The sequence below is a fragment of the Pan troglodytes genome, chromosome 2, assembly GCF_028858775.2.
Source record: "Pan troglodytes isolate AG18354 chromosome 2, NHGRI_mPanTro3-v2.0_pri, whole genome shotgun sequence".
Taxonomy (NCBI): domain Eukaryota; kingdom Metazoa; phylum Chordata; class Mammalia; order Primates; family Hominidae; genus Pan; species Pan troglodytes.
Genome location: NC_086015.1, coordinates 90,926,037 through 91,070,215, shown reverse-complemented (window position 1 = coordinate 91,070,215; position 144,179 = coordinate 90,926,037). Strand labels below are relative to the sequence as shown.

At 36.1% G+C, this 144,179-nt stretch overlaps 1 long non-coding RNA gene across 3 annotated transcripts; it reads right to left on the bottom strand.

Moving 5' to 3' along the window:
- Window positions 1–49,876: 49,876 nt before the first annotated feature.
- On the bottom strand, window positions 49,877–110,120 carry LOC107970694 (uncharacterized). Of its 3 annotated transcripts, none has more exons than XR_001713460.4 (5): window positions 109,952–110,120; window positions 57,533–57,678; window positions 55,254–55,319; window positions 51,776–51,877; window positions 49,877–50,073 (listed from the first exon to the last, which is right to left on the bottom strand). It is a non-coding gene; the product is annotated as an uncharacterized LOC107970694 (long non-coding RNA). The 3 variants fall into 3 exon arrangements; XR_008547027.2 differs by lacking the exon at window positions 55,254–55,319 and adding an exon at window positions 54,368–54,736; XR_001713459.4 differs by lacking the exon at window positions 55,254–55,319.
- Between the last annotated feature and the right edge of the window lie 34,059 nt (window positions 110,121–144,179).

Genomic DNA, 144,179 nt, shown 5'->3' with positions numbered 1-144,179 from the left:
ATTTGAACTACTATCCTATGCTTGGGAAATTCCAAACTGAACGATGTCAGTGACATGCATATCCTTTCCCAGCATCACTTATGGGCAGAACATAGATGCCTGACCTGGGCTCTGTCAAACACAGCAAGCATGTGCCTAGATTTGGAATTAAGAGATAGTGAGGGAAAGAAAGGGAGCTACCACTGAGTCCCAGTAGAGACAGAAGCAGGCGTGGCTAATTCAGATTCCCAGGACAGTTGTGGCAAGAGTGTTGGTGGTAGATCCAGTATCTGGGGTTAGCTTTTAGAGCTTCAGCATTCAGTGATGATTAGCAGCAATAGCTGTGATGCTGTCTTGTTGCAGGATGGGCCTGGGGTTCAGTTTCAAGCTAGAGAACCCTCAGACCAGTTCTCCAGCCCTTTCTGTGATTTTGGAACTATTCAGTATCCTTTTCATAAATTGCCTTTCTGCTTATAGAACTCACAATGATTTCTCTTGCCTGTGACTAGTAACTCTAATAAGTTGTCTAAATCAAAAAGACTGTGATTAAAGATGAAGGAATGCATAGAAATGGCAACAGTGATTGGCCTTCAAGTAAGCTTGATTATTCAGTCTTATGGTTGTTCCCCATTTGTTAGGTGTGAGCACTAGATGGTATAAAGAACCTCTGGCTTCAGTCAAAACATGATTAAATTGAGTCATACATAAGATTAAATTGGGGCAGCTTTTGCAATAAACTTGTGTTTGGGGAGAAAATGCTTATACATAAATTGGCGAATACATAAACTATTGTGAAGACTTCATTTCATTGCTTAAACACTAATCTATTCACATAGTTCTCCTTTTACATTCAAGCCAGAAACTGTGTTTTTATATTTTCCTTTATCTTCGGTTGTAGCTCTTCAGATAGCAAGTTTACTCTTATACTCCTTGACAAGTTATATACAAAAATGAGTAAGTATATTAAAAACATTTAAAGGTGTTATCATTAAAATTATAATGAGATGATTTGACTAGATATAAATAAACTATAATCATGGGGATAATAGAAAGTTGTACATCAGAAACTAATTTTTTTTGACCATTGATTTTACAGAACACTATTTCAAATAAGAGATAGCATAGTTTATGCAGAGCATGGGCCAGAAATGGAAATACCTAAACGAGCTGCTAAAAATGATAATTGTATGAATTGTGCTGTGCGTAAGACAATAGGAAATGGTGATGGCAGTGACATATTGGTTAATGCATAATTTTCTTAAAGAATTTTAATTTAATTTTAAAATTTAGATATAATGAATACATACATACACACACACACACACACACACACACACACACCACTGTGAGTACTAGAAAACTTATCTGTAGGTTTAATTTTATCTATAAAACAGACCTTCATATAATTTCTCATTTAGAGTTGATTTCAGGAAATATAATCCCTCCTCCTCTATTCCCTTCTTTCTGAAGGTCTTTGTTGGCTTTTCAGTTCTATAACTCGAAGGACAATACATATACCTCTGTAACTCAGTGAGTTAAAAGTCTGTTTATCTACTACCCATTGCAGACAAGTCTGTTTTTCTGAGTAGACACTATTATTAAACACACAATTCTAAATTTGATCGATAAATTTAGAAGACTAGTGAGTGAATATTCCTTGATTCCTGTTACATTTAAGGCAAAGATGATCTGATAGTATAAAGACCTTTTCATTAATGCTTTAAGAAAATATATGATTTTTCTTTATTGTAGTACACAATTAAGGGTATCCATCACCCAAATAAAGTAAAAGATCGTATATTGTCATTAGGGAATATGGTGAATTATTAATGTATTTTTCTCAGTTATCTATGTGTTAAGCAAAGCTTATAATATGTTACAAGGTTACATCCATTTTGGATGTGTGCATAATTTCTTATTCACATAAAATAAGTCAGGAGAATGCAGAAAATATGCTGATGGCTGTGTTTTTAATGTTCATGTTACTGAATGTTAATAAAATTATTTGATCTGGAGGTCAAAAACATTTTTTTTCAATTTCCAAAACTTTCTAGAGCTGTCTGCACTTTTCATTTGGAAAAAGAAACTGTGTATGGAAAATATTTAGCTGTTTGGGAAAAACAATTGCTACATAACTCATCAGTTACCACACAACTGTCATACAATACAATGAAGTGGTTACCAAAACAACATGGTTTAATTTATTTGTTTGTTTTATGCACATAAATATTTTCCACATGAATAATGACAAAATATCTTCTGATTCAAACTGAAATTCACAAACACCGTTTCTTTCTTCTCCAAACAAATTTTAACATGTAAGATTTACTTAGAAGTTCTTGCTGAGACATGAAAGTTAAGGTGAAGCCTATTAAATCATTTGCTCAGGTAAGATACCTTATCACAATTCACTGCACTGCATCTACAATATTCTCTCCTAGGAATAATTTTTTTCAAAGATTTTTGAACTTAAATATATTAGTGTAGCATAAAAAGGAGTTAAAGAGTTCTAGTGTTTGGGAAGGCAACTGAGAAAATTGTGAGTTCTCAACATAAAAACTTTAAGAAACCACCTACAGGTGCTTTGCAAAGTTTTTTGTCCTTTTTTTTTCAGAAGTAACTGCTGCCAACATACATGTTGAGATTTTTTTGAAATGGTTAGCTCTTAGTAGAGTTACAAAGAGTTGATCACAATCCCATCAACTGCCACCTATACTTGTATTTCAAAAGTGTCTGGTGATCATTTGTGAATCATATAATTTTCAAGACCAAGATCATAGGTTTGGTATCATGAGAACCATACTGTAGCAAATGCAAGTGCAACAAATGTAAGTATCAATAACATATCTCAATGATTTTAAGATCAACTTGTTGATTTTGTTAATTTCTGGCCCAATTTTGAAGTTAAACGATTCCTCATCCCTTGAAAAAACAGAAATGTACTCAAAAACACTTTTTATTGTATCTTTGTCTTCTGTCAATTGTTTCTGTATATTGTGAAATGAAACTAACCCATCGGCCAAGGTGAATGAGAGAAGGGTGGTCACACCCACTTTGTTCCCAGAGAGGGCAGCTTCAGAGGAACATCTTGTTTGCACCTCTGAGTTAAGATGGTTCCTGTAACTGGAGCGCAACCTCTGGTGGGAAAACTCCTTCCACCAGCTGCCTGAAAGGGGCAGCTAAAAAAGACTTCTGGTTTGAGCTTGGAAACTACCCAGTCAGAACTTAACTGTATTCAACCAATTAGGACTGAACAAGTTGGAATTCTTCATATGCATATGTGGACCTCATTGAGGGCTGAGGCAGAGGCTTTCCCTATTCATTAAGCAAGGCCTGCTCTTTGTTATCTGGAGCTTACTTCACATTTGTTTCACAGGTGTCTCCCCTATCTGAATATTGCTTTTTGTTTTTGTTTTAAAAACAAAACTCTCCTTTGTTTTTCCTCTGAAGACCTCATTGGCTTTTGTTAACAATATCAGGTATTTCTTTGATTGCAACATCATTGGGATCTAAAGAGTTTATGTAGAATATATTTCCATTCATTTGAGAATATTGGACATGAATACTTCTAAAGGTAAAAAAAGAGCTAGAGCTTTTTTTTGTTGTTGGTTTTGTGTTGTTTTTATAGATTCAGGGAGCACGTATGCAGGTTTGTTACGTAGATATATTGTGTAATGGTGAAGTTTGGGCTTTTAGTGTGCTGGTCACCTCAATAGTGAACATTGTACCCAATAGGTAGCTTTTCACCTTCTCTCAGTCTCCCTCTCTTGGAATACCAAACATCTGTTATTTTTCTGCCTAGGGCTGTTTTTAAAATTTGTGGAAGAAAATGCTCACAGTTATCTTTAAAATGAACCTTTGGATTGTTTCACATTCAATTGCTATGGAAAATATCCTCGGCATCAAGAAGCATAATAAAGGTGATATTTGCAAATAAAAAACAAAAGTAGAATTTTTTAAGGCTACAGTAGTGTTACAACATCAAAACTTTCATATATGTAGTCTCTGTTGTTCCTGTGCAAGGTAACTTTTTGGATTTGATGTAAGAATTTTAAACTCCCGTGTTTTTCCATATGTAACTAAACATTAAAACATGATCATAATATCATCTCTTATTAAAAATTTGCCTGCTGGTCTTTTAAGTACACAACTTATTCACACATATAAATTGATAATATATTAAATGAGAAATGTAATTAGTATTTGCTCATTTTTCTTCTTTGAGAATTTTGTGAATAAATGTTCATTAATCTAGTGGCATATGTACCCTAAAGTTGTATAATTCACAGCCTTTCTGCATGAGTTTACTAAGATGTAATCTATTTTTCATTTTATCTCCTCTCTTTGCTCCAATTGCACTTCTATAGGTACTAAATGTTTATTTATGTACGTATTTGATTATTCATATGTAAACATCTGTCAACTCAAAACTCATGGCAGGGTACTCATTACTTTAAAGAGAAAACTGGGCTCATTGCAGTGAAACTGAATGTAAAAACCATCAATACAAATTTTTAAAAATAACAAATCAGAAGTTTGGTCCTTACTTAATTGATTGGACCCAAATACCATCTGAGAAAAGCGTATTCTTTTACTCTTTCAAAGGTCTTTAAAATGTGTTGTGCAATATATTTTGAAATGTCTGTGTTTGGGTATATATACTTTTAAAATGTTCTAAACATAAAAACTTAAGCAAAATATTATACTTGAAACAGCTACAGTATTAAGATTGATTTTTCTTATCTGAGTACAAAGTTCAGTTTTTCCCTAAATAGGTGCATCCTCCTACAAAATCAATACCAATAACAATTTAGTCTGTAATACTGAGGATAAAAGTTCTGAAAAATATGGGAACATCAATCATAAAGTAATACATCATAAAATTGATAGCACAGTGTATTCTACAGAATTGTGCAGTGTATTTTCATATATATACATGAGATACAGGATATTTTGGAAATAGGTGACATAGAATGGTGAAATTATTTTTTCTGAATTTTATCATATGTATAATGTTTTTCTCATTTACTCTCCAGAAATCCCCATCCCTTTTAAGGTTGGCACCCTCCTCCTAGCATAAAAACTTTTTCTTCTTTAATTTGTTCCTAGAGTACCTTCCCCATAATGGCCAATAACTTCAGAAGAGAGGTGGCCTACTCTGAAATCACAGTCTCAGGCAAAACTGAAGATAAGGGAAAGCCACTCCTTCCTGCAGAGGGATACAGCACAAGGCTCAAGTCTGGCTTTATCCAAAGATGTCACTTGAATTTTAACTAGAAAGCTTTTATGGCCTTTCCAGCGGATATGGTTTGGTTATGGCCCCACCCAAAACTCACCTTGAATTGTAATAATACCCACGTGTCAATGATGGGACCAGGTTGAGATAATTGAATCATAAGGGCAGTCTCCCCTATGCTGTTCCCGTGATAGTGAGTGAGTTCTCATGAGATTTGATGGTTTTATAAGGGGCTTCCAGGCTTCCTCCTTCACTTGGCTCCCATTGTGTCTCTTGCTGACATGTAAGGGAGTACTGTTTGCTTCCCCTTCCACCATGATTGTAAGTTTCTTGAGGCCTCCCCAACCATGCAAAACTTTGAGTCAATTAAACCTCTTTTCTTTATAAATTATCCAGTCTCGGGTATGTCTTTATTAGCAGCATGAGAACAGACTAATAAACCAACCCAGTAATTGCCCTCTCCATGGCCAAAGGTATAATGTGAAGATGAGTCCAAAGGGTCACTTGTTAAAGACCTGTGAGTTTAAGTCTTCCATAAGACCTGATATATGGCCAGTAGTAATTCTATTAAGGTTTGGGTTTGTTTGTTTTTTTTTTGGTGGGGTTGGGGGGGAATTTTGTTGTTGTTTTTGTTGTTTTTGATAGAAGGCAGGTTTGTTTGTTTTTGTTTTTGTTTTTGTTTTTCCATCAGAAGCCCATAGGCAATTAATGGCCATCTTGAGTAGGTACAAAGTTCCAAAAAGCATGGTGCCTTCCTTGTCTTGTTCCAGTTCTCAAGGAGAATGCTTCCAGTTTGTTCCCATTCACTATGAAGTTGACCGTGGGTTTGTAATAGATGGCTCTTATTACTGTGAGGTATGTTCCCTTGCTGGCTAGTCTGTTGAGAGTTTTTATTATGAAGGGATGTTTGGTTTTAATTCTGTTTATGTGGTGAATCACATTTATTGATTTACAAATGGTGAAACAATCTTGTATCCCAGGAAAGAAGTCTGATTAATCATGGTGAGTTAAGTTTTGATGTGATATTGGATTTGGTTTGCTATTATTTTGTTGAGGGCTTTTGTGTCTCTATTCATCAGAGATATTGGCTCGTAGCTTTCTTCTTCGGATTGCTTTGCTGGATTTGGTATAGTATTGGAAGTGCTAGCCATCCCATCAGGAAAGAGGAATAAAAGATATTCAAATAGGAAAAGAAGTCAAACTATCTCTCTTTGTGGATGACATAATTGATATAATTGTATACCTAGAAAACCTTAAGGCCTTTACAAAAAGGCTCCTGGAACTGATACGTGACTTTAGTAAAGTTTGTGCATATAAAATCAATGTACAAAAATTAGTAGCATTTTTCTATGCCAATAACATTCAAGCTGAAAACAAAATCAGAAAAATCCCATTTATAACAGCCACAAAAAATTAAAACACAAGAATATATATAACCAAGGAGGTGAATGATATCTACAAGGAGAAGTGCAAAACACTACTAAAAGAAATTATAGATGACACAAACAAGTGGATAAACAGTCCTTTCCCCTGGAGTGGAAAATTCAATATTGCTAAAATGGTCATACTGCCAAAAGAAACTTCCAGATTCAATGCTATTTCTATCAAACTACCAATGACATTTTTTATACAACTAGAGAAAACTATTTTAAAATTCATATGAAACTAAAAAAGAGCCCATATAGCCAAAGCAACCCTAAGCAAAAACAGCAAAACCAGAAGCATCACATTACCTGACTTCAAACTACACTATAAGGCAACAGTAACCAAACAGCATTGTACTGGTATAAAGAGAGACACATATACCAATGAAACAGAACAGAGAACCCAGAAATAAAGCTACACACCTACAGCCATCTGATCTTTGACAAAGTTGACAAAAATAAGGAATGGGAAAAGAATCCCCTATTCTATTAATACTGCTGGGATAACTGGCTAGCTATGTGCAGAAGAATGAAAGTGGACCCATATCTTACACCATATACAAATATTAACTCGAGATGGATTAAAGATTTAAACATAAGACCTCAAACTGTAAGAGTCCTGAAGAAAACCTAGGAAATACTCTTCCTGACATTAGCTTTGGGAAATAATTTATGATTAAGTTTTCAAAAGGAATTGCAACAAAACAAAAATTGACAAGTGGAACCTAATTAAACTAATGAGCTTCTGCATTGCAAAAGAAACCATCAACAGAGTAAACAGACAACCTACCAAAGGAGAGAAAATATCTCAAACTATTCATCCAACAAAGGTCTAATATCCAGAAACCATAAGAAACTTAAACAATTAAACAAGAAAAAAACAAATAACCCCATTAAAAATGGGCATAGGACATGAAAAGATACTTTTCCAAAGCAGACACACATGCTACCAAAACAATGTGTGAAAAATGATCCATATCACTCACATCACTAATCACCAGAGAAATGCAATTCAAAAACCACAATGAGATACCATCTCATACTGGTCAGAATAGCTACGATTAAAAAATCAATAAACAACAAATGCTGGCAGAGAAAGGGAAATGCTTATACACTTTAGGTGGGAAAGTAAATTAGTTCAACCACTGTGGAAAGTAGTTTGGAAATCCTCAATGAACTTAGAACTACTATTTTACCTGGCAATACCATTGCAGGATATATATACAAAAGAAAACAAATCATTTTTTCTTCTCCCCAAGATCGTGGATTGGAAGCAGTGTTAGCATGCCTCTCCCACTTGGAAGGAAAGAATAATGTGTAGAGATTCACACTGTGAACTTTTTTCTAAGAAACAATGCAGGAACTTAATAGGAAAACCAAAAGAATCCACAGACCCTTTGAAAGAAGGAGCATGCTGAAGCCTACTCCACGAGACCAGTGAAAAACTCGTAAGTCCCTAGAGTGTGAGAGGCATAGAGACTTCTTCCAGAATACACATTCCCACAGGGAACCTGAAAATACATGCCATGAGAGAAGGCTTTAACCTCACCCAGAGCTGGAATTGATGTAGAGAGTGGTGAGAAATATAAAAGTAGAAGTAGCAATGGGAAATGGCTTGCAGGCATTCCCAGGCTCCAGCATGGGCCACGGGAAGCCATTCCTGATTATATCTCACTGGCTACCTGGCCTTATAGGCAGATGGGGAGGGACATGGCCTGTAAGCCATGCTATCTCTGCAGGGAAAGCTTATGGCCTGGGGCAGGTCTGAGTTTTGTATGCAGACTGCCTGGATCTTAACCTGGTGCTATTAGCAAAGCACTGAGGGAATGAGAGCTGCCTTGCCAACTGTATAGGATTTGGGTGAGGCTTACTGCTGCCTGCTATCCCCTACTCTCTTTGCAAACTCTTCTGTGCAGCAGAGGCAGTTATTTCCTCTCTGGAATCTTAACCTAGTGGCCTGAGAAGCATCCCCTGACTCTCACAGGGGCTGTGGCTTGCCCCTTTCAAGGAGATTTCAAAATGAAGACCCACCTAAACTTGCCCCCATCTAGCTGTGCCCCTCCACCCTCCCTGGTAGCTTAACACAAAGAACATAAACTTTTAAGAATTTTATAGTCCCACCAATCCCGTAAGAAACCAGAATACTTCCCCGGGGAAATTTAGGGCATGCTCAAATCCCACCGCTACTACCACAGCTGGTGCTTTTTTGCAAGAACCACCTCCCGGCTGGAGGCTAACTGATACAGTCTATTGCAGCATCTCTAGGTAGAATAACACTGCACTCAGGAAAGAGAAAATGGCTGCATGACCTCAGCTCTCCTCACTGACTGCAACACCATGGCTAACCAGAGGTCCTGAGTTTGTCTGCAAAACAAGTTCACTACGATTATAACTTGCATAAAAGAAAGCCAGCACACTACGCCAAGGCAGGCGGATCACGAGGTCAAGAGATAGAGACCATCCTGGCTAACACAGTGAAACCCCCTCTCTACTAAAAAAAAAAAAAAAAAATTAGCTGGGCATGGTGGCGGGCGCCTGTAGTCCCAGCTACTCAGGAGGCTGAGGCAGGAGAATGGAGTGAACCTGGGAGGCGGAGCTTGCAGTGAGCCCAGATCGTGCCAGTGCACTCCAGCCTGGCGACAGAGCGAGATTCTGTCCAAAAAAAAAAAAAAGAAAGAAAAGAAAAGAAAAAAAGAAAGCAAGCACACTAAGCCTATCTACATTGAAGGAATCTCACAGTCTACATCACTCCCCTGCCACCTCCATCAGGGTTGGTGTTGGTATCCATTGATGGGAATGTTGAACACAGGTCGCATCACTGGACCCCTTGCAGACATTCCCTAGCACCAACCTAGAGTGTGGCAGTGTTATTAGATGGCTAGACCCAGAAGAGCTATAGCAATCGCGGTAGTCTGGCTCTCAGGAATTCCTACTCCTAGGAAAAAGGAGAGAACACTACAACAAGGGAACACCCCATGGTGTGTCCGGAATTGGTGGGTTCTTGGTCTCACTGACTTCAAGAATGAAGCCACGGATCCTTGCGGTGAGTGTTACAGCTCTTAAGGTGGCATGTCTGGAGTTTGTTCCTTCTGATGTTTGGATGTGTTCAGAGTTTCGTCCTTCTGGTGGGTTCGTGGTCTGGCTGGCTCAGGAGTGAAGCTGCAGACCTTCGCTGTGAGTGTTACAGCTCTTAAGGCAGCGCGTCTGGAGTTGTTCGTTCCTCCCTGTGGGCTCCTGGTCTCACTGGCTTCAGGAGTGAAGCTGCAGACTTTCCCAATGAGTGTTAAGCTCATAAAATCAGCGTGGACTCAAAGAGTGAGCAGTAGCAAGATTTATTGCAAAGGGCAAAAGAACAAAGCCTCCACAGTGTGGAAGGGGACCCAAGCGGGTTGCCACTGCTGGCTGGGGCAGCCTGCTTTTATTCTCTTATCTGGCCCCACCCACATCCTGCTGATTGGTAGAGCTGAGTGGTCTGTTTTGACAGGGTGCTGATTGGTGCATTTACAATCCCCGAGCTAGACACAAAGGTTCTCCACGTCCTCACTAGATTAACTAGATACAGAGTGTGGACTCAAAGGTTCTCCAAGGCCCCACCAGAGCAGCTAGATACAGAGTGTGGATTGGTGCACTCACAAACTCTGAGCTAGACACAGGGTGCTGATTGGTGTGTTTACAAACCTTGAGCTACATACAGAGTGTCCATTGGTGTATTTACAATCCCTGAGCTAGACGTAAAGTTTCTCCACGTCTCCACCAGGCTCAGGAGCCCAGCTGGCTTCAGCCAGTGGATCCCGCACGGGGGCTGCAGGTGGAGCTGCCTGCCAGTCCCGTGCCGTGCACCCGCACTCCTCAGCTCTTGGGTGGTCGATGGGACTAGGCACTGTGGAGCAGGGGGCGGCGCTCATCGGGGAGGCTTGGAACGCACAGGAGCCCATGGAGTGGATGGGAGGCTCAGGCATGGCAGGCTGCAGGTCCCGAGCCCTGCCCCGCTGGAAGGCAGCTAAGGCCCCGCGAGAAATCGGGTGCAGCGCCAGTGGGCCGGCACTGCTGGGGGACCCAGTACACCCTCCATAGCTGCTGGCCTGGGTGCTAAGCCCCTCATTGCCCGGGGCCGGCAGGGCTGGCCGGCCGGCTGCTCCGAGTGCAGAGCCCGCCAAGCCCACTCCCACCCGGAACTCCAGCTGACCCGCAAGCGACGCATGCAGCCCCGGTTCCCACTGGCGCCTCTCCCTCCACACCTCCCTGCAAGCTGAGGGAGTGGGTTCCGGCCTTGGCCAGCCCAGAAAGGGGCTCCCACAGTGCAGCGGTGGGCTGAAGGGCTCCTCAAGTGCCGCCAAAGTGGGAGCCCAGGCAGAGGAGGCGCCAAGAGTGAGTGAGGGCTGTGAGGACTGCCAGCACGCTGTCACCTCTCAATGGGACAAAATAATCCAGACAGCAGCCCTTGATTCCCATATCTTTCTGCTGGTGAGAAGTGTCTTACAGCAGAGACAGTTGCAGTGCTGGAGTCTGCATCTTTAACCCAACAGTCAGACAGCCTTTGTGCTTATGAAGGGTCTTGAAGAAGGGGTTCTTGTTCTTCCCTTATCTACCACTGCAGACACCCGCTGAGGTTTCTCTCATAGGAACTCAGTGTAAATGCACCTATGGAGAGCCTTCTAGAAACAATTCGGGGTGATTGCATCCTCACAGGAGGAACAATCCCCAGGATCAGGCTTGCAGAAGAGGGAAAGTCACAGTTCCTTTCAACTTGGAACATGAACATTCTTATAGATAAGAAGAGGTGTCTGTCTGATCTGAATAGCCGGAACACTGGGACAGGAGTGAGGTTGGGAGGTGGATCAATTTTCTTCTAGCCTGGCAGGGGAGCTGAAATAGCTCTCACTCTTCACTCTGATGAAACCTCAGTACATCTAATTGAGAACTCCCCTAGCCACTTTCATCAAGGTGGGGACCTCTGCCAAACATTAGGCATTGCATCTACCCACCTTGTTTAGCTACAAACAGTCCTACCCAGGGGTACTTCTCTTACTCCCCTAAAGCTTGAATTATCAACTCAGTAAATCAAATACTGAGGAAAAAATAAATAAATAAATGAAGTGCACACCATGGGGGGAGAATGAGATGACGTTCAAGAGATCCTTGCATTTCAACCCCATAGGAGACAGTGAACTTTTCCACACACCAAGTACATACTACTACAGCCAGCATCTAAAAAAGCCAGCACACCATGACTCTCTCAAGGAACCTATATAAAATTTTCACTTCTAAAAGCATCAAATTAGGCTATAACAAACTATAAACATTAAAGTCACATCCTTAAGAGGGGAAAAAAAGAAATATAAAAAACACAGTCAAATTAAAAATAAATTCAAGAATAATTTGAATAAATGGCCTATTCAAATAAGAAGGAAACAGAAAAGTAATTCTGGTAATATGACAAAACAGGGTTCTGAGACATCCCCAAAAAGATCACACTAGCTCTCCAGCAATGGATCCAAATGAAGATGAAATATTTGAAATGCTATATAAAAAATTCAGAAGGTTGATTATTAAGCTAGTCAAGGAGATACCAGAGAAATGTGAAAACCAACATGGAGAAATTTAAAAGCAATTCAGGATACGAAAGAAAATTTTCACAGACAGATAGAAATCATAAAGAAAAAACAATCAGAACTTCTGGAAATGAAAGGCACTTTTAGGGAAATGCAAAATGCAGTGGAAATTTCAATAGACTGGAACAGCAGTAAGAAAGAATTTCAGAGCTCAAAGACAAGGCTTTTGATTAATCAGACAAAGATTTTAAAATAAGAATAAAAAATAAACGAGTAAAGTCTCCAATAAATATGCGATTATTTAAAGTAGCCAACCCTAAGAATAATTGGTGTTCCTGAGGGAGAAGAGAAGGCTAAAAGTTTGGAAAATGTATTTGAGGGAAAAATTGAGGAAACTTTTTTGACCTTGCTAGAGATTTAGACATTCAAATACATGAAGCTCAAAGAATTCCTGGGAAATTTATGACAAAAAATATCACCACCAAAGATCACTAAGGCATATAGTCATCAGGCTATCCAAAGTTAACATGAAAGAATGAATTCTAAGGGCTGTGAGGCAAAAGTATCAGGAAACCCATTCAGAAAAACCTTTCAGACTAACAGCAGACTTCTCAGTAGAAAACTTACAAACTAGAAGGAATTAGGATCCTATCTTTAGCCTACTTAAGAAGAACAATTTTCAGCCAAGAATTTTGTATCCAACAAAACTAAGCTTCGTAAATGAAGGAGACACAAAATCTTTCTCAGACAAACAAATGCTGAGGGAATCTGCCACTACCAAACCAGCACTACAAGAAGTGCCAAGAAGAATTCTAAATCTTGAAACAGAAGCTCCATATGCACTAAAATATAAACTCCCGAAAGCATAAAACTTACAGGGCCTATAAAAGAATAACACAATGAAAAAAACAAAGTATCTATGTGACAACTAATATAATTCATAGATCAGTATCTCACATCTCAATATAAATGTTAAATGTAAATCTCCTAAATGCCCCACTTAAAAGATACAGAATTACACAATGCATTAAAAAATTCAACAAATCAAATATCTGCTGTCTTCAAAGAGAACTACCTAACACATAAGGATTTATATAAACTCAAGGTATGGGATGGAAAAATATATTCCATGCAAATGGAAACCAAAAACAAACATAAGTAACTATTCTTATGAGACAAAACAGACTTTAAAGCAACAACAGTCAATGAAAAAAATAGACAAAGAAAGACCTTATATAATGATAAAAGGATCAGTTTGACAAGAAGACATTACAATTCTAAATTTATATGCACCAACATTGGAGCTCCCAGATTTATAAAACTATTACTACTAGACCTAAGAAATGAGATACACAGCAACACAATAGTAGTGGGGGACTTAAATATTCCACTGACAGCACTAAACAAATCATCGAGACAGAAAGTCAACAAAGAAACAACGAACTTAAACTATACCCTAGAACAAATGGACTTAACAGATAGTTACAGACCTTTCCTCTCAAAAACTGCAAAATATAATTCTTCTCATCAGCACATGGAACATTCTCCAAGATAGACCATATAATAGCTCACGAAACAAGTCTCAATAAATTTAAGAAAATTTAAATCATATTAAATATCTTGTACATCACAGTGGAATAAAACTGGAAATCAACTCCAAAAGAAACCCTCAAAACTATACAAATACATGGAAATTCAATAATCTGCTATTAAATGATTGTTGGGTTAACGATGAAATCAAGATGGAAATTTAAAAATTATTTGTAATGAATGATAACAGTGACAGAAGTTATCAAACCCTGTGGGATATAGTAAAAGCAATGCTAAAAGGAAAGTACCTAGTGTTAAATGCCTACATCAAAAAGCCTGAAAGCGTACAACTTGACAACCTTATGTAACACATCAAGGAACTACAGAAACAAGAACAAACCCAAAGCCAGCAGAAGAAAAGAAATGACAAAGATTGGAGCAGAACTAAATGAAATTGAAACAAAACAAATACAAAAGTTAAATGAAACAAAAATATGGCTCTTTGAAAAGATCAATAATATTGATAGACCATTAGTGAGATTAACCAAGAAGAGAGAAAACCCAAATAAGCTCAATTAGAAATGAAACTAGAGATATTACAACTGATACCACAGAAATACAAAGGATTATTCACGACTGCTTAAGAACACCTTTACATACACAAACTAGAAAATCTAGAGAAAATGGAAAAAATTCTGGAAACATATAACCCTCCGAGATTAAATCAGGAAGAAACAGAAACCCTGAACAGGCCAATAACAAGCAGCATGATTAAATCAGTAATACAAATGCTAACAAAAACAACAACAACAAATCCAAAGCCAGGTGGATTCACAGCTGAATTCTACCAGACATTCGAAGAATAATTGTACCAATCCTACTGAAACTATTCCAAAAGAGAAAGAAAGAGGGGTTCTTCCTTAAATCATTTTATGAAGCCAGTATCACCCTAATACCAAAAGCAGGAAAAGCCATAACAAAAAAGAAAACTACAAACTAATATCCCTGGTAAACATAGATGCAAAAATCCTCAACAAAATACTAACTGAATCCAATAACACATCAAAAAGATAATATATCATGATCAAGTGGATTTTATCCCAGTGAGGCAGGGATGGTTTAACATACATAAGTCAATAAATGTGATACATCACATAAATAGAATTAAAAACAAAAACCATACAATCATCTCAATAGACACAGAAAAAGCATTTGATAAAATTCAGTGTCCCTTTATGATAAAAACCCTCTACAATACAGGCATGGAAATGACTAACCTCAAAGTAATAAAAGCCATGTATGACCATCCCAGAGCCAACATCATACTGAATGGGGAAAAGTTGAAAGCATTCCCCCTGAGAACTGGAATAAGACAAAGATGTCCACTGTCACCTCTTCTCTAAACATAGTACTGGAAGTCTTATCCAGAACAATCAGACAAGATAAAGAAATAAAAGCCATCTAAATTGGAAAAGAGGAAGTCAAACTGTCACTGTTTGCTGATGATATGATTGTATACCTAAAAACCCTGAAGACTCATTCAAAAGGCTCCTAGATCTGATAAATAAATTCAGTAATGTCTCATGTTACAGAATCATTGTACACAAATCAGTAGCACTACTGTACACAAATCAGTAGCACTGCTATACACCAATGGCAACCAAGCTGAGAACCAAATAAAGAACTAAATCCTTTTACAACAGCTGCAAAAAAGAAATAAAATACCTAGGAATACACTTAACCGAGGAGGTGAAAGATCTGTACAAGGAAAACTACAGAAAATGGCTGAAAGAAATCATCGATGATGCAAAACAATGGAAACACACCCCATGCTCGTGGATGGGAAGAATCAATATTGTGAAAATGACCATACCGCCCAAAGCAATCTACTGATTCAATGCAATTTCCATCAAAATACCATCATCAGTTTTCACAGAACTAGAAAAAAGCAATTATAAAATTCATATGGAACCAAAACAGAGCCTGCATATGAAAAGGAATATTAAGCAAAAAGAACAAATCTGGAGGGATCACATTATCAGACTTCAAATTAAACTACAAGGCTATTGTTGCCAAAACAGCACGGTGCTGGTATAAAAATAGGCACTTAGACCAATGGAACAGAACACAGAACCAAGAAATAAAGCCAAATACTCTCAGTCAATTGATCTTTGACAAAGCATACAAAAACATAGATTGAGGAAAGGACACTCTATTCAGTAAATTGTGCTGGGAAAACTGGCCAGCCACATGTAGAAGAATGAAACTGGATTCCCATCTCTCACCTTCCAAAAATTAACTCAAATGGATCAAAGACTTAAAACTACGACCTGAAACCATAAAAATTCTAGAAGGTAACATTGGAAAAACTCTTCCAGACATTGGCCTAGGCAAAGAATTCATAGCTAAGAGCCCAAAAGCAAAAGCAATAAAAACAAAAATAAATAAATAAGACTGAATTAAATTAAAAAGCTCTGCACAGCAAAATAAATAATTAGCAGAATAAACTAACAACCCACAGAGTTGGAGAAAAAATTTGCAAACTCTGCATCTGACAAAGTTCTAGTATCCGGAATCTACAAGGAATCCAAACAAATAAGCAAGGAAAAAATGAAATAATCCGATCAAAAAGGATATAAATAGATATTTCTTAAACAAAGATATCCAGGCCAGGCATGGTGGTTCATGGCTGTAATCCTAGCACTTTGGGAGGGCGAGGTGGGTAGATCACAAGATCAAGAGATCGAAACCATCCTGGCCAACATGGTGAAACCCCGTCTCTACTAAAAATACAAAAATCAGCTGGGCGTGATGGTGCATGCCTGTAGTCCCAGCTTCTTGGGAGGCTAAGGCCAGAGAATCACTTGAACCTGGGAGGTGGAGGTTGCAATGAGCCAAGATCGCATCATTGCACTCCAGCCTGGGTGACAGAGCCACACTCCGTCTCAAAAAAAAAAAAAAAAAAAAAATCCAAACAGCTAACAAGCATATACCAAATGTTCAACATCACTAATTATCAGGGAAATGAAAATTAAAATCACAATGAGATACCACCTTACTCCTGTTTGAATTGACATAAGTAAAAGGTCAAAAAACTATAGATGTTGACATGAATCAGGTGAAAAGGGAATACTGCTACACTGCTGGTAGGAATGTAAATTAGTACAACCACCATGGAAAACAGTATGGAGATTTATTAAAGAAGTAAAAGTAGATACACCACTTGATCCAGCAATCTCATTACTAACTACACAAACAAAAAGAAGCCATTATTTGAAAAAGACACATACACACGCATGTTCACAATTGCAAAGATGCAAACCAAATTACATGCTCATTGACAAATGAGTAGATTTAACAAATGTGGTATATATACACATGGAATACTACTCAACCATATAAAGGATGAAAATAAAGTATTTGGAGCAACTTAGGTGAAGCTGGAGGCCATTATTCCAAGTGAAGTAACTCAGGAATGGAAAGCCAAATACCACATATTCTCACTTTTAAGTGGGAGCTAAGCTATGAGGATGCAAAGACATACAGAATGATATAATGAGCTTTGAGGACTAAGGTAGGGGAGGTTGGGAGGGGTGTGAGCAATAAAAGACTACATATTTTGTATAGTGTACACTGCTTGGGTGACAGGTGCACTAAAATATCAGAATAACCAAAAACCAACTGTAACCCCAATACTATTAAAATAAAAATAATAGTAATAGTAATAAAGAAAACAAATCATTCTGCCAAAAAGACACATGCCCTTGTATCTTCATCACAGTGCTACTCACATTAGCAAAGACATGGTATCAACTTAGATGCTCATCAGTGGTGGACACGATAAAGAAAATGTGGTGCCTATACACCATGGAATACTACACAGCTATAAAAAAGGACAAAATCATATCCTTTGCAGCAATATGGATGTAGCTGGAGGCCCTTATCCTAAGCAAACTAATGAAGAAACAAAAACCAAATACCACATGTTCTCACTTATAAATGGGAAGTAAACATTAAGTAAATATGGATATAAAGATGGTAAGAATAGACACTGGTGACAAATAGAAGGGAGACAGAGGGAGAGGGATGAGAGTTGAAAAACTGCCTCTTGGGTACTATGCTCAGTACTGGGATGACAGAATCATTTGTACCCCAAATCTGAGCATCAAGCAATATACACAGATATCAAACCTGCACATGTAGCCTCTGAATCTAATATCTCTTCTAGAACAAAATTTCATGATATTTTTAAAGAAAATGCTTGTGGTATAGTTTATGGCATAGTCTCACTGGCTTGTTGCTGATTTGGGTCTTGTAATGAACAGACTTGTGAGTTACTGTATAAGTAAATTTTAATGAAATTTGTAAATGCAAATGTTATCTCAAAAATCCAAATAGATCCAATAAATATTATTAAAGTTCTTTAATGAGCGTGTGGGTATCTTTATGTAAAAAGAGTATCATCAATACATCTTATACCTGAATTCCAAAGGACAACTAAATTGGGATTGAGATTTTATCTGTATAGTTTATATGTGATGTCTGGACTATTCAGGTATTATGGGATTCTGAGTAAAGGTGCATTGTTTCTCTTTGAAGGTAAGAGCAAATTGCAACTAGGTCAAATATGACAGCAAGATATTTTCTAATTTCCAATTATATGGAATTTGTTATTTTAATAATTTTGGAAGTAGATGCTTATAGGAAGCAGCACAGAATTATAATTTGTAGTCAGGTATCATTCATTTTTATTTTGTTTGAATGTTGGCTAAATTGAACTATGGAAGGGAAGAAACATTGGACTAATTATCTTTTAGAAGGTTTTATAGGTTGGGTTATAACTTGATAGCCTTTATTAGTTGATAATTTTGGGTTCAATGGCAAATATAAAGAGTGTAGTTCAATAAATTTCATCCTTAGGGCTGAAGATTTAATTGTAGGTAATTAGTTGTATTGGGTTTGGATCTTAGATTTAAAGCCAATTTTTTCCTCCCTTTCTTTTTTTTTTTTTTTTTTTTTTTTTTTTTTTTTTTTTTTTTTTTTGAGACGGAGTCTCGCTCTGTCGCCCAGGCTGGAGTGCAGTGGCGCGATCTTGGCTCACTGCAAGCTCCGCCTCCCGGGTTCACGCCATTCTCCTGCCTCAGCCTCCCGAGTAGCTGGGACTACAGGCGCCCGCTACCACGCCCGGCTAATTTTTTGTATTTTTAGTAGAGACGGGGTTTCACCGTGTTAGCCAGGATGGTCTCGATCTCCTGACCTCGTGATCCGCCCGCCTCGGCCTCCCAAAGTGCTGGGATTACAGGCGTGAGCCACCGCGCCCGGCCTCCTCCCTTTCTTTATATGACCTCATAAACTTTGAGTTTCTACCTAAGAGTTTTTATTTTGCAAAACTGGATATAAATATTTATGACTTTTTTCTCCTTTTTGAGATAATTTTGTATTTATCTTTGTAATTTAGTATACTTTAGGAAGATTTTAATTTTCTTTTCTTCTCTTGAAAAATCACAATGTGGATCAGAACATTGTGATAGAATGGAGGACATCATCACCAACTGTAGCACATTTGACCCTGTAACACAGTGACGTAGTGACATAGTAACAAGTGACCACCTAGGAGATCCACTATCCTTTTAAAGACAATGTTCTAGAAACAGGAAAATCTGCACCTCTCCAAGATGCACCACAATGGCCCTAGTCTCTCCTTTCTTCTTAGCCTCTATTCCCTTTTATGCTTCCCCAACCCAACCTGATATATGGCTCTTTGCAAATTTTCCTCATTCATAAGCGTCAGCTAAAATTGAATAAATTTTAAAAAGAGTCACCTAGCATCCTCTGTTAGATGTCAGTAAGTGTCCATCCCCAAATTTATGAATGTCAGGATGAATGACACATAGGTGCCAATGGACAGAAAATAAAAGAAAATGTACTAAATAATCAAATAATTACGCAAGGAGAAGGGCACAAGATTGGTTTGGAATGGAGGAGCTGGCTGGATTGTGTCCATATGCATCTGATGTTTCACAGCCCATGAGTCTAGGGCTGGTCTGTGAAATATCAATAGATACACCTTATTTAAAGTTTTATTAAATGCATTAGTCCACTTTCATGCTGCTAATAAAGACATACCTGAGACTGGGTAATTTAGATAGGAAAGAAGGGTAATTCAACTCACAATTCCTCATGGCTGGGAAGGCCGTAGGAAAGTTACAGTCATGGTGGAAGGCACCACCTTACAGGGTGGCAGGAGAGAGAATGAGTGTCCAGCAAGGGGGGAAGCCTCTTATAAAACCATCAGATCTCATGAGAACTAATTCACTATCACCAGACTAGGATGGAGGAAACCACCCCCACGATTCAATTATCTCCAACCTGGTCCCTCCCAGGACACATGGGGATTTTCAGAACTACAACTCAAGATGAAATTTGGGTGGAGACACAGCTGAAGCATGTCGTTTCACCCCTGCCCTCTCCCAAATCTCTTGTCTTCAAAATTCAAAATACAAGCATGCCCTTCCAACAGTTCCCCAAAGTCTTAACTAGTTCCAGCATTAACTCAAAAGTCCAAGTCCAAAGTCTCATTTGAGACAAGGCAAGTACCTTCTGCCTATGAGCCTGTAAAATCAAAAGCAAGTTAGTTACTTCCTAGATACAATGTGGGTACAGACACTGGGCAAATACACCCATTCCAAATGGGAGAACTGGCCCAAACCAAGGGGCTACAGACCTCATGCAAGTCCAAAATCAAATAGGGCAGTCATTAAACCTTAAAGCTCCAAAATAATCTCCTTTTACTCCATGCCTCACATCGAGGTCACACTGATGCAAGAGGTGGGCTCCCACGGCCTTGGAGAACTCTGCCCTTGTGGCTTTGCTGGGTACAGCCCCGCCCCGCCAACTGCTTTCACGAGCTGACGAGTGTCTGCAGCTTTTCCAGGCGCACGGTGCCAGATGTCAGTGAATCTACCATTCTGGAGTCTGGAGGACAATGGCTGTCTTCTCACAGCTCTACTAGGCAGTTCCCCAGTGGGGACTCTGTTTGGGAGCTCCAACCCCACATTTTCTTTCTGCATTACCTTAGCAGAGTTTCTCCATAAGAGCTTTGCCCCTGCAGCAAACTTCTGCCTGGACATCCAGGCATTTCCATAAATCTTCTGAAATCTAGATGGTGGTTCCCAAACCACAATTCTTGTATTTTGCACACCCGCAGGACAAACACCATGTGGAAGCTGCCAAGGCTGGGAGCTTGCATCCTCTGAAGCAATGTCCTGAGCTGCTCCTTGGCCCCATTTATCCATGGCTGGGTAAAAGAGGAGGACTGAATGAACTGAATGAACTGATGAGTGTAAATTTCTTAATGACTTTTTGTTTGAAAAAAATCCTGGCTCCTTAATACTTTCCATATTTATGTAAACTTCTTTTGTTTCTTTTCTCTTATGGTATAATACGCAGCCAAACCACATCATTAAAGTTTAAACTTTTCATGAGATACTCTGAAATTGGTTTATAGAAAGAGAAAGGAAGAGGAGCAAAGACTGGTTTCTGGCTACTGCAAAGTGTAAAATGGGAAGAATAGCCAACAATGAGATCAAAATTGATATTCTGGAGGAAGATCCAATGCAGTAGAATAAAAACTTGAGGAGTGTGATTTAATGAAAGACAAAACAGGGTAGGAAGGTAGACTCCAAGAAAGATACTCAAAACATAATTTCAAATAATGGTAAAACTATGAACATTCAAGTTGGAGAAGGGCATAGAACATGATGGAATGGTGAGTGACTTTTATTAGGTTGGTGGAAAAGTAATTGTGGTTTTTGCCATTACTTTTAATAGATAAGCCTAATAGATAGGGTTTTCCTGGAAGACATATCTAAAGAAATGATTTCGGCAAAGATCTTGATAATTTGAAAGAGAAAGTCATGTGAAGTTCTAGATAAAGAGTTATCCAGGTCATGAAAAGTATGCATGAAAGCTGAAAAGGGTACACACTTAAATTGTTGCAGGAATACCAGCCTGTCCAATGTGGCCAGAGCTGAAGGAAATGTAGTCTAAGATGTGGACAAGGCCAGGTTAAGTGAGACTTTGTGTACTGTGACAAGGAATTGGCATTTATGAATGGTGCTTTTCAAGATTGGATGAAACAAGGAGTTAAGTAGTATAAGGAATCTTCCAAAAGTGTATAGAATTAAGAGAAATCCTTATGATATTTCCAACAGATTTGACCCTTAAGAATAATATTCAATTACTTAACATTACCATGTTTACTTCAAATATAACTAGAAGATTTAAAAATAGACAGGTAGGTAGGTAGATAGGTAGATAGATATAAATATGCAGATTTGAATTAATAGGAGGTATTTGAAAGGTTTTGAGAAAAATTGTATTTAAAAACAAAAAATCTTTATGGGGATAAAGACTGTATAAAATTTAGAAGTTGGTTTTAGTAGTTCAGACTAGGTATGATGATAGCTTGTATTTGGTGGTAAAAACTGTCAATTTTGACTGGATTTTAAAGGTAAAACCCACAAAGAATAATGATAGATTAATTATGGAATTTGAAGGAATTGAAAGAGTTGGTGCTTGAGAAGAAAAATCACTTTACATTTTATGATTTGTATCTGATATATTTACCAATATATTTTCAGTTTTCTGATACCCAAAACAGTAATTGCTTATAGAAAAAGAACAATACATGTCTTTTACATTTAAAAAAATTGCAAGAAAGGGTTGAAAATATTAGAATTCTGCTTGTTACGTTAGAATATTTAAAGGAAAAGAAATGAAGCATCAAAGTTCTTGAAGACAATTTTCCAACTTTTTACAAATTCTACTTAAAACAAAGTAAATAAACAAAAAGCTAACAAAACCAAGACTTGTCCATAGAGTCTAATCACTTCTTCATAGAATCTAATTCTTATATGTGATTGTATGCTAACAGTGATTATAAAATGAAAATAATGTCTACGATTGCTGAAAAGAATTAGAGCGAGCTAATCACGTAAAATATGTCTACAAAAAATATGTAAGAAAATATAAACTTGGGTGACATTTTCTGTGAGCTATCATATATAGATACATGTTTCATTTATACATTTCGTATATTTATACATAAATATATATTTCCATTTTTTAACTCTCTGAGGTCAATAGAGTAAAATTAAGACATTGTGTTTTAGTCTAAAAAATGTAAAGATCAAATCTGTTAGAAATACATGAAAGATTCCTCTTAATTTTATACACTTTTGGAAAATTACTCAAAGCTATTTAACTTATTTTATCCAATCTCGAAAAATGTCACTCATTAACATAACATGTTTTACATTTAATCTATAAATTAGAACCTAAAAACAAATTATAATCTTTGATCTTGGGTTAAATAATTGGAATATTGTCCTGTAAATTTTCCAAGAGTCCTAAAATATGGAATTATAAAAAAGCATAAAAGATTAAAGGATCTGTTTTGTTAATGATATGGAGGCTGAAGATCTATGAAGACATTGAATGTCCTCCAATATTAAATATGGTATGAATATCCAGATAAATAACTGTGGCAAAATGTTTATAAAACACAAAACATTTGATGATTTTGATGAAAACACATAATCTCATGATAATAATTTTCAGAGTAGCTTATCTAACATAAAAATAAATCTATGTTAGATATTCTCTCTCTATTTTTCTCTCTACTTCTCTTTTTTTCCAAATTGTTAGAGCTACCAATGTACTCCAGCACAATTTTAAGACCACTCCAGGAGGCATATCATCTCTTCTTCCATGTACATTTGGTAAGGCTTAGAACATTTGTACTTCCTTACGTGACAGCTAGATCCTCTTGTTTCCCCCAGTTCTGCAAAGCTGCCAACCACATCTGAAAAAACTAACTCAGAAATAAATACTATGCATTTAAGAAATAAATACTATGCATTCGTTGTTATACCAACAAACCTAAGGCTGTGAAGTATTGGGCAAATTACTTGCTTTCTCCGAATGTTAGTTTCCCATCAGAATAAAAGGGCTTTACTATTCCTGGCTCACAGACTCATTGTGGGATGGAATGAGACCACGGACCTGAGAACAACACTGCATAGTGGCCTAGAGCTCAGATGGGGAGTTTCCTGAATGGTCACTATGTTGCTATGTGATGCTCAGGCCCCAAACACATGGACTTATGGGGCCAATTGTGCTTCGGGTGATATTGCTGTCTTCCATTCTATCACAATATTTTGATCCACCTTGGGATAAATATATTCACCAGATGATTGACCCTCAAAGAAATCCACAGCTCTTTGGGGAAGAATCCTTTTGGTGTGTTAATAGTAACGGTTATTGGTATAACATGAGAAACAGGGGTTACCAAGGAAAAAACACATTTACTTGATGACTCAAGTCAAATTCAAATAGATCGTTTTGTCTTTTAGTCTATTTTGTTTTGTTTTATGGGCACACTGTTAAGTCCTTTAAATGAGTCTGATATACTATTTAGTCTTTATTTACTAAGTGTGACATGATTTTTGAATAGGTCATTTGTATGAGAATATTGAAAAGTCTGATAACATTCTGGTTTAGAAATTTATAACTTTTTAATTTTTTACAAAACACAGAACTTTTGGAACTTGTGTGTTTGTCAAATAAGTAGAATGTAAGATGTGAAAACTGCATTTTGATATGGCCACAACAAAAATTCTTAACTGTATAAATTTCAGGATTGTCCTACATTGCTGGAAATTTTAAGTACAAGTAAGAATGACAGATTATAATTAAGTGTATTTGTCTGTGCCATCTGGAAGCCTTTTACAGACCATTAATTGGTAGGGTTATTACTATGTTCTCAGTTAATGGATTCTGTCAGATTCAAGCTCCAGATTTTTTTGTAGTTGAAGGGCTGTTTGTGGGTTTGAATTAAGTGCTTAGTTATTTCAATGATGTGTGTGACTATTACTAAATGCTACTTATTCATCTCTCTACATCTTACTTTTTTAATGGGTTGAAACTCAAAAATTTCACTGAGGCTTTTGCAATTTTGGATCAGCAGTAATGAAAATGTACTTATTGTGTGCATAATTGCACACAGTCTGTAGAATACTACTTACCCTTTATTTAGGGCTACCTTAGGTTAAGTGAAATGTCTTCTCAGCATAGCAGGTATTGGGGGGCAAAAACCCCACATCCCTTTAATTAAATATGTATGTCATTGTTGTAAATAAAAAAAAAGTCTGGTGTTTTTTTCTATGGTTCCTGGATGGAAACTTATAAACCACTGGGATATTTCTGTTGCTAGGAACAAATCAAAGGTTGAGTAGTGTAGGGTAGGATTTAAACCACATTTGAATTTACGAAAAGGAGATAACTCAGGGTGTGGACTGGTCATATCAGAATAATCGACCATATGGGTAGAAATGTGGGACTTTTGAGCCACATGATATTAGCCTGACCTCCTGGCTTCTGGGAAGGAGAGAGCTGAAGATTGAGTTCAATCACATGGCTAACGATTTAACCAATCATGATTACATAATGAAACCTAAAAAAAAAAAAAAATCCAGAAACTGAAGCTGAGCTGAGCTCCCTGACTGGTGAACACATGAATGTGCCAGGTAGGTGATACATCTGAATTCCATGGGGAGAGGATATGGAAGGTCTGTGCTCAAGATCCTCCCAGACTTGCCCTATGTGTCTCTTCATTTGACCGGTTTTAATTTGTATTCTTCCAAATAAAACATTAGTCATAACTGCCCTGAGTTTTGTGAGTCATTCTAGCAAATTATTACAACTGAGAAGGTCATAGGTATCCCCAAATTTCTAATCAGTTCATCAGAAGTACAGGTGGAGATGGACTGGGACTCCCTAACACTGTGGCTGGCATCTCAAGTGAGATCAGTCTTACTGGGGGCTTGTGCTAACTTTTGGTGGTCAGTGTCAGAATTGCATCACAATATTTCAGCCTTTCAACTTATTTCCACCTAGCATTCTCCATTTCACCCTAGAAGTGCTGCCTAAAAGCCTCTAAGAAGGCCAGATTTGAAACTGTGTAAAATTGTATTACTTGTCAGCCGAATAAACTGATTTTCCATGTTCTGATCATAGGTACGGTGACCTTCATTATATAAGTCAAACGTAGACAGTGTTAATGTTGTGAAGAGGCAAAATGGCTCAGTGAAAACAGAATGAAACTTGGGAGTTAGGAATTGAGTATTCTGAGAATAACTCTATTGCTAACAAGAACTGTGGTCTTAGAAATAATTGGCTAATCACTTAGAACCTGTTTATTTATCCAGAAAAATAAGGCAGTTGTACTAAATAATCTATAACATCCCTGGTACCCCTTAGGCTGCAAGATTTTTTTGAATTTCAATACCTGTTTCCTTGTCAGCAGAAGGGAGTCAATCTGACTGAATCTCATTCAACTATGATAAGAAATAACTGAACCATTTCTCCCTGTAGAAAAGAAGCAGATTCTATCCTTTCTGAATATGTTAGGATTCTCTTAAAATTTGGCCATGGAAAGTCTCAGTTTTTATGAAGTCTGCAGTCTAGTAGACTAAATAGTAAAAGTGTTAGCAAAAGACAAAGTAAATATGTTTTAAAAGTACTAAAGTTTTTTGTTTTTGTTTTGTTTTTTTTTTTTTAGTTAATGATTAGTGGCTCAAGGATATAAATAAAAAGAAGGGGATGGATGTTAACAGTGGTGGGGTCAGGTACAAATATGTTGATCCTTAATTTCATATGCAGTACTTGAAATTTGAAAGACCTACCATATCACTGCTACATCAAAATGAACTTCATGATGTTTGCCAGCAGTATCTATTGTGAGTTTCCTCCCACACCTGGTGTTTCACTTATTTTGGGCACTGTACTTTGCCCATCAGCACTGGAATAAGGGTTGGGAGAGTCAGCATTCAGTCCAATCCTTCCTTCACCCACCTAACTTACATGGACAAACAATTAGACTGTTAAAAGAATGCATTACTCATGAAATGAGGGATTTAGACTAGTCATGGTTCTTAACATGGGTCCATAGACTCTAAAATTTGTGAAAACTACGAACTTAGATTAAGAAAAATTATATATTTATTTTCAAAAACCTCTAACTGAAATTCAGCTTTTCAATTATGAATAACTTTAATAGTAACAGCATTTCCTATGAATACTTCACCAATAGAAGTCACAGATATCTTGTATTACATTAGTGTTGTTATAGATATCTCAAATTATTATTTAGTCCTATCATTATAGAAAAATTATGGCAATTATTAGTTCTTCCTATTAAAGGCCTTAATAAAGAATATACCCAAAGGACTATAAATCATGCTGCTATAAAGACACATGCACACATATGTTTATTGCGGCATTATTCACAATAGCAAAGACTTGGAACCAACCCAAATGTCCAACAATGATAGACTGGATTAAGAAAATGTGGCACATATACACCATGGAATACTATGCAGCCATAAAAAATGATGAGTTCATGTCCTTTGTAGGGACATGGATGAAATTGGAAATCATCATTCTCAGTAAACTATCGCAAGAACAAAAAACCAAACACCGCATATTCTCACTCATAGGTGGGAATTGAACAATGAGATCACATGGACACAGGAAGGGGAACATCACACTCTGGGGACTGTTGTGGGGTGGGGGGAGGGGGGAGGGATAGCATCGGGAGATATACCTAATGCTAGATGACGAGTTAGTGGGTGCAGCGCACCAGCATGGCACATGTATACATATGTAACTAACCTGCACAATGTGCACATGTACCCTAAAACTTAAAGTATAATAATAATAAAAAAGAAAAAGTAAGCCTACTAGTTTTAATAGAAAGCACTTTTCCCTCAGCATCCATCAGTGAAGCAAAATATAATTTACAAAGAGAGAAACAGAGACAGAAATTGTCCCTGTAGTTGAATTCTCTAGGGATATAACATCAACATTAATATGGAATGGCAATCTTAGTTAAAATATTTTTAAAATAAGTGACATATCTGCTTACTGCTTGAATGTATGTGTTCAATTTTGTTTTGTTTTGTTTTCTATTTCTCATCGCACTCTGGCTTTTTGAGGGAAATCACTCATATCAGTGCAGAAGCGAAAGTATTAATACAAGTCAGGAGGCTCATCACACATTAAGGCACATGTAATCCTAAGCACCGTGAGAAAGGAGCAACAAGTCTGGAATTTGGAGTAAAGCAGGGCCATATGTAAGTCCAAGCTGCAACACATACCAGCCATGTCGTCTTAAACAACTTAAACTTTTCTTAGCTTCAATTTTCTCTTTTAAAAATTCCTACTTTAAGGACTATAAAATATTTAGTGTTTAGCACAGTGATGAGAACATAATACATGATTGATAAGTGGTAACCATTTTCAACGTGATTATGAGATCCTGTTTTTCTCTGTTGGCTTCAATTTCTTCTTTTTTTTTTCAAATGAGCCACTTGGACTAGGTAATCACTAAGGATAATCTCATTTTTAACATTCTGAATCTTAATTTTTTAAATTTAATTTTGACATTCTGTCACCACCTCACTCCATCAGTATAATTTACAGAGTCACATTATGCAATTATTTCATAAAGTAATTCTCTATTATTTCATGCTATTATGAAATGAGTCTCTATTATTTCATGAAAAGCAAATAATTAACTCAAACTATTTATATTGTCTCTGATATTTCACAATAACTCTGATAGAATAGTATAATAGCTTTTTGGAGTTTCTCCGACCTGTCATCTTTAGGACATATTGCCACATCTTTCAGAGGCATTTAAAACCATAGGTGTATTATCTGATGGTAGAACAATGTTATTTTTAAATAAGTTATCTTAACCTTTGCAGTTTGCCAAAGATTTGTTCAGGAACCCCTATGGAAACAGGAAATTTCCTTATAAGCATATGACTGGCACAACACTTAAATAGACATTCTAACTTAAGTACTCACTTTCAGTAGGTGTACAACATTGTGTTAAATAAAATGTTTGTGAAAATTGAGTAGGACCTAATGATAGGTTTTACAAATAAATACAAATACAAAATTTAGTTAGATAGCGTTTACATTTTTGCATTTCAAAAATTAATGATTTACACTCTTCAATTTATATTCAAAATGTTCAAGGGTATAGGTCCCATATAAATAATTAGAACTACAGTCTATGTTGCAGATACTGAACTTTGGATTTTTCATTCGTAATGCGAAGACAATCATGTAAATTGGATGACTGAAGAACAAGAATGAAGTTTCTAATTAATAGCCAGTTTAATTACACATTGCAAAGCTTTGGGGTCTGAGTTACTTGTTTTTGGTACTTTTCTTTCCTTAAAATCTTTGCTCCTAACATGATTACTATGAAGCAAAAACAAAAATCCTTGTCTTTAAAACGGTTGAGGAGGGAAAAAATGGGACAAAAATCATTTATGTAAACAGTTAATTTTGGACTAGTGAGAGAAAAAACCCTACAACGAAAATTGCCTATTTGCTAATGAAAATTGTTAAATAAATATGTTACTTTTTAGAAAAAGTCAAAAGGGTGACTAAGTACTCAAACTCTACACTTTTTTGTGTGTAGCGGTTTACAAGACTATCATCATCCTTTCACTATACATTTGATTTTTATGGGCCTCAAATCTTCTTTGTATTGAATTTCTGTTGCATTGTAATCACAACAGAAGATTTATTACAGTACAACTCTTTTGCTAAGTGGAGGACTGAGCCTGCAAACTGACTTTTGATAGCACATTTGTGGAATGGCAAACTATTAGACAGATAAATGTTTTTTTGATGAGTTGCTAAAACCCATAACAGAGAAATTTCCTTTACCAGTAAGAATTTAATGACCAATAAAAGCTGTATGGGGAAGGAGAATCAATATAACAATATGAGAAATTTCAGGAAAATGCTGCATATTTTGACCTATCACAAAATGCTATTATTTCAAATAAAAAATGAAAATATATATATAAGATTAGATTTATTTTTTAGGTTATGAGAAAAAAATCTTAGAAATGGGCCATGTGTAACTTCACTTATAACTTACTGAGTATGTATTATAGTGTCATAAACTCAAAAACAAGGTGTAACTGATTTCAATTGACCTCTATGTAGGTCTATTTCCTAGATGGATGGTTGAACAATTTCTCAATTGACATAGTGTAGAGCTTTCTTTTCCTTTATTTATTTATTTATTTATTTATTTTGCATGGATTATCTAAGGTAACTGATTAGATTTCCACTGCATATTTTCACAGTGTAGAAACAGACTATGAATCTTCCCAGAAGGCAGGTCAAATTCAATTACATTTTTCATACTGGATGTTTCAGTCTCCGATTTCTCAGGTACCAACAATTCATACCAGATGTCCATATCTGGCCCTAACTTTCATCTGGCCCTGATGTTATTAGAAAGCCTTCTAATGGAGTAATAAGCAATTTGAGTGGGTGAATCAAGGACAAAAACATTTTTCCAATATTCTCTGGTCAAAGATGTTGGGAGGGTTAATCTTGATTCTGCAGCTGTTCCTCCAATACATCTTAAAAGTTCTTTCCAAGCAGTATCTTTATTTTAAATATTTTGATTATGCTACATATTCATTAAAATGTGGCTGATGTTAAACTTGCTGATCTGGGTACAATGAGTCAAAAGTCATGTAAGCCTTAAATTATAAAACATAGGAAACAGGCAAGACAAAATTAATAGGCATGTAATTTCAAGTAAAATAATTTCTTTATGTAGATATAAATCAAGAAAAAATAGCATATAATTTTTTTTATCCAAAAGCAGACCACCACTGAAACACAACGAGTTATCTTGGGTGGCACTATCCAAACCACAAATATGGTTATTTTATATGAATCAATAAATAGCTACATTATGATGTTTAATCTAGCTCATAACATTCATCATTAACTAAAATATAATAGCTTGTCCTTTTTATTTTGTTGCTTGTATTCCTGGCTCTTATTCCATTAATGTAAGCTTTCTGATTGAAGGCTTTGTCTGCTATGTTTGTCACTACCTACTTCACTGTAAAAGCTCAATTAATATTGGTGACCAACAGATACTGAGTTCCTATTTACCCTATCTCTAACGGGACTCCAGTGATTCTAAGTTTTATGTATGTAGAACTTCACAAAAACTTCTGATACATTATCTTTTTAAACCTCCAACATCACTAGAGAGCTTAAGATATGCATTCTTTCTTTTGTCATTTAACGGTTGAGAATATAGAGGTATACAAAGTCAAAAGATCTAGAAATTGAGTTGAATCTATGTTATCGCACTAAACAGCTTGTGTTCGCTCACATGTGATATGATTTTAGGAGGCTTCGCCTTTAATGGAAGTGAAGAAGGTGTTTTGGTGTTCTCGTTTTAGTTTCTATTTTATAATGGTCAAAGACTGAATGCATTACACAGGACAAATCAGTCCATTAGTGACAACAAAAGGAATTGAAAATACAACCTAATAATTAAGTAATTGGATTGGTAAATAATGCAATATGTGATAATCTCTCTCCCAAAATAAAATGTTAAATTCTTCTGGAAAGTTCTATCAACATTATTTGAAAGAGTAACTTTGAACTAACACCAAGATATATTGAAGTAATAATCATCATTTACCTCTATAGTATTTTTACATGACTAAGCCATTGTTCAGAACTCAAATAATTGAATTTGACTGCTAAATTTTTTGTTGCAAAATCTAATAACTGGAAGCAAATGTAAAGTAAATGTTTATTCAGATCTATGGAGAACTCTTTTTAACTACAATATTTAATAGAGTGTCAAAGCAAATTGTGACTACAAGTTGCAAATTTTATTTTCTATATGCTATTTCAAGCGTGTTTTGTTTTTTCAGCAGACCAGCATAGATGGGAGTGGGGTAGCAGAATCTGAAAATAGAAAAGCAAATTAATTCAACTGTGGATTTTGTGTGAGATATGATGATCTGGTTACAAAGTTTTTAACTAATGTCATAGGTTTGCTATTTCTTATGCCCAAAGCGATAATCTACTCTGTGACACTGGTTTGTGAGAGATTTGATAATACAAAATTTCTCTATTGTATATATAGTGTCACAGTGGTTGCAGAGTTAAATAATAAGCTTATAAACAGCAATATTTGTTTTATTTATTTCCACCCAGAATTCATATAGTAGGATTCTTTATTATGAAAAACGTTTATTAATAAGAACAATTTATACTAAAATATACTTATAATACTAAATTAAGGCAGATTAGCATGCTTTAAATATAGTACAGACTCCAATATGATATATATGTTATGTTAACTTTTTGAGGGGAATATTTGAGGGGCATATAAACAGAAAAATTTTTAAACTGAAATCATACTTTTGGAATGAAAATTCAGGGCTTAAAAAATAAAGCCTTAGTAATGCAAGACTAAAATGGCTCTTACTCTTATGGAGACTATTTGTGCTCATATTAAGTTTTTACTCAGTTTTGTAACTTTCATTTTTCTATTTCAGAATTTAACCACTTCCTTTTTTTTTTTGAGACAGAGTCTCACTCTGTCATCCAGGCTGGAGTGCAGTGCCGCGATCTCGGCTCCCTGCAACCTCTGCCTCCTGGGTTCAAGCGATTCTCCTGCCTCAGCCTCCTGAGTAGCTGGGATTACAGGCGCCTGCCACCACGCCCGGCTAATTTTTGTATTTTTAGTAGAGACGGGGCTTTCACCATGTTGGTCAGGCTGGTCTCAAACTCCTGACCTTGTGATCCTCCTACCTCGGCCTCCGAAAGTGCTGGGATTACAGGTGTGAGCCACCTCACCAGGCCTGACCACTTTCCATTTCATGTCTTATTATTTATCCCAAAACACCAAGAAGGGATAATTTTGTAAGAAAACTGTGTAGTTGTCTAAGTGTTGAAACTGATGCCTGTTGATAAAATTTATCTGATCTTTTATACAAATTGATCTTTACAAACCTTTTAATGGTTCATTTTAGTTTATTTTTTTTCTAGTATTTTGAGGGAAAATGGATATTAAAAAGTAATTTAGTTTAACTCTCTGTTAAGAAAATTATTACTGATGATAGGTCTTTTGTGCAAAGAAAATCTGTTCTTAAAAAAATCTAATACTTCAAAAGATTCTTATTCACCTTTTAAAATCTGATTACCTTTTTCTTCATTTCACTGAAAAATACGAGCATGTTAATGGAGGTTATGGGTAGAAAAGAGAAGGAAGGAATAGTCCTTTCAGAAAATAAAGAACATCAAGGGACAATATACTTAGAGTTGGAAATGAAGCTAAAGGTCTGTTTGAGAAAAGGCATGACAAATTATTGAATAGGGTATCAGAGAAGGAAGAGGCAGAGAAAAACTTTACATTTATCAAAAATTTTGCTGAGAACTTGTTCTGTGCAATGTTCTCATTTTAGGACTCAACCTAATTCAAACTATTTAAAAATGAGAAGTAAACTTAAGAAACAAAAGGATATTTTTTCTACACACTAATAAACAACAGTCAAGTAGGTTACCCTAAGTATTTTAGACACAGTCGACGTGATTTTATCAGTAATGATAACAGTGTGTGTGAAATGAGGAAATTAAATATACACAGTCTAATTCCTCCTGACCTCATAAAATCTTCCAATACTTTAAATAGACTTTAACAGTGTTTCCACAGAAAAGGAATCTATTGCTGCCAGTGGGCTTAATTAGTGTAAAATGCTATTTATAAAATATTCACCAGCTGTAGGTAAAAAACAATTTTTCTCCAAATTGAGAAAATAGATGCTTAATATTTTTGAACCAGTTATTTCCATTTTGTTGTATTTTTGAAAGTGAATTTCAGCAGTTTTGGGGGAGTGGTAAAATGCTGTCATGTTCATTTTCTCACTTCAATGTTGTGCTTTAAGGCTTATCTTCCTAAGTAGATTTTAACACTTTACCCTGTTTTTCAATTAGTCAGATATCCTACACTTTAAGGGTAAGTTTTATTACATCTGCTAGTGAAAATACAAAAAGTCAAATGATATTGATTGAATTCTAACTAATGAACTCTAACTGAAAGAGCTGAGTATGGGTCTAGCAGTAACAATCCATAGCTCAAAGCCCAACCCTAAGCACACAATCATGATCAACTTTTTGCAGGTATGTTAGAAAAGTGGTAATTCAATAATGCTGATTTTCATTTAAACCACTGAGCCTCTTATAGGTTCAAGTAAACGCTTCTGTGAAACTAATATGATATCCATTCAATGGCTAGATAGTATAGCTGAACACTCTGCCAGGTAAATTGTAGTTTGTTACACCTAAGATAAAAGTAACAGCTCTGTGTTCCACAGATTTCCGGTGCCTAAGTTTGGTAGTTTGGTCTTCTGTAACATTTTTTTCCTTTGAGACAGAGTTCGCTCTGTCACCCAGGCTAGGGTACCATGGCACAATCTCGGCTCACTGCAACTTTTGCCCCCCGGGTTCGAGCAATTCTCTGGTCTCAGCCTCCCAAGTAGCTGGTACTACAGGTGCACACCACCATGCCCAACTAATTTTTGTATTTTTAGTATAGATGGGGTTTCATGATATTGGTCAGGCTGGTCTCAAACTCTTGACCTCAGGTGATCCACCTGCCTCGGCCTCCCAAAGTGCTGGGATTACAGGCATGAGCCACTGTGCCCAGCCCGTAACACCTTTTGAAGAATGAAGATTCATTAACAAAGATAGCGTTTGTACAGACAAATATGCAAAAGAATACAGAAAATACCTGTAGAGCTTTCTGATTTTCCACTGTGGGGCCTAAATTGCTCATTAACATTATTCATAGCAAATACACAAAACAGAAAAAAATAAACTAAAGTTATTTCTCTGAATTTTCCTTTGTCATTATTGAGTTTTCTCAGAAATATATGACAAAGTACAGCCATATGTTTTAGTGTTTAATGGATTCAACATGATGTTTGTGTAAGAAAGAATGTATAACTTTGTTTTTAAGAAGAAATTACACCAAGTAGACTCCACATAGTTCAGTCAAATTCAATAATTCTGAAGAAGGTCCTTTGGACCCTGTATAATAAAATGTTCATGCATTTATTAAATACTTAATTCACACACTTCTATACCTATTAGTCTGGCCAGCTGTGTAAGTGTTTATCCTCTTGTACTAAATTCCTGAGAGAACAAGTGTGTTCTTGTTGACATCCCTTAAACTCCGGCTGTCCCCTAGCAGTTCAAAGCAATGAAGCAAGAAATTGAGTTGAGGAGGTGGAGAGGACTCTTGACAGTATCAGCAGCAAACTATTTTGTGCTAATCATCAGACATGGCCTTGGAGAATTCTGGGTCCTAACTATGTCTCTTTTGATGGCTCTGTTAACCTGCAGGAGTTGGCCAATAAGATTGTGTCCAGAAGAATCTACAATTATACATTAAAAAGCAAGAGAAAAAAGTTGGACATTTAATTCTATGTTGTAAGTGAGAGGTGACAATGTGCTAGCAGCCCTCGCTCACTCTCGGGGCCTCCTCGGCCTTGGCGTCCGCTCTGACGCCGCTCCAGGAGCCCTTCAGCCCGCCGCTGCGCTGTGGGGGCCCCTCTCTGAGGCTGGCCGGAGGCCAGAGCCTGCTCCTTCTACTCGCGGGGAGGTGTGGAGGGAGAGGCGCGGGCGGGAGCCGGGGCTGTGCTCAGCGCTCTGGGGCTGGTGCAGGTTCCAGGTGGGCACGGGCTCAGCAGGTCTGCACTCCGCCTGCCCGCACTCCGTGCCTGCTGCGCTTGATTTTCCCGCCTGCTGGGCTTCATCTTCCCACCTGCTCAGCTTGATCAGGGGAGGAGCTCCCTCTGGGCTGCCAAGTGCCCGGGCTAGGTGCCATAAAGTCCGGCAGGCAAGTACCATTCAGAGGTGAAGCCAGCTGCGCTTCTGGGTTGGGTGGGGACTTGGAAAACTTTTGTGTCTAGCTAAAGGATTGTAAACGCACCAATCTGCACTCTGTGTCTAGCTAGAGGTTTGTAAACGTGCCAATCAGCACTCTGTGTCTAACTAAAGTTTTGTAAACACACCAATCAGCGCTCTGTGTCTAGCTAATCCGGTGGGGACTTGGAGAACTTTTGTGTCTAGCTGAAGGATTGTAAGATGAAGGATTGTAAACGCACCAAACAGCACTCTCTGTCTAGCTAAAGGTTTGTAAATACACCAATCAGCACTGTGTGTCTAGCTCCAAAATGTAAATGCACCAGTCAGCACTCTGTGTCTAGCTCAAGGTTTGTAAATGCACCAATCAGTGCTCTGTGTCTAGGTAATCTAGTGGGGACTTGGAGAACTTTTGTATCTAGCTCAAGGTTCATAAATGCACCAATCAGCACCCTGTCAAAATGGACCAATCAGCTCTCTGTAAAATGGACCAATCAGTAGGATGTGGGTGGGGCCAGATAAGGGAATAAAAGCAGGCCACCTGAGCAAGCAGCAGCAACTGGCTTGGCACTCCTTCCATGGTGTGCAAGCTTTGTTCTTTCGCTCTTCGCAATGTCTTGCTGCTGCTCACTCTTTGGGTCTGTGCTGCCTTTAAGAGCTGTAACACTCACTGCAAAGGTCTGCAGCTTCACTCCTGAAGCCAGCGAGACTACAAACCCACCGGCAGGAATGAACAATTCCAGATGGGGGGACGAACAATGCCGGACGCATCACCTTTATGAACTGTAACACCACGGAGGTCTGCAGCTTCACTCCTGAAGTCAGCAAGACCACGAACCCACTGGAAAGAAGAAACTCTGGACACATCTGAACATCTGAAGGAACAAACTCTGGACACACTATCTTTAAGAACTGTAACACTCACCGTGAGGGTCTGCGGCTTCATTCTTGAAGACAGGGAGACCAAGAACCCACCAATTCCAGACACATAAGTACTGTATAACAAACATTCTGACTCTTTCTTTTCCAATAAACCAATTGGTTGGAAATAAACATAGATGTGCTCAGAGATCAAGTGTTATCTTGAAAAAATAACATCCTATAATAGAAAACCAAATACATGAATAGTAAGGAGCCTCCTATATAAACACGTAAGGATGTATGTACAGGATTACAATGCCAAAGGACTTAACTTAAATTTATTTACCTTTATGCAATAATTCTGTTTTTTAAAAATAACTATGTTATAAATTATCTGGTAGATTGTATAAGATATTGAGAGGTGACAGCGTGCTGGCAGCCCTCTCAGCCCTCGCTCGCTCTTGGCACCTCCTCGGCCTTGGCGCCTACTCTGGCCATGCTTGAGGAGCCTTTCAGCCCAACGCTGCAGTGTGGGAGCCCCTTTCTGGGCTGGCCAAGGCGGGAGCCGGCTCCCTCAGCTTGTGGGGAGGTGTGGAGGGAGAGGTGTGGGCAGGAACCGGGGCTGTGTGCAGCGCTTGTGGGCCAGCGCGAGCATGGGCTCGGCGGGCCCCACACTTGGAGTGGCCGGCCAGCCATGGGCATTGAGGGGCTTAGCAGCTGGGCCAGCAGCTGCTGCGCTCAATTTCTTGCCGGGCCTTAGCTGCCTCCCCGTGGGGCAGGGCTTGGGACCTGCAGCCCGCATGTCTGACCCTCCCCCGACCCACCATGGGTTCCTGCATGGCCTGAGACTCCCTGCTCCATGGCACCCAGTCCCATCGACAGCCCAAGGGCTGAGGAGTGCAGGCGCATGGTGCGAGACTGGCAGGCAGCTCCAGCTGCAGCCCTGGTGCGGGATCCACTGGGTGAAGCCAGCTGGGCTCCTGAGTCTGGTGGGGACTTGGAGAATCTTTATGTCTAGCTAAGGGATTGTAAATACACCAATCAGCACTCTGTATCTAGCTCAAGGTTTGTAAATACACCAATCAGCACCCTGTGTCTAGCACAAGGTTTGTAAATGCACCAATCAGCGCTCTGTGTCTAGCTGATCTGGTGAGGACTTGAAGAACCTTTATGTCTAGCTAAGGGATTGTAAATACACCAATCTGTACTCTGTATCTAGCTCAAAGTTTGTAAGTGCACCAATCAGCACCCTGTGTCTAGCTCAAGGTTTGTAAATGCACCAGTCAGTGGTCTGTGTCTAGCTAATCTACTGGGGACTTGGAGAACTTTTGTATCTAGCTCAGGGATTGTAAACGCACCAATCAGCACCCTGTCAAAATGGACCAATCAGCTCTCTGTAACATGGACCAATCAGCAGGATGTGGGTGGGGCCGGATAAGGGAATAAAATCAGGCTGCCTGAGCGAGCAGTGGCAACCCACTGGGGTCCCTTTCCACCCTGTGGAAGCTTTGTTCTTTTGCTCTTTGCAATAAATCTTGCTGCTGCTCACTCTTTGGGTCCACATTGCCTTTATGAGCTGTAACACTCACCACGAAAGTCTGCAGCTTCTCTCCTGAGGCCTGCGAGACCACGAACCCACCGGGAGGAATGAACAACTCCAGATGCGCTGCCTTAAGAGCTGTAACACTCACTGCGAAGGTCTGCAGCTTCACTCCTGAAGTCAGCGAGACCATGAATTCACCAGAAGGAAGAAACTCCAAACACATCCGAACATCAGAAGGTACAAACTCCGGACACGCCCTCTTTAAGAACTGTAACACTCACTGCGAGGGTCCGCGGCTTCATTTTTGGAGTCAGTGAGACCAAGAACTCACCAATTCCGGACACAATACAATGAAGGGTAAAAAAGATTCCTGACCACATGGAGATTACAATCTAAGAAAGTAGTAAGACGTGAGGCTAAAAGCAACTAATGCTAAATACACAGCTGAAAACAATGAAGGCAAAGGTCTGATTTGTGGAGTCAGTAAAGAGAATCAATACGATCTCTTTGATTTAAAACAAGAAGGCCTATAACTTTAAAATTGTCTGTCCCTATTTGAGAGGTACATAAAGGAGCATCTGTATTTTACTTCTTAGCAGTTTTAATTTAAAAAAATTAAGCATATTTGTATCTGGAAACAGGTTGTCTATTTTTTTAAAGTAAAAGCATCATTAAATGCAAGTGGGAACTGTATTTCAATGCTTAAATCTCTTCTGATGTCATATTTTCAAAGTGGACTTTTTTTTTTTTTTGAGACGGAGTCTCGCTCTGTCGCTCAGCCTGGAGTCCAGTGGCGTGATCTTGGCTCACTGCAAGCTCCGCCTCCCGGGTGCACGCCATTCTCCTGCCTCAGCCTCTAGAGTAGCTGGGACTACAGACGCCCGTCACCACGCCCTTCTAATTTTTTTGTATTTTTAGTAGAGACAGGGTTTCACCATGTTAGCCAGAATGGTCTCGATCTCCTGACCTCGTGATCTGCCCGCCTCGGCCTCCCAAAGTGCTGGGATGACAGGCATGAGCCACCGTGCCCGGCTGAAAGTGGACTCTTTTTAAAGAATAATTTACACTTAGAGTTTAGACAGATGCTTTTTACAATGGTTATCTTTCTGGATGCATGTGTTCAGTGTGTTTTTCCCAGTTCCAGCAAAAAGGTGACATTTTGGGCTGTGATTCTGTCATATAATCACACGGAAACCTGTTAATTCTTATTAACACCTTGACATTTTATTGCTGTAAATTTATCATAAGTTCTTCTGATATAAGATAGATTTAAATGCATAGAGTTGGGCTTTTCGTGTGTGTGTGTCCATTAAACTCTTGATCCTTTGCTCCTTACATCAGCAAAACTTTCAGTAAAGTAAATCAGCTGTTAGCCAGAATACAAATTATAGACTAGGACCTGAAAGGTTAACAGCTTGCTATTTGGAATACAATTGAAAAGCTAGAGAAAACAGAATAGAGGTGTGTTAAAATCTTTCATATTAACTTCTACACCAGGTAACTCTGACATGTAAAGCTCCTTGTGTTTAGACATTACCCAGCAGAGGTGCAATGGTTTCTTATTACCACAATATAGTTCTTCTGTTAATAGAAGGTGTTAACCTTTCAATTGCTGCAAAATTAAAGGTTTAGCCTGGAAACCTGTATCTAGACACAAAGAAAAACCATTATCTAAGGCTGTAATAAGACTCATCAAAAACCGGAAAGTTTCCAGAGATTATGCTCAGGTGCATCAGGATCTAATATATGGAAAATGTCACTGTGATATTTTGTCTGTGTTGCAAAGAATTAAAGAACTATGAACTTAATTCTGATCCAGTATGTAATAAGAATATTGAATGCACATCAATGAATGTATAACAAGAGGCAGCCTAACTAAAGGGTTGTTAAAATTCCATCTAAAAAGAATCACAATTTCTCAACCATTTATACTAATGTTAATTTAAATAATTCAAAAAATATATATTAAAAATACAATGTAGGACACTTACATTTATTATTATGCATTTATGTCCAAGACTAAGTTTAAATTCAAGACAAAATTATTAAAGACTGCTTATTTCAAAAGTATGGCAAGGGAACTCATCTGTTGCATGGTTCACAGATATGAGAAAATAGTACATTTTATAGAGTACTAAAAAGAAATACTGATACATCCCATGAACAAAGCAATAGTTCTTTGAAGATGAGGTTTTTGGAAGGGAGTTTGGAGGTGAAACTGACCCAATGGTTCCATAGACAGGTTTTTTTGTTTGTTTTTTGTTTTTTTGAAACTAAATATAGAAATTGACCTTTCTGGTCTTAAAGCTTGACATTTACATTTGTTTTATCTCAGTTCCCTCCAAAGGAAAGAACCCCAGGTCTCTCAAAAAGTCTCAAAGAACTGAAATTCACATGATGATGGTATCCAGACACTGAGACTCAAGGTCCCTCATTCATCATGATTGCTTTCTTGACACTCCTGAGTTTTCATTTTCTCACACATGCTTACATTTCTTCCCTGCTAAATAAACCCCCAATTTTAGTTGGTCAGGGAGTTGGATTTGAGACTGATCTCCCATCTCCTTGGCTGCGGCACCCAATCACAGCCTTCTTCCTTGGCAATAATCCTTGTCTCAGTGATTGGTTTTCTTTGAGGTGAGCAGCAGGACCTAGACCAAATCCCTTATGTCTCGGTAACAGAGAGATTTCAAACTAGTTTTCAGGTATATTTGGCAGTCCTTGGTTGGCTACAGGGGACAAGTTTGGAGACATTTCCAAAAGAAAGAATTATTTATTGTTGAGGTTGGGAAAAGGGCTTTCTGGGGCCAGCCACATCTTGATTCAAGTCAGAATCAATGGGGTGCTTTTTGGAGGTCAAACTCTCATAATGGTTTCCATAGATGGAGAGAGGGAGACTATTACACCAGAGAGTTTTTAATTTGTTAAAGTGAGTTTGCATTTATTGACCATGAAGTGACCTATTTGAAGGTGGAAATTGATGATGACATCTCCCTAAATCTGTTGATGGCAAGGAAAGACATCCTGCCATGAAGTCTGACATACAGAATCCTTTTAAAGTATACCCCCAAGAGATGTTATAAACATTGTGGCTATTGGAAGACAAAAAAACCCCATAATTTAAAAATGCTTAACTCTATAACTGTTTTATTGGTATGAACTGAAAATAGAAAATACATTTTGTTGTCATGTAATCACAAATTCTATTTCTCTTCATCATTAACACAAGAAATGATCACCATTTGACTCACCACAGAAAGCATGAAATAGAACTAACTTGTTTTTTATGAACTACTCTCTCAAGCTTGCACATCCTCCTCCTTTTTCTTCAATAAATATAGATTATTTTTCTTAGTCAAAAAATTAATCAATGAATCAACAAATAGGTAATGGCAAGGTACTTTGCTAGGTGAAGTGAAGAATGGGAGTGTTCCCTGCAGTCTAGTTATTTACAACCTACAAGAAGACACTACACACATGCACCAAAAAATAAGAAACATTAAAAGGCAAGATAAAGTTTAAATGTGTTCTGAGTTTTACGGCAAGTATAGATGAATTGATAGACAATGGGAACCCCAAAGCATGACTGACTAAGGCATATTACATATTACAGAGTTCAAGGTGGTTTGAAGGACCTGCATGACATGGCCTATGAAGAGTCACAACATTCTATATGGAATGCCCTCAGTAAGATTCCACTAGCAGATTGATGTCTCAATAAAAATGTAAATAATTAAATGAATTGCTCCTTGGATGAATGGTGGAATTCAAAGACAAAAGAGCAGAATGACAAGGCAACATTAAGAATACAATATTTTTGTTTGGAACAGATTAGAGCAGTCTAGTTTTTGTTGCATCTTTGTGTAAACACTAGTGAGGTTTAAAAAAATTGATTGGGGCAATATTGCAGTTGCTAAATAGATGGGACTTTAACCAGGAATTAAGGGTTCTTTATGAGATGATTTCATACCTCAGTCTCTGGCTTTCTTCTCATAGTCCTACTCTCTTCTCATTACTCTTTCATAACCGAAAATGTAATTATTTATTATCCTATATGCTCACAGTCTGTTGTGTATATATCCCTGGCTGGTAGCATTCTCTTAATATTTAGAGATGTATAGAAAAGTACATATTAGGTGGGTCCACCTCAATGTCCTATAAATATTTCAAACCCAACATATTTAAAGTAAACATGTTGTATTTCTACTGTAAATTTACTTCTTTATTTTCTGTTTCAGTAAATGATCCCACCTAACATTTGTTCTTGATATCTGCTTCATTCTTACTCTCCAATCTGATGCATTACCAAGTTGCAACAATTCTATCTCTGATATATGTTTCGAATTCATTCATTTTTTTGACCCTCTGTCACAAATTTAGATAAAACACCATTCATCTCTTGTGTTGTTGACTGCAGTAGCCTCTCAGCCTCAAAATTGGTTCCTCTGCCTTCAGTCTTGCTCCTTTTCCAGTCCTTCTCCATGCAATAACTAGGATGATCCTTAAACATGCATATTTCATCACATATGCATCAACTAATTTCATAAATATTAAATACCTCATGTAAGATTTTCATAAATTAGTGAATAAAGCTGAACCTGACTATATAGAATTCACCCTAAATATAACGAATATGGACTTCATCATTGCACTTTAAACTCCCCTTTCTTCACACTTGTTCAGTTTTTCTTACTGTAATTCCTTTTCTCTCAGATCTGGTTGTTAAATATCCACATTTTCCATCAGAGTTTTAAATAATATTAACAACATTTTAAAAAATCACAATAAGAGTATTGCCTTAAATCATATATGCTCATTTACAATTCCCAAATGTTTCCTCAAAAATATAACTTTCTAAATTAGTCAGGGAAGACATCATGATTAATACTTATAAATAATATCACATCTCAGAGAAATTAAGTTGTCTGTACAAGGTCACATAGCCATTAAATGGCCACCTCTCCTGTTTCCAGACTTCACTATGAAGTCTCTCTCTGGAACTCTTTTATCTCAAAGCTCATGATATTTGATTTCTAAATATTTTGGCACATGATAACAACAATCTCTTACATATACAGTGTTTCTATATTTATGAAACCGTGTTCCCATGATAAACTCATTTCTCTTTTTTAATAAACATTCTATATTAAAAATTTTCAATTTACAGAAAAATTACAAAGACTTTACAGAGTTCACATAAACATACATCAATTTATTATTAATATATGTTAATGTAGTATATTTTTTCATAAGTAGTGAACCAATATTGATGTAGTATTATTAACTAAAGCCATACTTTATTCAGATTTTCTTACTTTTTAGAAAACCAGTTTCTTGCTTTCTTTTTTTTTTTTCTTTTTTGAGACAGTCTGGAGTGTCTTTTTTTCTCTTTTGCCCAGTCTGGAGTGCAGTGGCGTAGTCTTGGCTCACTGCAACTTCCGCCTCCTGGGTTCAAGCAACTCTCTGCCTCAGCCTCCCAAGTAGCTGGGATTACAGGTGTGCCCTACCACACTTGGCTAATTTTTTCTATTTTTAGTATAGACCGGCTTTCACCATGTTGGCCAGACTGGTCTTGAACTCCTGACCTCATGATCCACATGCCTTGGCCTCCCAAAGCTCTGGGATTACAGGCGTGAGCCACTGCGCCAGGCCAGAAAACCAGTTTCTCATATTTTAATCAAATATTCTTTGCTTCCATGAACCCATCTAGAATATCACATGACATTTAGTTATGTTCCCTTGGGATTCTTTTGACAGTAAAAGTTTCTCAAACTTATTCTGGATAACCTAGATGGTGGTAAACAATACCAATTTTTTTTTTTTTTTTTTTGTAGAATATACTTCAGTTGGAATTATCCGTTGTTTTCCTCATGATTACTCTTAAATTACAGTTTTTTTTAAAGAAGACCATAAAGGTAAAATGTCATTCTCATCACATCACAGCAGGAGTACATATTATCCAAATGACTTATCATTGTTGGTGATAATCTATATCACTTGGCTAAGTTTTTGTATCATAAAATAGTCGTAAGATTACTACTTTTCTTCTTTCCATATTCTGGATGAAAATAACTACGTGGCTGGGCGCGGTGGCTCAAGTCTGCAATCCCAGCACTTTGGGAGGCTGAGGCGGGCAGATCACGAGGTCAGGAGATCGAGACCATCCTGGCTAACATGCTGAAACCCTGTCTGTACTAAAAATACAAAAAATTAGCTGGGCGTGTTGGTGGACCCCTGCAGTCCCAGCTACTCGGGAGGCTGAGGCAGGAGAATGGTGTGAACCTGGGAGGTGGAGCTTGCAGTGAGCTGAGATCGCACCACTGCACTCCAGCCTGGGAGACAGAGTGAGACTCTGTCTCAAAGAAAAAAAAAAAAAAGAAAATAACTACATGCAGCTCACACTTAAACAGTGGGAACTTATGCTTCACTTGCTCAAGGGTAAATTACTTAGGTTATTTGGAATTCTTCTGCATGGGAGATTTGTCTATCACCATTTATTAATAAATTTGCTTATTCAGTCATTTCTTTGTATCAGAATATTTATATTACACTTTGGATTATAATCCAATAATACTTTATATTGCTGCTTAAATATTTTCAGTTTTGGCCATTGAGAGCTCTGTCAGTTGGCCCTGATTTGTCTTTTATTCTCACAGCTTCTTGGAGAAGCTATATCATTCTTTCATTCCTCAGCATACCGATGCTTCTCCTCATTTTGTATAATATAAAAAGAAAAAGTGTAAACTATTTAGCTAGTTAAATTATCTTCATCCCCTATCCTGACCTTTTCTGGTATCAATCTCCAAATATAAAGGAAATTAACATTGGTTAATCTTCTATAGCTCAGGTATTCTATTAGTTTTTAAAATATTTCTTCAATTTTCCTTTTTTTTGTTTTAGTAAACCTTGGTTGTTGAGTTTTTTGTTTGTTTGTTTTTATATTCCCCATAAAGTATGGATATACAAGATATTTTTCATGCAGATAACCCCAGCAAGATACTATACAAGAAAATCATCCTCAAGACACATAGTCATCAGATTCTCCAAGGTTGAAGTGAAAGAAAAATGTTAAAGGCAGCTAGAGAGATGAGGAAGGTCACCTACATAGGAAACCCCATCAGGCTAACAGTGGATCTTTCAGAAGAAACTCAATAAGCTAGAAAAGATTGGGGATCTATATTCAGCATTTTAAAGAAAAGAAATTTCAACCAGTAATTTAATATCTAGCCAAGCTGAAATTCACAACTGAAGGACAAATAAGATCCTTTTCAGACAAGTAAATGTTAAGGGAATTTATTGCCACCAGATTTGCCTTACATGAGATCCTAAAAGAAGTGCTAAATATGGAAAGGAAAGACTTGTACCAGCTACCTCAAACACATACTTAAGTACATAGATCATTGGCACTATAAAACAACCACACAATCAAGTCACTGTAATAACCAGCTAACGACATGATGACAGGATCAAACCTGCAAATGTCAATATTAACCCTGAATCTAAATGGGTGAAATGCCCCAATTAAAAGGCACATAGCAGTCATTTGCTTGAAGAAGCAAGACCCAACTGTATGCTAGTATTGAAGAGACCCATCTCACATGCAATGACACCCATAGACTCAAAGGAAAGGGATGGAGAAAAATATACCACACAAATGGAAAGTAGAAAAAAAAGTAGGGGTTTCTATTCTAATTTCAGATCAAACATACTTTAAACCAATAAAACATCAAAAAAAGACAAAGAAGGGCATTACATAATAGTTAAAGGGCTCAATTCAACAAGAAGATCTAACTGTCTTAAATATATATGCACCCAACACAGAAGCACCCAGATTCATAAAGCAAGTTCTTAGAGACCTGTGAAGAGGTGTAGATAATGCCACAAAAATAGTGGAAGACTTCAGCATGCCACTGACAGTATTAGAAAGATCACTGATGCAGAAAATTAATAGATATCCTGGGCCTGAATTTGACATTTGACCAAATGGGCCTAATGTATGTCTCCAGAGCTCTCCTCCCCAAAACAGCAGAATATACATTCTTCTCATCTGCACATGGCACCTAATCTAAAATTGACCACAACTGAGGGACTGGGGTTAGGGCTTCTCATTACTGAGAAAAAAAAGAAGACCCTTTATGACCTTTACTGAAATAATCTAACTTACTGACAATATCAATTAATTCCACAATAATATAGAGTAAATCAGTTATTGAAATCAGTAGTTAGAGTACATCATCCAAAAGTCCTGATAAAACAAAAATTATTGAACTCCACCTACAGAGTTTCTAACCAGTTAATTTTAGGTGGGACCAGTATTTTTCAGTTCTAATAACTTTCCAGGTACATTAGTTTGCTAGGGATGCCATTACCAAATACCATAGACTGCGTACCTTAAACAACAGAAATTTATTTTCTCAAAGTCTGGAGGCTGGAAGTCCAAGATGAAGGTTTCAGCAGCATTGGTGTATTCTGAGGTCTCTCTCTTTTTCTTGCAGATGGTGGCCTTCTGGGTATGTTTGCACATGATATTTCTTCTGTGTGTGCAAGTATCTGGTGTCTCTTCTCTCCCCTTCTTGTAAGGATAACAGACATACTGGATTAGGAACCACTCTAATAGCTCCAGTTTAACTTAATCACCACTTTAAATGCTCTATCTCCAAATATAGTCACAGTCTTCCAAGTTAGATCTTCAACATATGAATTTCAGGGTGACATAATTCAGCCCATACCAACTGGCTATGCTGATGCTGCTGTCTGGGACCACGTGTTGCAAATTACTGGCTTATGTCATTAAATAAATCCAAGAATTTGCCAAGAAAAACTGACAGTGATTGGGATAAGTAATGGTGCAATATTAGTAAGGAGAATTCAGAAGATGAATTCTGGATATAGAGGCTCCTCTTTCTCAACATTGATCGAGAGTGACAATCACACACAAGATCGATTAAGAAAAAGAAGCTGAGTTGTAGTCAACATGATCCTTTGTCCCTTGCCTTCCATGAACCCTGAATCAATAGAAATATTCCATGTGAGGGATATTTAATGTCACTAGAAACTCTTAGCTCTGACAAGTAATTTGCAGGTGCACTGGTTCATATATTGTTTTCTGCTTTGTGTTTGCCTTGTGGCTTTCTATAGATTACTCTTAAATGTGTTCACTGTGGGACACTAGATTTTCCAGACTTATGGTGGCATTATTATGAATAAAAGTCCTATGGCCAAACAGATCCAAACTTGTATATAAACACCCAGAAGATAAATCTAGGTTCTTTAGAAAACAAGCCAAAATTAGGAGAAAAGAAGGAGAGAAAAAAATATTTTCACATATTCATTAGATAGATCAGATTATCTAATAGATTCATTAGATAGATCATATTATCTAATAGATCAATCATAGATATTATCTATGATAATGATTATCTAGATGATTGATCTATAAATCAATCATATCAGTTTTTCTGTAAAGTTGACTTTTTAATATCAAAATAATTTACAGTAATAAATTTGAAACCAAACTTTAGTTCAAAATAAATTTTCTTCATGTGCATGCTCTTTAAAAAATATTTAGATTTGACCATCAATCTTCTAATCTGTGAAATGAGTTAACAATACTTGTATTAAGAATTTCCCATAATGTGGCCTGGAGCGGTGGCTCACGCCTGTAATCCCAGCACTTTGGGAGGCCAAGGCGGGCAGATCATGAGGTCAGGAGATCGAGACCATCCTGGCTAACACGGTGGAACCCTGTCTCTACTAAAAATACAAAAAATTAGCCTGGTGTGGTGACCGGCGCCTGTAGTCTCAGCTACTCGAGAGGCTGAGGCAGGAGAATGGCATAAACCCGGGAGGCGGAGCTTGCAGTGAGCCCAGATCGCGCCACTGCACTCCAGCCTGGGTGACAGAGCAAGACTCCATCTCAAAAAAAAAAAAAAAAAAAAAAATTGCCATAATATTTAATGAAATGCTGAATGTTCAGTAATAGATACCTAGGACGTATTCAAAATGGTGGTTATAATTATGAAGACTGCTATAGAGTATTAAACAGAGGTAGTCGATAGTGTACATACATTGTATGATTTGGCAAGTGTCCCACTAAAGAAAATATTTAGTGGAATCGGCTAAGTTATCAGCATTCTCTTCTCCCCTACCTTCAGATAATCTTGACATCTCCTATGTTTTATTCTAGTATGAATATGGCCACTCCTTCAATTCTTTCCTCAAAAAATCTACTCTCAACAAAGCTCACCAGAGTAAGTTGATTCCTGGAGAAAATTAGAAAAGTTTTTAATGCCAACATGGGAGATTTGTCTAAGAATGCAAAATTACATGATAATTTCTTTTATTTTGAGTGGCTATAAGAATGCCATGCATATATGAATAAGGTCTTCTAGAGCTGACATAACAACATATCTGAGACTGGATAGCCTAAACAACAGGAATTTGTTTTCTACAGTTCCAGAAGCTAATAGCCCAAGAACAAGGTGCTATGAAGGTTGGTTCCTTGTAAGGCCTCTCTGCCTGACATGTAGATAGCCTCTCACATGGCCCTTTCTTTGTGTGTGTTGGGGAAAAGAGAGAGAGAAATCTCTTGTGTCTCTTTTTGTTCTTGTAAGAATACTGGCCTAGGGCCCAAAACTCATGACCTCATTTAAACTTAGTTACCTCCCTAAAGGCCTTATCTCCAAATACAGTCACATTGGGGTTCAGAGTTTCAACATATGAATTTTGGGAAGACACAATTCAGTCCACAACAGAAAGTAACTAATAATATGTTAAGGTTTGCAAATCATCAACAATATTTCACAATATGAATAGGTAATGAATGCATACACGTTTTATTTTTTCACATCATCTTTAACACTAACGTGCAATGATTCTGAATGGTTTTATTTTGATCACACAGAGCCCATATACAATTTTGTTTGCTGTGTATTTGCCTTTTAAAGTAAAATAGAAGTGTTTGACAAAGATTACGAGACATTCATAAAATCCCGTAAAATAAGTGGAGAAAATTATTCTACAGTGTTTTCTACTTTTTATACCGTGATATGTCTGGAGATTGAATAGGAAGATACGTACAAATAAACAACCAAAGGTGACATTAAATCCAAGCGTTTATGGTAAGAGTCAAAAATATTTTTATTTTCCATGGAAACAGTCAACTATGAAATTAACATAAAACTTTTTCAATAAAACAATTTTGTTTATTTCTCCAAATAACTTATCCAAACTAGAAATCTACAAATGTAGATCAAAGCATTCTGGTTCTTAAAGAGTGACAAAATATTCATTGTTACAAATATTTTCAATCTTTTCTTGCAACTTCTTATAAAAGTCATGCTTGACTCTTGGGCAACATTTGATATGCCAATATATGTTTGGTATATAGCATTCAACACTTTTCAGGGATTTGAAAATACAACCACATTAAATAATTAGTGATTGATTTTCTTCTAAAGCTTGTGACAAATAACGTATTTAAGAAACAGAACTGCACTTTGGGAGGCCGAGGCGGGCGGATCACGAGGTCGGGAGATCGAGACCATCCTGGCTAATACGGTGAAACCCCGTCTCTACTAAAAATACAAAAAATTAGCCGGGCGTGGTAGCGGGCGCCTGTAGTCCCAGCTACTCGGGAGGCTGAGGCAGGAGAATGGCGTGAACCCGGGAGGCGGAGCTTGCAGTGAGCCGAGATCGCGCCACTGCACTCCAGCCTGGGCGACAGAGCGAGACTCCGTCTCAAAAAAAAAAAAAAAAAAAAAGAAACAGAACTAGGATTTGTCAATTTTCATTCATAAATGCATTCAGCCATGTTTTCAAAGCATGCCAGGAATATTAAATCCACGAAGTCAAGAAATAAAATGAATAAATGCAATTCAGATGAAATTCTAACTGAGACATTGAGTAGTGAAGGGAAAATGTATTATCTGTTAAATTTTTCTCACATTAAAATAAAAGAAAAAACTTTAAACTGGTTAAATATCAGACGTTAGTTTAGATAAGAATTGTATACATTCCTCAAATCTGTTCCAGCACTGAGTCTTGATTGTGATTCAGAGAACAAGTGTCTGCATTGCCTGTTTATTCTGATTCAGTCCAAATCTTTTAAAAGAACAAAGACAGAATTAAGTCAATATGACCTACTTTCACAAATTTAAAAAAAAAAATTTTCTGCAATTCCTGAAAAAGACCTAAGCCAATTATATATTCGGTAGCATTTTATGTTAGAACGATCACTAGAACCTGGAAAACATATTCTGTAAAAAGCTAACACTCTTAAAGTTAAAAAATAAATCTCACTCTTTTTGCTGGAATATCATTTTGATGAGACCACATGTTTTATGATCTTTCACTGGAATATCTCACTGAGTAGAAAGAAAAGGAGAAGCCTCATTGAAGGCATTGTTTCAGTACATTATCAAACTGCTCTTATATATTGACAAGCATAGTGGTTCAAACAAATCCTTTTGGAAAAAGTATTGAATTTGGATGGTAAATACACATTTTGTAACTGAAACTAGTTTAAAAATTTTAAATTATACTAAAGGAAATGGCGAACTATGGCAGTGGAAAGGAACATAGCACGTCATTACCACAGAATAAAATTTCTTATTCCTCAAACTGAAAACGAGCTGACTCCAGAACATACAAGTTTACTTTTTCTAATTAGGAAAATACAGGACAATAGAAATAGATAATATAATAGTTTAGGGATTACAGAATAATTCTTATCTTGGGTTAGCAAATTTATAACACAATTTACTTCTGTAAAAGTGCAAAAGACATAACTGTGGGTGTTTTTTTATATAAACTTCCTGATAAATAAAAACTATACGTTCTAGGTTATCTAATTATTAGGTGGCTAAGCAATTAGAGGTCTGTATTAGTCCATTTTCATACTGCTATGAAAAAATAGCTGAGACTGGGTACTTTACAAAGAAAATGAAGTTGAATGGACTCGCAGTTCCACATGGCAGAAGGTGAAGTAGGAGGAAAAGCATGTCTTATATGGCAGCAGTCAAGAGAGTATGTGCAGGGGAACTGCCCTTTATAAAACCATCAGATGTTGTGAGACTTATTCACTATCATGAGAACAGCATGAAAAATCCTGCCCCCGTGGTTCAATTACCTCCCACTGGATCCCTCCCATGACACAAGGGGATTATGGGAGCTACAATTCAAGATGAGAATTGGATGGGGACACAGCCAAACTATATCAAGATCCTTAACCAAAAATGTGACAATATAATCTCAGATTTGGGATTTTAAATTTTAAAATTTAGTTTTCCAGATGTACTTATTCATATATCATGTATTCATTCTAACAAACATGTATTAACTGCTTCTTTTTCAGATGGTATAGTTGACCTTATGCAAAATGTCTAGAGTAAGGGTTACAAACCTGAGTGCCCAAAGGAGTAATGTAAATGAGCAAAGCTGGCCTGTGTGAAATGAGGCTCCTTGGAGTGTGAGCATCCACCAAAAAGGGACAGGTTGTCTTCAGCTACAGTATGGTTATGTGGGCACAGTTTTTCCAGATTTACCATTTTTTACAGGAGATTGGAAATGTGACATTGTAATTGCAGACTTCTGATTTTAAAGTACCAGCTAATTAAGTTTAAAAAATCGTGTTTTTTTAATATATAGATAGCCAAACAAAACCGACCTGATGCAGCCTGACTGTTTAAAGTTTTTCCCACTGATACAGAGATTTATCAATACGTTTGAAGTCTGACATTTTATTCAGATTTTTGGCAATGAATAAATAGCCTCCAAGTCTATCATTGGTTCTAAAGATAAATACCTGATTCTCTGTTGTCTGTTCTGATTCCATGATACTCAATCTTTCTATCAGTCCCTTGGAAAATGACATTGTCAGATCATCTTTAAGTTTGTCTGATGATACCTATTTGTAAAGGGAGACTGTTACACTGTTTAATACAGGTCAGAACTGAAAAAGAAAGTATTCTGATAAAATAAAACAAGATATTATTTGAGTAAAAATTATTTTATGTGTACATCATATATATACACATATCTATATGTATGCACATTTTATATATATACATGCACACACACACAGTAAAAGATTCACAGAGATTGAATCAATAGTCATCAAACTTTATGTTAGTAGGAATTAGCTGAAATAAATGTATTTTTAATATGTGGTTTTAATCCAAGAGATGCAGATTCTATAGTATTTAAAGAGGACCCAGGGCCTTTTAAAGAAGGCTTCGTATGATTTCAGGCTCATGGTTATAAGATTGATGTTACAAACACTATGGTAGATTAAAACACTGATAAAGAATAAAACATCAATTTGATACAAAATTAGCATCATTTCAGTGAAAGTAGTCAAGGTCCTACCTTTTACATTTTCCTTTTCAAATAAATGACAGTTGACTATTGGATCATCCTCTTTAGTGTGAATATTCTATATAGTGGAAGAGTAAGTAAATATAGATGGTCCCTGACTTGTGATGGTTGAAATTACAATCTTTTCTTTTTTTTTTTTTTTTTGAAATGGAGTCTCACTCTGTCACCCAGGCTGGAGTGCAGTGGCACTATTCCAGCTCACTGCAAACTCAGCCTTCCAGGTTCAAGCAATCTCTGCCTCAGCCTCCTGAGTAGCTGGGATTACAGGCACCCGCTACCACGCCCAGCTAATTTTTGTATTTTCAGTAGAGATGGGGTTTCACCATCTTGGCCAGGCTGGTCTTGAACTCCTGACCTCGTGATCCACCCATCTTGGCCTCCCAAAGTGATGGGATTACAGGCGTGAGCCACAGCGCCCGGCCTGAAGTTACAGTTTTTCATTTCTACGATGGTGCAAAAGTGTATTCACCTTTCTCATGCAACCGATAAAAACATACTCAAGAATGAGTAATTTATAAAGAGAAAGAGGTTTAATGGACTCACAGTTCCGCGTGGCTGGGGAGGTCTCATGATCGTGGTGGAAAGCAAAAGACATTTCTTACATGGTGGCTGACAAGAGACAATGAGATCCAAGAGAAAGGGGTTTCCCCTTATAAAACCATCAGATCTCATGAGACTTACTCATACCACGAGAACAGTATGGGGGAAAGCATCCCCATGACTCAATTATCTCCCACTGAGTTTCTCCCACAACACGTGGGAATTATGGGAGCTACAATTCAAGATAAGATTTGGGTGGGGACACAGCCAAACCATATCAAAAATCAATACACATTTAGTAGAAACCTTACTTCAAGTACTCATACAACCATTCTGTTTTTCACTTTCGGTGTTCAATAAATTACATGAGATATTCAACACTTTATAATAAAATAGAATTTTTTGTTAGGTGCTTTTGCCCAACGGTAGGCTAATGCAAGTTTTCTGAGCACATTTAAGGTAGGCTAAGCTAAGCTGTGATGTATGGTAGGTTAGTTGTATTAAGAGCATTTTTGACACAGGATTTTTTGATATTTTGAACTCACGGTTGATTTATAGACCCCATTATAAGTCAAGGAGCCTCTGTACTATTTCACAATTGTTAATCAGATGGTTGTGCTCATTGGCTGACAACTTTAAATAAATATAAAAATAACAATAAAAACAGTAAAAGCTAAAATTGAAAACAGTACCCCCAAACACATAGTTATTATTGTTATTCTGATTTTATAGATAATGAAAGGGATTAGCCAAATATCTTCCAGTGAGGCAACTTGCCAAGCATCATAATATTTAATAAATGGTTTCTCCATGGAGAAAACAACCAGAAATCCCTCTCATTACAAGGGGAGAGAGGATAAGGTAGTCATTGTCCTAAGCACCAATCTCCCATGTCACATTTAGTTGGCATTTCAAGCACAGGGTGGCTAGGATACAACAGGCAATATTTTTACATTTTGTGTCTATATACCGCCTTAATCATGAAACCATATATAATTTATCTTTTTTTTGGGGGGGGGGATCCAACAATTTTCTCTCATCCCTCTGTCCTAAGCATGTAGCCATCCTAGAGTTTTCTAACAGAGGCATAATCCTCTTCTGAGATAAGCCCTTGATATTTCCAGTTGGTTAAAAGTGACACTCACTGTTTGATATTTATCTGTCTCAGCTCTCACTGAATAGAGACATTTAATAAGATGGCTAGTTAAATCTTGCCAGTCAATCCCTTTCTTCTTCCTACACCTATACTAGCATCATGCTGGTCACAGATGACAGTACGCTCACAGATCTTGATCTAGTCACAATGTCAGAGGATTGGAAATAATATAATGGCCCTCTCGGGACAGAATAGGGAGGTAACATGATGTAATGTAAAGAGTAAAAGAGAAGATTTTTCGGGGGTTGAATCCTAAATATATTAGTTTACTAGCTCTTTGACCTAAGGTAAATTATCTAAGTTATCCTTTCTCAGTCTCCTTACCTAACATCTCTACCTCATAGGGTCATTGTCAGTGTTCACTCAATAACTCTTTGCTATTGTAGTTATCATTAACAAGGAAATATGCATGGCTCACGCCTGTAATCCCAGCGATTTGGGAGTCCGAGGCGGGTGGATCACGAGGTCAGAAGATGGAGACCATCCCGGCTAACACGGGGAAACCCCGTCTCTACTAAAGATACAAAAAATTAGCCGGGCGTGGTGGCGGGCGCGGTGGCGGACGCCTATAGTCCCAGCTACTCTGGCGGCCGAAGCAGGAGAATCGCTTGAACTTGGGAGGCGGAGCTTGCAGTGAGCCGAGATCGCGCCACTGCAGTCTAGCCTGGGTGAGGTGAACGAGCAAGACTCCGTCTGAAAAAAAAAAAAAAAAGAAAAAAGAAACAAAAACTGGGATTTTTTTTTAATGCATATGCCAGACTACAAAATGTAAATCGTGTGAAATTCCGTACTCACTGCCATAATTTTATTCTCTTACCTGATTATAGTGGTACAGATGTAACACTTCTATATGATACAAATTAAAATAAAGGAGGAGTTATAACAAAAGGAGATCCAGGAGAATCATTAAAACTAAAGTTGATACTAAGCTCTGAGATAGAAAAAGAAGAAAGGGGGAAGGAGAAAGAAAATACTGCAATAGCTTCCGAATATTGATGAGTATTAAAATTGTTGAGATGATAAACACATAATTTTGGCATTCTAGACCCAGATATTTTGACTCAGGAAGTCTGGGGTTAGGTCCAGAAACAAACACTTAAATTTCCCCTGTGATTTTGATATTTAGCTCACTTAGACCACCCCTACATAAATACTGAAAGACGGATCTCTTACTCTGAAAAGAAAGCTAAAAAGGACATTTTATCACTACCTTCATATTCACAAATAATACTTCACTGAGTAGTATCGTCATTGTTTTTTCCATTCTCTCTTATAACTAAAAGGGAAGAAATAAAATTAATATACTTGTTAAGGAATTTTATCTTAGCTACCAGAAATTTTTTTAAAAATTAAAGACTAAAAATATAGAAATCAAATACTGGTTATCTATGGTTATGGATGTCCTAGTTTAGCAATCTTTTAAAACAGAGACTAAGTATTATCATTTTAGTTACAGATTAGGAGTTAAATTGTCCAGATTATTTTTAGGAAAGAGAACTAATACTTAACAGCCCTCCAATATGTGAACATTATTTTTCTTCATCTAATCCTCACAACAACTTTTTAGGGAGGTCTCACTCACCATTATTTTTTACATGAGTATGTTAGGCTTGGAAGCACCAATAACCTTGCCCAAATTTACATTATTAGTCAACTATTACACCAACTTGCAAACTCAAGACCCCCCACAACTAGAAATTCCTTCATTTTCTTTTAGATGGCCTCTCTCCAGACTGAAATATTCCACAATAAACATATTTCCATTCATCAATTTTTTCTCCATAGCACAGCACTACAATTTGTCTCCAGCTACTGCAGGCCATCTACCAGCGCTAAAATCTTTAGTAATTTCCCACTTCTTACGGAATTAATTCAAAATTCCCTAACAGAGCACAGAAGATCTTATGTAACTTGTTTCTAACCTATTTCTTCTGCCTCACCTTGATTTCTCCCCAGCTTTTTATTAAATAGATTTATCTTTCTTTGTAGAATGACAAGATATCTTGATCAGAGTTCTCTGCCTGGAATACCTTTAACAGTCTTATCTTCCTAGCTCATTCTGAGCCATTTTTTGAAGCCTGCCATAAATACCTTTTCTCTGACACCAACAACAGAACTAATTTTTACTCTTTTGTAATCTCACGCTATATTCTGTACATTTCTCCGTTTGTCATTCATTCATTTGTTACATGACATTACCCACGATTGAAATAAGCAACTTGAAGCAAGATCCCAGCTTTATTCAATTTTGTATCCCCAGTACCTAGTTCTTAGTAAGTGTCCATAAACCCTAATGAGGTAAATAGAACTATGATTATAAAATACTTAGTGTTGTTGTTAGTCTTCTTTAGCAATACATTTCAATCCACCATGGATGCATCCCATTATTAAAATATGAACTTTAAATTTCACTACATATTTATAAGGGTGGTAATTATAACTTATTTTCATATTTTCATTAGCATGTCAAGGTATCTTCCTAATAAATAATTACAAAAAGTTTTTAAAATTCTCCTCATCAAGGATGAAGAGATTATCTACTATTAGCTAAAATATGACTTTGGCTTGTATTTAAAATTAACAGCAGGTATATTGGCATAATTAATATGAAGGTATTTAAAATACTTAACATAGATATTATTTTCCATACCAAGAAATAGATTGCATCATGCAGCTATAAATTTTTTCTCTAAACTCTATTAAAATATGACTTTGTAAATATCTATAAATTATACTCATTTTATATTACTAGCAAGATATAGAGGACAGACAAAAGAGTCAGCTGATGGACCTACACATTTGTAGGATGAACTCCTTTGAGGCTCTGTGGGATGAATACAAAGACACCCTTAATAAATTTGTATTTATTTTTTATAAACAAATCTGGAAGCCAATTCAAAATGTATGCTCTAAGCTATTTTATGCATATCTTGTATGCTTGTGCATTTTTCTGGAGACATGCATAAGGACTAAATACATTTCTTCAAAACCCTTAACTCTACACTTACTATATGAGATTATAATGACTGAGGCTCCCTTTTCACATGCTTCAAGCCCTTTGTAGTATTCTATATCCATTAGAAGTATATCTGCAATTTATGAGTAACACTAGAATTTTAACACATTCTTAGAATCTTAACACACCTTTAGTTTCATTAATTTTGTGTTTTTTCTTTTTTCTTTTGGATTCTAAGTATGCTGGTAACTAGACCATTCTTTGAAATACATATTTCTAAAACTTTTCTCCCTGTTCTCTCTTCTATCTTTCAGTCTCAGTATAATAAGTTCAACTGATTTGATTCCAATTAGAATTTTTTTTTCTCTTTCGGTCCATGTGAATTCAGTTGTCTATGTAACATTGGAAAATTGCCCGAGAGAGGACTGCATCATTGATAGAAACAGGTGCAGTGGTTTACTGAAGGAATGCATTATTTCTAATCTCCTCCATTATGTGTCAAGGCAACATCTTGACTGATGTTGCTGAATTACCTTTAACAAGACCATTTGCAGCTGCAATTTGAAAGTGATGTATTCCATGAAGTTCCTGATACTGCCAAGAGCAGAGGCTGGGTTTTTGTGGCCTTGATGATTGTTAGCCAAACACTTGAATTACTGGACTTCACCAAAGTATAATTCTGTAAAATCGGAGGAAAGAAAAAACAATTTTGGAAGATAGCTACACGTACTTTTAGGAAACATTGGACCTTGACAAATCATTTCAAAGACATCTCAAATTAATTAAAGCATCTTAGTTCAAACCTCAAAAATACTATATTCCTTTATGTGTTAGATTATAGGAAAAGCCTAAAAATGCTGATCTAATCTAAAGTGGTAGAAAGCAAATTTTTAAATAGAAAATGAAGAGTAGAAAACCTCGAAGTGCTATTTTGAATTTCATTTAAAAATATAATAGTATGCTTCGACAATAAGGTTTTTAAGCACTTCAGTCAAACAAATGGTTTAATATACTCCCCTTTTTACTTTTTCACTAAAAGTGGAACAATAAAAGTAATTCTAATTAGTTCTTCACATATGTAGACTACAGTGATGTCATTCATGGGTTAAGGATTTTAAATTTCTCTGCTGTGTTTATCCATTTCACATGAACTATCCAGCACCTAAGCCGGAGATATTTGTTCCTTTTCCTTCATTATTGCGGGCCTTACAGGTATGTCTTGTCCCTGAGGAAAAATTCCTCTACAAGTCTAGAGATAGAAAAGCTCTGTCTCACATCGTAGGGTAGAAGCTTTATTGCTTTGCCTTCATTTTACCATAGCTGTGAGAGGTCCAAAGCTAAATTTTATTCTCCATTATTCTTTGCTCTTGGATTTTTTAAGATAATTTTCTTTGTTTCTTATATAGTTCTTATATTTTTATCTAAATTTTAATTGTTTTATCTTTAAGCCATTCTGTGAAAACCATCTTAAATCATTTTTGAAAACTTGCTTGTTACAAACAATTTAATAAATTTGCAGGAAAAAGAAGTAGGATAGCCTATGTTAAGCTACAAGACAGATTTTGAATAGCTGTCTGCACAAAATATTTTCTCTAGTGACATTCAAAATTCCACTCTTGTTAAAAAAATGGTAACAAAGAAAAATAACATTCTTTCCGCAGCCATTCTCTGTATATGAATTCATCAAATTAATCTCCTTAAGTAACTAACAGAATCATGGAATAGTGGACCCTGAAAAGAGAGGAATACTGCAGAAAGAAGACATACTCCTTTCTTTCTTTTCTAAGATTGACGCTTCCCTTCCATTACTACGTAGTAGTTTCTAGAAAGTACAGAAAGAATAACTTACTGAGATTAAAAAAAAGAAAAAAGAAACCCTCATACAGTGTGGGATCAGTAGAAGGATGATCACAAACTACTGCCATGTAGGAACTTCAGCCATACATAATCATCTTATCTTCATGAAGGAAGACTCAATCACCTTCGAACTCCATGTTACATTATGCAAAACTCTATTTCAGACAGTAGGTTAATTTGTTAATAATTTTTATTGGTTGTGACACCTCTTTAAAAATGTCCCTTGAGGACCCATATGCATGTTTATTTTAGTATTCAAAAGGGCTGGGTATGGGAAAAGCTTTAAAATTTGGTCAGCTTAATATATCATAAAATTTAGACCATTGATCCTAAATTTAAGTTATTTATTTCCTATCTTTTGTTCATAAATCTATATTATATTTTTACTAGCCTTAGAAAACTTTATTAATGTAATAAAGCTATTGTCTCATGTATATAAAAATGTTTTCCCCAGGTTGCTGTTGGCTACAGCCTGCTTTTCTTTCTAAGCTCCTTTATCTGTGTAGTTTTGTATCCAAAATTTAAAGGTAAATCAGACTACTCATTCAACTTCCATTTCCCTAGTAAAAATTTAACCCTGTACAGCTAAAACTAATTATGCACTAGGCTTTTCCTTGAGCTAAGCAATATGAAGTACTAACTCAGGCCCCAGAGTACTATATCATGCAATGAAACACTCACTTTGCTTAATGCCCTAGTGAATTGAAGAATTAATACATTTCTTAAGTGCCAAATATAATCCCATGCATTAGGTCATGTTTTGGGAGAATGTAGTTCAATTTGAAAAAAACAACTTGGTATTAGCACATAAAATAAGAAGTTTATGAAAAATAGAAATAAAATATATCCCTAAGCAAAAAATTTATTTTTTTCCAAGAGATGTTTGTTGAATAATAGTGACAATTTATCAATTATAGTATGCTCTAGGGCTAGTTTCACATTTACTGTTAAGAAAAGTTGTGGTCTCTTCCAAGATGGCTGAATAGGAACAGCTGCGGTCTGCCGCTCCCAGTGAGATCGATACAGAAGATGAGTGATTTCTGCATTTCCAACTGAGGTACCTGGTTCATCTCACTGGGACTGGTTGGACAATGGGTGCAGCCCATGAAGGGCGAGCCAAAGCAGGGTGGGGCATTGCCTCACCAGGGAAGTGCAATGAGTTGGGGAATTTCCCTTTCCTAGCCAAGGGAAGCTGAACCAGAATGTACCTGGAGGAATGGTACATTTCTGCCCAAATACTGTGTTTTCCCACAGTTTTAGCAACCGGCAGACCAGGAGATTCCCTCCCATGCTGGGCTCGGCAGGTCCCACACCCATGGAACCTTGCTCACTGCTAGTGCAGTAGTCTGGGATCAACCTGGGAAGCTGCAGCCTGGCGGAGGGAGAGGCATCAGCCTTTGTTGAGTCTTGAGTAGGTAAACAAAGTGGTTGGGAAGCTCAAACTGGGTGGAGTCCGCCGCAGCTCAGCAAGGCCTACTGCCTCTCTAGACTCCACCTCTGTGGGCAGGGCATAGCTGAACAAAAGGCAGCAGACAATTTCTCCAGACTTAAAACGTCCCTGTCTGACAGCTCTGAAGAGAGTAGTGGTTCTCCCAGTATGGCGTTCGAGCTCTGAGAATGGACAGGCTGCCTCCTGAAGTGGGTCCCTGACCCCCATGTAGCTTGACTGGGAAACCCCTCCCAGTAGGGGCTGACAGACACCTCATACAGGTGGGTGCCCCTCTGGGACGAACCTTCCGGAGGAAGGATCAGGCAGCAATATTTTGCTGTTCTGCAGTATTTGCTGTTCTGCAGCCTCCGCTGGTGATACCCAGGCAAACAGGGTCTGGAGTGGAACTCCAGCAAACTCCAATGGACCTGCAGCTGAGCAACCTGACTGTTAGAAGGAAATCTAACAAACAGAAAGGAATAGCATCAACATCAACAAAAAAGACATACACACCAAAACCCCATCTGTAGGTCACCAACATCAAAGACTAAAGGTAGATAAAACCACAATGATGGGGAGAAACTAGAGCAGAAAAGCTGAAAATTCCAAAAACCAGAGTGCTTCTTCCCTTCCAAAGGATTGCATCTCCTCACCAGCAACAGACTAAAACTGGATGGAGAATGAGTTTGATGAGTTGACAGAAGTAGGCTTCAGGAGGTTGGTAATAACAAACTTCTCCGAGCTAAAGGAGCACGTTCTAATCCATCACAAGGAAGCTAAAAACCTTGAAAAAAGGTTAGATGAATGGCTAACTAGAATAAACAGTGTAGAGAAGACCTTAAGTGATCTGATGGAGCTGAAAACCATAGCATGAGTACTTCGTGATGCATGCACAAGCTTCAATAGCCGATTCAATCAAGTGGAAGAAAGGATATCAGTGAATGAAGAAAAAATTAATGAAATAAATTGAGAAGACAGGTTTAGAGAGAAAAGAGTAAAAAGAAACAAACAAAGCCTCCAAGAAACATGGGACTATGTGAAAAGACCAAATCTACATTTGACTGGTGTACCTGAAATTGATGAGGAGAATGGAAACAAGTTAGAAAACACTCTTCAGGATATTATCCAGGAGAACTTCCCAAACCTAGCAAGGCAGGCCAACATTCAAATTCAGGAAATACAAAGAACATCACTAAGATACTCCTTGAGAAGAGCAACCCCAAGGCACATAATTGTCAGATTCACCAAGGTTGAAATGAAGGAAAAACTGTTAAGGGCAGCCAGAGAGAAAGGTCGGGTTACCCACAAAGGGAAGCCCATCAGACAAACATCAGATCTCTCAGCAGAAACCCTTCAAGCCAGAAGAGAGTAGGGGCCAATATTCAACATTCTTAAAGAAAATAATTTTCAACACAGAATCTCATATCGAGCCAAACTAAGCTTCATAAGTGAAAGAGAAATAAAATCTTTACAGACAAGCAAAGGCTGAGAGATTTTGTCACCACCAGGTCTGCCTTACAAGAGCTCCTGAAGGAAGCACTAAAAATGGAAAGGAACACCTGGTACCAGCCACTGCAAAAACATGCCAAATTGTAAAGACCATAGATGCTATGAAGAAACTGCATCAATTAGTAGGCAAAATAACCAGCTAACATCAAAATGACAGGATCAAATTCACACATAACAATATTAACCTTTAATGTAAATGGACTAAATACCCCAATTGAAAGACATAGACAGGCAAATTGGATAAAGAGTCAAGACCTATCAGTGTGCTGTATTCAGCAGACTCATGTCACATGCAGAGACACACATAGGCTCAAAATAAAGGGGATGGAAGATAATCTACCAAGGAAATGGAAAGCAAAAAAAAGCAGGGGTTGCAGTCCTTGTCTCCGATAAACAGACTTTAAACCAACAAAGATCAAAAGAGACAATCAAGGCCATTACATAATGGTAAAGGGATCAATTCAACGAGAAGAGCTAATTATCCTAAATATATATGCACCCAATACAGGAGCACCCAGATTCATAAAGGAAGTCCTTAGAGACCTACAAAGAGACTTAGACTCCCACACAATAATAATGGGAGATTTCAACACCCCACTGTCAATATTAGATCAACAAACAGAAGGTCAACAAAAGAAGGTTAACAAGGATATATAGGACTTGAATTCAGCTCTGCAACAAGCAAACCTAAGAACTCCCCATCCCAAATCAACAGAATATACATTCTTCTCAGCACCACATTGCACTTATTCTAAAATTGTCCACATAATTGGAAGTAAAACACTCCTCAGCAAGTGTAAAAGAACAGAAATCACAACAAACAGTCTCTCAGATCACAGTGCAATCAAATTAGAACTCAGGGTTAAGAAACTCACTCAAAACCACACAACTTCATGTAAACTGAACAACCTGCTCCTGAATGACGACTGGGTAAATAACAAAATGAAGGCAGAAATAAAGATGTTATTTGAAACCAATGAGAACAAAGACACAACATACCGGAATCTCTGGGACACACTTATGGCAGTGTGTAGAGGGAAATTTATAGCACTAAATGCCCACAAGAGAAAGCAGGAAAGATCTAAAATTGACACCCTAACATCACAATTAAAAGAACTACAGAAGGAAGAGCAAACAAATTCAAAAGGTAGCAGAAGTCAAGAAACAACTAAGATCAGAGCAGAACTGAAGGAGATCAAGACAGAAAAAAAACACCTTCAAAAAATCAATGAATCCAGGAGCTGGTTTTTTGAAAAGATCAACAAAATAGACCACTAGCAAGACTAATAAAGAAGAAAAGAGAGAAGAATCAAGTAGACACAATAAAAAATGATAAAGGGGACATCTCCACTGATCCCACAGAAATACAAACTACCATCAGAGGATACTATAAACACCTTTACACAAATAAACTAGAAAATCTAGAAGAAATGGATAAATTCATGGACACATACACCCCCTGAGACTTAACCAGGAGGAAGTTGAATCTCTGAATAGACCAATAACAGGTTCTGACATTGAGGCAATATTTAATAGCTTACCAACCAAAAAAAAGTCCAGGACCACACGGATTCACAGCCGAATTCTTCCAGAGGTAAAAAGAGGAGCTGGTACCATTCCTTCTGAAATTATTCCAATCAATAGAAAAAGAGGAAATCCTCCCTAACTCATTTTCTGAGGCCAGTATCATCCTGATACCAAAGCCTGGCAGAGACACAACAAAAAAAGAGAATTTTAGACCAATATCCTTAATGAACATTGATGTGAAAATCCTCAATAAAATACTGGCAAACTGAATCCAGCAGCATATGAAAAAGCTTATCCACCACAATTAAATGGCTTCATCCCTGGGATGCAAGGCTGGTTCAACGTATGCAAATCAATAAACATAATCCATCACATAAACAGAACAAAAGATAAAAACCACATGATTATCTCGATAGATGCAGAAAACACCTTCAACACAATTCAACAACACTTCATGCTAAAAATTCTCAATAAACTAGGTATTGATGGAATGTATCTCAAAATGATAAGAGCTATTTAGGACAAACCCACAGCCAATATCATACTGAATGGGCAAAAACTGGAAGCATCCCCTTTGAAAACTGGCACAAGACAAGGCTGCCCTCTCTCACCACTCCTATTCAACATAGTGTTGTAAGTTCTGGCTAGGGTAATCAGGAAAGAGAAAGAAATAAAGTGTATTCAATTAGGAAAAGAGAAAGAAATAAAGTGTATTCAATTAGGAAAAGAGGAAGTCAAATTGTCCCTGTTTGCAGATGACATGATTGTATATTTAGAAAACCCCATCATCTCAGCCCAAAATCTCCGTAAGTTGATAAGCAACTTCAGCAAAGTCTCAGGATACAAAATCAATATGCAAAAATCACAAGCATTTTTATACACCAGTAACAGACAAACAGAGAGCCAAATCATGAGTGAACTCACATTCAATTGCTAAAAAGAGAATAACGTACCTAGGAATCCAACTTACAAGGGATGTGAAGGACCTCTTCAAGGAGAACTACAAACCACTGCTCAATGAAATAAAAGAGGACACAAATGAATGGAAGGACATTCCATGCTCATGGATAGTAAGAATCAATATGGTGAAAATAGTCATACTGTGCAAGGTAATTTATAGATTCAATGCCATCCTCATCAAGCTACCAATGACTTTCTTCACAGAATTGGAAAAAACTAATTTAAAGTTCATATGGAACCCAAAAAGAGCCCGCATAGCCAACACAATCCTAAGCAAAAAGAACAAAGCTGGAGGCATCACGCTATCTGACTTCAAACTATACTACAAGGCTACAATAACCAAAACAGCATGGTACTGGCAGCAAAACAGATATATAGACCAATGAAACAGAACAGAGGCCTCAGAAATAACACTACAGATCTACAACCATCTGATCTTTGACAAACCTGACAAATACAAGAAATGGGTAAAGGATTCTTTATTTAATAAATGATGCTGGGAAAACTGGCTAGCCATATGTAGAAAGCTGAAACTGTATCCCTTCCTCACACCTTATACAAAAATTAACTCAAGATGGATTAAAGACTTAAATGTAAGACCTCAAACCATAAAAACCCTAGAAGAAAACCTAGGCAATACCATTTAGGACATAGGCATGGGCAAGAACTTCCTGACTAAAACACCAAAAGCGACGGCAACAAATGCCAAAATAGACAAATGGGATCCAATTAAACTAGAGAGCTTCTGCACAGCAAAATAAACTATCATCAGAGTGAACAGGCAACCTACACAATGGGAGAAAATTTTTGCAATCTACCCATCTGACAAAGGACTAATATCCAGAATCTACAAAGAACTTAAAGAAATTTACAAGAAAAAAAACAAACAACCCTATCAAAAAGTGGGCAAAGGATATGAAAAGACACTTCTCAAAAGAAGACATGCAGCCAACAGATATATGAAAAAGTGCTCATCATCACTGGTCATTAGAGAAATGCAAATCAAAACCACAATGAGATACCATCTCACGCCAGTTAGAATGATGATCATTAAAAGGTTAGGAAACAACAGATGCTGGAGAGGATTTGGAAAAATAGGAACACTTCTACACTGTTAGTGGGAGTGTAAATTAGTTCAACCATAGTGGAAGACAGTGTGGTGATTCCTCAAGGATCTAGAACTAGAAATACCATTTGACCCAGTGATCGCATTACTGGGTATATATCCAAAGGATTATAAATCATGCTACTATAAAGACACATGCACACACATGTTTATTGCAGCACTATTCACAATAGCAAAGACTTGGAACCAACTCAAATGTCCATCAGTGATAGACTGGATTGAGAAAATGTGGCACATATACACCATGGAATATATGCAGCCACAAAAAAGGATTAGTTCATGTCTTTTGCAGGGACATGGATGAAGCTGGAAATCATCATTCTCAGCAAACTAACACAAGGACAGAAAACCAGACACCTTATGCTCTCACTCATAGGTGGGAGTTGAACAATGAGAACACATGGACACAGGGCAGGAAACATCACACATCAGGGCCTGTCAGGGGATGGGGGCTGGGGGAGGGATAGGAGAAATACCTTATGTAAAGGACAAGTTGATGGGTGCAGCAAACCAACATGGCACATGTATACCTATGTAACAAACCTGCACATTGTGCACATGTACCCTAGAACTTAAAGTATAATAGAAAAAAAAAGTTTTTGCAAGCTACAATTTTAAAAAGTGATATGCAATTTATTTTAAAGAGACAAAGTAAGCACTGTTGATTATTACTTAAGTCCTCTCTGTTGCATACCAATATGTCAGATTGTAAGCATGGCTCCCCAAACTTCTTGAGGAACAAGTAGCGAGTTCTGCTATGAAACCAGAAAGTGGAGACCTTGTACAATGTCAAGCAGATGATTTTATAAATTTTTGATGAAAAGGGTATCAATCTATGCCAATTCTGTAATTTCTTCACGATAGAAAATATCTTTCTAGCATAATCTCTATTTAAAAACATAAACAAGCTCAAACTCAAATATGACATTATGAGTCACTCATCAATAAAACTTGCCCATCAATACAAAACAATTGGTAAGACTGATTTTTTAAACTGATTTCTATTAATTGCACAGACCTAACTGGAAATTAAAGGCTAAGCTCCAGATAATTGCTTTGTTCACAGAACCTTCACTCTAATAAAGACATCCATCTTACTTTTTCTCTAGTATAATAAACCAAATTTATTATTAATCCTAAAGTTTTCTTTATATGCAACAGACATGCACCTGAAGCTTCAGTGGGAAATAACAAAATTTGAATTAATACAAACCCATATATTATATCTGTCAAATAAGAATAATGAGCGAATAGTTAATTAAGAGTTTACTTCTTTATTTTTTTAAAAGATAAAGGGGAGTTGGGGCTGTTAGAGGGGGAACCTTATCTTGAGTGACATCTAGTGGACTGCTGCAAAATGACATTTTTAAAGGTTCCTTTTTTTAAAAAAAATAATTTCAACTTTTAGATTCAGAGGGTACACATTTTTCTAAGTTGAAGCTACTACAGATAGAGTAGCTGTAACACGTTAACACTTTGCATTTGTGCAAGTAAAATAATAATCTACTCAAAAACCTTTATGTAAGCAGTAAAATTATTCTCAAAGGGAAATTACAGACGACCTAGAAAATCTATAAATGGAAAAAAGAATATCTTAATTTAAAAAAATTTCCTATAAATATAATTGCTTATGTTGTAATATATTATTATTGGAAAAAAGTTTTTAATACTTTTGAAAGCCATTAATAGTTGAGATCTCTATTTCAAGTAAATAAAAATATATACTCTATATTTTTACTCTAAAACCTCAATCCTGGAATCTTTAAACTTTTGTTTTATTGCTAAATTAAGAAGCTAATTTATTTTCTCAGAAACACTTATTCTCACTGTATATTTTCATTTGTGATTATTTGAAGTGCAAAGTCATAGTCTTTTGTCAATAGTGGAACATTGGCATATTTTCTCATTGTTCCTTGACTATCCTTTTTCAGTAACATATAAAATAAGAATATTATGTGTGATTTCCATTGCTTTATTTCTGTTTAGCTCTTTGCCTTTGAGGCCACATTGATCTTGTATTGTTGTTAGTGTTTTTTCATCTCCATTCATAGTGTATCTATTGGTAAGACATTTGGTGCTTGACCTTTATTTTGTTTCAGTATCTCTTTGTAAAATTTCCTCTCAATTCTGTTTTTCGTATGCCTTCTACAACCCTGTTCATCTCATCGGAATTTTCCTTTCTGTGTCATTTAGTTCTTGTACCTTCGGATGTATTCTACATTTCCTTGCATTGTTCTTACCACCTTAATGCTGTCTCTGTCTGTTTAAATATTTGCCACTAATCCAAACACTCTCACAGGAGAGAACAAGTGGTGATCTTTAATTATTTTCTTTAATATATCCTTTTTCGCTATTTAAACACTGTTTACTCATTTGTCATATCCACTTTCCTGGGGTTCCTAAGGTGATAACTGAGTAATTTAAAAAATTTTTGATACTTCACTTTAAGAATATCGATATTCACTTAAAGGAATTTCCTTAACTAGCTTTATCACCATTTTTGAAATTAGCAAACTCAAGTTCTTTTAGGGTTACTGAGGAAATACAGCTTGTTGTCTATGCCCTGAAATGATTAATCTAATGATATCACATGTGAAGCAACAACAAAGAAGATAATAAATAATCAAGTGCTAAATTTTGTAGTATTAACACAAGTGTTATGTTAAAAATTTAGAGAAGGTAGAGAACAAGAAGGAAAGAGTGGTATTAAGGAACTCATGGAAAGACTAGAACTTACTTGCTATCTCATAGCAGAACCATGAGAAATAAATTTCTGTTGTACATAGCTATCCAATTTACAGCATTTTACTAAAGCAGCTAGCAATCTAAATGGACAAAGTCTTTAAATCATTTGAAAATAAATAGAAATAAAACATGTATAATTTGTTTTTCATAATTATCTATATTTTCTTATAAATAAATGCTTTCTCCCATAAATCCTACTTCCATAGTATTAATTTTATGTCTTTTAGCACATAAGTAAATAACAGATGAATAATAAACTTGTATTTAAGAATATTTTATAGTAAAAATAATAAGAAAGGATTAAGCAAAGTTCATTGTCATTTTCTAGCATTTCTAAACATTTGATGTGATGTTAATATTCCTTGTCTTAGACTACATAAAACAATAGTATAAATTTTAGATGTGTTGATAATTAGGTTCCCATTTTTAAAAGTCTGAATATTGGAATAGTGATTGGAGAGAAGGGAAGAAATCAGTGAGCTTATAGAGAAAAGAGAGGAAATGAGTGAGCTTATAGAATTCAGGGCAAACGTGAGACCAAGGAGAGAAGAAAATAGAGTGTGCCTGAAGAAAGGTGTAGCAAACAACTTAATTAAATCCAGAAGCACATATGGGGAGTAAAAAACCAAAAAAAAAAAAAAAAAAAAAAAAAAAAAACAAGCAAACTAATAACATGAAAGTACTTGAAACCGTGAAAATTTTAGCATCAGGAGAAAAAAAATCATCTCATAAGTAGTAAATGTGGTCATTATTTTTTTTACCAAGGAGCCACTAACAGTTTTTAAGAGGTGGAATAACTTGATCAAAGTACTATTAAATGCCATAAAACTGATCATGGTACATATTGGAGAAAATAAACCAATAGATTGGGAGATCATTAAACGAGCATCACACAGGCCCAGGTCTGAAATCCTGGTGAGCCTTGTCTAAGACGCGGAGTGGTCAGTTTAGAGAAGCAAGGACAGAAAACAGACATTTCAAGAAGAAAAAGCTTAATAAAACTCTAACACTAGCCGCAATTCTATCAACATAGGTTTTTATTTGAAATCGCAAAACAAAATTATCGCTGATTAATTAGTCAAGAGTTAATTAAACTCTTTCGTGCAGCTCACAGGATCATTTGGAAACCTGGAAGTAGACTCAAGCCAAAGCTTCCAGGAGCAATATCCAAAACAATGGTGTCTGAAGAAACCATTACTATTGGTGTTACTCTGTGAGCACTGGAGAAAACAGCTTGCTATGTTGCCTTTCTCCAGCAAAATGAGTACATTACGGTATTTTATTTCATAATGTGGATTTCCCAATTAAGGTCTCACGTGGACAAGTCTGACTGGCAAAGTCATCATCATATGCTTATAGGTTATGTATAAAATAGATTGGGGAGGTGAGATGAGATTCATAAAGGCTGTCACTGATCAAACATAGCAAGAATACTCAGAACAAGCTGTTCTTGGAATCTTCTTCTAGCGATTGTCACTTTGAACCAAACTTCTTACTGAGAACAACTAGAAAATATGGAGAAGATTCAACAAAAGTTATTGTTTGAAGGTCAGTTTACAGGATTAGAATCTGAGCAGAAGTTTGACATATGTCAAAAGAAAAATCGGCCAGGCGCGGTGGCTCAGGCCTCTAATCCCAGTACTTTTGGAGGCCAAGGTGTGTGGATCATCAGAGGTCAGGAGTTTGAGACCAGCCTGGCCAATAAGAAAGAAAGAGAGAAAGAGAGAAAGAAAGAAAGAAAGAAAAGGAAAATCAAAATTTCATATCTTCCTGAAAGGAAGAGAAGATTAAATTCTACAGAGCCTCAAATTACCTCTAAAACTTTCAGTCTACAATATCTTCTGTTCATTGAAGTACACAGAAAGATAAGTTAAAAACTAGATAAATTTTCAATACAAATTAAGAGAAAACTTATATAATAGGAGAGGACCCAGAGTAGGGCAAGATATTTAAGTTATCCGAGAGAGTATTTAAAATTAAATGTTCAAATAATTAAATAGGAAGATAGAGAATTGGGGGAGAAATGGAAACACTAGAAATATCAAACAAAATCTAGAAATAAAAAATACAGTAGCTGAAATTAAAACAGGATAAATGGCTTCAATAGCAGATTAGATATAGTATAAAATATGTAAAAACAAAATAGCACAAGCATAATGAAACAAAGAAATATAGAACCAATAAAAGAGTCTATGCAGGCCGGGCACAGTGGCTCACGCCTGTAATCCCAGAACTTTGGGAGGCTGAGGCGGGTGGATCACGAGGTTAGGAGATCGAGACCATCCTGGCTAACACGGTGAAACCCCGTCTCTACTAAAAAATACAAAAAATTAGCCAGGTGTGGTGACAGGCGCCTGTAGTCCCAGCTACTCAGGAGGCTGAGGCAGGAGAATGGCATGAACCCGGGAGGCGGAGCTTGCAGTGAGCTGAGATCGCGCCACTGCACTCCAACCTGGACGACAGAGCAAGACTCCGTCTCAAAAAAAGAAAAAACAAACAAAAACAGAGTATATGCAGCATATGGGTGAAAATATTTAACACATATGCAAATGGAGTCCTAGAAGGGAGGACTGGGAGAGAAGCAGGCAATATTTAAAGAAAAGACTGAGAATTATTTTTTTTTAATTAAATTGCTTTTTAAAATGTATGTGGGTACATAGATGTATATATTTACGGTGTATATGAGACGTTTTGGTACAGACAAGCAATGTGAAATAAACATATATGGAGAGTGCGGTATCCATCCCCCCCCCCCCAAGCATATGCCCTTTGAGTTACAAACAATCCAATTACACTCTTTATTTTAGAATGTACAATTAAGCTATTATTGATTATATTCACCCTATTGTGCTATCGAATAGCAGGTCTCATTCATTCTTTCTAACTTTTTTTTTTTTGGTACCTTTTAACCATCCCCACTTCCCCTCCAACCCCCTACTACTTTTCCCAGCCTCTGGTAACTGTTCTTTTACACTCTATTAATATGTACATGAGTTCAATTGTTTTGATTTTTTATATCCCACAAGTGAGTGAGAGCATGGGTTTGTCTTTCTGTGCCTGGTTTACTTCACTTAACATCTCCAGTTCCATCCCTGTTGTTGCAAATGGCTGGATCTCATTCTTTTTGTGACTAAACAGTACTCCATTGTGTGCACATGTACTACATTTTCTTGATTCATTCAACTGTTGATGGACACGTGCGCTGCTTTCAAATCCTGGCCATTGTAAACAGTGCTGCAGCAAACAGCAGTGCAGTTATCTCTTTGATATACTGATTTCCTTTCTTTGGGATATATACCCAGGAGTGGGATTGCTGAATCATATGGGAGCTTAATTTTTAGTGTTTTGAGGAACCTCCAAACTGTTCTCCCTAGTGGTTGTACTAGTTATATTTCCACCAACAATGTACAGGATTCCATTTTCTCCACATCCTCGCCTGCATTTGTTATTGCCTGTCTTTTGGATATAAGCCATTTTAACAAGGGTGAGGTAATATCTCATTGTGTTTGATTTGCATTTCTCAGATGATCCAGTAATGTTGAGCACCTTTTCATATGCCTCTTTGCCATTTTTATGTCTTATTTTGAGAAATGTCGATTCAAATCTTTTGCCCATTTTTTAATTGGATAATTAGATTTTTTCCTATAGAGTTGTTTAAGCTCCTTATACATTCGGTTATTAATCCCTTGTCAGATGGGTAGTTTGCAAATATCTTCTCCCATTCTGTGCATTGTCTCTTTACTTTGTTGATTGTATCCTTTGCTATACAGTCATTTTTTTATGTGATCCCATCTGCCTATTCTTGTTTTGGTTGCCTGTGCTTGTGGGCAATTGCTCAAGAAGTCCTTGTCCAGACCAATGTGCTAGAGAGTTTCTTCAATGCTTTCTTGTAGAAGTTTCATAGTTTGAGGTCTTAGATTTAAGTCTTTAATCCATTTTGATTTGATTTTTTGTAGATAGTGAGAGACTGGGGTCTAGTGTCATTCTTTTGTATATGGCTATCAGTTTTTTCAGCACCATTTATTGAAGAGCCTGTCCTTTCACTAGCTTATGTTCTTGGCACCTTTGGCAGAAATGAGTTCACTGTAAGTGTGTGCATTTGTTTCTAGGTTCTCTGTACTGTTCCAGAATGTGATTCTGAGAGGAGGTACTAGCCTGGCTTCCTGGGTTGAGTAGGGGCTTAGAAAGCTGTGAAACTTACTTATTTCTTGCATCAGGACTTCTTTCGGTCCTGGATAAATATTATTAAAGATATATGCTTAAAATATTCCTAACACTAGGATTTGTGCATATGTTTTCTTTCTCAGGAAAGCTATAAACAGCGAAAATTTTGCTGTAAGTTTCCCTGTGTCCTCTCTCCCTCTCTCCCTTCCCCCTCCCCTGAAACTAAAAAGAATGTTAAATGCCCGTTTTTCCAGCGGACCTTATCTATGCTCCCGATTCCAATTCGTTTTAAACATACCTTGTAGAGTCCCGTGAGATCCTGTCTCCTTTGCCATGCCGCTGCAAGGTCATAAAGTAGATAAAACCTAAGTTGCAATTCCAGTTTTCCTCAAAATCTAAGACATGTCACAAAATAATTTACAGCCTTTGTTTCTCGCTCTAGTAACATCTTCCTGCCGCATGTATTTTCCGCCTTAAAGAGTTTAAAAGGCAATCACCCAAAACCAACAATGGCTACCCACTAAAGACCCCGTCCACGCTGTAGAAGCTTTGTGCTGTCACTCTGTTCAATAAAGCCTGCAGCTTTTTTTTCTCTTAGTCTGTGTCTCCATCACTCGCCCCAAGCAGCCGCCACACCAATTCTTTGGCATGGCTAAGGCAAGAACCTTTAGTGCTACGTTTTGGCAAGCCAGCCAGGAGATCCAGGAAAGGTATCTAGGTTGTCACACGGTGAGTATGATCGGACCTCTTTGGCTTGCTATTCTGTCCTGTCCTTCCTTAGAATTCAGAGGCTAAATACCAGGCACCTGTATTAAGGCCACTTAAAGGCGATTAACGAGGCCGCCGGACTAAAGACACAGGTGTCAGGCTGTCTGGAAAAGGGCTCTCTAACAACCCCCTACCCTTCAGGGTTAGGAGCATTAGTTAGCCTGGACTCAGTTCTAACTCTTTCGCTTTCCATGGTGGTCCTGAAGTACACCCCGCAGTGCTCACCGGATGTCTTAGTCTCCCAGAGATCCTGGTTGAGACCATGGCCCCACCAGAGGCTCCCCCTGCAGGGGTTGCTGAGCATAAGACTGCCACATCTTCCGACCCCTGCCTCCTAGGTCCTAATGTCCGCCTGCTAAACTTCTTTTCTCATCTGATAAACAAGATTCTTCCCTTTAGGCGGGATCAAGATTCCCTGTTTAGAAGTCTTAAATTCTTGAGGTGACACCCAGAAGATCCCTGTTTACAATGCCCTCCAAGGTTTAGGCAAGTGTCGCCATTTGATGGCTATTTTGAAGGGCCAGTTACCCACCATAGTTTATGGTCCCCTACATCAGGACAATTTAAAGACAGGTCTGTAATTTTCTAGTGGATAGTAGAAGCCTTAAGGCATTTCCTCCGTTGCTCCCCAGATAGACTTTCCCCTTCCTTGGGGCCTCTCAAGTACAATCTGTGGTGCATAAGTACAGCTCTTAGAGCCGTTAAATTGTTGTTTCAATCATTCAGTAATTAGTATTGGAAGGAAGAAAATATAGTCAGTTAGGACACGGGATACTAGTACTGCCTTGAGAGAGGGGCTTACTCCTTTAATGGCAAGTGAGGACAAAAGGCTAGAGTACAGCAGCTGTTCTCTCAGCCCTGGCCTAGAGGACACCCACCACCCCCTTTAAGTTTACTATGCCTCCTGTCGCTAATTCAGAGATTTCTCCTTGAAGGACAGTTTTATGGCCAGGCCCACGTAAATTAGGCCTTGGTATGCAAGCATCAGTGGTACCCCCAACCCAGGCCCTGCCACCCTGAAACAGGTAGGATGCATTAGTAATAGGACTACAATAAATCCAACAGTCCTTGTGCCCCGTTTAGTGGTCAATAGGCACATGGCAGGGGCAAGGGAAGTTTTCATCCCGCTGGTAAGCATGGTTAAATCTGGTAGATGGAGAGCTCAGGAAAAGCGGCCATGAGCTTTGAGCACAATTAGACCTGACCCTACGCCCTAGAGGAAAACAAGTCCCAGGACCAACCAGGGGTGTGGGCATCCCTGTGTTTAAAATTCCAGATAGGCACCACACCTTCAAAACCGGACACTCCTTTAAGATGTATCCTGAATAACTGGGACAAATTTCACCCTGAAACCTTCAAAAAAAAAGTGGCTGATTTTCTTCCGTATCACTGCCTGGCCACAGTATTCCTTACAAAATAGAGAAACTTGCCCTCTAAAGGAAGTATTAATTATAACACCCTTCTACAACTAGATCTTTTCTGTAAACAGAAAGGTAAATAGAGTAAAGTCCCTTATGTACAAGCTTTCTTTACCCTTCGTAACAATACTGCCCTGTGACAAGCCTGCAAGTTTTGCCCAAATGACAGAGGCCCACAATTGCCTCCATACTCACGGCCTCTTCCCTCAGCCCCACTCTCCTCCCCCACTGACTCTCCTCCATGCGACCCCACCAAAGTGTTAAAGGCACACGGGAAAGAAAACACAAACTCCACAAGCCAGGCACCCAAAGTATGTTCCTTATGAACAGTAGGAGAATTTAAGCCCATTCAAGTGCATGCCCCCTTCTCACTCTCAGATTTAAAACAAATAAAGGCAGATTTAAAGAAATTCTCAGATGATCCTGATAACTATATAGCTGTCCTGCAAGGATTAAGGCAGTCCTTTAATCTAACATAGAGCGATATCATGTTACTTCGTGATCAGACCTTAAGTCCTACTAAAAAAAAAAAACGCAGCTTTAGCAGCAGCCCAGCAATTTAAAGATCTGTGGCACCTTAGCCAGGTAAACAATCTAATGGCCCTAGAAGAAACGGAAAAACTCCCCACAGGGCAACAGGCAGTCCCCACTATAGACCCTCATTAGGATACTGACTCAGATCATAGAGATTAGAGCCTCAGGCATTTGCTAACTTGCATTTTAGAAAGGTTGAGAAAGACTAAGAAAAACCCTATGAACTACTCAAAGCTATCCACAATTATGCAAGGAAAAAAGAAAACCCCTCCACTTTTCTAGGATGGCTAAAGGAGGCCCTAAGAAAGTACACCTCCCTAACTCCAGATTCTGTAAAAGGCCAACTTATTTTAAAGAATAAATTTTCACCCAATCAGCAGCTGACATTAGGAGAAAAGTCTGCTTTAAGTCCAGAACAAAATTTGGAGACATTATTAAATCTGGCAACCTCGGTGTTCTATAACAAGGACCAAGAAGAATAGGCCAAAAAGGAAAAGCGAGATAAGAGAAAGGCTGCAGCCTTAGTCATGGCCCTCAGACAGGCAGACCTTGGTGGCTCAGAGGGAACCAAGAGAGGGGCAGGCCAATTGCCTAGTAAGGCTTATTATCAGTGCAGTTTGCAAGGAGACTTTAAGAAAGATTGTCCAACCAGAAACAAACTGCCCGCTCGCCCAAGTCCTGTGTGCCAAGGTAATCACTAGAAGGTGCACCACCCCAAAAGACAAAGGCCCTCTAGGCCAGAAGCACCCAATCAGATGATTCAGCAACAGGATTAAAGGTGCCCAAGGCAAGCTCCAGTTCATGCCATCACCCCCACAGAGACCCAGGTAAGTTTGACCATTAAAGGTCAGGAAGCGGACTTCCTCCTGAACACTAGCACGGCCTTCTCAGTTTTAATCTCCTGCCCCAAACGACTGTCCTCAAAGTCCGTTACTATCTGAGGACTCTTAAGACAGCCTGTAACTAGGTGTTTCTCTTGCCTCCTCAGCTGCAATTAAGAGACTTTGCTCTTTTCATGTGCCTTTCTTGTTATTCCCGAAAGTCCCACATCCTTATTAAGAAAGAACATATTAGCCAAAGCTGAGGCTATTAGCTACATAAATATAAAGAATAAATTACCCATCTATTGTCCCCTACTTAAAAAAAGAATCAACCCTGAAGTCTAGGCCTTAAAAGGACAATTTAGAAAGGCAAAGAATGCCCATCCAGTTCAAATCAGGCTAAAATACCTCAGCACTTTTCCTTATCAAAGGCAATATCCCTTAAGGCCTGAAGCTCACGAAGGATTACAAGATATTGTTAGACATTTAAAAGCTCAAGGCTTAGTAAAAAAATCTAGCGGTTCTTGCAACACCCCAATCCTAAGAATCCAAAAACCAAATAGTAGAGACTAGCGCAAGACCTCAGAATCATCAATAAGGCAGTAATTCCTTTAAATCCTGCTGTACCCAACCTCTATACACTACTCTCTCAGATATCAAAAAAAGCAAAATAGTTCACTGTTCTAGACCTCAAAGATGCCTTCTTCTGCATTCCCCTGCACTCTAACTCCCAGTTCACGTTGCTATTTCGTTAACCAATCAGAAATCATTACTAAAAAGGTCAAAGAAATAAGAAAACGGATAGAAAGTAAAAAAAAAAAAAAAAAGGAGCTTAAACACTCAAGACCCTAGAATATGTTGAACCAATAGATACCTTAGCTCCTCCCTTTCTAGGCCCTGTAACAGCCATCCTACTATTACTTGCCTTTAGGCCTTGCATTTTTAACCTCCTTGTCAAATTTGTTTCCTCCAAGATCGAGGCCATCAAGCTACAAATAGTCTTACAAACGGAACCTCAAATGAGCTCAACTCACGGCTTCTACTGAGGACCCCTGGATTGACCTGATGGTCCTTCACTAGCCTAGAAAGTTGCCCTCTGAAAGACATCACAACTGCAAGGCCCCTTCTTCACCCCTAACCAGCAGGAAGTAGCCAGAACAACCGCCACCCAGTTCCCAACAGCGGTTAACGTGTTCTGTTTAGAGGGGGTACTGAGAGGAGGTGCTAGCTGGGCTTCCCGGGGCTCAGAAAGGTGTGAAACTCACTCATTTCCTGCATCAGGATTTCCTTCGGTCCTAGATAAATAATATTAAAGGTATATGCTTAAAATTTTCCTAACACCAGGATTTGTGCGTGTGTTTTCTTCCCCAAGAAAGCTATAAACAGCGAATATTTTGCTGTAAGCATCCCTGTGTCCTCTCTCCCTTTCTCCCTTCCCTCTCCCCTGAAACGAAAAAGAAAGAATGTTAAATGCCCATTTCTCTGTGACCAGCAGAACTTATCTATGATCCTGATTCCAATTCCTTGTAAACATACTTTGTAAAGTTCTGTAAGATCCTGTCTCCTTTGCCATGCTGCTGCAAAGTCATAAAGTAAATAAAACCTAATTTGCCATTCCAGTTTTCCTCAAAATCTAAGACATATCACAAAATAATTTACTGCCTTTGTTTCTCGCTCTAGTAACATCTTCCCGCTGCACGTAGTTCCACCTTAAAGAGTTTAAAAGGCAATCACCCAAAACCAACAGTGTCCACCCGCTCAGGATCCCTTCCACGCTGTAGAATTTTTGTACTGTCACTCTGCTCAATAAAGCCTACAGCTTTTTTTCTGTTAGTCTGTGTCTCCATCACTCACCCCAAGCAACCGCCACACCAATTCTTTGGTGTGGCTAATGCAAGAACCTTTACCATTACAATTCTTCAAGTTTTGTTCTTTTTGCTTAGGATATCTTTGATTATTCCGGGTCTTTTGAGGTTCCATATACATTTTAGGATTATTTTTCTATTTTTCTAAAGAATGCCATTGATATTTTGATAGACATTGCATCGAATCCCAAAGATTGCTTTGGGTATTATGAACATTTTAATAATGTTAATTCTTCTAATCCATGAATATAAAATACTTTTCCATTTTTGGTTCCCTCTTCAGTTTCCCTTATTAGTTTTCTATACTTTCCACTATAGAGATCTTTCACTTCTTTGGTCAATTCCTAGCTATTTAGTTTTAAGTATGGCCATTGTAAATGGGATTACTTTTTTATTTCTTTTTCACGTTGTTTATTGTTAACATATAGAAATGGTACTGATTTTTGTATGTTGATTTTGCATGCATAAACTTTACTGAATTTGTCTATCAATTCTTATAGTTTTTCTTGTGGAGTCATAGGTTTTTCTAAATATAAGATCATATCATCTGCAAGCAAGGATAATTTGACTTTTTTCTTTCCAATTTGGATGCCCTTTATTTCATTCTCTTTTCTGATTGTTCCAGCTAGAACTTCCAGTAGTATGTTGAGTAACATTGATGGCAGTGGGCATCCTTGTCATGTTCCAGATCTTAGAGAAAAGGCTTTTTAAGTTTGTAATCATTCATTATGGTACTACTGGTGGGTCTGTTGTATATGCTTTCATTATGTTGAGGTATGTTCCTTCTATCCCCAGTTTCTTGAGGGTTTTTTCATGAAGTTATGTTGAATTTTATCAAATACTTTTTCATCATCACTTAAAATGATCACATGGTTTTTATCCTTTATTCTGTTGATATGGTGTATAATTGATTTTGAGCTTTGCTTTTGCTTTTCTAGATATTTTAGATGCATCGTATGGTTTTTATCCTTCATTCTGTTGATATGATGTATCATGTTGATTGATTTGTGCATGTTTAATCACCCTTGCATCCCAGAGCTAAATCCCACTCGCTCATGATGGATCATCTTTCTAATACATTGTTTAATTTTGTTTGCTAGTACTTTGTTGAGGATTTCTGCATCAATATTCATCAGTGTTACTGCCCTGTAGATTTCTTTCATTCATGTGTCTTTGTCTGGTTTTAGTATCAGGGTAATATGGGCCTCATAAAATGAGTTTGGAAGTATTCCCTCCTCCTCTATTTTTTGGAATAGTTTGAATTGTATTAGTATTAGATATTTTTTAAATGTTTGGTAGAATATAGCAATGAAGCCATCAGGTCCCGGGCTTTTCTTTAGTGGAAGACTTTTGATCGTAGCTTTGATCACATTACTTGTTACTGGTCTGTTCAGGTGTTGGATTAATTTTTTCCTGATTCAACCTTGGTAGGTTGTATATATCTAGGAATTTGTCCATTTCTTCTAGATTTTCCAATTTTTTGGCATATAGTTGCTCACAGTGGCCCCTAATAATCCTTGAATTTCTGCAGTAACATTTGCAATGTCTCCTTTTTCCTGATTTTGTTTATTTGGATCTTCTCACTTTTCTTCTTAGTCTGGCTAAAAGTTTGCCACTTTTGTTTAACTTTTCAAAAACCAACTTTTTGTTTCATTAATCTTTTGTATTTTCTTTTCATGTCAATTTCATTTCTTTCACCTCTGATCTTTATTATTTCTTTTCTTCTACTAATTTTGAGCTTGGTTTGTTCTTGCTTTTCTATATTTTTTAGACGCATCCTTACATTGTTTATTTGAAAATTTTCCTCTTTTTTGAGGTAAGCACTTATACTTATAAATTTTCCTCTTATTACTGCTTTTGCTGTATCCCATACATTTTGGTATGTTATGTTTCCATTATTATTTGCTTCAAGAAATTTTTCAATTTACTTCTTAATATTTTCATTGACCCACTGGACATTCAGGAGCATATTGTTTAATTTTCATGTATTTGTATATTATCCTAAATTCCTCTTTTAAGAATTTCTAGTTTTGTTCCATTTTGGTCAGAGAAGATGCTTGATATTATTTCAATTTATTTGAAAGTCTTAAGACTTACTTTGTGACCCAACATATAGTGTCTCCTTGAGAATGATCCACATGCTGAGAAAAATAATGTGTATTTTGCAGCTATTGGATAAATGTTCTGTAAATATCTATTAGATCTGTTTGGTCTATACTGCAGATGAAGTCCAACATTTCTTTGTTGATTATTTCTGGAAGTTCTGTCCAATGGTGAAAGTGGGGTGTTGAAGTCTCCAGCTATTATTGTATTGGGACCTATCTCTCTCTTTAGCTCCAATAATGTTTCCTTTATATATCTGCGTGCTTCTGTCTTGGGTGCATATATATTTAAAATTGTTACATCTTTTTGCTGAATTGACCCTCTACCACTATGTAGTGACCTTCTTCATCTCTTCTTATTGTTTTTGTCTTGTACTCTCTTTTGTCTAAGTATAGTGACTCCTGCTCTTTTTTGGTTTTCATTGGCATGGAATACCTTTTTCAATCCCTGCATTTTCAGTCTATATGTGTCTTTATAGTTGAAGTGTATTTCTTGTGGGCAAAAGATCAATGAGTCTTGTTATTTTATCCATTCAGCCAGTCTATGTCTCTTGGTTAGAGACTCTAGTCCACTTGCAATCAGTTATTAATAATAAGTAAAAGAACTTACTCTTGCTGTTTTATTATTTGTTTTCTGGTTGTTTTGTGGTCTTCTCTTCCTTCTTTTTCTTTCTGATCAAAGCACTCCCTTTAGCATTTCTTGTAGGACTGGTCTGGTATTGATGAAATCCCTCAGCTTTTGTTTGTCTGGGAGAGTCTTTATTTCTCCTTCATGTTTGAAAGATATGTTCACTGGATATACTATTCCAGGGTAAAACTTTATTTCTTCAGCACTTTAAATGTGTCATGCCACTCTCTCCTGGCCTGTAAGGTTTCCACTGAAAAGTCTGCTGCCAGACATATTGCAGCTCCATTATGTAATTTGTTTCTTTTCTCTTGCTGCTTTTAGGGTCCTTTCTTTATCCTTGATCTTTGGGATTTTGAGGTAGTCTTCTTTGTGTTAAATCTGCTTGTTGTTCTATAACCTTCTTGTACTTGGATATTGATATCCTTCTCTAGGATTGGGAAGTTCTTTTTTATCTTTTTGAATAAACTTTCTAAATCTATCTCTTTCTCTACCTACTCTTTAAGGCCAATAACTCTTAGATTTGCCCATTTGGGGCTATTTTCTAAATCCCGTAGGCATACTTAATTGCTTTTTATTCTTTTTCTTTTGTCTCCTCTGACTGTGTGTTTTCTAATAGCCTGTCTTCAAGCTCAAGCTCAAGCTCACTCATTCTTTCTTTTGCTTGATCCATTCTGCAATTAAAGGACTCTGATGCATTCTACAGTATGCCAATTGCATTTCAGCTCCAGAATTTCTGTTTACTTTTTTAAATTTATTTCCATCTATTTGTTAAATTTATCTTATAGAATTCTGAATTCCTCCTTTGTGTTATCTTGAATTTCCTTGAGTTTCCTCAATGCAGCTATTTTGAATTATCTGCCAAAAAGGTCACATATCTCTGTTTCTCCAGATTGGTCCCTGATGTCTTATTTAGTTCATTTTTTGAGGTTTTTTTTAATCAATGGTGTTGATATTAGTACATGTTCTTCAGTGTCTGACCATTGAAGAGTTAGGTGTTTATTGTAGTCGTCTCTGTATGGCCTTATTTGTAGCCATCCTTCTTTTGAAGGCTTTCCAGATATTTGAAATGACTTGGGTGTTGTGATCTAAGCTATTTCTGCTTTAGAGGGCAGCCAAAGTCCAGTAATGCCGTGGTTCTTGCAAACTCATAGAGGCACCTCCTTGAAGGTCATGGACAAGACCCAGGAGAATTCTCTGGATTACCAGGAAGATACTCTTGTTCTCTTTCCTTACTTGCTCCCAAACATACAGTCTCTGTCTCTGTTCTAAGTCACCTAAAGCTGGGGATGGAGGGACATGAGAACCCCTGTGGTCATCATCACTATTACTGCACTGGGTCAGATCCGAAGTCAGTACAGCCCTGGGTCTCACCCAAGGCCTACTGTAACCACTCCCTGGCTACTTCCCATGTTTGCTGAAGGCCCTGGGGCTCTACAATCAGCCCCAGGTGGCAAAGCCAACCGAGTCGATGTTCTTCCCTTCAAGGCAGCGAGGTCCCCCAGGACTCAGGTTGGTCCAGAAGTGTTGTTCAGGAGTCAGGGACTATAGTCAAAAACCTACCTGGTGTTCTATTGTATTGCAGCTGAGCTGACACTCAAACCAGAAGATGCAGTTCTTCCTACTCTTCCTTCCCTTTTCCAAAGGCAAAGAAGCCTTACCCCATATCCACTGCCATCCCTGGCCATGAGGTGTATTGCCAAATTGCATCCATGTTCCCTTAAGGCCCAAGGCCTCTCTTATGTCAGCTTGTAGGGAATGTCAGCTTGACTGGCCTGGGACTCACCCTTCAGGGTACTGGGCTTCCCTCTGGTCCATAGCAGGTCCAGAAATGCCATCCAAGTATCAAGTCTTGAAACTGAGAACCCCAAGAGCCTGCTTGGTGTGATACCCTCCTGTGGCAGTGTTGTTGGCACCCAAAGCGCAACACAAAGTCCCTTTTACCTTTCCCTCTGCTCTTCTCAAGCAGAAGGAATTTTGCCCCATAGCCACCATGGCTGGTAATGTTCTGACTCTTATCTGAAGCCAGAAAGTCTCAGAAGCTCACCAAAGCCCTTAATGCAGTACCTGGGTATCACTGATATTATTCAGGGCCCAAGGGCTATTCAGGTTAGCATGTGATAAATGCTAGCAGGACTGGGTCCATTCCTTCAAGGCAATGGGTTTCCTTCTGGCCCAGAGTGTGTCTAAAAATGTTGTCTGGGAGCTAGTGAGACTGAGAATTTTCTGAAATTGTCTAATAAATAGTTTTTAAAAGCTGATTTGATACTTAAAGTAGTATAAAAGAAAGCAACTACAATACAGGACTCTACGTCCTTTAACATAGCTTTTTTTTTTTTTTTTTTTTTTTGACAGAGTCTCACTCCATCACCCAGGCTGGAGTGCAGTGGCTCTCTCGGCTCACTGCAACCTCTGCTGCCCAGGTTCAAGCAAGTCCCCTGCCTCAGCTTCCCAAGTAGCTGGGATTACAGGCACCTGCCACCATGCCCAGCTAATTTGTGTGTGTGTGTGTGTGTGTGTGTGTGTGTGTGTGTGTGTGTGTGTGTGTGTTTAGTAGAGACGGGGTTTCACTGTCTTGGACAGGTTGATCTTGAACTCCTGACCTCGTGATCCACCTGCCTCGGCCTCCCAAAGTGCTGGGATTGTCAGCATAAGCCACTGCACCCGGCTTAAAATAACTTTAATAAATTAAGATAGTAAATATATTTAAAGAAAATAAATTCAAAATATGAGAGAAATTTTCACCAGCTGACAGGCACTAAGGAATACTAAATGAAGTCTCTAGGCAGAAGGAAAATTATCCCATACAAAAAACAAAATTTGTAGAAACAAATGAAAAGCAACTGAAAATGTAAATAGAAGAGTAAATACAAATTGATATTAACTGAATGTGAAGCCCCAAAGGATAATATTAATATCTCGTGTTGTTTAAAATCTATAGAATAAGAAGCCTCCAAACTATTTTCAAGAGTGGCACTTTAAAGAGTACCACTTTGTTTCCTCCATTAGTGTATAAGCGATACTGTTTCTCTGCATCCTTGTCAACATTTGATGTCATCCCTGTTTTCTACTTTTGTCATTCTGATAGGTATCCAGTAGTATCTCATTGTGGTTTACATTTTATTTACCTAATGGTAAATGCTATTAAATATCTTTTCACGTGTGTTTTTGTTGCCACTTTTATAACTTTTCCACTAAAATATCTGTTTCTGTAATTTGTTTTCTAATTGGCTTGATTATTGTTGAATTTTGATGATGCTTTAATAAATTACAAATACAAGTCCTTTGCCAATTATGTGTTTTTTACATATTTTTGCCTAGTCTGTACCTTGTTGTTCTTGGCAAGGCTTTTGCAGAAGAAAAGTTTTTAATTTAGATAGGGTCCAAATTTTTCTTTTGTTTTTCTTTTTCTTTTTTTTTTTTTGAGATGGAGTCTTGTTCTGTCACCCAGGCTGGAGTGCAGTGGTGCGATCTTGGCTCACTGAAAGCTCTGCCTCCTAGGTTCACGCCATTCTCCTGCCTCAGCCTCCTGAGTAGCTGGGACTACGGGCGCCCGCCACCACGCCTGGCTAATGTTTCTGTATTTTTAGTATAGACGAGGTTTCACTGTGTTAGCCAGGATGGTCTCGATCTCCTGACCTCGTGATCCGCCTGCCTTGGACTCCCAAAGTGCTGGGATTACAAGCGTGAGCCACCACTTCCAGCCTAATTTTCTTTTAAGAATCATTCTTTTGGTGTTAAGTTCAAGATTTCTTCACTAAATCTTAGTTCCCAAAGATTTTCTCTATAGTTTTCCTAAAAAAGATATGTACTTTAACATTTTTAAATTTAAGAATATGATGAATTTTCAGTTAATTTTTGTATAGAGTGTGAGGTTGAGGTTAGGGTTCTTTTACAGCTTACCATATGACATAGCAGTTGCATTTTTGCAACTTTTGGCATTATTTCAGTCAGCTTAGGCTGCCATAACAAAATATCAGAGACTTGGTGGCTTAAACAAAAAGATTTATATCTTATTGTTCTGAGGTCTGTGAAGTCCACGATCAAGATGCCAGCTGCTTCAGATCCCTGGTGGAGCTCTCTTCCTGGCTTACTGATGACCAGCTTCTTGCTGTATCTTCACATGGCAGAAACAGAGAAAGCAAGTGCTTTGTTGTCTGTTCGTATAAGGGAACTGATTCTATCATGAGGTATCCACTCTCATGACGTGATCTAAACATGATTACCTCTCAAATGCTCCACGTCATAATAAGAACTTTGAGAGGACACAAACATTCAGTTCATAATAAGTATTTTTTCCAGGAAAATGAAAACTTATGTTTACTTTAAAACCCATGTTTTAAAGTAGTTTAAATGTTCATTGTAGTTTTATTATAAAAGCACCACACTGGAAACAATTCAAATGTCCTTCAGTGGGTGAATGATTAATCAACTCTGCTACATCCATACTACAGAATACTAGAAATAGAAAGGAGAGGACTATTAATATATAAAATGACCTGATAAATCTCAAAGGCATTGCACCAAGTGACAGAAGTCCATTTTAAAAAGTTACGTACGGTGTAATTCCATTTATATAACATTCTTGAACTGACAAAATTATAGAGATGCTAAGAAAATTACTGGTTGCCAGGAACTAAGGACCAAGGTATAGAGGCAAAGATTGATATGGCTATCAAAAAGAATCCTTGTGAAGATTGTACAGTTCTCTATCTTAACTCAGGCGGTTACATAGATTATACATGTAACAAATTTGTGTAGAACTAAATGTGTATATGCATGCAAGTAAATTTGAGAAAATACTAATAAAGTTGGTGTACTATACCAATGTCAATTTTCTAATAGTAATATTTTACTATTGTTATGTTAGATGATAGCACTGGGATAAACTGAGTAACGGGTACAGGAAACTTCCCTCTATTATTTCCCAAAGTTTTGTGTAAATCAATAATTATTTCAAGATAAAAAAAGACACACACAGAATGAAAATACAGAAAAATATAGAATTAAAATATAGAAAGACAGTAATTTACAAAGAGAAAAGTAAACCAAGTGGAAAGATAGAAATGTAAATAAAGTTTACAATAGTGACTGATAAAAAAATAACAACAATCAGAGCATAGCAGAAAGAATCAAAATCAGTAAAAGTTGCTTCTCTGATACACAATGGATTTATAAAATTTTGTTAAGAGTGATTAAGAATTTAAAAAATACAAAATCAATATTAGGAATTAAAAACAGGAACATTACTATATATAGTCTAAATGTTAATAATATAATAAAGAGACATAATGAGCAACTTGATGCTACACATTAGTGAAAAAGCATTCTTAGAAAAACTCAACCTACTCAAAATGATACAGAAGATAATTTAAAAATCTGAATAGTCTTGGATCTATGAAAAAATTGAAATGTCTAACTAAAAGCATTTTCACAGGTAAAATGTTATGATCAACTGGCTTCATTGATAAATTTGACTAATTATAACATAAAACATAGAAGGAGGGACAAGATGGCTATGACTAGACACAGACAGGAAGTACTGCTCCAACAAAGAGAGAGCAAAAATTTGAATAAACCAACATAATTTGAATAGATCTTCAGAGAGAAATTGGCAAGAGAGGGATGGAGACACAGCACAGACACTGAGGCTGAAGAAGGAGGAAGCTAGCAACCCTCCATGGGGTACCCAAACACTAGGACTAGTTCCAAGATCCAAATGGTTCATAAGGAAGGGGTGAATGAATGAATCGTGGGGCTTTCCACTGTTGCCAAGGATCTCTGGGAATCTAGCTAGAGGTGAGTGCACAACCCCAGTGGACATTTGATCTGGCAGGAGGATCTTCTAGGAGAGCAGACAGAGACAGGGCTTCAACTGGTGTGGAGCCAGGGGCCTTTGTATCCAAAAGCACTCATTTCCTCATTTCCCTCTGAGAAGCTCTAGCCCCAACTAATCACTAAGCCAGGAGGAAGTGGGCCTAATTCCTCCATGAGACTGAAGCACATTTGTTCTGCAGACCCTCCTGCTCAGCAGTCCCTCCCAGGGTCCCTGTGTGTCTCCCCTCAGGAGTATGTAGACAGGGCAGCCTCTGCTGCCCAGCTTGGGTGAACTCTTTTACCTGAATACATTTTTGGTGGCCTGGGAAAATTTCAGATCCCACAGTTTACCTGGAACCTAACCCTGAGAGTCTAGATGGTGGAACTGCAAGCCAGTCTTGGTGCTCCAGGGCTGCAGTGAACAGGTCAGGAGTGCTAAGCCAAGATCTGCAGCCAGCACCCAAGCAGAGGATCAGCCCACATTCTCAGAGCTCTGAGAGGAGTGAGATGCATAGGTTTGTTGGTTGGCATAGGAATGGGGCATGCCTCCCTCCACAGGGATGGTCTAGAAAGGATATGCACTATCTCCCTGCTGCAGCCTCTGCCTGAGGGAACCCTGTGGCCTTGAACACCTACCAAAAGAATTGCAGTAACATTGCTAGTGATTGGAGGGACCTCACTCAAGGCCCAGGAGTAGACCTGTGAGGGGGTCACCTCTGTCTCTTGTGAACTTCACAGCACAACTGCAATCATGAGGAAATACAAAGAAGTCATGTAGGCGGGTAAGAGCATATCAACCACCCATTACTCCTAAGTGCCATCTACTGGATTGCAGCCTAAGGTCCAACACTAAAAATATTTTGCTTATATAGCCCCCTGCGAAAACAAGGGCAATAATTCAATCACAAATAAAAACCTTGTACAGAGCCTTGGCCAGTTGAAAACATCCAGAAGGACTTTAATTGACTTTACCCAACTTACAGCCCAGTTAAAGAAATAACACCCTTCCCAGGTGAGACAGAATCACCTCAAGAACTCTGGAAATTAAAAAACCCAGAGTGTCCTCTTACTTTCAAACAAGTTCACTATGTCCCCAGCAATGATTCTTAACCAGTATGAAATAATGAAAACGACAGGCATTGAATTATGTCTGGAATCTGGATGGAAAAGAAGTATATGAATGTTCAGGAGAAAGGTGAAACCCAATCCAAGAAATCCAGTAAAATAATCCAAGAACTGAATGTTGAAACTGCCATTTTAAGAAGAACCAAACTAAGAGTGCAATGGCTCATGCTTGTAATCCCACCACTTTAAGAGGCTGAGGCAAAAGGATCACCTGAGCCCAAGAGTTTGAGACCATCCTGGGAAATATTGTGAGACTCCCTCTCTACAGAAAATTTTGTAAAAACTAGATGGGTGTGGTGGCATGTGCCTGTGGTCCCACCTACCCAGGAGACTAAGGTGGGTGAATCACTTGAGCCCAGGAAGTTGAGGTTGTAGTGAGCTATTGTCATGCCACAGCACACCAGCCTGGGCAACAGAGAGAGACCCTGTCTCAAACAAACAAACAAACAAGAACAAAACTGAACTTCTACAGCTAAAATATCTACTATAAGTATTTCATTATACAATTGGAAGTATTAACAGCAGAATACACCAAACTGAAGAAAGAATCCCAGAGCTTAAAGACGAAACCTTCAGATAATATTAGACAATAATAAAGCAAAAAGAATTTTAAAATGAAACAGAACATCTGAAAAATATGGGATCATGTACAGGAACCACGTGTAGGACTCATTGACATCCCTCAGACAGGAGAGAGAATAAGCAGCTTGAAAAACATATTTGAGAATATTGTCCAGGAAAATGTCCTTAATTTCACTAGAGAGGGTGACATGCAAATTCAAGAAATACAGAGGACCCCAACTAGATACTATACAAGACAACAATCCTGAAGACATCAGATTAGCCAGGGTCAATGCAAAATAAATATTCTTAAAGGCAGCTAAAGAGAAGAGAAGAGTCAGGTCATATACAGAGTGATGTCTATTAGGATAGAAGCAGACCTCTCGGCAGAAACTTTACCTCTAATGTCTAGTAAGACATTAGAGGCCTATTTTCAGTGTTGTTAAGAAAAGAAATTCGAACTAAGAATTCCATTTTCTGCAAAACCAGGCTTCATATCTGAAGGATAAATAAAATACTTCTTAGACAAGCAAACACAGGAAATTCATTTCAACTAGACCAGTTTTACCTAAGACCTCTACCTAGGATCTCTCCTTTAAGAAGTCCTTAAGGGAATGCTAAACAAGGAATCAAAAGAATAACATCTACAACCACAAAAACACACTTACACACATACCCCACAGACACTATAAAGCAACTACACAAGCCTCCATAACAATGAGCTAAAAACACAATGACAGGATCAAAATCTCACATATCAATACTAACTCTGAATGTAAATGGCCTAAATGCTCCACTAACAAGACAGATTGACAAGCCGGATAAAAAGAGAAGACCCAATAACCATTTGGTGTCTTCAAGAGACCCATCTCACATGTAACAACATCCACAGGCTCAAAGTAAAGTGATGGAGAAAGATTTACCACGCCAACAGAAAGGAAAAAGTGGCAGCAGTCACTTTTCTTATATCAGATAAAACAAACTTTAAACTAGTAACAATTAAGATGAACAAAGCAGGATATTACATTATGATAAAGGATACAATCCAACATCAAGACTTAACTATCCTAAATATATATGCACCCAATAATGGAGCACCCAGATTCATAAAACTAATTATTCTTGACCAGAAAAGACTTAGACAGTCACACAATATAGTGGAAGACTTCCGCACTCCACCTCCAGTGTTAGACAAATCAGCGAGGCAGATAACTAACAACAAAACTCTTAAACTTGACACTTACCCAGTTGGACCTGATAGACATCTACAGATCACTTCATCCAACAATCACAGAATATACATTCTTCTCATCTGCAAACGGAACATATTCTAATATCAACCACATTCTCAGTCATAAAGCAGTGTTAAGAGGAAAGTTTACAGCACTAAACACCTTCATCAAAAATTAGAAAGATCTCAAATTAACAATCCAATATTGCACCTAAAGGAACTAGAAAAAAAACCCAAAGCTAGCAGAAGAAAAGAAATAACTAAAATTAGAGACGATCTGAATGAATTTGAGATGCAAAAATCCATACACAAGATGAATGAAACCAAGAAACATACTTTCTTCAAAAGAATAAACTAGATTAATAGACTGCTAGCTAGATTAACAAAGAAAAATAAGAGAGAAGATCCATTAAGTACAATCAGAAATGGCAAAGATGACATTACAACTGATACAAAAGTTCCTCAGAGACTACTCTGAACAACTCTATGCACAGAAATTCAAAAATCTAGAGGGAATGGATGAATTCCTTGAAACACACAATATCCCAAGATTGGATCAGGAAGACATTGAAACACTGAATACAGCAATATTGAGTTCTGAAATTGAATCAGTGATTAAAAAAACCCACTAACCAAAAAAAGACCTGGGACATTTGGATTCACAGATGAATTCTACCTGACATACAAAGAAGGCCTGGTACAAATTCTACTGAAACTACTCCAAAAAGTTGAGAAAGAGAGGCTCCTACTCAACTCATTCTTTGAAGCCAGCATCATCCTGATAGAGAGGCTCCTACTCAACTCATTCTTTGAAGCCAGCATCATCCTGATAGCAAAATCTGGCAGAGACACAATAAAAAAAGAAAACTTCAGGCCAATATCCCTGATGAACATAGACACAAAAATCCTCCACAAAATACCGGCAAACCAAATCCAGCAGCACATCAAAAACTTAATAAAGCACAATCAAATAGGCTTTATTCCTGGGATACAAGGCAATTTCAACATACACAAATCAATAAATCTGACTCACCATATGAACAGAATTAAAAGCAAAAATCATATGATCATGTCAATAGACATAGAAAAACCTTTTGATAAAGTCCACCATCCGTTTATGATTATTAAAAAACCCTAAACAAACTAGGCATTGAAGAAACATATCTTGAAATAATGAGTCGTCCATAGCATACCCATAGCCACCATAACACTAAATGAGCAAAATCTGGAAACCTTCCCCTTGAGAACTGGAACAAAACAAGGATGCCCACTCTCACCATTCTGATTCAACATAGTACTGGAAGTACTACCAAGAAAAATCAGGCAAAAGAAAGATATAAAAAGCATCCAATTAGGAAAGAAGAAGTCAAACTATCTCTCTTCATGAATGATATAATTTTATACCTAGAAGACCGAAGAGACTTCACCAAAAGGCTCCTAGAACTTATACACAACTTTAGTAAAATTTCAGGATACAAAATCAATGTACATAACATCCAGGCTAAGAGTCAAATCAAGGACACAATCCTATTTACAATAGCCACAAAGAAAATCAAATACATAGGAATAGAACTAACAAAGTAGGTGAAAGATCTCTACAAGCCACTGTTGAAAGAAATCAGAGATGAAGTGAACAAATGAAAAAAACATTTCATGTTCATGAATTGAATGAATCAATACCATTAAAATGGCCATACTACCAAGAGCAGTTTATAGATTCAATGCTATTTCTTTCAAACTACCAATGTCATTCTTCACAGAATTAGAAAGAAACTATTCTAAAATTCATATGACTCCAAACAGAGCCCAAATACCCAAAGCAATCCTAAGCAAAAGGAACCAAGCTGGAGGTGTCACAGTACCCAACTTCAAACTATACTATAAAGCTACAGTAACCAAAACAGCATGATAGTGGTACAAAAACAGACACATAGGCCAATGAAACAGGAAAAAAAAAAAACTTCACAAATAAAGCTATACACCCACACCCATCTGATCTTCAACAAGGCCTAAACAGAAACAAACAATAGGGAAATAACACCCTATTCTATAAATGGCACTGAGATAACTGGCTAGCCATATGCCAAAGATTGAAACTGGACAACTACCTTTCACCATATACAGAAATTAACTAAAGATGAATGACAAATTTAGATGTAAGACCATAAACTATAAAAATCCTAGAAGAAAACCTAGGAAGTATCCTTCATGACATTGGCCTTGGGAAAGAATTTTTGGCCAAATCTCCAAAAGCAATTGCAACAACACCAAAAATTTACAAGTGGGACTTAATTAAACTAAAGAACCTCTGCACAGCAAAATTAATAACAAAATAACCTACAGAATGGAAGAAGATATTTACAAACTTTATATTTGACCAAGGTTTAATATCCAGAATCTGTAAGGATCTTAAACAAATAAAAAGCAAAAAAAAAAAAACTTATTAAAAAATGGGGCAAGTTGTGGTGGCTCACGCCTGTAATCCCAGCACTTTGAGAGGCCGAGGCGAGTGGATCACAAGGTCAGGAGTTCAAGACCAGCCTGGTCAATATGGTAAAACACTGTCTCTACTAAAAATACAAAAATTAGCCAGGCATGGTGGTGGGCACCTGTAGTCCCAGCTACTTGGGAGGCTGAGGCAGAAGAATCTCTTGAACCCAGGATGCAGAGGTTGCAGTGAGCCAAGATTGTGCCACTGCACCCCAGCTGGGTGACAGAGCAAAACTCCATCTCAAAAAACAAACAAAACAGAACAAAAAGAAACAAAAAATGGGCAAAGGACATGAACAGACATTTTTCAAAAGAAGACCTACAAGAAGCCAAGAAACATGAAAAAATGCCCAACATGACTAATCACCAGAGAATTGCAAATCAAAACCACAATGAAATACTATCTCATGCCAGTGAGCATGGTTAATCTTAAAAGGTCAAAAAAACAACAGTTGCTGGAGATGCTGCAGAGAAAAGCCAATGCTTACACAGTGTTTTGGGGAATGTAAATTAGTCCAGCCACTGTAAAAAGCAGTGCAAAGATGTCTCAAATAATTTAGAACTACTATTTGACTCAGCAATCCCATTACTGGGTATGTATTCAAAGGAAAATAAATCATTGTACCCCAAAAATTCATGCACTTGTGTTTTCATGGCAGTGTTGTTCACAATAGCAAAGATGTGGAATCAATCTAGGTGCCCAATAATGTTGGACTGGATAAAGAAAATGTGATACATATATACCATGAAATACTACACAGTCATGAAAAATAATTAAATCATGTCCTTTTCAGCAACACTGATGCAGCTAGAGGCCATCATTTTAAACAAACTAATGCAGGAACAGAAAACCAAATACCACATGTTCTCACTTATAAGTGGGAGCTAAACATTGAGCACACATGGACATAAACATGGGAATAAGACACTGATGACTCCTGGGGAGAGAGGGAGGTAGAGGTCTGTGGGTTGAAACACTACCTATTGGGTACTATGCTCACTACATGGGTATTGGGATCTGCACCCCAAACCTGAACATCATACAATATACCCATGTAACAAACCTGAACTTGTACCCCCTGTATCTAAAATAAAAGTTGAAAATAAAAGAGAAAGGGTGGTATATATGCATAATAGAATATGATCCAGCCACAGAAAACAATGAGATCCTGTCATTTGCAACAACGTGGATGGAAGTGAAATAAGCCAGGCACACAAAGGTAATCTTTGCGTGTTATCACTCATATGTGGAAGCTAAAAATTAAAACAATTGAACTCATGGAGATAGAGAGTAGAATGATGATTACCAGAAGCAGGAAAGGCTAGTGGGCTGAAGTGGAGAGAAGCAGGAATGGTTAATGGATGTATTCATCTGTTCTCACATTGCTATAAGTTCCCAGTAAGTTCCTCATTTCCATCTGAGACTTCATCAGCCTGGCCATCTCTGTCAATATCACTATCAGCATTTTGGTCACAACTATTTAACAAGTGTCTAGGAAGTTCCAAACTTTTCCTCATCTTCCTATCTTCTTCTGAGCCTTCCACACTCTTCCAATCTCTGCCTGTTACCCAGTTCCAAAGTCACTTCCATATTTTCAAGTATCTTTATAACAATACCCTGCCCCCAGTACCAATTTTCTGTATTAGTCCGTTCTTGCATTGCTGTAAAGAAATGCAAGGTTTGATTGTTTCATGCTGCATGTTTCCTTAGGCAGTGCAGAAATCATGATGGCTTCTGGGGAGGCCTCAGGAAATTTTCAATCACGGTGGAAGGCAAAGGAGTAGCATGCATGTCTTACATGGCTGGAGAAGGAGGAAGAGTCGAGAGCAGGGAGGTGCTACACACTTTTAACCTATCAGATCTTGTGAGAGCTCTATCATGAGAATAGTGCTAGGGGGATGGTGGTAAACCCTTAGAAACTGCCCCCATAATCCAATTACCTCCCACCAGGCTCCACCTCCAGCACTGGGGATTACATTTAAACATGAGATTTGGGTGGGGACACAGATTGAAACAATACCAATGGCTATAAATATATAGTTAAAAAAGTAATATCTAGCATTTAATAATACAGTGGGGTGACTATAGTCAACAATAATTTATTGTACATTTAAAAATAACTAGAAAAGTATAATTGGAATGATTGTAACACAAATAATAAAGGCTTGAGGTGATGGGTATCCCATTTATCCTGATGTTATTACACACTGCATGCCTGTAACAAAATATCTCATACACCAATACATATATGCACTTCTATGTACACATAAAAATAAATTTAAAAGTATATACATTATTTCTTCAGAATATAAACAATGTTGCATAATTTTCAACTTAATTCATGAGACAAGTATAACCAATAACAGAACCTGATGAGGACATTACAAGAAAGAAAAACATAGACCAATCTGTCTCATAATATGAAGCGAAAAATCCAAAAGACGATACTGAGGAGCTAAATCTAGAAACATTTTTTAAAAACATGTTTAAAAATACTATTTTATTTTCTATTGCTATCCATAATGATGTGGATTAATCTCACAAATGTATTGAGAAAAAGAGGACATAAAATTAAATAATACATACTGTGTAGTTTATGTATGATATAAACACAGAGAAAGCCTATCTATGGCTTTTAACGTCAGATTTTTTATAACCACTATGAAGAAGTAGAAAATAATGATTGAAAGAAATCACAAAGGGACTTTTAGAAATATGGTAAATTTTGTTACTGGCCTGGGGTAGTGGTTACATAAATGTGAACAATGCTATGCTATATTACACTTTACTTAAAATACTTTAAAAATTAAATTAAGAAATATAAGTACTGTTTGCCTAGAAAACCTGGCAAGCATTTACTTCCATTGAAGAGAAAGTGAGTCAAATGTTATACGACATTGCTGCGAGGTAGTGCATTAAGACAAATATTTTTTGAGAAAAAAATCAGTTCAGGAATATATTGAAGTGATGGATTTAAATAAGTTGTTCTTAAGATGATGTTCTAGTATCCCCCCAAAAAATGTTCCTTAGGCTGTTGGAGATTGGCACCAAAATAAGAACTTAAACATGCTTTTTATAGGTGGCATGTGAAAAAGTATATAAGTAAAAGTTGGGAAAGTATACTTTTGAATCCTTCCTCTAGGGCAGAAAAGGAAAGCAAGTCAGCAAAGGAACCATTTCTTAAAATCAAATTAAAAGTAAAACAACTATAATTTATTACTACTTACTTAAACTCTAAGTTGCTAACCAACTAATGAAGTTTGGGTTGAGAGTTTCTCAGTGGAATGTGGGCTGTGTACATTGGAAGATATCAAATGACATGAGTCCTGTGTTCTGCTTGCCCAGTGACTGGTCCTGGCAGTGAGTAGCATGGATTTCAGAGAAAAAATACAGATTATTTGTCATCCCAGAAGACTTCTTGGAAGACTAAGGAATTATTTGAAAGGAGTACTATTAAATATATAAGAAGAATTCTAAGATCATGCAGATGATGTTCTGCTAAATTTTGTTTGTGGGGCAGTAAGTGGTACAATCATACTAGTGAACATAGTTCATATTAAGAACAGTGGGAAATTAAGTTTGCAAAAGACTATTAAAAATAGATGCTGGAATATTCTAGTTTTAGCAGTTCTCTGTCTTGCCAGCCTCATGTATTATTTTAGTAAAAATATCAGTTGCTTATTGAATGGTGGGCACAGTGGAACCCACTTTTGCAAAAGTGTCTTTTTTTAACGTAGAGCAGAATTATTAATTCTTTTTATTACTTTCCTTCCATATATCATGCTGGATATTACTTATTTTCTCACTAGACTCTCGTAGATCTTGTCTGTCTTCAGGGTACAGTGGGGAAAGATGGTGTGGAAGAAAACAAAAGAAAATAACAACCTTTCTTTATAAGTTTCATGCTCCCAGGACTAAAATCTCCTCTCTGTAGAAAGTCTGCTTTCATGGAGGGGGATTAGAGCAAACCTTTCATCTTCCAGAGCTCCATGGGCTGCATCCTCTGCTTTCAGGGTCTTAATGTTATTGGCATCTGTTGTGTTCTGGTCACTGGTTATATTTGTCCAAATATCCACCTAGAATCAGTAGTTTTTCAAGGGATTTTAAAAATTTATTCTCAACTGTCTCCACCTACCAATTTTTTTTAAAAGATCACTTATCAAGATTATTTTAAAACTCTGTCTCATTTTTCTAAATATTATCTCTGGACCTCTAGCTGAAAGATCAGAGTACAAAAAGGCCTTCATGATTGTCTTCACATTTTCTCCCAGCTTCTTTGAACACCCTCCTTGTATGAATAGGATTGACGTTTATCTAAAATCACTGCAACAGAGGGATGCTGAAAACCTTTCTAAATTTAGATATCTTTGTTTGCTTATTTTATTTGGCAAATAAAAGAAGAGAAGAAATGGAAAGATCATCCTTATTTGCTAACACCCACAATAGCCATTTTGTTTCTCAAAAGTGGAGGTCTATTTAATAACGTTTTCTGTGGAGTGACTCTACAGCCCTGCTATCATTGCAGAAGTCTAATGTATATGACACTTAACTCCAAATTTGAGATCAAATATATTAAAAGTTTAAACTGTAGCCCTCTCAATAAACATGTTGAACTAATCCACACTGCAGTGGCCTCTCTTTTTCTCAAAAAAGCAAAACGTGAGTATAGACACCAAACGTAAGTCAGTTTTTCATCTTTGAGCTCATTCTCATTGTTTAATACAATCAATAGTGATCCTGAGGGATAGCATACCCATTAAATTGCTGATGATACCATTTTCTGGACAGGTGAAATGTAGTAGATAATATTTCAACAACGATAACAAAAAATGTTACAATGAAATTAAATTCAGTAAAATGAAGATAAGTTTTTTTAAATGTAAGTAGTATTTAATGGTATAAGTTTAAGTCAATGCTCTCAAAGAGAAGAAAACCAATAATGGGAACCAGTAGATACCACAAGCATGCTGCATGGCAAGATCGACGTGAGTATTTGTTTTCCCTTTTTTTCATTTATTCACTCATTTAATGTATGTAGCTAGGAAAGATCATTAAATTGAAGCTTTTTTAACCAAAATACCAGGGTTTGGTCTAGGTACTGCTGCTCCCTGCACAGAAAGCCAATGACTGAGACAGGTGCTGCAGCTGAGGAGATGGGAGCTCAGCCTCAAATCCATCTCCCCGACTGACTAAAACTAGGGGTTTATATAGCATGGAAGAAATGTAACAATGTGTAAGAAAACAAAAGCTGGGGTATGGGGGAAAGGAGGGATCTGGTGCTCTGATCTTGTGCAACTCAGTAGTTGGCCAATCATTCAGAGTTATTTTTCACCATTTTAAAGCATTTTATTTTAAACTCAAAGCAATCTGGGAAAACGGAAAGGTATTAAGAATCATCACTGTTTCTGGCTTGAGTTACTGTAATCACTTACTAACATACTCAGGACAGAGTAATACATTTAAATACCCACTCCTGGACATGCTGTGCTATTTGAGAATATTCAATAGACCATCAGTCTAAAGCCCCTGTGCATCCTTCTATGAAAATACTGCACAGTAATTATCTTGTCACATGTCTTTCCTTACCATGAACCTCTTGAGGGAGATTATCTAACCAGCATATTGCTGGCAGCTACCTCCATGTCTGACACATGGTAGTTGCTCAAACTTAATAATAAATTTAAAGATGATTAACATTTGACTTAGAGAAATTGATTTAATACCTTTAACATTTTTTTCCAAACTATAACTGCACAACTCAGATTGTTGATAACCAAACTTTGATCCCTGGATCAGCAGCATCGGCATTACCTGGGAACTTGCTAAGAAAAGCAAGTACTTGGGCCTTATACTAGACCTACTGGTTCAGAAACTCTGGGGGAATGCCCAGTGACCTGTGTTTTAATAAGCCCTCCGAGTGATTCTGATGCCCACTGAGGTTCCAGACCACTCTTTATACAATAGATGTCTCTGTACGGAATGAGTTGGTTTTACAACATAATTGGGCCACAGATATAAAACTGCAGCATATTACTGATAAGATAACAACTTGTTTTTCATTATTCTTCAAGGTATGGGTATGGTTTACACTTCTGCTGGTGCTAACTGGGATGTTTTCTGTGGATTCCATAAGAAATATTTTTTATATGTATGTTTTAAATTTGCAAGTTGACTTAATGTAACTTTGCAAGTTGACTTAATTTATTTGCCCTCTTCCATTATTCTTTATAAGACATCAGGCTGAGTTCAACAACTGATAAAGATTCAGAAGTCAGAAACTTAACTCAGTACTTTATCAACTTATGTATGCAAATGATGGAGAAATTTGTTATAGAACAGTTTTAGAGCTATTAATTAGCAACAACATTCAGATAAAGAATGAGAAATGACAATTATGAACTCAGAAAGTAGAAGAAAACACAGTCTGCTTTATTGATTCAGGCATTTTTTTGCCATCCGGATCAGTGGGTCAGGCGTAACATAAATTATAACAATAATTTTATTTTTCCATAACTGGTTTTCAGTATTTATGGGTTTCAATTGCTGCCTTTGTTTGTTTTCTTATTCACAAATTTGTTCTGGCTTCTTGTCCTCTTGTTTAGAAAGGTAAATGCATTAAGAGCAAATTGACAGAACAGTGTCACATTGAATACAATGGTCACTATCCTGTTACTAATTCCTGTTTCACAGCGATCAATTAGATAATTTTACACTGGAAAGCCTTTTCAAAATATAATCAATAAACTGTTTTAGGCTTCTGTCGCTATTGAAAAATATAAATCAAACCAAACCAAACAAGAACAGAAACAGAAGCCTTTATTCTCCATGTCAGTATATACTTATTTAAAATATATCAAACTATGTTGCTCTCAATTAGATTTTCTTTCTTGCTCAAATAATAAGGAATTATAAGATACAGTCACTCGCAAATCATCTGGATAGACTCAAAGCATCTTGGAATGGAAAATATTATACATTTTTTCTTTGCTTCTTCTATATTTTCTTCATGAGTTATTTGAAATCCAGAGACAGTAAGTGACTTTTCTGAGGATAGTTAGTTTGTGACAGAATCTTAAGTAGAAAACAAGTGTATTTACTTAAGTTTAGTGCTGGTAAAGGGAATATTTATTAACTTGAATATATATATGTATATAAATATATGCTTAATTTATATAAACATCTAGGTAACATTTAAGACACTGTAGATAACAGAGGAAAATTGGGAAGTCATTTTTAAATGTTGGATAATTTGATAATTTTTATAAGTATTTCTAAGGTTTAGTTATATTTCCAATTTTCTATTTTTTTAAATCTATATTAGAGGTGAAAGTTAAGAAGACCAAAAAGGAAGAAATAGCTCAGAATACGATGTTTCACTTCTGTTTGTAGTAATGAGTCAGTTAATTAAATATGGTAACAGACTTTCAAAAAGGAAAATAGTGATCTACTCAAATATTCTTTATATTTAGAAAGGTTATATTATTCCTTCAAAAATATGTATAAAATCCTAAGAAGTTCCAAGTACTATTTGTGGTGGTGAAGATATAGAAGCCAATAAAACAGAGACAAATTCCTGCCCCAAGGAAGCTTGGAGTCTAGTGGAGGAAGCAGGATAACAGACAAAGGCATTGGGAGGATGCATAGTGTATAACACGGTAATAGATGGAAAAATTAAGACAGAATAATAATAATAGGAAGTACAGGAATAATATAGGATATATTTGAAATAAAATGGCCAAGATGATACTTGGAAAACACCTAAAATAATTATGAGAGCAAACAACATGTATTTCTGGGATAAACGTGTATTACAAAGAAAAGCAAGCACAAAGGCCCTCGGGCAGGAGTAGGCCTGGAGAGTTCAAGGGGCAGAAAGGAAGCTAATGTATTAATAGAAAAAGAAACCAAATGGAAATTCTGAAGTTCCAATATATAATGACTGAAACAATAACTGCACTAGAGGAATTAATGATAGATTCGAAGTGAAAAGTTAAAAAAAATCAGCAAACTTGATTATAGATCAACAAAAATCATGCAATCTAAAAAACAGTGTAAAATGAATAAAAAATAAATAAACAGTGCCTTAAACAAATATGGAATACCATTAAGTACATTAATGTACATATGAAAGGATTACTAGAAAAAAAAGAAAAGAAACATGAAGAAAGAAGGCCAGAGAAATAATGCTTGAAAACTTTCCAAATTTGCTGAGAAGCACTATGTAAATGTTATACTGTAAATATACTCAAAAAGCTCAACGAAATTAAGGTAGATTAAAATCAAAGATTAATTCTCAGAATATCACAGTACAATTGTTTTATGCCAAAGACAAAGAAAATTTCAAAAGAACAAGAGTAAAATGACTCACTGTGTACAAGAGAACCACAATAAGACTAACAACTAATTTCTCATGAAAAACAAAGCAGATCAGAATGCAGAGAGCTAATACAATTAAAATCCTGACACAAACAACAAAAAAGTCCATCAGTCTCATGTTCATCAAATCTGCATTTCAAAATTAAAGAGAAAATAAATTTCCAGATAAATAAGAAGTGCGGGAAGTTGTTGTTCATAACCAGTGCAGAGGAAGCCAGAGGGAGAGATGAGAGATTCAATCCATTACTGCCTTTCACATATTCCCCTTCTTGAATTTCCTATTTCCCATTGATAAGGTAGACAGGAACACCTCAAAAGGTATAAAGTACTTTGGAGAGTAGGTGTGGTTTCAGGAAGTTTCCCACATTCACCAGACTCTCAGAGTTGGCCTAGAAAATCCCCTAGGGTTATTTGCTATCTAAGCCACATCATTTTGCTCCTACCAAATGCTATTCCAGAGTAGAATTTCTGGACCAGTTTTCAGAATTCCATTTCAGAATGCCAGATATCACCAAAGATACAGTCAGTGGATCAAGAGTAGATAGCCTCCTTAGATAAGCTGGCTGCTGACTATACTAAAAAAAAAAAAAAAAAGACTTGGCCGCAAAGTCTGTCTTGTTTTACAGTTGAATCTGGAATGAAACCTCAGAGGATTTAAAACTGGATAAAATGCAGAAAATTAAAATGTTATTTGAGATTTGGCAAAAATGTTGGAAATTTTATATTACTTCAAATTTTTCTTCTATGAATATAAATATTGTTGAGAAGTTCACTGTAAAACAATTATATACTCTTTCAAGTATTTTGAGAAAGAGTTGACCAGCTAAACAGTAGATTTTCTTTTTCATGTCATATACTTTATATCATTATTTTTAGTAAAGAATTTTTAAAGATCTATTTCAACATGTCTAATGTTACTTCTCTCTTTGATTGCTATTTTTGAAGACTAGAGTAATAGAAAAATTAAAAATTACTATATTTTTATTTCACTGCACCCTCTCAAAATGCTTTCGTAGATGGTAAAATTAACTGACACCTCCCACATGGAGATCACAGAACATAAGGTGAAATTTCTGGAAACCACCTAGGTTTTTTCTCACCTTTATCCTAACTTAAATCTAGTTGTTTATTTGTTTGAGTGTGATGAGTTCTCATGGCGTTAGTTCTACAAATGATTAGAAGCTTTTGGATCAGATTCCTACAGTCTAATTACACTTTCGCCTTACAACCTTGGGAAAGTAATTTAACCTCTTTATGTAGTAGTCTTATAATAATTAAAATGGGTTATAACTATCAAGTTCTTTGGATTAACACAAAATATATAATGATACTGTATGCCTCAATAGTATATGATAAAGATTAAATGAAAGAACTATGTATAAATAATCACCACAATGATGGTTTTATATAATTATTTGTAGTCAGGAATTTTTTAAGACCTATTTCAACATGTTTAATTTTATGAGTGCCTTCATTTGATGAGCATTCAGTAATTGGTAGCTGTGATAATTAACAAATGTCTTGCTTGCTAAACACTGAGTTTGCTTTAACACATTAGACATCTTTATTTTAATTATTGAACATATTCAAATATTTTTCAGAAATATGACACTCATTTTATGTTCTTCTCCATTTACACAATATAAATTGTGCTTACAACATATTGGCACCTGAACTACATCTTAAATTTTCTGCAAAGAAAACTTTGGCCAAAGAGGGACAGTATCTCAACCTCATTAGAAGTTGTGTTTTGCTTTCATGCTGGGCCAAACTTCACACTTCAGCAATGTCAAGGTTTTTACTTTTCCCTATAAATTATTGGTAATATTAATAACAACAATATTATACTATTTAATATGAATTAAGAGTTTTCAGGGCACTTTCACATATATGATTTTATTTGATTTTTACAGGAACTCTGTTGTATTAGTGCATTCTCACACTGCTATAAAGAAACACCTGAAACTGGGTAATTTATAAAGAAAAAGGTTTAGTTGGTTCATGGTTCTGCAGGCTGCAAAGGAAGCATAGTGGTTTCTGCTTCTAGGGAGGCTTCAGGAAGCTTCCAACCATTGTGAGCGAGTCATCTCACATGGCAGGAGCAGGAGCAAGGAGTGGGGAGGTGTTAAACACTTTTAAAAGACCAGATGTCACGAGAACTCACTCACTAGCACAAGGACAGTGCCAAAAGGATGCTGTTAAACCATTAATGAGAAATCTGCCTCCATGATCCAATCACCTCCCACCAGGCCCCACCTCCAAAATCGGGGATTACAATTTGACATGAGATTTGGGCAGGGACAGAGATCCAAGCCATGTCACCTATCATTCTCAGTATTCAAGTACTTTCAGTTTCTCAATGGTTAGGTGAGTAGCCCAAATTTGAGCAGGTAATAACCAGCGGCTCTATCATGGAAGCCCCTATCTTCTGATTCCTCATCTAAGTTTCTTTCTACCCTGCCACATTACTTCTACTTCCCATGTGAAAGAAATTCTTTGGCATCATGTAAGGACAGGCACAACAGACTTCATATGCTGGGTGGTAAGAAATCTGAGGGAGATACATCTTAACAAAACTGCAAACTTTATTAGTCTTCTTCAAATGATACCTGTAGTTTTATACTGATATTCTCTGATTGTCTTTGAATTGATGGAAGGATACTAAGAATATATTAGATTAAATTGCTGGAGTCAATCTGTTAAAATCAAAATGTTTCTAATATTTATTTGAAAAAATATACACATAAGTATGTGTATATCTTCATTTTTACATAAAATATATTGTATATAGATAAGTATGTATGTATCTTTACGTTTACATAAAATATATTGACAGAAAGAATAAATTTTGCATATCTTTGGGTATTCATAAAGGATTTTTCAACTTTTATTGATTTTACTATAGTTATAAGTAAAGAAAGTTGGGACTTAAAATTTTCAATACATATTTTCATTACAAAAATATGTTCAGAAGTATTTACTTAGGTTAATGGATTATCTTAAACAAGGCAATGAGTGCATATATGTGTCAGTGTGTGTATGTGTGTTCATCTGTGTACATAGCCACATATTTGCTAGAAACATGTGGATGAGAAATAAATAAACTAATTGCAAGGGGGTATTTAAAGAAATTTAGCATTATTAGTCCAAGGAGAGAGGCGACACGTGCGCACCAGCAATTTCTTAGGGGACACAAAGTTCTTGGAAGTAGACGAAGGCAAGAAGATATTTCTTTTGCTAATTTAGAGGAGGTAGAAAAGCAAAACGAACAATCAAAGAAAAAACATTTAAAAAAAGAGGAAAGAGGAGAGGAGGAGAGGGGGAAGATTTAGTTTAAAGCAGTGAGTTCAGACTGTTCTTTCCCCTTCCCTCCTGTAAGTATTGCAAGCAGATGGCTACTCCTGTAATTTAGTCCTTGCCTGCTCTGATACAGAAGGTTTAGGAGTTTTCCCCCTCCTGTAGATCTCTGCTAAAATTATAGTCTCTTTAAAACAAAAAGACCAGTTTTAGGTGTGCATTTGTGAATCACGCAAGATAACATTTTCTAATCTACATTTAAAAACTGGCAGTGAAAATGCAAATAGGAAAGGTAAGATGAAATACTGTTCAGATTTAATCTTACATGACATATCAGCAACTCATTGACTGATTCAATCACAAGTTAGCCTACTGAAATTTTTAATTACAATAACTTTTAATGAAAGAACATCATTGGAGCTTGGATGCATTCCATCAATGAGAAAGGAATGGAAGAAATATAAATACTATGTAGGCTATGTAAATTTTTCGTTTTTAATATGCTTATATGTTTGCATGAATCACAATGCATGTATCTGTAAATTGACCTAAAATAGGGCAGAGCTGTTCAATAAACCAATTATTTAAGCAGAAAAGCTTTAAAGATACTCATCAACAAAAACTCCATCAAATAACCCTTGAAAGAATAAACTGCATAATGAGAATTAAAAGTTCCAACAATACCGATTAGGGTATTCTACTGCACCATCGATTCCACTAGTATCAATTGCTTTCAGTTAACTGAACCTTTGAGTGCTTATTGGAAAGGACTAATAAACCACAATCAATTTTCTTTTTAACGTCACAAGGGTAGCTCGAATGAACTAAATGCTCTTCCCCTGTTTTCCATTTCAGACATGTAAGTAGCAGGAAAATCTTAAACATGGCCTTTTATAAGTCTTTTCTCCCATAAATAAAAACAAGAAAAATGTATGAATCTATTCTGTCTGTGATGAAAATATTAGCACTTTTCTCATGCTTTATATCATTATTGTACCTATTAAATTTTACAGATGTGCTTCTCTTTGTTTCGGGTTCAAAGAAGCAAAAGCATGAGACCGCTAAACAAATTTGGTGCTACCCATTAACTAATTCAATTTGCCTCAGTTTTATTGAAGTAACAACCTGTACATTTTTAAAAAAATAGATAGGTATACATATAAATAGACAAACAAATAGATAAATGGCTTATATGTCCAACATCAATGCTTTCAGGTATTTGACAATTGCAGAGCAAGATAGATTTAAACTGATAATTCCTTAGTGTTTGTGAAAGGAAGTTGTGTTACCATGTCAAGGGACAGAACGTTTGCCTCTGTACTAAAGATACAATTAAAATTTGCTCATAAAATATAATAAATCATTAGACTTAAAATTACTAGAAGTATATAGATACTATGATTATTGCTGTTTGCATTCTGATTTTTACTCCTAATTTGATCTAAAATAATAGCATAACTTTCAAATATTAAACACAATGCTTAAAACAAACTTTTAGAAAATTCTGAAATTATATAGAATGGAATTAATGAAACATTTTTATTTTGTCTTGAATGATTTAAATTGTTATAAGAATGTAGCTACTAATAAAAATCCAGTTATTTTCTGCTGACGATCAAGTGATGAAATTTTGTTAAATGTGAGGTTGAGATGTTCCAAATTTACCTGAAAATCTTTCTATGAAAGGCAGTTTTGAAGTACATTATTTTATATTGTATAACATTATTTTTATATTGTGTATATAATTATAAAGTAAAAAGACTATTATTAATGTTAAAATAGAAAAATACTGACTTATAGCCATCAATGTTTCAGCCAAAATCTCAGTTGTCAGCCTATAATACTTCTGTAAAAGAAGATATCAGATTTGTACATCATTGTTAAGATTTGGGCCCATTGATTTTTATTCAGAACTATCTGAGTTTAGAAATTTCATCTTTCCCTAAATATATACCTCATGAATTTCCTGTAATCTTGAGATAAATTTGAGTTGCTCACTAATATGTCAAATTCTTATGCATGAATACAAAATTTTGTTTCCCTGGAGTCTAGAATGTGTTTGTTGCATAGAAAATTCCTGTTGATTGCCTTTGGCTCGGACTCTTTTTTTTCCTTCAACTTTTATTTTAAGTTTTGGGGTAAATGTGCAGGATATGCAGGTTTGTTACACAGGTAAACGTGTGCCTTGGCAGTTTGCTGCAAAGATCATCCCATCACCTAGGTATTAAGCCCAGCATCCATTAGCTATTCTTCCTGATGGTCTCCCTTCCCCCACCCCCACTGATAGGCCGCAGTGTGTGTTCCCTGCAATATGTCCATGTGTTCTCATTGTTCAGCTCCCACTTATAAGTGAGAACATGTGGTGTTTGGTTTCCTGTTCCTGCATTAGTTTGCTGAGGACGACGGCTTTCAGCTCCTCCTATGTCCCTGCAAAGGACATGATCTCATGCCTTTTTATGGCTGCATAGTCTTCCGTGGTGTATATGTACCACATTTTCTTTATCCAGTCTATCATGGATGGGCATTTGGGTTGATTTCATGTCTTTGGTATTGTGAATAATGCTGCAGTGAACATACATGTGCCTGTATCTTCATAATAGAATGTTTCATATTCCTTTGGGTATATACCCAGTAATGAGATTGATGGATCTAATGGTCTTTCTGCCTCTAGATATTTAAGGAATCACCACATTGTCTTCCACAATGGTTGAACTGGTTTCCACTTCCATCAACAGCGTAAAAGCATTCTTTTTTCTCTGCAGCTCGCCAGCATCTGTCATTTCTGGACTTTTTAATAATCATTGATCATTTTAGAATTTTGGGGGAGTGTGTGGTTTGAAATTGTACATTTAAAATAATGTGCAACAAATTATGATGAGATATAACCTAACAAATCATAACACAGGGTGATTTTCAATTTGTGAAATCTCCGTAGGACACATTCAGTAGTGCGCTAGTGATTTTTAACAACTGACTCCCCTGCCTATCTGTTCTCTCAGACCGCCTGCTTTAGTGCTCGAGGTCCTGACCTGCTGATTATTTGTACGGCAATAAATATATAGCAGTTGAGACGTGTACCATCAAATGTAGATTTCAACGTGAATGCATATTTGACATGCCATCCATGCATGATTATGTGAGCTGTGCTCTCTTAAACTAATTATCTCAGAGAATTAAGATGAATTTTTATAATAATTTCTGAAATATAATCACAAGAAACTGATATAATTTACCAAATATGTTAACAACTAACTCCAAAGAAAACTTTCAAGGACATTAAACACACAGGACACGGTTTACCACTGAGAATTTACTCATTGAAATTGAGAAACTTCATCCACTTTCCATAAATAAATATCACTGTGGTGACAGACAGAAAAGTAAATTTCTATCCATACTGAATAATATGTCTTTAGGAAAACTGTCATTTGATAAAATGTCGAGCCGTTCATTTAAAGTGAACATAGTCTATGAACTGGTAATTTTTGAAAAGTTGTCAACAATTTTTTCAAAGATTAATTTATCAGTTTTTGGTTCTCTCTAAAGCTTCCTTCTTTTCCTCAGCCACACAGACTGCTTCTGCCTGTAGGGAAAAATATTAAAATGGCTACAGCAACTTGAGCTTTTCAAGGAATGGCCACTATAATGAATGAATGAATGTCCATGGTTAGCCCCTCTCCCAGTGTACCTGCAGGGAGACTGAATCATAGCTGTGATAAGGTAATGAATCTACTTCACATTGTTTCAGGCCCTGCCCTGCAGATGCTCCCTTTTAGTCTGTGGAGGCTGGAAACTCATGAACCACTGGAGCATAAGATAATTTTGCTGAGTCTGTGTTGAGGGAGGGGCAGATGCTAATGGTAACTAAGGGTGCATTTACTATGTCTAAATGAAAGGAAAATAGAGTTGAATATTTAATCTACCATCAAAGTCCATTTGACTGAAACTTGCATTCAGATAAGCTATTTAATCATTGTGTGCATGTGTGCACTGTGTGCATGTGTGCACTGTGTGCATGGGTTTGTAGGCATTTTAGAAAACTACAAATTCTCAAAACAAATATCTCCTGACAATTACCTCTGCTCCTCTGCTTGTTTACCTTGGTTCCCCATCTTACACACAATAGACTCATGAACATTTTCCCGGACTATTACTTGGAGTGGAAAATTAAAATCATACATTTTCTCCCATATTATTACCAAGTCAGTAATACCTTTGGTCTTAAAAACTATCTCAGAGGAAGTGTCAGAACTATTAGTTTGGAAGCTAATACAGTCTTCAGCATGTGAATTTTTGAAGGCAAAGGGTCTTGATGCAATTTGCATCTTCGAGCAAGGAGTGGTTGACTTTTCTCCATCTCCTCTTTGTGCCCAAATGTAAGTAAATTAACAAAGTATCAACACTACAAGCCATTCATGATGGTTTTATAAAACATATATATTTTATATTGAATGAATTTGATATACCACACACAATATGCAAACACAAAATTTACCCATAAATGTTTTGAAATATATTTTTATCCATACCACAAGTATGTAACATCTATCAGCTATGAGACCAGGTATAGACCATAATGTTGCTCAAAAGACTCATAACACAGTCCGGGGCATGACGATATGTGTAAAAGAGCAATAGATACTACATGTGCTAGCAGAGGTTTTCTAAAAATATTTGGGACAGTCAGAAGTGATGGTCAGAGATCTCACAGATGAGGTGGTATTAGATCTGAGGTTTTAAAGGGTACCTAGTAGACCTCCAAGCTGTCAAATAAAGGAAGAGTAGCATATTCAAGCCACATTTAGAAACTGTAATTAGTTAGCTGTCATTAAGGGTTGAGATTGACTGGGGACAATCTGGAAAGAAAAGATTCAATATGATCTGCATTTTGGACTTAATACTGGGTCACTGGAGAACGAGAAAGGGTTTTTAACGGGGAAATTTATGTAATTAGTCACTTTTTAAAATAAATGTATTTTGACAACAGGAGAAATAAGAGTCTAAAGGCAGAAAAAGTAGATAGGAAGCTATTTTGATAGCCCAGAAGGGTGATGAAGTCCATGGAGGTAAAGAGTCTAGTGCAAGAGGTAAACATGTTGAAGACTATGAAAGGAGGTATGGGACTATAGCAAATGTAAGCTTGCTTTCACTACCAAGGACAAATTGAAAACACTCAACACAAACACACACAGGCACACACAGAAGTACATATACATAAAATCAATGTGCCAAAGAGAGAATGAAAAACTTTGGAAATTTGGGCAACAAATTGGTACTAGCTTCATTTTATCCCCTTTATTATAAGGATTTTATTCTGTAAGTTTATTTAAGCATATAACAAATATTGATTATAAGTTATCTGTGTGCAAATGTCCATTCTAGGTGCTGAGATTTAGAAACTTAGAGACAAATTCCCCGCCAATATGGAATTTGTATACTAGTAGAATGTCATTGACATTGCTTCACTTTAAGCCTAAATCAATGGAAGAAATTTAATTTAGAAGACTTAGCTCAGTAATAACCAATAGGATCTGCTTCTATGGGACTTTTTCCTGAGAGAGTGATGATTTCTTAGTAATTATCAATAAAAAGCACCCTGAAATTTATTGTTTTACAGAAAATACCTACAGAAGTAAAAACTCTTAAAAAATTAGACGCAATAAAAACAGAAATAATAATGCCATAGTATTATTGTATAACTCAAAATCATCTTTGAAAAGTTGACTTAGAAAAGATAATTATAATGGAAATTGGACTTTTTTTTTGTAATTTGGGTTAAAGGCCATCTAGAAAAAGAATCTGAAATTACTGGTTCTATCATAAATATTCTAATTAGGAACAATTAAATTCAATAATTAAATTACATTGAATTCTAATCTCCCCATACTACATAATTAAAATATGTGTAAAGCTGTATAAATATGTACATATAATGTTACCAGATATATTTATGTACACACATATATATATCACTTCTGTTTCCTGATTCTAGAAGCTTTCTGTCAGTTTTCTTGTTTCCAAGTACATCAAATACAAAAGCAAAAAAAAAAAAAAAAAAAAAAAAACATCATTTTTACAGACCTCAGGCCAGTGACCCAGGTGAAAAGAGAAATGAAACAAAGCTTTCTTGATGGAAGAATAAGAGCTTTCTCATCATTCTTGACCAAGCTTTGAGCCATGTATAAAAAGTAATTTATTTTCGGAGAAAAAAAAACAACGAAATTACTCGCTGGTGAAAACAAAATTGGAGAACTAGAATTTGGGGAGACAGACACCCAGATATATCTTCTCTTGAATCATTACACACATGATATCTAGCTGCTAAGAAATTGAAAGGAAATTTTAAAAAAGGTATATAGAATTCCCAGAAGTGCCCCTTATTTCTCAGTTGTTTTCACTAGTGAAATATATCTTTTTAAACCAGTTAGTGGAGACTTTTATATGCCCTTGTAGTTAAGTGAGAGTTTTTTTTACAACAAACTGTCAATTAGTACTGCTCTAGACACACCAAGTGGCCGATATCTCTCACCCTGTTTGCTGTATTTACTACCTAAATGTTTAAATCTTGAATACTTAATGGATTTGTTCATAGTTCTTTACTCACTTCCTTGTCCTCTATTCAGCATGTTCCAAGTCTGCTCCTGTTCTCCAAATATTATCTACGTGTCTGGCACTTCTGTTCCCATATATCCAGATGAGTTAACTGCCAAATACCTAATCTAGAATTTACTCATGTCAAAATGGAGGAACCCTGCACTGACCTCCCAGGGGACCAGATGGTGCAGGCAAATGTCACAATAGCAGATGTCACAATTAGATGTCACAATATACTTAAGTTAAAACAATATTGGAATGGTAGTGTGCAAATATTTTATACATATTCATTTAATTAAATAAAACATTGTGTAATTGGTACACAAGGAAGTTTTTACAAAGTGCAGATATATAATGGAGAATGAGGTCACACTTTTAAAATAAAAAGGTTCCTATTTATGTACATCTAGCTTCTTCCTCAGTCTCTCCTGATTTTAATGTTCAAATAAGTTTCCCCAAGTGAGTTTCAAAGTGAAATAAGAAGAATGAGCACAGATGTGCACCATTGAATAGATTTTCGGATTAGTTTTGGATGAATGCTTTATAACGTGAATACTATATTTAGGTGCTCAGTACAAAAGGTCATTCCATAAGCACTCCCTAATAGAGTAATTTGTGTTACTTTTAGAGAATTCAGAATGCTCTTACCATCTCAAACGACTGAATTCTGCCTGGCAATTCTACTATTAGACAAAAGATAATTATATGCTTCTCATTACATCTTCAAGAGGCTCACCACAGCCATGTTTTGTTCAATTTTATTTAAGGCCTGCATAGTTTAAAAGTAACCATTCATTATAATTTTAGTTAACATTTACTTAAAATCTTGTGGATTTTTTTTTATAATTCATACAATGACAATAATAATAACTAATAAGAAACAGGAATTAGCATAAGCATTTTTAAAAACATTTTGCTTTTAAAACTAACAAAGGAAAGACTAGTGACAACATGAGCTTTGAAAAAAATTTTATAAGGATCAATCAAAGAAGAATAATGTTAGCAAGAGTTTTTGAATGATAAATTATAACACTTGAGTTTGTTTCATAAAAGTAATTAACAGAGTAATATGACACCATGTCATTTAAATCTTGCATCTGAGATTGCTTCCCATGTGATTTTAAAGAGGCTGGAGTAAACAAACAGGCAAAAACTTGAAGTGTTTTTTAAGCCAAAGAAGAAAATTTTAAAAAGGAATCTTCTTAAATCCTTAAGAAAAGGACTGCAGAATTTGTAGACTGTAATAAATCTACAATTCACATACACCATGGCTTTTTCAAGTTTTACTGGGTGATCTTCCTGACTGAGTTAATGAGCAGTCATAGACACGAGCTGTTTTTGGATAGATGGTGTTTGTTATTCATGTGTGTGTTCTCCTCATTGTTTAACAAAGAGCATTACAGATAGTAAATAGTCAATGAATTTCTGTTTGATCAAATTATGAATAAAAACCTTTTACCTATTGTTAAATTCTGATCAAATCACAAATAGATTTTTTTCCCAACAAATTTACAGTTGTGGTATTGACCAGTGAACTCTTAACTCTATAAATGTGAGGGCTTCACACTATTACTGTGTGTGTGTGTGTATATATACAATAATATATAAATATGCAATTAAATAATTAAATTTATTTATTTGTTACATTTTACAAAGCTCAATCTAAAATGATATTCTTATGACACTTTATTTCAGAAAATTATTTTACGGAAATAAAATGCATTTAAAATAACATATATTATTCCCTATTATGTGAAAACATTAAGGTGGATAACAATTTAGGTATGAACAACCAACCACTCACAGTGATAGATATGATTTACAATAATGATGGCTGCATCAAAATATAAACTTATATAATTATTTTAAGTAGTCAAGAAATTAATGCTTTGCTTTCTAACAATCATCATATCTACTTTTCCTATGGGTTTAGGCAATTCTAAGCAATTGTTTTCCCTATCATAAACAATACGAATATTCATGCTAAAATGAGAACTATTAAATCAAAGCATGAATTATTTACTGTTGCCCAGAGATGCATTAACTTCATGGAATATTACTAATTCACAAAGGCTTTGAACATCTACCTGAGGTCAAACATTCATAATACATGATTCTAAAAATAATATTCCCCAAAGTGTGCAATTTTAAGTTGAAAAAGTCAATACAAATCTGTGATGAACAGTAAGAGTGCATCCGGGTCAGAAAAATGTATTTCTTTTCTCTCTGCAGGTTAAGAATGAAATGGTGACTTCTAGACACACCTCTTGTGAAATAGAAACAAGGCAGTTGCTCCTGAGAGTGTCCTCACCCCTATGGACTCTTCATAGCAATTGCAAAAGGCTGGGATAATGATGTTTCATGCTGACATTTTGATGGCACCAGTGTCCCATCACGACATGGTGGGGAAACTCAATAGGGTAGGATTAGATAATTTTGCAAAAGATAATTAAGGGACTCTTTTCTTTTGGTTGCCAACCAATTCATGAAGTTGTGACTGTGTTAGAAACCTTCCCTTACCTTTAGAGTTAGTGAGGTGCAGTGCAAAGAACACAAATGTGAAGCAGACTCATCTGTGTAATTTTGTGCAAATTAATGAATGTTTCCAAATTCTTGGTTTTATGTGTTAAATAACTACATCCTAGGGATGATGGGTATATTAAATAAACTAATGCATGTTAATTACTTCTTATAGCTCCTAATGAGTTAGCATGAATTTACAGAATTGGACACTTGGGTTCAAATTATCAGTCTGCCTCTTGTGCATTTTGGTAATTTAGAGGAAGCTATTTAATTTTTCTCAACTCCATTTTCCTCAGTTGGGAAATGGAGATAATAGTATCACCCAATATGGTGTGTTGTTGTTTGGGTTAGGGAGTGAATTAGCATCGTAAATAGCATACCATAACATTCTATTCAGGCTAACTTTTATTTTATAATCAGTTATTTTCATTTCTATGATTCATTTGATGATAATAAAATTAAATGACCCTACTGGCTGCTAACATTTCAATTTTAGGGGAAAAATGTAGTTTTAATATTTGGAGAAGGAATACGCAATGAATATCTAGCATGAATATTGACAAATTTACATTAAAATTATTTTAAAGTACTCATAATTCTGGGTTACTGAAGACAAATATGTGTCTTGGTCTTCAAGAGGCAATAACTAAATATGAAGAATCTTTTAGAAATTTATTATTTTAATTTTTTTTTTAGATACAGGGTCTTACTTTATGGCTCAGTGTGGAGTGAAGTGGTGCAATCATAGCTCAATGCATCCTTGAACTCCTGGGCCCAATGATGCCTCAGCCTCCCAAGTAGCTGGGACGAGAGGTGTGTGCCACCACATCCAGCTAATTTTTGTATTTTTAAAAGAGACAGGGTCTCACATGTTGCTTCCAAGTGATCCTCTCACCTTGGATTCCCAAAGTGCTGAGATTTATAGGTATGAGCCATGATGCCTAGCCTAGAATTTTTTACAAGACTTGTAAGAAGAGCATGTGTCAAATTGCATTGCTAATTATTTGGCTAATCTCAGTTCTACTAAAGAAATAAAAGAGAAAGTTTACATTAAGCACTTTTGTGGCAATATTGTCAAGTCATCTGAAGATCTGAATTCAGAGCTCCTCTTAATGAGGTATAAAGTTCAATTTATTTATTCAGTCATTATAAAGCTATTTATTAGGTGACTATCGTGTTTGTCCAACACTTTTCTAAACTTTGAGCATGTAGCACTAAAATCATAGGCAAAAATCTATGCCCTTATACAACTTTTTTTCTGGAAGAAAACAGTATTTAAGAAATACTTAAACATGGTATAGGTTAGATGGATTTAAGTGATTAAGAGTAACAGACAGTTGGCAGGATATGACACAGCAATGAGGTGCTGCAATTTTAGATGGAGGTTCTGGGAAGGCCTCGCTGAGAAGGCGACATTTCAGTAGAGACCTGAAGGAGGTGAGCGAGTAGCTGTGTGAATCTCAGAAAAGCGTGTTCCAGGAAGAGAGAGCTGCAAGTGCCAAACCTTCAGTTAAAGCATGTGTCTGATGTGTTTAGAATGATGACCATTCCAGAAGGATATACTTAAGTCTGCAGACTTTGTAGGAGTCCCTAAGCCACCAATCTTTGTTATCTGCCTACCTTAATTCATAGCTGGTGCCAGGAAGGGAAAGCTTCAATCTGCAATTAGAGAATGCCTGCCAAGACCACGTAGAGACTCGCATAGGGACTCTTTCCACCACTAGCCTGGAGATTTCGTTCTTTGTTTTTAATTTCCGTATATGCACATACATGTCTTGTTACCAAAAATAGATGAAACATCTTGTTCCCTACCTTCTCAAGTTGTTTATAGGATCTTCCTTAAGAATATTGCCTTTTTAAGGGAGGGAAACAGGAAAAAGAAATAGAATAGCTGGTAAGTGCCAAGGGAGTGAGTTTTCTCAAAGGCTGTTTCAGCTGGGTATTAATGTAGTGATGTAAGGATTATTTAATATAGTTTTATTTGGTATTATCATAAGAAGGAAAAGAGAGATGAACATTTTATCTTACCATAAAATAGCTCACAAAACTGCTAAGCAATAGAGAATTGTCATCTTTGCCAGGAGACTGCCTTATAGGTAAAATACCTTATTAAGAAATCCTCTTGATATTATAATAATTAGTATCCCATTTAATAGGTTTAAAAATTTCTACTCTTTATAAAATTTATTAAATAACCTGTATAAGACAGAAGCCTCAAATTATATTTATTTAAATAAAGAAAAAGCCCACATTGAAAAATAATGTTTGGTTAGAAGGCTGCAAATAAAATAAAAACTGTTAAGAGTGGCTATCTCTGGGGTGGTGGGACTTGGAATGATTTTCTTCCTCTGTGCTTTTCTGTTTGTCAAATTTCTCCAAAATGAATACTAAAATGAATACAAAAAAAAATGTAAGAACAAATAACTCAAAAACCTTTATGCCAGAAATGTAAATGCTTAGGCACTGTTTAGATGTAATAAATAAATAAATAAATAAAGCTTTCTACGTTATTCTGGTCCAGATGACACTCAGTTTGTGTTTTCTATGCATAGCATTTGAAAGATAGGACTTTTAACATAACAACAATAATAATTGTAATAGCAGCAATCTCATGAGGTCCGCCGGACTCCAGCTGGGTTACTTGAAAGTGAATGAAAGCAATGCCTGGCTTGCGCAATTTAACTGATCAGTTCAGGAACCATTGTTACCACTGCAGCAACCAGATGTCACTGTAGACTGTGAGAAAATGTCAGAGAAAATGAAGCAAATCTAAGGAGTAGTAGAAATGAAATCTCACCCTTCAAGTATATTCTTTCTCACCCTGAAGATTGTCAATTTGAAGACTCTTTTGTTCGTTTTCAGCATTTACTCTGACTGGAACTCGTAGTCTGAAAATATTTCCATTTATCTCGACCCAGTATCTCAGCTCCTCCACAGGCTCATTAGGCTTCGAGGGGTCTGACCAAAGTACAGGTACTTCAGAGTCTGATAAAAAGAAGCATGAAACCTTCCCAGGTGCTGAGGGTTTCACAGAAAGGGGAGGTGGGGGAAGTGAAGAATGTTATTAAGTTGCAGCATAGAGTATGACATATCATTTTCTGGATAGATAGAGTAATGCATGTGCTGATCTCAGCTCTGCAGGAATAAAATACGTTTAGTGCAATCTGCTTTTTACTGCCACTACAAACAAGCCTTCTAAGGACTTTTTCATTAAAAGGAAAAGGCAACCATCTCTAAGCTTAAGTTTGGAATTCGAAAGCGCAATCCTCTAAAATGAGACACTTTATAATAGGGGAGTGGAATCTTCTTTCTGGGGCTAATTTTCTGGTCACTCAGGCTGGAGGGTATTTAACTTTTCACAGTGAAATATTGTGGCTTGGTAACAAAAGTCTATTTCTTCAAATAAAAACAGCTTCATAAAATATCTTTATGGTACACATTCTTCAAATTATAATTTTATCACTAAAATGAATCAATAATGTATGCATGTATCATACTTGTTTATTTTATTAATAACTTATGTATTCAACTTTTAAAATATACTTTAGGCATCAACATAATTAAAATACTGGTGTGCATTCTGTCTGTTGACTTTACGATAATGCTGATCAAATTTTGATAGTGGTAAAAATGTTATAAAGCATTAACTCTGAAGTGAAAACAAAATAAAACCTGAGGACCAATGAAACAGAAAATTAGTACAGCAAATTGAGGAAATTATAAAGTTCATGGGAGGTGGAGATACAGAAACCGTAAAGAAAATCACTCATTTTCTTTCCATTAAATCACTTTTTCAAAATTTCATTAGAAATTGATTAATTGTAGATGCAATTTTTGTCAAAGCTATTATCTCACAGAATACTTCAGAGCAGTAGTTATAGAGAGAAAACCACTGGATTTCATGTCTCAGTTCAGTTATGCCTGTTGTGGGTTCCTAGGACAATCAACTGACATCTTGGCATCCTCGTCCTCAAAATGGCATAAGAACACCAGAGGTGCTCTTGGGACGTTGCCTGCAATGATACGCACCTACACAATTTGTAAACTGTTGACGTGTTAAAAATGTAAGTATGAATTATTATATGTCAAGTATTCAGCCCATTGGAATTAATAAATGTGTGCTTTAGTAGTCGTGTGCTGAGTTAAATAATGTGCAACTTGGCTCAATTGCAGATCTTGGTGTGCTTGTTCGTGGTGTGAGACCTCAAAGCTGCGAAGAAGCCTAGTGCATCTCCTAAGATTGGAAACATATTCTCTTACTAGTGCCTTAATTCTCTGCTGTAGAGCTTTAAAAAAAAGACAAGGATTTTCTAAAGCAACCAAGATAGATAAGTCTGGTTTTATAATTAAGGGCTCTCGCAGCTTAGGTTCAATAAAATAAAGAATCTGAGTTGGGAGGAAGAAATGATTTCTCTCTTATAATTAGGAAACCTATTCTCCAGAAGGAAGGGCAGAATGGGAATGAATATTTCTGATTTCTTGCTTTTTCCATCCTCCTTACCTCCTTTACTGTATAAATTAGCAGATTTGCATACATAAAATATGTCTCAAAAAACTCAACGAAAGCATGGTTTAAAAATATGCAGCTAATTATATGAGAATGTTCATCTCTTTTTCCTATAAGGCAAATGAATATTTATCAAGTTAAATTCCAAGATACTTATTATCTCACTTGCATTTTGAATATAATTACATTGGAAGGCAATTGTTCTGATGGGTGTAGGCAGAGATTAAAAGATTTGTATGCACTTTTTAAAAATGCAAAATAATCATAGTTGTTTTATCATTAAGAGAGTAGCTCAACCCTTCCCTTCAGATAAAAAGTAAGTTAACATTGAAGCACAGTAACTCTAAAATTATTACAGCAAATGAAGACGGTCAAATAAAAACTAGGTTGCAACTATTTTTAGGAAGCTCAGTTTATAAACACTAGGAAAAATGCCTGAAATATTTAAAGGGGCTATTTAACCTGTTATTTTAAAATTCAGATTTCTAAATAACTGCCCCTAAATTATTTCACTAATACAATCTAGATAAATAATATAAAATTGAACAATACTTATGAAATAACAGTCAAGATTGTCTTTAAATTAATAAAATGGTATATGATTAAAAACAAGATTTTATGTATCTATATTCATATAACTTTTATACCTTTTTCAATTGTATCTCTCATTACAGTTATAATAAACAACAACAAAATTCAATTATTCACATCTGTTATATTTTCCCATTTATCTCTGAGCTTCCAGAAACCATGGCTTATGTATTATATTTATTTTATTGATCCCAAGTTTCTTTCAAAATGTCCTTATAGCTACTTGGTATTCCATAAATATGCTAACTCCTAGCAATAGAAAAACAATAGCATAGAATATTTTAAAAACTGTAGCCAATTATATATACCACTGGATCTAATTACACTACAAAGCAAATACCTGGTCTACTAGGTATGCCTTGTTACATAAAAAATCTATCTTTTCATATCATAATTTTGTTCTCTGATACATCTACCTGTGTTGGCAAATTTTGCTAGTGTTTTTCAAGATTAAACATTGGATATAAACAATAGCTAAAGCTGCTCAACAGCAGGCATGCAAACCCTACTTTCATGTTTGACCAAAACACTTTAATAATTGTGTTAAAAGAAAAACTTCAGTTGAATTAAATTTAAACGAGTTTAATTGAGCAATGAACAATTCACTAATCAGGCAGCCCCCAGAATCACAGGAGATTCACAGAGACTCCAGTGCAGCCATGTGGTGGAAGATGATTTATAGACCCAAAAAAGGGAAATGATACACATAAATTGGAAGTGAGGTACAGAATGGCTGGATTGGTTACAACTCAGCATATGCCTTATTTGAGCACAGTTTACACACTCAAAGGTGTATGAATGATTGAAGTATGGCTGCTGGGATTGGCCAAGACTTAGCTGTTGTTACAGGTGCATAATCCTAAACTCAGTTTCCAATCTTGTCTATTAAGTTATGTTACAGTTCACCCACAAGGACTCAAACATAAAAGTACGGAGTCCTTCTCGGGCCATATTTAGTTTGCTTTTACAATTGTAAGGAGTAAAGCTAAAGTGTTGGGTGGTGAAATTTGATAGAAATTCATACAACAACTGCCACTGAAATAGTGAAACAAAGCCCTAAAAAGGCAATAAGTTTTAACTTAGATTATCTCTGGAGAATTTTATGGCCAAATAGGAATAGAAATATACTGCTGTTTATAAAAGAGTTATGCATTGTTATTAAAAATACTATATGTATATGTAGTTTGTTTGAACGAGGGAAAAAGAAAACAATCTTTTGGGCTCTGGAGTCCTTTTATAAAATTTCTAATTAATGTTGATAAATTCCTTTGAATATTGCAAGGAGTTCCACTCAGGCTTATCAATTTAGGAGTTATGCTTGTACTCAGTGGACTAGAAACTGCCCTCACCTAGTTATGCATAGCACCTGCTAAAGTTAATAGATATTCCACATGAGTAGCAGATTTTGCTATAGAGTCATGTGGAATTAAGTAATAATGAAATTTGGCTGACACTATCTTTGCTTTTTCCATTTAAAGACTCTTTATTACCTTGGATTGCCTTCTTATATAATTAATTATTTTTGATATGCATTCATTACATGTCAGATGTGTCATCAATATTTCCCCTGACGCTATATAATTAGGCAACAAAAATATTTCTAAAGTCTTATCTCCTAATTTTTATTGCAAATGAGGTAGCAGCATATTAATACAAACGTAGAGTATAAATTTAAGAAAACTTGTAAGTGGACAATATATTGTTTTTGCAAAATCCCTGTGGAACCAGAAAGGCAAGGGTATGTCCTTTTGAAAAGAAATACAGTTATCGGTTTAATAATATAAATAGTAAAATTTTTAGAGACATTATTCTTAGTAAAAAAAAAAATTGGTCAAACAGAAATGCAAGCATGACTGCCCTGCTTGAATTTAGTCACCCTCACAGTACTGCTTTCTTTACTGTGTTCACCACACCCCCATATACATTGTTTGTCTCTCTTGGAAAACCCTTTCGTTGCTTGTCTCTCTTGGAATACCCTTTCTTCAACTTCTTTTACACAGAATTTTTAGAGTTTAAGTCCTGACTCACATGCTTGGTGCAGTCTTTCCAAACCTACAGAGGTTACTCCTTCCATCAAATTATTTCCTCACTTATTACTTGTAGTTTACTTAGAACAAACTGAGATTATATCCCATGTCTGTGTCCCTTGTTTTCTTATTCAAACTGAAAGTTCCTTAAGCACAAGATGTGTTCTTACATTCAGGGTTTCTTCTTAGGTCCCTATCTAGTAAATAATATACAGGATGTGTTTAGAAAAGAATCATCAGAGTGTTTTATTTATATTGATGTTAAATGAATTGGTATATATATGAATTCTATATAAGGTATTAGTGTGATGCACTTAATCTGGCTAGCAACACCAAGCACTATTTTCCTGTCTGAATATAATTTCTGTAAGATGAAGAATACTACCATGCATACTCATCATATATCAATTTATTGAAAAACAAAACTAGTTGCTGATATATATGTATACCAACTGCTGATATATATGATGTTTGTCTAACAGTTGCTGACATATATGTATATGTGTACATATATAGAGAGAAAACAGAAGTCTATATATGTACATATATATATACACATATAGTGTTATTTCTGCTACTAAAGTCCAGTGTTTTCACATGAAAAATTTCAAATATATACATTTTTTTGAGATGGAGTTTCGCTCTTTTCATCCAAACTGGAGTGCAATAGCGTGATCTTGGCTCACTGCAACCTCTGCCTTCTGGGTTCAAGTGATTTTCCTGCCTCAGCCTCCTGAGTAGCTGGGATTACAGGCACCCACCACCATGCCCAGTTAATTTTTGTATTTTTAGTAGAGACAAGGTTTCACTATGTTGGCCAGGCTGGTCTTGAACTCCTGACCTCAGGTAATCCACCTGTCTCGGCCTCCCACAGTGCTGGGATTACAGGCATGAGCCACCACGACTGGCCGATATTACTTTTTTATATCACTTCTTAGGGTCCATATCTGTATCCTTTTATTTTGTACTTATAAATATCTATTTTATATAATATACTATGTACTCAGCACATTAAAGGCTAGAAAGAAACTGGAGTTGTAATTACTTCTCCAGGGAATTTCAACTTTTATACTATAAAAAATTAACATCTAAGAAAATGTTACAATTATCTGAAGCACAAAGATAGTGAATAATTGTTCATGGGTCTACAAATAGTTCAGGGGAATGACGCTATGTGCTCAGACAAGAATGAAGATTTTTTAAAAGGCATATTAGATATTATATGGAATGAGGGATCTGAATAGGGATATTCTAGGCAGATGTTGCATATCCTCTGAAGAGTGGATCATAGGAAGCAGGATATGAATAAGGGACATCAGCATATTGGTGGTGGTTAAATCCACTTGAGTACACACACTACCAGAATGAATGTAAATAAAGGAGATTAGAGAATCAAGTACCAAAAGTTCTGGGACAATCACTCTCAACAAGCAAAGTAGGATTTAAGGAAAAAACAAAACAAAACAAAACAAAAAACCTAAGCTGAGAAAAAACTAGCAGAGAACAGACGCCCAGAAACTGACAGAGAATTTCAAAGAAATTCATCAGTGGATATTTCTCAGCTTTCTCAACAGCCCTCTTTCACTCTATACACTTTTCTTTGTGATCTCTTTAATCTACATCTCTTTAACCACCACATATTGTCATCTTCATTTCAGATCTCTTTTCTGATTTGTGAACCTGTATGATCAGCTACCTTCCAGATATCTTGTGCTTGCCTTCCAAAGATATCAAACTTAACTGAACTTGGCTGTGGCAGAGATAGCTAGTTATGCCTTGTTCCTTAGTAATAAAATATCCAAAATATTTCCAGGCTCATAAGCAACGGGAATAAAATCTACGTTTTTTCATTCTCACTGGTAGGTCATTGTAGCCTCGTGACTAACTATTGGCCAATGGGGTGGAAGCAGGAATGTGAAACTTCCCGTATGTATATGTGAATAGCACAAGCAAGCCATCTTCTACTCTATTCTGTCTTCTGGCTGTCTGAAATACAGCTACTATAGTTGAATTTTGAGCTGACTAAGTGACACTAGATTATGAGATTGATTTGAGAGCCGAGGCCATGTAAAACAGAGCAACAAGATCAAAGGAGCCTTAGTTCCTGACGCTGTGATGAACTCTACCAGCTATGGACATGTAATTGAACTTTTATATGAGACAAGCCTCTGTCTTGGTTTAGTTACTATTATTTGGGGTCTCCTGTCACTATCCAGCAAAAAATAATTCTAATTAATACAACATATTTAATTACTTTTTTTTAACTTTGCATGGCACCACTAGTCATTCAGGTATGCAAAACAGAGCCTTTTCTTTTTTCCTCATCCCTCAAGAAACCAACACAGGTACTATCTCTACTGCCCCTACCTTAGTTCATGCTCTTGTCATTTCTAGTCAAGATTATTTCAACACCTGCTACTTCCCATTTTTAGTTTTGTTCCCCCTCAATCCAATATCCAATATCTCTACTTTGCAGCAACAGTTATCTCTTTTATAAGGTAAAAAATCTTGGCACTCCCTTGTCTAAAATCACGTAAGGGTAATATGCAAATTTCCATGTATTATCTCTGTCAGCTTTTTCCTGATTGGCCACTTGCCTACGATTCTAATCTCATTGTTCATAGGTTTTCAACCTTCTCCCTGCACTCTAACACTTCGAATCTTTTACAGAAACTCATTTGGCTTTTCATCATTTCCTATGACTGTTTCATTTGTGTAAAACTCTGTTTCTCCTTCTGTGTGTTATTTAGGACACTTGTTCTTGCCGTTAAGTCTCTGTTCAATAATCTTTCTTCTGGATACTTTGGACGAAGACCGCCCACCTTGTGTATTCCTCGGTGCGCCACCACATTCTGGGTAAAATTCCTGTTCAACGTGATCTCATTGTTCTGTGCGTCTTATATCTTGAGAACCATCACAGTGTAGTTGATACTTTACTAAACAGTATACAAAGTGAACTGTAAAGAGGGAAAAACTGAAGTTTGTCTTCTTAGAGACAGTTTTAAAGCCTAATACTTTTACTTTTACAGTGCCCCCTAGACAATCTCATTTTTATTTTCACAATAACCCTTTGATTCAGATACTGCCATTATTATTCTGTAGATACCAAACATGAGGCTCAGAGAAGCCATGATTTACTCAAGCTTATTAATTTGCATATGCATATAGGAGGTACAGTGGTTGTTTTATTTCAGAAATCTAAAGACTAATAGATGTGATGAGTGAAAATTAAGAGTAATATGGAAAAAACTATTTGTTTAACCAGGTTAAAATCTATATCATTTTCTTCAATGACAGTTTTTTATAAAAATAAAACCTTAAAAATAGCTGAGTGACATTTTAATCACTCTATTTGTAAAATCATGCATGATTAGACTGAGTTAAAGAAATCTAAATAACCGTGTATATGTATGTACTTATCTCAGTCATTTTTAACTGCTTAGCCTAATCCTTATTCATCTTCCAGATTTGAAGAATACAGGGCCCCTTAATTCAGCTTGAACCTTTTCTTAGCGTCGAAATCATTTAGGGTTGTATAAAGAGTGTGAGTGTCAAGTGATGCAGAATATTTTTCTTGTGTGGCAAGAAATCTTTTTTGTTAAAGTCTTATATTCACAGCTCCATACATGGATCTAGCCTTGGTGTTTGGGACTTGAGGGCATTCTGGTGTCAAGAGCCCTTCAAAATCCTTCTACTTAGCCTTTAATCTTTTCTCTAGATGGAGAGATTTGACTACTTCTAACTTAATAAGAATGTTGGATTTGGTTTACTTTATAGTTCTTCCAATTAGCTTTTGGAGTGTTTTTTTGGAGCCTTTAATCTTGCCTAAACTTGTGGGAAACTAGAGAGAGGAAAAAAGAACACTCTTACTTAACAAAATATATTACAATTAACTGTCAGTACACTTGACTTAAATCATCTCATAATTTGACTATGTGGAACTTAGTTTTATTGTATGATAGATATTATTGCTTCTAAATGAGTGCCATTTTTATTAAGAATTGGACAGAATTTGAAACTAAATTGAAGGAAAGTTCTATAATGAGACCAATGGAAATAAAGTTGTAATAGTATCAAATACAGTATTTTCAATATTTCCAAAACTCCCCCAAATTAATGCAGATTTAGGGCTATTTCATTGTATATCTTAGGCCTACATGGAGATATATATGTGCACATATTTATGTCTTTTTTTTTTAAGAAGTAAGAGTTACAGTTTGCATTTCTGTCTGTGATCAGTAACCAGAGTTGTCTGCTGTTTTAAGTCAACTGAGTGACCTACACTTCACTAGCGCTTTACCACAACTAACTCGCATGGAACTTCACTGGTCTGGAAATATCAAAGTAAATTTCACAATAGGTTAGAGAACTGAGTTAATTACAGAAACGATTTCTATAATTATATATTTGTCTCCAGGGACATAACAATACAGCTAAAAAATTATATGTCCAGACTTTAAGAAGATAACTGCTTTATTTTTTGAATTATGTTAACTTTTCCTTAAAATAGTTGTAACATTAGTATATAAATAACACTACAATTTGATAACCAGAATCATTTAACCTACTAGAGGTAGCTCAAAAAAGTATCTAAATTAATAAAAATCCACAGGTTTAGGTACTTCAGCAACAGGAGTAATTGTATCTTCTGTAAACTTGCCTCTCTGGAAACATATAGAAAAAACAAATAATTGTTTATGACGATATTTTAAACCAATATTTAAATGCACCCTTTTTCCGAGGAAATAAATGGAAATACACAGCTTTCGCAACAAATAATGAAGTAATTATCAGAAAAGTGCTAATGTTAAGGAGGCTTGAATGGGTCTTATACTTGTCTAGGCCCTGTTGGATCAAGCTCAAGACAGAAGCATTCATCCACAACTTGGCAAATAGTTGCCAAGCCTTAGCCACTCAACTCCACCCTGAGGAGCTGCCCCATCAATGAAAAGTGATCTGTTATTCTCTGCTTATAGGCCAGGTGAACAAGGATATTTGAAATCTGTCATAACCATGCATAGGGGAAATAAATCACTGGTGAAAAATAGAAGTCTTAGTACTGCGTCATGCGCAGTTGCAGACTCCAAATTAATACTGCAGCATGATGTAGGAGCCCAAGCCAATCGATTAACATAAAACAGAATGGTTTACATCCTTAGAGCTCTTGAGGAGGAAACAAAATCATCTCTTTAAAACTTTTCACAACTCAGGGATCACAGCAGTCTGAGAGGAAACAAGTCTCATTGAATGAGAACTAACAATATTGCTTTAAAAAAGATGTCCAAAAATTAAAATTAAAATTAAAAAAATCAAAGGAAGATGGTAAATAGAAATAGAAAACTTGATATTTGCTTTTAAATAATCAGAAGTGATGGAACCATTTGAAAAACATTGTAACATATATGTTTTAGATGACTAAACATATAAAATAAAATATATGTGTCAAAAAATAAATTATAGAACATGAAATAAGAACAAGTACCTTTGAAAGACAGCTAAGCAAAATTGCAAATATATTTTAGAAACAAATGAGTCATTGTTATTTTTTAAATCCTATGATTTAATTACAGTTAAAAAATAAAATTGTGTCCTCAGTGGCTATATCATCCAGAATGTCATACTGGGACATATATAGGTGTGGAAAATGTTAAAGAAGCTAAAGAATATAATGAACAAAAAAGAAAAACAGATCTACTACATGTTTGTTAGAACTTCCACTTCTTATTAATCTATATGTCTTTCAGAATATTCAATAAATCCTAAATACATAGATGGATGAATGAACATATGCTTAAAAAGTTAATGAACAAATATGATAAAACTCTATGTCTAACAATCAGTAGCGTGATACTTTGTGATGGATTTATTTTTAATAGAGTTATTTTTAATCCATTTCATCACCTTTTATAACTTGTGGCCTTTATTTCCTGATATCTAAAATTGGCTTCATTTCTAATTTGCATCAAATTCTTAAATTCACTCATTAAATATTTCCCTTGGCTATAATTCCAATTTCATAGTCTAGCTTTTGACCTAGACATTACTTTTACTTTGTAAAATACAATTATAAAAACATTTTAAAAGTCTATGAAAATCTTTCAATAAAGAAATGTAGTGTGATTTCACCGCAGTATATATTTGATAGAAACATTTAATTCTACTTTGCTGGGGAAAGTTTCCAGCTAAAATCATTAGATGAATGTTCTTACAAAATTTGCCTGTAATTGGAAAAGCTAGATTGCAGCCAGGTATAGTATCATGCCAACTTTCTCCTAAATCCCCAGAAGGCACGCTTATGCACCAACCATACAGAGATTGAGGGTCGCAAACTCAAAATTCCATAGGGTACAAACAGGTCGTATAAATGAATGAAGCTGGCTGGCTGCAAGATGAACTTATTATTGATTTTATTGTTAGAGAAACATGCTCCATATTTCTAAAGATGCCTGTCTTTTTGGTTCACCTTTTATTTCCCCATCATTGAAGAGATTTTCTTTTCTATATAAAAATGTAAATGTTTTATGAGGCATCACAAATAACAATAGACACAAACCACCGTGTCAGGAAACAGTGAGAGTAGTAAGAATTTGGGGAAAGTATATGTATCGTAGGAAGCAGGCAGCCACTATTTATCTACAGTGTTTTGGGAGAATTATAGGCACAAAGCTGCCAGTTATGCAAAAAAATCAGAAACCTTAATGTAGAAGTGTTAATGTGGTCCATCAAAACGTGTTTACAGACTTTTGGTTTGCACATATTTTCTTGGATCCTAAAAGAAAATTTTAATAGCCCTATTTCAATAATTCATCACAGAAAAATATTCAAGAACCCTTAGCTTACCCAACATTGACCTGCGTAGCATGATTTTACATTGCTGAATTTCAATCTTGCATCTCAGGTTCATGGTTCCTGGGCCCTGACAATTGCTGTTCAGACTCTAATGACTTCCTTACTGTTCTGTCAGACTAGTGGTTTCCCAAAGATGTCTACATCTTAAAACCCATTTATTCCTAGTGTTTCATTATTGGAATGCTAAGCATGAGGGATTTATTTATATCCTACTGCTCAATGTCATCACCAATGTCTAATTTCAAAATTCAAAATATTGCCTCCTCAGGCATAAATGGGTTAATCACTGGAATCTGTGAATAGGTTAAATAGAAAAAGACACTAAATTTAGCAGATGAAGGCAAGGTTTCTAATCAACTGACCTTAAAAAAGGGAGATTATCATGGATTTTCAGGATCAAATGTAATCACAGGATCCTTAAATGTGGAAGAGAAGGAGAGTTTGTGTTAGAGTGACAAGGTGTAAGAAAGACTCAACTGGTCATTGCTTTCTGTAAGGGTGGAAGGGGGTCATCACACAGGAACGAAGACAGTCTCTAGAAGCTAGAAAAGGCAAGAAGATGAATTCGTTCCTTGAGTCTCCAGAAAGAAACACAGCCCTGTTTGCACCTTGGTTTTAGACTGGTGAGACCCTTTCAGACTTCAGACGTCTAAGGAAGATGCTTTAGATCAATATATTTATAATAATTTTTTACCATAGCAGTAGGAAACAAATACACTCACTCATAATTCCAATGTTCTGCTTACTAACTGATCCTATTAACCTTCCTGACCTTATCACCTGTTAGATGGCATTATTGAAAACTGACCTATCCAATTGAACATCCCTTTTTTACTTCCACATGTGGTCCTAAACTATCTGGGATAGTTTGGAGTCGGGATTAATTTGTATTTTAATCTGACTTTTACCATTTACCTACAGTGAGCTTTGGTTTTATAATCTATTAGATGCCAACCTCGTAGGCTTGCTGAAAGATAAATTTAGATACTGAATGAAAAGCAAGTGTTTAGTTCAGTGTAGGACTCCTAGTGAGATACAGAAAATCTAGGAAATTGTGTTTTTATTATTTTATCCTTGTTAAAGCTTTAGGCAGTTTTGTCAGGTGATGTAGCCCTTAGTTACGACTTTCCGGCGTTACTCTGAAATACAGTTGTGAATCTTTGACCAACGATTTATTTCATTTGCTGACATTCACGTTCATCTTTTTCCTTCAGACTGATATCTACCTGTAGGCCATACCGTCTGAATTTTCATGTCAATGTCTTTACTCTGGTACTGGCATACCACAGTTGGCTTTATTCAGCCATCACAGGAATCTCATGTCTGACACATTAGCTATTCTCTGTTGTTTAAGATTAGAGCATTAAAAGTGATTTGATTTGAATGTAGAAATTCATCCATTCAGAATGGACAAACAATTGTGATTTGTTTGCAAGAATACTATCTTACAAATAAGAAAAAAGAGAAAAAATAGACTACAAAACAGCACAACTACCTAATACAGTGAGATCTAGACATTTCACTAGCTTTATTGAAATATACTTAAAATGTCAGCTTATTAGTTACTAACAAGGTGTACAAGTATAGATGAAGATCAAAAAGTCAGAAATTGAAGAGATATCAGCATTGACAGACATCCTGTAATGTTTTTACTAAGTACATAGCACATTTTTAAAAATGACTTTCCTTTTTTTTGAATTATATACCCACACATTTTTACTACAAATATTGTAAATAATTAGATTTATTAATCAATGACTAATTTTTGCACTTGATTTTCTTAAATAACCCAATGTTCCATTATTTACATTTTATATTCATTTCAATAAAGGAAAACATGTTAAAAATCCAATTTGAGCAGGTTGTAGGGAGAGATTCTACTCTAACATTGTATAAAGTAAACATGTTTTCTAGGGCTTCTGTATTTGTATAGTTCTCAAATAGTGCCTATAGAATCTATAAGAGCAGCTGCATATATGTATATGTGTACACGTATTTGTGTGTGGATATATACATATATAAGCACATATATTTAAACAGATGATAGTCATCATGTTGAGTTACATAATCTGCCTAAATAAGACTTTCTAGGGAGGTAAGACTTGCCTTCAATTCAATATTAGCAACAACTGGCACATAATTTATAAAACTATCTCCAAAAATAAAAATTTTTGGTACATGCACGATGAGAATAACTATAAAGCTGTCATTCTTTGTCATATGAAAGGGTTAATTACACAGTGGATAATTACAAGTGCAGTAAAAGCTATAAAGTGGCTTTATAGTTTGGCAACCTCCTTTGAAAAATAGGTAATTTGTGATGGATTTACTTATTATATTATTTTAAATATTTATTTGACAATGTCTAAATAACTCAAGCATGCTATTTTTAAAGAAATGTTTTCTAAATTTATTTACCTCATCCTCTCTCTATATATATGAATTGCATGTGGTAGCAGGCAATATTATAAACGATCCTTTGAAGAACAAATAATATATAATGCCTTTAGGTACCAGAATACACAGAGTATGCATGGGAGATGCTTAGTTAATTTCTGAGACACTGGCATTTCACAAGTCTCCTATTTAATCATCATGAGATCACATTGCATTCTGTGGGACCACGATATTTCTTCCTGTAGAAATAAGGACCAGGAAGTAGAAGTTGGGCTCTAAGGATTTTTTGTGTCTCTATCTCCTTCAGTTCTGCTTTGATCTTGATTATTTCTTGTCTTCTGCTAGCTTTGGGGTTTGTTTGCTCTTGGTTCTCCAGTTCTTTTAGTTGTGATGTTAGGGTGTCCATCCAAGATCTTTCTAGCTTTCTGATATGGGCATTTAGTGCTATAAATTTCCATCTTAACACTGCTTTAGTTGCGTGCCAGAGACTCTGGTTTGTTGTCTCTTTGTTCTCATTGGTTTCAAATAACTTCTTGATTTCTGCCTTAATTACATTATTTACTCAGGAGTCATTCAATTTGTTCAATTTCCATGTAGTTGTGTGGTTTTGAGTGATTTTCTTAATCTTGATTTCTAATTTGATTACACTGTGGGCTGAGAGACTTTTTGTCATGATTTCAGTTATTTTGCATTTGCTGAGGAATTTCTGTGATCAATTTTAGAGTAAGTGCCATGGGGTGCTGAGAAGACCATGTATTCCGTTGTTCTGGGGTGAAGAGTTCTGTAGATATCTATCAGGTCAACTTGATCCAGAGCTGAGTTCAAGTCCTGACTATCTTTGTTAATTTTCTGTCTTGATGATCTGTCTTATATTAACAGGGGGGTATTAAAGTCTTCCACTATTATTGTGTGGGAATCTAAGTCTCTTTGTAGGTCTCTAAGAACTTGTATTATAAATCTGAGTGCTCCTGTATTTTGTGCCTATATATTCAGGAGCTGGTTTTTTGAAAAAAATAACAACATATATAGACCACTAGCTAGACTAATAAAGAAGAAAAGAGAAAAGAATCAGATCGACACAATAAAAAATGATAAACCAAATATCACCACTGACCCCACAGAAATACAATCAACCATCAGAAAATACTATAAACACTTATATGCAAATAAACTAGAAAATTTAGAAGAAAAGGATAAATTCCTGGACACATACACCCTCCCAAGACTGAACTGGAAGAAGCTGAATCCCTGAAGAGATCAAAAACAAGTTCTGAAATTGAGGCAATAATAAATAGCCTACCAACCAAAAAAAGCCCAGGACCAGATGGATTTACAGCTGAATACTACCAGAAATACAAAGAGGAACTGGCACCCTTTCTTCTGAAATGATTCCAGACAATCAAAAAGGAGAAACTCTTTTTATGACGACAGCATCATCTTGATACAAAAACCTGGCAGACAAACAACAACAAAAAAGAAAATTTCAGGCCAATATCCCTAATGAACATTAATGCAAAAATTTTCAATAAAATACTGGCAAACTGAATACAACAGCACATCAAAAAGCTTATCCACCACAATAAAGTTGACTTCATCTGCGGGATGCAAGGATGCTTCAATATACACAAATCAATAAACGTAATCTATCACATAAACAGATTTAAAGACAAAAACCATGATTATCTCAATAGATGCAGATAAGGCCGTTGATAAAATTTAACATCCCTTTATGTTAAAAACATTCAATAAACTGGATATTGAAGGAACATACCTAAAAATAATAAGAGCAATTTATGACACACCTACAGCAAATATCATACTTGAATCGCCAAAAGCTGGAAGCATTCCCCTTGAAAACCGGCACAAAACGAGAATCACCTCTATCACCACTCCTATTCAACATAGTATTGGAAGTTCTGGCCAGGGCAATCAGTCAAGAGAAAGAAATAAAGGTTATTCAAATAGGAGCAGAGGAAGTCAAATTGTCTTCATTTGCATATGACGTGATCGTATATCTAGAAAACCCCATCCTCTCAGCTCGAAAGCTTCTTAAGCTGATAAGCCACTTCAACAAAGTCTCAGGATACAAAATCAATGTGCAAAAGTCACAAGCATTCCTACATACCAACAACAGGCAAGCAGAGAGCCAAATCATGAATGAACTCTCATTTACAATTGCTACAAAGAGAATAAAATACCTAGGATTATAGCTAACAAGGGAAGTGAAGGACTTCTTCAAGGAGAACTACAAACAGCTGCTCAAGGAAATCAGAAAGGACACAAACAAATGGAAAAACATTCCATGCTCATGGATAGGAAGAATCAATCTCATGAAAATGGCCATACTGCCCAAAGTAATTTATAGTAATGCTATTCCCATTAATCTACCATGGACATTCTTCACAGATTTAGAAGAAACTATTTTAAAATCCATATGGAACCAGAAAATAGCTTGTATAGCCAAGACAATCCTAAGCAAAAATAATGAAGCTGAAAACATCACACTACCAGACTTCAAACTATACTACAAAGTTACAATAACCAAAACAGTGTGATACTTGTCCAAAAAAAAAAAAAGACACATAGACAAAGACACATAGACCAATGGAACAGGATAAAGAATGCAGAAATAAGACCACTCCTCTACAACCATCTGAGTTTTGACAAACATGATACAAACAAGCAACGAGGAAAGGATTACCTGTTTAATAAATGGTGTTGGGAGAACTGGCTAGCCATATGCAGAAAATGGAAACTGAACCCCTTCCTTACACCTTATACAAAAATTAACTCAAGATGGATTAAAGATTTAAATGGAAAACCCAAAACTATAAAAACTCTAGAAGAAAAACAAGGTAATACCATTCAGGACATAGGCACGGGCAAAGATTTCATGACAAAATTACCAAAAGCAATCTCCACAAAAGCAAAAATTGACAAATGGGATCTAATTAAACTAATGAGCTTCTACACAGCAAAAAAAATGATTATCAGAGAGCAGGCAACCTAAAGAGTGGGAGAAAATTTCTGCAATCTATCCAACTGACAAATGTCTAATATCCAAATCTACAAGGAGCTTAAATGAATTTACAAAAAAAAAAAAAAAAAACATTAAAAAGTGGGCAAAGAACATGAACAGACATTTCTCAAAAAAAGACATTCATGTAGCCAACAAACATATGAAAAAAAGCTCAACATCACTGATCATTAGAAACATGCAAATCAAAACCACAATGAGATACCATCTCATGCCAGTCAGAATGAGGTGATTATTAAAAAGTGGAGAAGCAAAAGATGCTGGTGAGGTTGCAGAGAAATAGAAACACTTTACACTGTTGGTGGGAATGTAAATCAGTTCCACCATTGTGGAAGACAGTGTGGCAATTCCTCAGAAATCTAGAACCAGAAATATCATTTGCCCTAGCAATCTCATTATTGGTTATATACCCAAAGGAATATAAATCATTCTATGACAAAGATACATGCATGTGTATGTTCATTGCAGCTTTATTCACAACAAAGACATGCAATCAACCCAAAGGCCCATCAATAATAAACTTGATAAAGAAAATGATGTACATATACAATATGGAAGACTATGCAGCCATAAAAAGGAATATAATGTCCTTTGCAGGGACATGGATAGAGCTGGAAGCCATTATCCTTAGCAAACTAATGCAGGAGCAGAAAAACAAACACCACATGTTCTCATTTGAAAGTGGAAGGTGAACAATGAGAACAAATGGACACAGGCAGGGTAACAACACACACTGGGGCTTGTTGGAGAGTTGGGTGTGACAAGGGAGAGCATTAGAAAAGGACCTAAAAAGAAAAGAAGCTGGGCTCTGAAATTTAAAAATTACTGCTCCACAGACTTGAGATAAACACTATCTATCGATGATGCTGAATTAACTGTGTTTTAAAACCAAGACTGAGATATTGCTAACATTGGAAAAAAGCACATACTTTGGAGTTATATCGACTTCATTTAATCATGGCCTCACACGTACTGAATAGGCAAATACGTACAATCTGCTTCACCTGTTTGAACCTGATTTCTCATCTATAAAATTAGTATCATAATACATACAACCTCAAAAAATGAGTATTAAAATGAGTTTAATAAAATAAAATGTTTACCCATGCAAAGTACTGCCTGAGATTTAGTACATACTAAAATTATTGACCCTTTTTATTGACAATAGAGAAATGTTGTATAATATATTCCTAAAATAATGCACATAGTCACAAAATCTGTAGTAGTAAATACAAAATATATTTTTCACAGGAAACATTATCATGTTTTAGTCTTTAAAATGGTTTTAAAATGACTTTAAACTACAATTTGTGCTCATAAGCGTAGTTCATAAAAAGTATAATGCACACACTTTATTTAACTCTGTCACATAAGCCTCCCTAAGTAAACAAGTGACATTTGAGTTGCTATCTTGCAGTTCTCTGTGAGGCACTATGTATGTGAGATTCAATCAGGTTTTCGAAAACATTCTGTCATGCACTTTAAGACAGGAACTTCAGATCAAAGTAGATTTTTTTTCTTACCCTTTGCCTTAATATTCTTTATATGTGGTTTTAGAATCAAACATGATATGTTAGACAGAAAAAAATGTATTTGATTTTAAATGTTTCATTTATGAAAAAATACACATTGTCTTCTGAGCTATGCCACAAGCATTGTTAAATTATCTTGGTTAATATGACCTTAAAGTGTGGAATGAGTAGCAAATAACCAGAATTCTTTAGAGCAAAAGAATAATATTGGAAATGTATTAGGACTAAGGTTAAAAATCTGGCTATAATTCCTATTACAGAGAACTTTAAGGGCTAAAGAGATGAGTTTAGTTTGATGGCACTGTCACTAGAGAAATACTGCAGAAAAAAAAAAGGAATAGGCTGAAAAACACCATGGTGAAAAATACTTGAGGTACATTAATCCAGCTGTGGATGGTATGGATTCTGAATTCTGTTTTTGCCATTCATTCTACTATATAATTGTGAGTCTTACAAATAATTGCTAATCTCAGAAAGTAGACTTGCCTCCTATCTTAAACCAAGACAAATGTTGTTTTTCTACCAAAAGATACTTCTAGTATGCATCGATGCATGTGAGAAACATAGTGAGAAAAAAGTCTTAATAATATTTTAAAAGTAAGCGAACAGAAACATAATGCAAGTTATAGGGAAGTTTAGTTTTGTTTGGGTATGATTGCAAATTGTCATTGTAGGAAATCATCCTAACAACCTCAGATAATTCAGATTCAAATAAAATACACCCAGAAAAGGTATCTACTCTGAATAACTTTGCATTTCCTTATCCATGCTTAGAGATTCAATTCTGATATCTGAAGTGGATAATAATTAGGCTGATTTTTCCATTGCTAATTTATATATGCATGAATGGTAGTATATAAAAATATACAATAGTTCAATTCAGGGGGACAAAAGGACTTGGCAAGTGAAGTCTCACGGTCAGATTACAGGAAGTCTGTTTTTGTAGAGGGGCTTCTAAGGGTTCTGTGCATTAAAAATCCATGAGTATCCATTTTCTACATAAAATGCTTCTAACAGCTGCTAACTTTCTATCTTTAACTTTCCTCTTCCATGTTCTTTCAGTTTTCTGATTACATTAGGGGAAATACTTGATTAAGAGCCAGTGGTCTTTAACACCTGCTAATCTCCCTTTGAACAAGGAGAGTGTTTGCCAGGCCGGGCCATCTGCAGGCAACAGAGGGCTAGAGTGGCACCAGGGGGGCAGGATGCAGTGGGTATTCAAATCCGCATATCCTGAATCTTTGAATCAAGAGGGTTTCCTTCATTGAACACTTGAGTGGGGTCTCCTAGCAGCTAAGGAAGCCCTGTAGATGTGTAATTAAAGGACGCTATTATGCCCTAACACAGTGAGATTGTAGCTACTTCTCATTCCCATAGAATTGAGCCAGCTCCTTGTGCCCACTGCAGAGTATGTGCTTATTCTCCAGGAAGTGTATGGCCACCCCTCCACTGTGGGAAGATGAGTGTGAAGGGCTGTAGTATGTTTCCTTGCAGTGGAAAGCAGCTTCTACGTTGCTGAAAAGGATGCGGTGTTTAAAACAGCACCTGGACTCTCCTAACATCCATGCCTGTCGAGTCTGGCTTAAAATTTAATAAGGCCTTCTGGGAAAGAACATTCTACATATATTTTTAGTTCTTGACAATTCTTAGATCACAAATGAAATAATGAAAACCCCATATCTGAGTTGGACCTTAGAAATAATAAGTTGCATCCGCTTGCTTTTCTCAAGGGTGAAATGTGGCCAAAGTCAAGCAACATTTAGTCGAAGTTCTCAATCTTCTGTTTGCCAGAACTTTTACCTTCATTTTGTTTTATAATTCAGTCAAAGACAGTCAGTGCTCATGCATTGTATGCCAGGCCCCATGCTAGAATTTGGGGATATAACAGAGAATAAGATAGACATAATCCTTCATAAAACTTAGAAGTTAACGGCAGAAAATAAAAACAAGTGATAAGTGTTTGGATAAGAGAAGAAAGTGTTACTAGGGAAACAAAAAGTGTCAAATAAAAGAGTGTGAGTAACTTAGATTAGCATCACAGTCATGGTTGTTTTGTTTACTAATTTATTAAAACAATACAAATTTAAATTAAAGTATAGAGATATTTGTAAAGTTTATTTATCAGAACATGCAGAGATTACTGAGATTACATGATTACTTAGATATTGTGTATCTCCTTGAAAGTATATCACAAAACTCCAACAAAATATTTTTCAACTGCAGACTTTTGTGATTAAGGGGGCATGGGTTCTTCAAAATGCAAAAATACATGCATTAATTCAAGATATTTTATTAGAGTAATTAAAATATGTTTGCACCTTATGGAAACAAGTGTTCTTATTTTGTTTTGGTTTTCTTAAAGGAATTTTTTCTCCTTGGTGTTTATCTTTTTGTGAAACATTTTAATGTTAAGTAAGGAATTTGCTTACTGTGGATTATAGATGTAACACCAAAATCATGCCTTAAAGGAAGGCTGTATCATACATACGGTAGACAAATTAATATTAGTCTAAATTCAGATTTAATGCATGCTGACATTATTAATTTATTTTTGAGGACTAACTCTTAAATATATTATGGGAAGATGAAGTCTCAAGACCTATTTGAATATCATATCAAAACTGAATAACCTTCTTAAAAAATGTATACACCACTGCTTTTTCCACAGACTTCGTGTCCCAATCAAGAGAGGTCTATAATCATATAGCTTAGCGTTTTGTCATTGACCCCCCACCTTATTTTTATTGATTAATCAGATTACAATGTAGAAAAGGAAATTGAAAAAATCATAGCTGGCACCATGCTATGAAAAATAACGTAAAGTGTGTTTGGTAACCTGAGACAATAGATTCAAAATAATGAATATAAGACAGGGGAAAATCTAAGAAATGGTGTATATTTAATTAAAATTATCAAAGGAATAAATAATGTCACTCATAATTTTTTTCTTTGCTATGGGCATATACACCTAAAGGTCTAATAGTAAGTATTGGTTCCATATTTATAAAAGAGTATTGCAGAACTAGAGAGCATTAAGGGAAGGTGACAAGGAGGATAGTGTCTGGACACAGTCACCTGAGCTGCTATGTACTCACTTACAGATTTCCAACCTAGAAAGATAAACGTAGGGGCACACTTCTCTTCATATACTTCATCTGAGCTGAGGCAGGAATTAGCAGCTGTTGGTGTGTTTTTCCAGTTGATGACAGGTTCCCAAATGCAAGCTCAGTTTCATTATTAATTCCTAGCACAGTGTTCCATAAATATTGGTTGAGGAACAGAATATATGTTACAGGGAAGAAAACTACAAAAGAAAGAAAAAATGTTGAAATTATTAGTTGAAAGAGACTAGTGGGCTCACATCTTTGAAATTCCTCCAGTAGACACCAAATGATTATTTAATAAGAAACTTGAAGAAGAAATTCTTTAATTGAGAATGAGATGAAGATAGACTAATTTTAAGTGCTAATTCGACTTCAATAGTTTGTGATTTCCTTATAAAGAGGACTCTCTCTATTTTTCAGAGAATATTATGGGTTTACAAAGAAAATTAGGCATTTGTTTTTCTATCTAATAATGTAAATATTAAGAAGATGGTACATCTGTTTTCTATAAATGTATTAATGTTCCAACGCTGATAACCATTTAAATTGTAAAATCTTACCTCTTGGTACGAAGGAGCAAAATAAAATATTCTCTTCTTGGGATTTGTAGAAGCAATAATCAGAAATCCCTCAGACTGAATTGATAAAAAAACATACAATTCAAATTTCATTTTCAGTGATGTGTTCTCAAGAATCTTGGCTCTATGAAATTATAAGTAATCAACTCTATAGAAGATAGAGATTGCTGAGTCTAAAACATGAAACTGGAAGATCAAACAGAAGAAATCATGCCAATTTTAAGATAATTGTTTTATTAATGTGAATTAACAAAATAAAATTTATTTTTAATTTTAAATTGTATTTAAAGTTTTCTTCTGGTATACATACATCAGGCTATTTCCATTTGAATTTTCAAGCTGCAATACAAATACAATGCCAGTACATTTTTATTGTGGGAATCAACAAAACTTGGCTAGTATCAGGCTGTTTGCAGACATGTTTTGTATATCAGCTTCAATCCATGCAAATGTATTATTTCATTAAGAAGCATGATTTGGTCCCATAGTTTATCATAATTTGTGTGTCACCATGGGATTATACTTGCAAACCCTTCTAAGGAATGGTGTTGATAAATTAAGATGACAGAATGACTTCATGGGATTAATTCTAAGGATAACAGAACAACGTATACAAAAAAGAAATGAAGAAAAGTTTAGAGAAGAGCCATGTTTTTGTAAAATTAGCACATTCCAAAGGCTGACAGTTAACTTAAATGATGATAGTGACTACTTTATCTGCTGTTTTTGAATGTCATCTTTAAGCATACAAAGAAAAAAATTAGTTTCTGTTTTTGTTGTGTTATGTTTTTACTTTAACAGTACCTAAAGAAGAAACAGAGTACATATATAATCCTATAAGAATAGCTAATGAATGAGATGAGTAAGGATCATGCATTGTGCCACTATATCCCTCTTAGAACATCCTGGTTTTTTTTCAGTTTTAACTCTTGGATTATTAATTGTGGACTTCATAAGGAGCATTTATATTGTCTCTGCAACCTACACAGCACAAAAGTTTATTAAAACACTACTAATGTTTACTAAATATTGTCTGTAAAAAGTGTTTTGGCTGGCATTTCATTTCAAGATGGCAAATCGTAATGCATGATACACAGACCATCTTTCAAAACTCTCTCAACACCCTTAGTGTAATTTTCTTAGTTGTTAAATCAGATGACCAAAAAAATTATTATGTAAAATTTATATAAACTCCAAACACTAAATGGATGAATTAAAAAAGAACAATGAAAAAATATTTCTTGAGCATCTGTTATGTGCTTGGCAGTTGAGCAACCAAAAGAAATAAAAACCTCAATATTCTTTGATAAATATTTACTGCTTTAATACTCTTTTAATCTTAATTTTGCTTCCCAATCAGAAAGAAATGTGTTAGCTAATGACTCAAATTTTTGTTCTACTTGATGAGGTTGAAAGTTCTAAGCTTCTTTTTTAATTTTTTTTTCTTTTTTTTGAGATGGGGGTTTCACCATGTTGCTCAGGATGGTCTTGAACTCCTGGCTTCAGGTGATTCTCTCGCCTTCCCAAAGTGCTGGTATTACACAGCACTTTGCCCAGCCAATGTTCTAAGCTTCTAATCATGGCTTGATCTTTCTTACGACCAGCCCATTAAGAGTTGCCTCACTAGAACAACAGACATTCCTATCACCCAGAAAATTCCAAGGTTATTTAGGAGCCCTGTGTCAGGAACTACAGACAAAGTTCAAATATTAGAACAATTACTCTCCAATCATCCCTGTCAAGCAGGGTTTTAGGTGCTCTGTGTCAGAAACTTGGGGCAAAGACCAACATATATATATATTTTATATATATATATATATATAAAATATATATATTTGTTATTACTTCACACATAAGCTAAGAAAACGTGTTTTGAATTTCTAAAGCAGATTTCTATATTTCTATATCATTAAATAGCATAGGCAGATAAGTAATAAAAGCAGAAAGACTCAAATACAGAAGACAATGCAATGACATATTCTGGAACTTTAAAATATCTGCATGTCATTAAAATTTAAAAGATTGCATATTGTAAAAGGAAATAATGATAATTTAATAATAAAATTTAAAATCAAAGGAATAACATGTAATTACCCTGGTAGATTATCTTCACTTTAAAAGAGGAAACATGTAGAAAAGTAAACTTTATGACCATTTGCACCTTCTGATGATAGAGCATGCATTTTTTAGTTGTCTCTACCCGACTTTGATTATCAAAGTATATTCTCTTCCTGTCAAGGTTGTACCGTGAATTCACAGAGAAACAGCCAACACCCCTAATTAAATTTAGAAAAATTATGGGCTCAATATATGTCAAAACAAATTAAAATGACATAACCATGGTCAGAGACAATATAAAATGTCCGTTCACCCAAAACACAGAGAAATAAACGGAAGTAGAAGGCACAGACCTGAATTCCAGGCTGGGGGGAAAAAAAAGGAAGCAAATGTGTTTCAGAAATGGCAAGATGGAGAACCAGGCTCACTGTATAAGGCTAAAGCAATGGTATATTCTCTATTTCTGGGAAAGGAGGTTAAATACCCACAATGATTGCATAGGTCTACATTTGGCATTGAGCTGTTGTTGCAGTGGGGGGAGCCACATGACCATGACTGTGAGCAAGACAAGCACTGACCATCAAAATGGATCAATACTGCCTCCACAGAATGACAGCCCTGGATTATCAATATAATTGCAGATTTTGAAATGAAAAACTTGTTTTATCAGGTAGAGTAAAACATAATTTCAGACATGAAAGGTCATGATATTATGGGTTTAGAGGGAAGTAGATTTAAGAAGAAAAAGAAGGAAGGAGAAAAACGAAGAGAAGCAGCTCTTAAGATGAGCCTGCAGTCTAAATTTCACAACATAACAGAAAAACTACAGTAATAAACAATAGTCCATAATTTCAATAAATGGGTTAATCTATCCCAATTAATTAAGTCCAATGAGCAATTTGACAAAGGCATAAAATAAATATGATGAAGAACTCGAAGGAATAAAAGTAGAAATAGACAAAAAGAAAGAATAACGATTTATGAAGCAGTGAGAAACAGACACATTCAAGATCTAAGAGAACTGAAAAGACCAAATAGAAGCATATAGATATAAATATACACACATTTGTAGATATAGATATAAATATATGCACATTATATATATATATTGCTAATACGATGGAAAAAACAGGTAATATGGACAAACAGAACGTAGAATTAATGACAAAAAGATATATGAAAATTAGAACATAAAAATGAATTTGAGAAATAAGGAACCTATTGAGATGTTCCAACAGATGTCTAGCAAAAGTTTCAGACAATGAGAGAACACAGAGTACAGAGACATTGTTCAAAAAAAAGAAGATATGTCTGACGATTTTTAAGAATTGAAGGAATATATAAATCCTTAAAAATAAAATAAATATCTAATGTTGAAGAGGAAAGTAACACACATCCAAAACAAGAAATTTTATACTTAAAATAAAGAATTACGGTGATAAAGCAAAAATAAAAATTACTTAGGAGATAAAACAGATGATCAACAGATAAATGGCATTGCACAATGGAACTTTTATCTGTAAAAATTTATTTCGGACATAAATCGGATTAATATTTTCAAAAAAATGAAGGAAAATAACCATCAATGCTGAATTCTAAGCCTAGGTAAACTGTCACTTAAAATAAGAACACAGTAGAGATATTTTGGGGTAGAGAGACAATAATTTATATTGTATAGATTTTGTAAAAAAAAATTAAGATATAGACCTATCAGCATGAAAACAAAATAGCCTGAAGCTAAAAAGATAAGTCACAGAAAATACAATCTAAGTTTCTGAAAACATGCTGGAAAATGGGAATAAAATAGAAAACATTTTAAACAAGACACAATGGACTCAACAGTACAGCTAGATAATAAAATAATTCATAGAAGACTTAGCATTGAGATTCACCTCTTTTGAGGAAGGGTAATATTAAAACACTAATTTACATTAGACTCAGGAAATTATGAAGGTAAGTATGGTTGATAAAATATTGAAGTAATTAATAACATAATATGAATAAAATTTATAATTTCCAAATTAGCACAAAAAGAAATAATCTAAGAGAAGTTCAGAAAGAATTTGAAGAAAAAGATAAAATCATAATAAAGACTAAACATATTAGGCAATAGTTGACATGAGTTCAAATATATCAGTAATAACCAAAATTATATACAGATTTTAAGTCCCTTGTTAAAATGCACAAATTAAATATTATCTTTAAAAAACCTCAGGTATATGTTGCTTGCAAAAGATATACCTTAAACAAATAAGCAACAAAAGGACACGGGAAGTATAAAAATGTAAAGATGAAAAATAGTTTCATCATGCTTTCTTATAACATTCTGAATTTTTAAACTTTATTTCATTGGGCTTAACATAAAAGCATCATTTACATATGTTATATAAATAGCTCATATATTTTATGAAATGAATTTATGTCAATCAACAGTTTTTCAGTGACCTGTTCCAACAATTAACCACATCTTATTCTTACTAAACAAAATGAAAATATGTCTGGGCATGTATGCATTATCAGCCCAATCACAGTCAACATTGAACACTGTCATCATATCTTCCTTTACTTGTTTAATCATGGTTTCATTTAATTTTTTAAGCTTATTTACAGTGGCTACTTTAAAGGCTTTGTCTTTCAAATGTGAATTCTGTTTGCTTTCATCATTTTTGTTGCCTGCTTTTTAAAATCTACGTGGGTCATATTTTCCTGTTTCTTTGCATGTCTAGTAAATTTTTGTTGGAAATTGGGCCATTTAGATCATATAGCTGGTTTTCATTTTTCACAAATTCCATATTTGTGAATTTACCTACTTGCTAAAATTTGACACCCCCTGCTCTCCCCCCCCAAATCAATATTCACTGTGCTTTTGTGGTCTTTCATGGATAGGAGAAGGCAAGTGACATATTTTAGTCACCCAATGCACATGTTCTCAATTGAGGTCAAACATGGCAATCTCATATTACAAACAAGTGTCTTTTCACAGTCTGTCAGAGCCACTTTTTTTGTGCTATTTCACTGTTTAAAATGATCCCCAAGCATAGTGCTAAAGTGATGTCTTTTGTCCCAAGTGGGCTGTATGGAGAAAAGACATGTGTTAGATAAGCTTTGTTGAGATGTGAGTAATAGTGCTGTTGGCCTTGAGTTTAATGTTAATGAATCAGGAATATATCCTATATAAAGTGTCTTCAAACAGAAACATACAAATAACAAGGTTGCATTGATCCGTTGACAAAAATTTGGCTTGCTGGATCCTATCTCTATGTTTTCCCCAAGAGCAAATAGTTTAGTATTTATTAATTCAGTGTTTGTGGTAACTTATAGAACATAACTGCCTTTAGTAATAAGAATTAACTGTATATTGCAGTAACCCTGTGTGTTGGTTTCCACCTTCCCCCTCATCCAGAGTTTGTTATTGTTGTTTATTTGTCTACTTTAGTGACTGCCTGGATTATTTTGCTAACGACTCCTCCTACTGCCATACACACTCACCCCAACCCCAACGTTACTCTGCAGTGTGAAGCCTCTGATGCTGCTCACCAGGGGCCACAGTCTTGGGTTTGCGCACAGTCACCTGGGATGATGGTGGTATGGTGGGATTCTCTTTCTCTGGCTGTCTCTTTCTTAACCACACTCAAGTGTAAACTCCATTAATTGCTGGCTGATTAATCAATTGTTTTTAACAATGCCTTTAGACATAAAATAATTTAGTGACTCATCCAGCTTCTTTAAGGAGATAGTTCCTGAGTACAGTGTTTAGGATGTGTTATGACCAGAAGAAGTTATTTCCAACCTCTTTCCCTGTTCCTCTTTAAAAACTAGCAAACCTGACCTGGCGCAGTGGCTCCCACCTGTAATTTCAGCACTTTGGGAGGCTGAGGCAGGCGGATCACCCAAGGTAAGGAGTTGGAGACCAGCTTGGCCAACATGGTGAGCCCCTGTCTCTACTAAAAAATACAAAAATTAGCTGGGTGTGGTAGCGGGAACCTGTAATCCCAGCTACTCAGGAGGCTGAGGCAGGAGAATCACTTGAACCCGGGAGGCAGAGGGTGTGGTGAGCCGCGATCGTGCCATTGCACTCCAGCCTGGGCAACTCCTCCGTCTCAAAAAAAAAAACAAAACAAAACACCTAGCAGACTTACATCTCCAATGAGTTAATCTCCCAATTCCCTTTCAGCACAACTTTCACTATTTTTGAGAGTACCCCTAGGCTTGATTTTCTCCATGAACTGTTCTAAATCATGTCATTTCCTCTGGAGGGAGGATTAGGGCTCTCTTCTACAGTTTGCTTTCCCCCCAAATCTCTGAGCTACTGCCCTGGTGCTGGGGGCAGGGATAATTATTCACTTCTTTCTGGACAGACATTCCCACTTTAGGAGCTGAGTGTTTAGCAGATGGGCAGGTCAGCCGGCCCAAGTGTTTTCAGCTTGATTCTCTCAATGTGTCACTTCCACCTGTAAAAGGAAAATCAATAAATAAAAAGGGGCATTGTTTGGGGGAACAGCAGCTAGGGCTCCTCCTGCGGTTAAGCTAAGCGTCCTCAGAAGAATGGCATGTTCATGCGTGGTTCTGTTTGCAGCATCATTCAGAGTTTGATTGCTTCTAGGCAAAAAGAGAGAAATTTTACAAGAAGGCCCCACATCACTAAGCTAAAGCGGAAAGTCAAGTTGGGAACTGCTTAGGGCAAACCTGCTTCCCATTCTATTCGGTCATCCCTCTGCTCACTGTGATAAAGGGCAAATCTGATTGCCTCCTTTGGAAAGGCTCATCAGAAATTCAAAAGAATGCAACCATTTGTCTGTTATCTACCTATGACCTGCAAGCCCATTCCCCACTTCAAGTTGTCCTGCCTTTGCTTCGAGTTGTCCCGCCTTTTTTGGGCCAAACCAATGTTCATCTTACATATATTGATTGATGTCTCATGTATCCCTGAAAGTATAAAACCAGACTGTGTTCTGACCACCTCGGGCACATGTTGTCAAGACCTTCTGTGCTGTGTCATGAGCCTGCAACCTCAACGTTAGCAAAATAATCTTTG